This window comes from Polistes fuscatus, unplaced genomic scaffold, assembly GCF_010416935.1.
Source record: "Polistes fuscatus isolate 324 unplaced genomic scaffold, CU_Pfus_HIC Scaffold6, whole genome shotgun sequence".
In the NCBI taxonomy this organism is placed as follows: domain Eukaryota; kingdom Metazoa; phylum Arthropoda; class Insecta; order Hymenoptera; family Vespidae; genus Polistes; species Polistes fuscatus.
The window spans coordinates 7,602,752-7,737,377 of record NW_025113140.1 but is presented as its reverse complement, the minus strand read 5'-3'; the positions used below and the strand labels follow the sequence as shown (position 1 = coordinate 7,737,377).

The 134,626-nt window shown below is 31.2% G+C and overlaps 15 protein-coding genes across 25 annotated transcripts; 8 read left to right on the top strand and 7 right to left on the bottom strand.

Annotated features, from left to right (window-relative positions):
- Window positions 1-63,667: 63,667 nt before the first annotated feature.
- LOC122523408 (seipin) lies at window positions 63,668-66,235 on the bottom strand. The gene is made up of 5 exons (XM_043645127.1): window positions 65,980-66,235; window positions 65,724-65,869; window positions 65,448-65,650; window positions 65,081-65,366; window positions 63,668-64,987 (listed from the first exon to the last, which is right to left on the bottom strand). Exons 1-5 carry the CDS (start codon window positions 66,201-66,203, stop codon window positions 64,815-64,817), a joined length of 1,032 nt encoding a protein of 343 aa, XP_043501062.1. The 5' UTR covers window positions 66,204-66,235; the 3' UTR covers window positions 63,668-64,814.
- Window positions 66,236-66,481: 246 nt separating this feature from the next.
- Window positions 66,482-68,883, bottom strand: LOC122523407 (retinoblastoma-binding protein 5 homolog). Its single transcript, XM_043645126.1, has 6 exons — window positions 68,698-68,883; window positions 68,446-68,618; window positions 68,134-68,362; window positions 67,592-68,047; window positions 67,097-67,505; window positions 66,482-67,003 (listed from the first exon to the last, which is right to left on the bottom strand). Exons 1-6 carry the CDS (start codon window positions 68,740-68,742, stop codon window positions 66,918-66,920), a joined length of 1,398 nt encoding a protein of 465 aa, XP_043501061.1. The 5' UTR covers window positions 68,743-68,883; the 3' UTR covers window positions 66,482-66,917.
- Window positions 68,884-69,308: 425 nt separating this feature from the next.
- LOC122523405 (G-patch domain and KOW motifs-containing protein) lies at window positions 69,309-72,265 on the top strand. The gene is made up of 5 exons (XM_043645123.1): window positions 69,309-69,493; window positions 69,640-70,030; window positions 70,107-70,210; window positions 70,299-70,609; window positions 70,844-72,265. Exons 1-5 carry the CDS (start codon window positions 69,354-69,356, stop codon window positions 71,347-71,349), a joined length of 1,452 nt encoding a protein of 483 aa, XP_043501058.1. The 5' UTR covers window positions 69,309-69,353; the 3' UTR covers window positions 71,350-72,265.
- On the top strand, window positions 72,133-74,310 carry LOC122523406 (omega-amidase NIT2). Its single transcript, XM_043645125.1, has 6 exons — window positions 72,133-72,224; window positions 72,346-72,492; window positions 72,799-72,983; window positions 73,182-73,350; window positions 73,676-73,909; window positions 74,059-74,310. Exons 1-6 carry the CDS (start codon window positions 72,179-72,181, stop codon window positions 74,145-74,147), a joined length of 870 nt encoding a protein of 289 aa, XP_043501060.1. The 5' UTR covers window positions 72,133-72,178; the 3' UTR covers window positions 74,148-74,310.
- Window positions 74,311-80,753: 6,443 nt separating this feature from the next.
- On the bottom strand, window positions 80,754-94,806 carry LOC122523404. Its single transcript, XM_043645122.1, has 4 exons — window positions 94,387-94,806; window positions 88,943-89,193; window positions 87,778-87,926; window positions 80,754-81,268 (listed from the first exon to the last, which is right to left on the bottom strand). The coding sequence occupies exons 2-4, from the start codon at window positions 89,028-89,030 to the stop codon at window positions 81,089-81,091; spliced, it is 417 nt and encodes a 138-aa protein (XP_043501057.1). The 5' UTR covers window positions 89,031-89,193; window positions 94,387-94,806; the 3' UTR covers window positions 80,754-81,088.
- A 118-nt stretch (window positions 94,807-94,924) lies between these two features.
- LOC122523315 (katanin p60 ATPase-containing subunit A-like 2) lies at window positions 94,925-103,861 on the top strand. The gene is made up of 9 exons (XM_043644989.1): window positions 94,925-95,015; window positions 99,675-99,757; window positions 100,924-100,994; window positions 101,068-101,256; window positions 101,353-101,653; window positions 102,081-102,249; window positions 102,319-102,431; window positions 102,504-102,712; window positions 103,011-103,861. The coding sequence occupies exons 2-9, from the start codon at window positions 99,689-99,691 to the stop codon at window positions 103,402-103,404; spliced, it is 1,515 nt and encodes a 504-aa protein (XP_043500924.1). The 5' UTR covers window positions 94,925-95,015; window positions 99,675-99,688; the 3' UTR covers window positions 103,405-103,861.
- On the bottom strand, window positions 103,482-105,273 carry LOC122523402 (survival motor neuron protein). Its single transcript, XM_043645116.1, has 6 exons — window positions 104,930-105,273; window positions 104,589-104,765; window positions 104,403-104,517; window positions 103,993-104,293; window positions 103,762-103,832; window positions 103,482-103,666 (listed from the first exon to the last, which is right to left on the bottom strand). Exons 1-6 carry the CDS (start codon window positions 104,966-104,968, stop codon window positions 103,611-103,613), a joined length of 759 nt encoding a protein of 252 aa, XP_043501051.1. The 5' UTR covers window positions 104,969-105,273; the 3' UTR covers window positions 103,482-103,610.
- A 127-nt stretch (window positions 105,274-105,400) lies between these two features.
- LOC122523399 (WD repeat-containing protein 37) lies at window positions 105,401-108,904 on the top strand. Its single transcript, XM_043645110.1, has 6 exons — window positions 105,401-105,822; window positions 106,261-106,587; window positions 107,027-107,152; window positions 107,258-108,020; window positions 108,112-108,358; window positions 108,549-108,904. The coding sequence occupies exons 2-6, from the start codon at window positions 106,311-106,313 to the stop codon at window positions 108,672-108,674; spliced, it is 1,539 nt and encodes a 512-aa protein (XP_043501045.1). The 5' UTR covers window positions 105,401-105,822; window positions 106,261-106,310; the 3' UTR covers window positions 108,675-108,904.
- LOC122523403 (protein ARV1) lies at window positions 108,617-114,153 on the bottom strand. 5 transcript variants are annotated; one of them, XM_043645119.1, is made up of 5 exons: window positions 113,605-114,002; window positions 112,879-112,947; window positions 109,627-109,720; window positions 109,038-109,551; window positions 108,617-108,826 (listed from the first exon to the last, which is right to left on the bottom strand). In XM_043645119.1, the coding sequence occupies exons 3-5, from the start codon at window positions 109,708-109,710 to the stop codon at window positions 108,711-108,713; spliced, it is 714 nt and encodes a 237-aa protein (XP_043501054.1). In that variant the 5' UTR covers window positions 109,711-109,720; window positions 112,879-112,947; window positions 113,605-114,002; the 3' UTR covers window positions 108,617-108,710. The 5 variants fall into 5 exon arrangements, with proteins under 5 accessions (XP_043501054.1, XP_043501052.1, XP_043501056.1 ...); XM_043645117.1 differs by lacking the exons at window positions 112,879-112,947; window positions 113,605-114,002 and adding an exon at window positions 114,074-114,153; XM_043645121.1 differs by lacking the exon at window positions 112,879-112,947.
- On the top strand, window positions 111,280-113,394 carry LOC122523401 (dihydrodiol dehydrogenase 3). Of its 2 annotated transcripts, none has more exons than XM_043645113.1 (4): window positions 111,280-111,434; window positions 111,925-112,092; window positions 112,393-112,746; window positions 112,833-113,394. In XM_043645113.1, the coding sequence occupies exons 1-4, from the start codon at window positions 111,363-111,365 to the stop codon at window positions 113,205-113,207; spliced, it is 969 nt and encodes a 322-aa protein (XP_043501048.1). In that variant the 5' UTR covers window positions 111,280-111,362; the 3' UTR covers window positions 113,208-113,394. The 2 variants fall into 2 exon arrangements, with proteins under 2 accessions (XP_043501048.1, XP_043501049.1); XM_043645114.1 differs by lacking the exon at window positions 111,280-111,434 and adding an exon at window positions 111,656-111,710.
- Window positions 114,154-114,693: 540 nt separating the features above from the next.
- Window positions 114,694-119,024, bottom strand: LOC122523400 (adenylosuccinate synthetase). Of its 2 annotated transcripts, XM_043645111.1 has the most exons (6): window positions 118,588-119,024; window positions 116,960-117,062; window positions 116,075-116,438; window positions 115,602-115,994; window positions 115,256-115,512; window positions 114,694-115,179 (listed from the first exon to the last, which is right to left on the bottom strand). In XM_043645111.1, the coding sequence occupies exons 1-6, from the start codon at window positions 118,795-118,797 to the stop codon at window positions 115,130-115,132; spliced, it is 1,377 nt and encodes a 458-aa protein (XP_043501046.1). In that variant the 5' UTR covers window positions 118,798-119,024; the 3' UTR covers window positions 114,694-115,129. The 2 variants fall into 2 exon arrangements, with proteins under 2 accessions (XP_043501046.1, XP_043501047.1); XM_043645112.1 differs by lacking the exon at window positions 116,960-117,062 and having other exon boundaries at window positions 118,588-118,677.
- Window positions 119,025-120,601: 1,577 nt separating this feature from the next.
- On the top strand, window positions 120,602-122,498 carry LOC122523314 (homeobox protein engrailed-like SMOX-2). The gene is made up of 2 exons (XM_043644988.1): window positions 120,602-121,893; window positions 122,427-122,498. The coding sequence occupies exons 1-2, from the start codon at window positions 121,087-121,089 to the stop codon at window positions 122,496-122,498; spliced, it is 879 nt and encodes a 292-aa protein (XP_043500923.1). The 5' UTR covers window positions 120,602-121,086.
- Window positions 122,499-122,783: 285 nt separating this feature from the next.
- On the bottom strand, window positions 122,784-124,970 carry LOC122523397 (protein max-like). 5 transcript variants are annotated; one of them, XM_043645109.1, is made up of 5 exons: window positions 124,782-124,969; window positions 124,661-124,720; window positions 123,772-124,027; window positions 123,381-123,436; window positions 122,784-123,315 (listed from the first exon to the last, which is right to left on the bottom strand). In XM_043645109.1, the coding sequence occupies exons 1-5, from the start codon at window positions 124,818-124,820 to the stop codon at window positions 123,313-123,315; spliced, it is 414 nt and encodes a 137-aa protein (XP_043501044.1). In that variant the 5' UTR covers window positions 124,821-124,969; the 3' UTR covers window positions 122,784-123,312. The 5 variants fall into 5 exon arrangements, with proteins under 5 accessions (XP_043501044.1, XP_043501039.1, XP_043501040.1 ...); XM_043645104.1 differs by having other exon boundaries at window positions 122,784-123,436; window positions 124,782-124,964; XM_043645105.1 differs by having other exon boundaries at window positions 122,784-123,436; window positions 123,793-124,027; window positions 124,782-124,957.
- Window positions 124,971-125,526: 556 nt separating this feature from the next.
- On the top strand, window positions 125,527-129,777 carry LOC122523396 (protein sel-1 homolog 1). The gene is made up of 6 exons (XM_043645103.1): window positions 125,527-126,729; window positions 126,888-127,132; window positions 127,208-127,687; window positions 127,758-127,986; window positions 128,102-128,508; window positions 128,594-129,777. Exons 1-6 carry the CDS (start codon window positions 126,231-126,233, stop codon window positions 129,032-129,034), a joined length of 2,301 nt encoding a protein of 766 aa, XP_043501038.1. The 5' UTR covers window positions 125,527-126,230; the 3' UTR covers window positions 129,035-129,777.
- A 341-nt stretch (window positions 129,778-130,118) lies between these two features.
- On the top strand, window positions 130,119-133,098 carry LOC122523313 (cilia- and flagella-associated protein 157). The gene is made up of 7 exons (XM_043644987.1): window positions 130,119-130,183; window positions 130,257-130,367; window positions 130,455-130,726; window positions 130,950-131,103; window positions 131,178-131,727; window positions 131,786-131,914; window positions 132,070-133,098. The coding sequence occupies exons 1-7, from the start codon at window positions 130,119-130,121 to the stop codon at window positions 132,220-132,222; spliced, it is 1,434 nt and encodes a 477-aa protein (XP_043500922.1). The 3' UTR covers window positions 132,223-133,098.
- The last annotated feature ends 1,528 nt before the right edge of the window (window positions 133,099-134,626 follow it).

The window sequence follows — 134,626 nt, the reverse complement described above, 5'->3', positions numbered from 1 at the left end:
TCAATTATCCAGAAGTATTGGATAGTATAAGATCGGTGAATCTTAGTTGAATGGGACGATGATCGGTTTTATCGTACATCGAGTTATCTCCAATTTGCGAACAAAATGTTAGGATATAAAGAGAAGGAGAAATGGAAGAAGGGGAAAGATAAAAAGAGTAAAGAGCAAATTCAGGCAATCGAGAACTTGAAATCTTTTTGAAATTTAATGGCTATATCGCCTTTCGGATGAGAACTCGAATGAGAAATCTCAAGCTCTCGGAATATTCGGAATATTCGGAATATTTGGAATATTTGGAATTCATGGGACCGTTTGCTCGAATGTCTACCAAACGACGACGATCCACTGTGCGAAATTTAATGGAAGTATCGTAATGGCTAATCAAACTATTTTACCATGAACGAATTCGCTTAGAGCCAAGGAACCAACCGAACGAGTTCACTTTACGTCGTTACATTGCCACCTAGAATAAAGATCGAACTATTCTTCGAAGGGCTCATTATGCTAAACCAGACAGCCCTTAGGTTATTTATACCAACTGTATACCATTTCCTTTCTCACGATCATCTTCTTCTTCTTCTTTCAGGTTATTAGATAATTTATACCATTTTAATCCTCCGTTCATTGTTTTTATTTCAAATCTTATTTACTAAATTTATAATTATATTTTTATATAAAAAATAATGAAAGTAATAGAAGGGAAAATACATAGAAACGTTTAAAATTTAACGTAAATATTTTGTTTTTGTTTGTTCTCAAAGTAAACAATTAAAACCTAATAATTTGCAAATCAAATGTTTTTCTTTTTATTTATAAAATATTTATTTTATATCTAACGATCCTATAAATAATATTTCCGATCTAATATGCTCGTATATTTGTTTACTTTATTGTTACAAATAATTTTGATTATTATACATTCAACGATTTAAACTAACGATGATGATGTTTCTAATTGAACGTCGTTTACTTTTTTGAGAAATAACAAATGTTCTTTTAATATAGAGAAAAAAATGGTTGACTGTAAATCAATAAAAAAAAAGAAAAAGTGACAGTAATGAGGAGGGGAAAAATATGAGAAGGACTCGTGGAAATTACCAGGACTGGCCAGGACTAACGCCTTCGGCTTTACGTGATTCTTCCTTCGTGTGTTAAGGGTGATTTATTTCATCGGTGCAACTTCTAATACTGCTCATTAGAGCACGGTCCATGGAAAATGGCACGATTCAAGAGTATATCTAACAAACTTCTTCCCTTTCACCCTATTCTCCCGTATAATTATACGGTTTCGCGTTCTATTTGTTTGCTAATTTTAACCGACAAGAATATTTTGTTATTTTACTTATCATTAAAAAAAGTTAAAGAATAATAGAGAAGACATTAAAAAAAAAAACAAAAAAAAACAACAACAACAACGATATTTCGTTTGAATTCGAATTAAACTCCATTTCGAATCTTTCGTGAAATACGAAATTCGTTTGTAATTAATGATTAACCATATAAATAAATTTATTACCACAAGCAAAACTATAGAAAGGAGAGAAAAAAATAAAAAGAGATATAAATTTATACGAGAGAAACATCCGAGAGTAGATAATAAATAAATGCAATTAAATTAATATTAAATACACTCTCGAAATCGAGATATGAATGACGTTATATGACTACAAATAAAATGAAAATTTTCCCCGTTATACGATTAATAATAATAAAAAAAAATATAATAAAAATAATTGATAAAAGATATATATTAAATATCGGATATATTCGAATGCAATAAAATTTAACTCTTTGAGTGCTGCTATAAATGCATATATTTTCTTATTAATTTATGTCGACGTTCATTAAATTCCAGATTTTTGTTCATCTTTTTTTCTTTTAATTTATCAAAATAATTCACATTAGTAGAAACATTATTCCGTTCCCAGCGATTGCAAATGTTAAACTTGTCCCACTTTCAAACCGTTATAATAACGTTTCGAAGACCAATTGTTATGAATAATAAAATATAATAAAATATATGTACTGAATATATATATATATTATATATATATTTATTTATATATTTATTTTTTATTATAATTATATATTATGTTATATTTTTATATTATATTATATATTTATTATTATATTTTATATATATTATTTTGTATTATTATATTTTATATATTATTTTACATTATTATATTTATTTATATTATTTTATATTATTATTTTACATTATATTTTATATTATATTATATTATATTATATTATATTTTTATTATATTATATTATATTATTATATTATATTATATTATATATATTATATTATATTTTTATATTATTATTATATTATTATTATATTATTATTTTAAAATTATATTTTATATTATTATATATTATTATTATTATATATTTTATTATAATAATTATATATATTAAATATTATATATACTGTGTGTGTGTATATATACTATATATATATTTTCTTCATGTAACCAGATCACGACAAAGGCGTGCGCGTGTATACAACTCGCTTCCTTTCCACGGGACGAAGAAACGAAAGGGATTACCTTGGCAATAGGTAAGAGTAAGAAGAAGAAGAAGAAGAAGAAGAAGCAGGTCTACCGCCTCGAGGCAAGCAGGTGCAACGCACCGCATCCTAGCCATTTCTTCTTCTCTTGTACCTTTTCTTTCTCCTCTAGCAGCCTGCCTGGTCCATTCCAGTTCAGATCTTCGAGCAGCAAACCTTTGCTTTCACATGGACGATAATCCTCGGCCAACACGTTTACTTCTTAGTTAGCCTTCCGTGTAAACTCCGATCGCAACTTTCTTTCCACTCTTGGGCGACATTGTTTCTAACCGGTTCGCATAATTTAAAGTACTATATTTGCTCGTTACAACGAATTACTTTGCTGAGTTTTTCAACTCTTTTTTTTTGTTTTTTGTTTTCTCTTTTTCTTCTTCTTCTTCTTCTTCTTCTTTTTTTCTCTATGTTCTTTTTTCTTTTTCCTTGGCACGAAATTGTTTGACGTGTTAATTAAAACTTTCACCTTTTGTATATCGAGCATTCCACGTCTCAATCAAATCAAATTCTTTAAGAAATCTCGTTTTATTTTGTGAAAAAAACCTCAAATTTTTCAAATTCTGGTATTTTTGTTTGTTTTTGTTGACGTGGAATTTGTGCGTATTTTATTTTATTTTATATTTTTGTCTTTCTCGTTTTCAAGTCCCGTAACATTAACTAACGCAACGTTGATTGAAGAATTCGTATAATTATTATCCAATTAAATAACAATAAAATTGATACTTCATTGTTATTGTTGTTTTTGTTTCTCTTTTTCCTTTGAATCATTTTAAAATTCTTTTTTTTCCTTATAGTCAATAATTACGAACTATTCGTTAGAGTCAGCAAAAATTCGTAGAAGTTCGAAAAAAAAGAAGAACGAAGGGACACGCCTATCGAAAATGATCGAAATATTTCCAGAGGGTAAAATTGAAGCTGTATAAAAGAAAGAACAAAAAACAAAAATAGATAATGAGATAGGTAGGAGTTAAAGAGAAACGAAGATCTTCAGATTATCGTTTATTCCAGACTTGTTAACTTCGTCTATGTTTATCCTAAAAGATAATGAGCCCCCACAATTTATAGTGGTATCCTCGATAACATAGAAATAATATTTAATGTTTCGTGTGATAAGGATAATAATATTTAATATTTCGTATGATTCGAATGGTCTAGATAATATATAATAATAGACGTCGAATAGTCTCATTTCTGAATTGAATAGAAGAAAGATCATTCCTTGTACTATGCGATGTTTGAAGAAACTATAAGCTGTTTCTGAGGAAACGGTTATCCTTCGGATTTACGTTAGCTCGTAAAGATACTGGAATTTATTATTCCTAAAATCACAAGTTCGCGTATCTCGACGTAAAAAGGACAGACAGACAGACAGACAGACAGAAAGACAGACAGATAAAGCCATCGTATACATATACATAAATTCCGTTCCAACCTAATTTATTCTTTCGTGATTTTGTCAGATCCATTAATTTTCCTGTCCTTCCTCCTCTCTCCTCTCCCCCCCCTCCTCGTCGTCGTCTTCTTCCTTGTTCAAAAGCTTACTCTTCCAAGTTCGCTTTCTCGCGGCATACCAAATATCTCTGAATCCTTTTTACCCGAGAACCACCAGGAATTTTTAATAATATATTAATTCGCGATAGAACGAAATCTATGTAGAATAAAAAAAAGGAAAAAAAAAGAGAGGGAGAGAGAGAGAGAGGGAAGAAAGGTGGTGGTAGGTTTTTTTCAAGAGTAAGTCAAGTTTTTCCCCCCCCCGTTCGGGAAAAAAAATGATATACTGCCAACTGTTGGTTGGATAGGTTTTTAGAGACACGTGATTTAATTTACGATTAATCGTGAAAAGATAAGCGGTCATCGAGCACGAATGGATGGCAAACTTGTAAAATTCATCGCACGGGAGGATCGTTATTATCTCTAACGGAATATAAATACATATATACATATATATATATACATAGAAATGTGTGTAGATATTTTTTTCTCGAGTATACGTTTATATTGCTGGACGTCACGCGAACGATAACCACGTGTACGGCAAATATTAGACTAAATTGATAAATAACAGGGAAAAATAAAATGAAGAAAAGAAAAAAAAAAAGAAATAATATCAACGTTTTATCAATATCAATTGTTAAATACGAATATTTTCGACCAAAAAATAAAGATATCAAATAGAATATTGCGATAAAAATAAAAGGATTAACATTGAAAAATTTAGGGTTAGATAATTAGAACAGAATTAACGATATTTTATAATAAAATATTATAACGCAAGGTGTACGTATTCTAGGTAAAAGCTCGATCCGTTGCAATTATTGCAATAATCAAACGGCTTTATTTCTAGCCCCCCCCTCCCTCCCTCCCTCTCCTCGTTCTTCTACCCCGAAGAACGAGATAAGCGTATAACGACAGCACGATAAGCTCCTCGTAAAGCAGAAACTGAATACGTGATATTCAAATATGAACCATGCGTTGTTGCATCCATATAAAACCGATATTATAATATAAACTCGTATCTTTGTATATACGTTCAATTCCAACCTATTCTAAAACGATCTATTATTATTATTATTATTATTATTATTATTATTATTATTATTATTATTATATAATATATACCTTTTTATAGGTTTCGTAGCAAAATCTGAACGAGTTTAAGTCATTTAAAAAGTTAAGAAAAACAAATCAATTTCTTATAAAGTCATGAAAAAAGAAAATAGAAGAAAAAAAGGCGTAGGTAAGTACGTAAGACCTTAAAACGTAGAGTTAACTGAAAGAGAAAAGAGGACGTTTTTACCGAAGAAGAAGAAGAAGTTTCGAAGGAAGGAGTTCGTAGTAAAGTACCTAGAGAAACATCGTTGAATCTCCTTGGCAGGTTCTATCGATCTTACGACGTGAAACGTATCGCCACGTACTTTGCTCTCGATCTTGTCGACGTTCTGGTAATTTGCATGCCAACGTCTATCACAATTTTCACTGTCTGACTTTTGGAATACTATTTCTATGGTGTATATGGTAAAACGATTTAAACGAATTTTTAAAGACATTTCTATTATAAATATCATACTTTTCGTAATCGATAGATACGTCCAGGAGGAAAAACAATGTGTATTTTCGATAAAACCAAAAAAAAAATATATATATATATATATATATATATATATATATATATATATATATGTGTGTGTATATGTGTGCGTTTTATTGAATTATCATCGAAGAAATAAAAGATAAATATGCGCGTATAAAGCAAAAGGGCAAATATGTTTGCCAGAGTATTTTATTATTAATCCCAGCAGTCGTCTACATTCACGTGAACGTAGCAAAGTTTTCAAGGAAAACCAATGTATCGCTACAAATAAACAATGGAAATGGTTTATTACCTCGTGGTAAGTTCGTAATTATGGAACACGAAACATCGTTTTATGCTTCGCATATTCAAACGCATTTGGCGCACGGATATACAACAGTAATTCTACAAAGCAACGATCTAGTTATGCAAATGCCAAAATCGTTTGTGTAATCGTGTTCGTATTCGCTGGAAAGCCGTCCGATAATTATCGTTTCGTCTGTCTCTTTTACTTATCTAACTATTTAATATACAGATTAATATCGAAAACTTTCGATCAATTAAATATTTAATAATAATGTTACCCTTTTGCTACATTCACAAACGTTTACTTACGATTAAACGAAAATATCACCAATTATTTCCAATAATTTCAAATGCAAAATTCATTCCATTAGATGTCTTCATTCGTAGCTTCAAATTTCTCTCGACGATTTTCATTCATACAGTTTTGATTGATTTTCTTAATAATAATTGATCGAATAAAAATAAGAACTTAATATATATCTTTTATAAATATCGTATCGCGATCTCTTAAAATAATTTATTTTAAAAGCAATTAACATAAAAATTAATTATCAAATGGATAAGATACGAATAGATTTATATTTCATATTATTACATTTTAATTAATTCGCAATAATTTGAACTTTGACGATACCACATCGACCTTTCTATTTCTATTAACATTTAACAATTTTACAGAACGTACCGTATGAGACTTGATATATACTTGAGTGTACAGTAGGTTTGACCGAGCTCCAAAAGCTCACTTCGCAGTAACACCAAGCGAGAAAGAGAGAGCAAGAGAGAGAGAGAGAGAGAGAGGAATACATACTGTATGTAAATTGCAAATGGGAGAGAGTAAGCCTCAGCGGTATACGTACTAATATATAACATATACATAAGTACATAAATACAGGTTTATATCTTATACATAGTTACATATATAATTCTAAATATATAATATATATATATACATATACATATATATACATATATACATATGACATATATACACATGCAACTACATATATGCATATATTCAGTCGCTGACGAGCCTTCGCAACATCCTTCTCCAACGTCTAAACCCTTTGTCGTGTTTCACGGAGGACGCGGGACACGTGTAACTTCATTACACGGAACTAGGAAGGGTATTAGCGTGATCGTATTATCAATCACGCGCGTACCAAGCACTCTCTCTCTCTCTCTCTCTCTCTCTCTGTTAGTCTCTTATTCACTCACTCTCTATTCTCTCGTGCCTTCAGTTAGCGTTTCAGCGGTGCTTCGGGTCCGACTTGAGGTCGAGGGTGAGTATTAAAGAGGAGGGGAGGGGAGGGGGGTTGGGAGTTGGGGGTTGGGTTGGGTTTGCAAGGCTGCTACCAGCAACGTACTTTTCTTAACGAGCTCGTCGTGGTCGTTAATACACCAAGTGCCGAGATCGAGAGAAACGTGTGCCACACGACGCGAACTAATAAAACGTCTCTACACCATATCTACGGTTAATGGTTAACATGGAAAATCACGCGAGAGAAAAAAAACGAATCTTAATGTATGATACCTCCAATTATACGATATTTATTGGTCATCGTATAAAATAACGTTTTATCGATTTAATCTAATCGATTTTTCTTTCTATCAATAACCCTCAAAAATTGCTGCTACTCTTTTCTTTAACCACCTTTATAGGGGTTGAAAAAGTTTGCGGTTACGAGTTATCGATTTTATTTAAATTAGATACCATTCGAGAATTAGTCTTACTCTCTCTCTCTCTCTCTCTTTCTCTCTCTTGGAAAATAAAAGTTTCGTAATCATTTTTGGAACACTTATAAATTAAAAAAAAGGAACTTTAAGTGATATAATTTTCTTTCCCTCTCTGGTGGTCCCCCGTTTTTTTCTCTTCCCATTTTTTGTTATCACAGATAAAAGTTTCATCCTTCATGAGGAATTCAATCATCTCTTCGTCTCGAGTTAAATTATATTAGCTGAATACAGAGAGAGAGAAAGAAAGAAAGAAGAACGAGTGAGAGTGAGAAAAAGAGAAAGAGAGAGAGAGAGAGAGAAAGAGAAATAGGTATGACAAAGAGAAGAAAAGTCAGGTGAAAAGATAGAAGAGGTGGCGAAGCCGCTTACAATAACTAAGGCTCACTTTCGTAACGTCTCTTGAATTTTAAAGGTAATTTTTATGGGGTTACTAACGTTATATACCCTACGAAAGAAAAGTGGAATAGAAATCTTCCTCGGGGATAGGGTACCCGCGTGCTTTTATTCTCGTAAAAATGAAATTTTATATGTCTTCCAACAACGTCGCGAATTTTTTTGTCTCCCCTGACTTTTCCCCTCGACTGCCCCTCCCCACCCCAGCCCACCCTCCTCCACTAGTCTACCTCTTTGCACGGAATAACCCATCTTTTTATCCTCCATTCTTCTTTTTTTTTTTGTTAATTTTCTTTTCTTTTTTCGTTGCATTCACTTTTCCGAAGCGAAACTTTATTTCATCGTGTTCACCCCTTTTATCATCGTTCCCTCCCCCTCCACCTCATACCCTTTTTTCAATCCCACCATCAACGACGAAAGAATTTATTCGAGCGAATGAAAATATTGTTTCGAAACGTCGATTCGATAAATATTTATCCACATAGAATGGAATAAATAGGCGGTTGGGCGATATAAATATTGATCATTCGGCATAAATCATTTCTTTCGTATTCTATAAAATAATATCATTTCAGGTGGGTGAACTTTGTCGGGTAGACTCTACTTCTTTTTTCGTATTTTGTATTTTGTATATTAATTGTAATTTAAACTAAATCGTCGAATATATACATGTGTGTCTGTGTGTGTGTGTGTGTGTGTTTTGGGAAGAGTAAAAGATAATTGTTCAACACGTTCCGTGCATACGCCCCACGTTGAGCTTTCCGTTCAAACCATTATGGTATTCTCATTGTAAAATGAAGAGTAATGTTCACCCAGGTGTTTGTTAAAATAATTCTTGAAAGAGAGAGAGAGAGATAGAGAGAGAAATTGATTGCTTTGTTGTCTTATACATCTTAAACTGTACACCCATTTTCTCGATAATTATGATCTTTGTACTATTCTAATCATTGTAAAGCATACGTCACAAGGAAAGAAAAAATGCAATCGTAAAATGTGGCTCGTATACGTCAAAAGTGGTTTAAACGGCCTGAAAGTATTCTAAGATCGTGATCAATTATTCGTGTTAATTATAATAAACGAATTATTGATGAACGATTAATTATAATGTGATATAATTTAATAGAAAATAAATGATAGATCTAAAATACATAGCACACCAATAAATGAATTATTTCTTGAAGATATCATTATTAAAGTAGGTCAATAATATATCTGACATGATTATATGCGAGCACACGTATCCAAACGTTAATTTATTTATTAACCTAATTGTCGGGGAACATTTAATTTTGCAAATTGAATTGGGATTCACGAGGCCAAACGGCGGTTAACGAATTTATCACGAATCCTGACTGGGGTGATCGAAACACGTGTCCATGCTTGCGATAGAAGTAGAGAAAACAAGTGTACGAGTATCCAATATCCAATTGGAAATGTTTTTGCGAGAAAGAAGAAGGAGGATAACGTCGGATCTTCAAAACAAATAAAAAAAAAACAAACAAAAGGAAAATAATTATTTTGTACGAAAATTTGTCAAATCGTATAAAAATAAGAATTTTGATCGTACACTTATAAAAATTTCATTCTCAATTATCCGTATTGATAATTATCATTGAATTACGATTATTTATCAATTCTAAGAAATGGAATAAGATCCAACGAGTCCTAAGAAAAAAATGAAATCTTGTGAATATGCGAGCAAGTAAGGATCACCTTAATGAGCAATAAAATCAAAGATAATAAGATACGATGTCTTGTTTTCTTTTGATCGTCGGGCGTTCAGCAGACGGACACTGAGAGAAGGTGGTTTGCCTTAAACGGTAACTCGTCCTTCCTAGCGAGTGAGAGAAATGTTCGTGCGACGCATCGATGAAGAGGAAGTTCGATTCATCACTCAGCTTGCTTGGCCTGGGAACCGAGTCCGACCAATAAAAACGGATCTATCAAAAGTTTCGACGAGCATTCGTGGATAACTCGCGTGAGAAAAGGAAGAATGAGAAGAGGAAGGGAATTATAAAGGAGAATTTAAGTGGAAGAGTGAAAACTCTCGGTGTCTTTCTACCGAATACGAGTTTTCAGTATTGAAAGTGAGCTTTTTTAAGACGAGTCCTGTCGTTAAGAAAAAGAAAGAAAGAGAGAAAGAGAGTTAAATAGAAATAGATAGAAGAGGTGTCCTCATGTTTCACGAGACTTTTATTGGCCCAGTGTCTGTAAGCAACGTTGATGCTGAAATTTGCTCTTCTTTCAACTTTTTTCTCGTATTTCATTTCACCCGAAATTTACACAAATTTTATCTTTTCAAAAAGCGAGTATCAATCGAGCAATTCCACTTGTTTCGGTACCGTCAATTAGATTCAATGAGAATAAGATCTCGTTCATTTTCATGGGGAAAATGTTATAGAGAAATAGACGAATATTCTATAACCCTTTCGATGTTATTTCGTATAATAGTTCAACAAAGATAGTGAAACACGAGTCTTGGAAGTTAATTGAAATAATATTTCTGCACTTTCTAGAATGCGTAAAAGAAATTCCTTGAAATAACGTCGATAACCGAATAAAGAGAATGAGAAAGAGAAAAATAGAAAGAGAGAAAAAGAGAGAGAGAGAGAGAAAAGTTTCGATCGATCAGTTCAACGAATTAAAACACCGACCACCGAATACTCGATTTCAATGCACTTTAACGTCCCGATTGAACGTGCGAGTCTTCGTGAAAATTTCTTCAAAGAGAATACTCGAATAAGAAATTCTAAAGTGCAGGAAGAGAATTACTTCGAAATGTTACAGGACTCTTTCTTGAGAAGAAAATCCTCCTTGAACACTTGGAATTATCGATTCCGAACAAGAAACTTCAAGGAAATGCTAAAAGGAAGATTAATGATAGTTTATTATTACACTTCAACTAATGATCATTGATATTTATTAAGATTAATAATAGTTTATTATTACGTTTTAATTAGCAATCAATAAAATTCGAAGAGAAGACTCAACTAGAGTGTCTTTTTATTAAATCAATGATTTTGTTGAAAGTAAAACACAAACGAGTATCGATATTTTATTATCGCTTAACCATAATTAAATTATTTTCGTTCTATTGAAAATTAATTGACAAAAAAATCTCTATTTATTCGTTCTATCTTCCATTCATTCCCCATTCTCCGGAACGATTCCGAATTATCGGTTTTGAAATCATATTATCCGAGCAGTTAATAAACAAAGCAAGAACTTGGAACAATAAGAAAGAAATATATCATCGTTTGCTGACCTACGGGCACCTTTCAACGGAAAATGACTTTAAGCTTAACGATCAGCCGGTTTTACTTTTTCAAGAAGGGAGAACGAAAACGATGAGTAAAAATACTCGTTGTTCGTTCCCATAGCTTCGTCTCGACTCGGTTTTGTTAGATACATTACGCGAAACATTTCTCGTGTTTCGTTCTTTCATCTTTTCGAAAAATCCCAATGAGCACCATTAGCGTTGCTTAATTATCCGCTATCGGTCGTGATTTGCGAGACAACACGAGAACAGATATCCATTAGCTTGGTCTCAACTTTAGTATTTACTATCGAGACGTGAGATATAATGAAATAGAAAAAAACAAAAGGGACGAAGGGTGTTCTAGACTTTGTCTTCACTTTCGCAAAGATTAACAAAATTTCACTTGAAATTTTCATCTTCATCTAATTGTAACAAGAAAATTAGACAAAATTCTTTTTTTTATTTAATTATGATTTATGTATAAATAACGTTAGATCAAATTCTTAGACGAAGAATTCAAATTAACCCGGATAAAGAAGCTTTTCTTACCAGCAGCAGCAACAGCAGCAGCAACGGCATCGGCAGCAACGACCGCAACAGCAACAGCCGTTGTCGAGCCGTTTTGCAAATAACTTGTATATATCAAAGTAACGACGGTTAAGAAAACAAAAAATACACGCGGTGGTAACGTAAATTTATGCGACACCCGAAAGAGGACAAATTTGCGTATATAATTATATACGGCTCGGGTGGAGGGTTTGGTGGGGTGTGCGCGCGAATGGTGCCGAGGAGAAAACAGAACCGGGCATTGAAATTTATTATTCTCGACGGATGCGCGGGCTTTGTTAACGAGGGCTCCCTCTGAAAATTTCGCGAGGGTAAGAGGTAATTGGACGGACGTGAACGCGTCATTTCTTTACCACCCTTACAACCCTTGGACCAGCCTCCTTTAACCACCTACCCCTACCTTTTTCTTCTCACTACTTTCTTACACTTCTTAGCCCCTTCTCGTGAATCTTTCTTCTTCGTGAGAATTCAACAACCGAGAGAGATAGAAAATGACCCCTGACTTTTTTTCCTTCCCCCTTTTCTTCTTCTTCTTCTTCTTCTTCTTATTTTTGTACTTTTGACCTTTTTCAGAGAACGCAACGTTTGTGGTGGCGCAGCACGGCGACACAGCAACGATGTTGTCGCCAGTCCTTTTACATCTAATGAAATGCACCGACACGCTCGTACGTTCCTTCCTATTCTGAATTCAACTATTCTTCTTCAGTTTGTTTACATCGAGAAAAGATCTGTCCGAAGGGCCGTGATAGAATATCCGAGAAATCCTTCTCCCTTTTACGTCAGCGAACGAATTAATTCGTTCACCGAGATGACCTTCTCCTAGTGAAATTTCCTACGATGAGGATACGGAAATTCATGTTTGCTTGTTAAGTGGATTACGCTTTTACCAAGGGAAGAGTGGTCTCTCTGGTCTACGTGTTTCGCTTTACATATAGGACCCTATAAATATTAATTAAGATGACTGGTATTTCGTAGGTTATTTTCGCAGAGAACCAAAGGGAGGAGGGCATGTGGAGGGGAGAGAACGTCAACTTTATTTTATCGTTTTATTATTTATTCATTATTAACTTATCATTTGATTGATTTATTTAATTTTCGTTTTCTTTCGTTTAATATTCTTTTGTCTTTCTAAGCCACGACCGCAAAACGAATCGAAATATCTCGTAAGATATGAATATTGGAAATTGCGGTTAGTGTCGCTCGTATCTAAGCCATTACAATTCATTTGAGAGAAAAGAGGAAAAAAAGAGGAAGTAAAAGGAAAGAAGAAGAGTACTCTATTTCGAGAGGCAAGATCTAACCATGACCAGGCTCGAAATACAATGACATCTTCCTCCTGTTGACTCCGAAGACATTCTTTGTGAATTCGATATGCGAGTATCGTCGAAGTAGAAGTTACTTTTCCCACCAGTCTTACTACGAAAGAATAAACATTATTTCCTTTCTGACATCAATGACTCCCAATACAAGATTACAATATTAAAAGAAGGAGCTAAGCTTTTTGTTCTTTTATTTTTTATATGTTTTATTTATAACTCAATACGAAATTATGAGATCAATAATAATAAACAAAAATGAAACGATAATTAATTCCCAAATTGTGTTTGTATTTTTTACTTTTATTGTATGTTATATATTTTTCATATTATTTCTTTTGATTTGTTTAATTAAAGCATCGGAAATGAATAATTCATCGACAGATCTATCCAGTGAATTTTATTTAACCGTCCATTCTTCATTTACTTTGATATATTTTTCTGATTACCTAAGAAACGTTTCTTCTAACGCTTTTCTATCTTTCGCAGTTTCCGCCTAGTCGATATTAATTTCCCAGGGATCAAGCAACGGAGGCTAACTATGCCGTTCGCATAATTTGCACCTACTTCCGCCAAGCGGAATCCTTTTTGCCTGCGTAAACTGACTGTGTAATAACTCCGTGGGATGTATTTGCCAATGGATTTCTCTCTTCTATTATCTTTTTTTTCGACAATTTTCTTATATCTCTTTCTCTCTTATTCTAAGAAAGTGAGTTCACCACCACGAAGTATCCGTCAAATACAAAACTAGTTTATATTTTCTCCTCGAAACAAAGACAGAGATAAAGGGGAAAGAGAAAGAAAATATAGAAATGTAAAGGGAAGAAATGAACTAACTGTTTAGATTACTGAAAAAATGGGCCGTAGGACCGGGATTCGAACCCGGATTTCCGCTTTCCGGACGACTGTTCTTTAACCATTGAGCTATCCAGGGTCCACCGTCCAATCTTTTCACGAATGCCTATTTAAGTGTTTGACTTGAAAGTGCTCGCATTCTACATTACTAATCGAATACTTTTTAACTTGTTGCGTAAACCGAAGTAATAAGGAAAATAAAAAGAAAGAAAAGAAAAAGATTAAAATATGAAAATGATTTTACGGTAGTCGAGAGTACCAGACTGGACGATTAATCAATCTATTATAAATATGTACCTCCTCTGGCTCGTCGTTGGCCGATCGAACCAATTCATCAAAATTTTTTCTCACTCAAGTATACGTACGATCCATCCTTTAGCTTCTCATGTGGAAAATACTTATAATAAATGATCATAAGATCGAATGAAATTAATGATCGATATATATCAGATTTCTAATTCCTTTTTTTTCTTTTTCTTTTGTTTCGTTATATTCCAAATACTTAACACAAATTTTCAACGAAAGTGAATCTTATGTTAAATTAACATCCAAACTTTTTAGCAACAAATTTCCTAGAAAATACTGATTTAGTATGTTTGAATAAATAAGTTCTACTCTTCTGATCTAGAAACAAGATTTGGTTAATTAATAATTTGGTTATCCTAATAGAATTATCTATGTTTATAATTATCATTGTATAACGTTTCTTATTGTTCTTATTAATAAAAAAGAAAAAACAAAATGTTACATTAAACTTTTTTTTATAACCTGCTATTCTTCTTCTTCTACTTCTTTCGTCTTTTTCTTTATTCCTTTCATCTCATTCCTATTTTCAGGAACGGTTCACGGAAGTCATCGCGACGACGAGTCGCACTCTTGAAATGCTTTTAGGCCGATTAGTCCGAATGCATGTTGTTTCACGAGAAAACTGCCTTACGGCACGGAAGGTTGTACGAATAAACGCCGACGCGTCGAGATACGTTAGCGGCTTACAGAAATAATGGAATCGAGCTGTGATGGTAGTAGTAGTGGTAGTAGTAGTAGTAGTAGTTGTTGTTGTTAACTATGCCACGATGCGTGTTAACGATTCGATCGATGAAACGAACGAACGAACAAACGAACGAACTACCAACATATCCCACTTCTTCCTTAAATTATGGACAATATGGGATCTCGTACATTTTCTTAATGTTTAAGATTAAAGGGATGAATGATCGTATACTTGCACGTAAGTATTTGAAAAAGATACGAAGATGTAACGATCGTATTCTCTAATTTCTATTATGATTACTTTACATAATAATTCAAAGTTTAATTATAGATACTTCAATTTGTAAGAAAACAATCACAAATTGTTGTCAAAATTATTACTACCTAAATAAAAATTAATTTTTCACACTTTACCAGAATAGTTGGATTTATATTTTTCATTGCAACTTTTATCCAATATATTTGTTAAAAGTACAGATATATGTTTTATGCATAAACGATATCATAGAATGCTTATGCATCATGGATTAGGCTGATTTTGAGGAATGATAAGGTAAAGGATAAGCTAGGAATATAAAGATCGGTATTTTAATAACAAACGTTACACGCTTGGAATAATCGAGAATGAAAACAGAATGCAAAACGTAATAGCATAAAAGGTATGGTAGAGAACTAAAGGGAAGAATGATGGGTGGTTTGGGTAAGGATTTAGAGAAATCGGATTTAATTCGCAATATAAAAAGAATCATTCAGATAGTTTGCGTTATTTCGTTACTCGGAATAAGCTGATTAGTGTATGTAGTATAAGCAGAAAATTTATAGATTTAATGGATAACAGCAAGTGTCGAAGCAATTAAATACGTTTATATTAATGCAACGTTTGACAATAACCGATAGCGTGTATTTACTGGCTTGTAAAGACCATAATTAGGCGTATTCGTGAATCGTGCCAAGTATACCTCTCAACGTGCACCAATTCGAAATGATCAATGTTTAATTACCATTACAGCGAATACCGTATAATCCCCGTGTTATTATTATAATTAATATACATATTAAAGAAAGTCGAAAATTATTAAACGATTTTCTAACTAATCGGGAAAGAAATAAATATAAAAAGAGGGATAAGGAGCCCGCGCGAAGAGAGAAAATAAAGTAAGAAAAGAAAAGAAAAGAAAAGAAAGGGGTAAGAAAATGGAAGTAAAGCAGCGAGAAAATAAAAATACGTGGAAAAAAGAAAAGATTAACCACCTTCGGCTCGTATGTAACGAGGGTTTAGAACGATAAGACGCTCGCATAATAACTGGTGCGAGCTGCAAATTAGGTATTTTTCTACAGTGACCTGTAATTACTTCTCTGGTAACCTAATTAGCGTACTCGTTAGCGCAAAATTATTAAAATATCTCGTAAATCATTGAGAGGGAAGTGGTCTCTTTCTCTTTCTTCCCCCACCCCTTTCTCTTCCTTTCTCTCTCTCTCTCTCTCTCTCTCTCACACTCTTGGGAGAAATAATTATCAAGCCTCGTAGATACGAAAGAGAAATTCGATTTGAAACGATTCGCGGTCCCTTTAATAATAACAAATAATAATAATAGCAATAATAATAATAATAATTAGAGCGAATGGTTGATCTTAAAAAAAGGGCGGCCTTTCACTCCTTCGACCTTCGTGTCTCGCTGACAAAATTGGACACCTCTACCAAGAATGACCGAACAAGTCGGCGAATTGTAGTTTCTTCTCCGATAAAAAAAAAAGAAAAAAGAGAGCCTGATGAGGAGGGGTAAGAGAAGAGAAAGGCGCAAACGCGTCTCTAATTATTTGCGAATCGGCACCGTTTTTCGTCTCGATCGTTATTGATCTTTTATTTTATTATATCGCGGATGGAATTTCGAAGCCGCAACCGGGCTCGCGGTAGAAGAAGGAAGAGGCATAATGGCAGGCATAATATGGACGGCTAGCCAATTTGAACCTGTAAAACCGGCTGAGCTTCCCTCAGCAGGAGCTGAACGGCAGGTTGCGGTCGAGAGAACTCGTTCGTCCTTCGTTCCGAGACTTGCTTTCAACGAATCGAATATCATCGGAATAATATACTTCTCTCTCTTTCTCTTTATCTCTCTCTTTCTCTCTTTTCCTTTCTCCGTATTTCTTTCGTCATTTCTTTGACTTGTTCCGTTTCTCGAGTAAACACGTGTACTACCTGCAGCCGATCCACGGCGTCCTGGAGATTCCAAAGAAGTCGTAGGAAAAAAAATATAAGGGGAAAGAAAAAGGGAAATGGAAAGAAAGAAAGAAAGAGAAGAAGAAAAAAAAAGGTTGGGGAAAAGAAGTGAAAAGCTTTCACTTCGTAGCATGAGTTCTGCCGATAATTAAAATGAGTAGTAGCAGTGTGGGGATACCCCAGGTAAGAAATGAAAGTCAGTCAGTCGTATTTGTGCGTGCAACTTATAAGCTACGCTCCAATTTTTCTAATTCCTTACTTAACCGCAAAGTCTCCTCTGCTTATTTTTTTTTTCTTTTTTCTTTCTTTCTCTCTCTTTCCATCTTTATCTCTTTCTACTTTTTGCCACGTGCCGATCGAGACCAATAGCGTATACATTGAAACACCACGATCGGGGGGGGAGGAAAAACGAGAAAGTAGCGCACGAAGTTCGCGATGGAAAACTGTGAACGTAAATGTGGCTTTACGTGGAACGTTTTCAATAAAAAAAAAAAAAACTAACAAACATACAAACAAACAAACAAAGAAATAAAAAGTAAAACAAACGGAAAGAGAGAGAAAGAGGGATGGCAAAAAAAAAAAAAGCGAGAAGAGAGAAAAGAAGACAAACAAAGAGGGAGGCAAATAAAAGTAGGAGTGGACAGGAAAAACGTAAATTAAACAGAGAAAAAGAAAGTAATGGAAAAAAAAAAAAAGAAAAAAGAAGAAAAAAACAGAGAGAAAGAAAGAAAGAAAGAAAGAAAAAGGGGGGAAAGCAAAACACAGAGAGAGAGTGGAAAATGCAAACGAGAAAGCGAGAGGAACAACAACCGAGGCGCAGAAAGAAAACCTGAATCGTGCTTCTAAAACCGAGCTCAAAGTGCACCGAGTTATGATGGATAAAGGAGGCAGCCGAGATAAATATCTAAAACGTCATGCGTAAACTTTTAATGAATTAAAGAGACGATACCGCCGTGGCCACGCTTATTCAGTTCAGTGCTCACAGGCAGATACCCCACCTGAATGTTGACTCTCTCTCTTTCTCTCTCTCTCTCATTCTCTCTCACCCTCCTTTTTCCTCTAGTTCCTTTACTCTTACTCTTACTCTTTCTTTTTTTCCCTTTTCCATTTCCTTTTCCTCTATCCCCCAACTCTGCACCACCTTTTTCGACCATACTTCTCTTTCTTTCTCCCCCACCCTCTCTCTCTCTCTCTCTCTGTCTTACTCTCTCTGTTTTATATACATGCACACAAATCTATTCTCTTTCTCTCGCTTCTCATTTTCTTCTCTCCTACCTGCGTATTTGCTCTCTCGCCAAAAAAGCAATGGGGAAAAAGCAACAAGAGGTCAAAGAGTAGCAGAAGAAAAAGAAAAAGGGAGTGGGGTTCTTTTTTTTTTTTTGAATTGGGTATGCAGTCTGTATAAAACTTTATTCTTCAACTTTCGTTGAATTAACGTATAATACCGATTTCATGTTATGATTATGATTACTCTCCTTCGTTCGTTATTATATATTCGTTGTGTGTTACGATTTAAAGTATTTGTCGAATATTTTCTTTTTTACTTTTTTTTTTGTAAATTCGTCTCTTTCTTCGCCATATTTTCTTTTGTTTTTCTTTTTTATTCCTTTGCGGAGGATTAATAACAGTTCCGTGTCAAAGAAATTATTGTTCGATGATAAAAAGGAAAAAAGAGGGGGTAAAAGGGAAAGAGGAGACGAAGGAGGATGCGAGACACAAAGCGCGTTTAGGCGTAGCAAATAAGAGCGTCACCGTGTCCAATCACCGTGACACAACTACGAACTCGCGAAAAGGAGACTTTCAGAGCGAGTCAAATTTCTTTGCACGATGACGAATCATACTTCGAAACTTTATTTTCTTCCTCGTTTGTATTTCTCTCTCTCTCTCTCTCTTTAAAACACACACATATTTCTATGTTCTTTTCTCCCTATCGATCCGTATTTTTTATACGATACACAAACATATATATATACAATAAATCAATCTAACTATTTTTACGTGCCAATCGTAAGAAAAATCCAGCTATTCTCCTAAAGGATAAAAACATAAACGAGAATCCGATTTGGAGTACGCGATTCATGACGGAACGGTGATTTACCCTCGCCCCCACAAGCCCCCCACCCCCTACCGAGTAATCCCAACCTTCCATTCTGCGAGAATACCTTTCGACTTAAAGTCACGTACTCGAAATAACATTGTCCATTATGATTTATCATATTACCGTAATAAAAGATTTAATAACTTTACGGATTAATTCGTCCCTTTGCGCAAAGGAGAAAAAGAATAAGACAAAAAAATCAACAAATATTTCACGAGCTATCAAATGTATTATACCCTGGCAAAAGGGATAATTCAGTTTTTCTAGATAAAGAAAAGAAAGATAAAAAGGAAAAAGAGATAGAGAGAGAGAGAGAGAAGATGAAATATTGCGTGAGTTGTTGTGAAAGATACGAAGGAACGATTATAATAATATTTTCAAAAATTCCCAACGAGCACGACTGAGAAAATCGATGATCAGAAGTAGACCCCCATCCTTATCTCCTACGTAGATATACCGTAATTTTGAAAGTAAAACGACGATATAATGGAAGCCACCACGATTCTTGGGCTCCCAACACGAAGATAAATCTCGAGCTCGTTCGCGCGATCCTCGAAGAAAAGGCCACGGAGCTTCGATACGAGGGGGCGGGGTGGTAGGGGGAATGAGAAGGAGAAGGAGGAGGAGGAGGAGGAGGAGGAGGGAGGAGAATGAAAAAGGGGAAAGGCTTCCTCGGTGGTGGTTCTCTCTGGATATTTTGCTGTGCTGTGGCAGGTAGAAGCGAGAAGCGTAGTCGGTAAATTAGTCCCTGGGCAATGAAAAAGAACGAGAGAAAAAGACAAAAAAAATGGAAAGACGGAGAGAGAGAGAGAGAGAGAGAGTGAGTGAGATGAAAGAAGAAAGGAAGGGGGAAAGCAGATGTGAGATTCTTGGCGGGGTCAAGCCTCCCAGCATTTTCTCTGTCTCTTTCTATCTCTCTATCTCCATCCTTGTCTCTCCCTCTCACCCTCTCCCTCTCTCTCTCTCTCTCTTTACGTCCTCTACACAGTCTCCTTCCAAGGCCCGCAGTAGAAAAAGTAGCCGCGAGTCGGTCCAGCACGCACGAGAGACGCAACCCAACAGCAGCACCAGCAGCACCAGCATCATCATCAAGAGAAAAAGAATGAGAAAGAAAGAGAGAGAGAGAGAGAGAGAGAAGGCAACCGGTCGATCTTCCTTTACCACTCCTCAGCTTCCACGCTTCGTCGAGCCGGTCGGGTTCGCTCGACGATCGCGTGTTGTTCGCGTGGCCGGGATTAACCGAGGATCGGCGGAAACACCCGAGCAGAACCATTACACAAATTGCGCCATTACACGTAATGGCGCTTCAAAAATCTTCTCTGAAGATGAGAGAGAAAGAAAAAGAAAGAGAAGGAAAGGCGAACGATGCCAAGGGGCAGGAGGGAAACGAGGAAAAAGAGAAACGGAGCTAGTAGGGTGTTGTATATATTGCTTAGAAGTATGTGTGTGATGAGCGTATGTGTGTTTGTGTGCGTGTGTTCTACGTATATGAAAAAGATATGTAGAAGGAAAGGCAATGAGACGACGACGGTGTTGCTGCTGCTCGTCGCTCACAAAGGGCCGAGAGTCGCCTTGCGAAGGACGCGGAATGTCGTCGTTGCTTCCCTTTTTCTCCCCCTCCCGCCTCCTCCTCCTCCTCCACCTTTCATCCCCCTCGCCCTGCTATCTTTATCAACGTTTCTCTCTTTCTCTTTCTCTTTCTCTACCCTATTGCACGCAGGAATTGACTACGAGCTGGATGAGTTGAACACGATAGTTTCTCTTGGATACCTAAAGCTTACTTATTGCAACGTTTCCAGATTGCACAAGCTTTCGCTTGCACGACTGAAAACGGATGGACGGACAAATGTATGAATGCGAACACATTCCATTCTCTAACTACGACCTGGCCCAATTGTCTCATTGTCGACTCGGTTTAATGTAATAATACGTCAAAGAGAGAGGGTGGAAAAGAGGGAAACAGAGACGGGTCTAAAGATATCCTTTTAAGTGAGATAAAACCGCAATAGAATAAAATAAAATCATACAGGTAAAATAGATTAAGTGAGGAACGTTAAGGAGAGGGCTGCTTGGCGTTGAAATTAAAGAAACGGAATTAATTCAGGGAAAAGACTCGTTCGACTCGTTCTTTGGAACAAATTTATGATACATCGCTTTATGTTTATCGAACTATGCTTGTTTGTTTTTCCCCTTAAATGATATTTGTTTTGTCGGATTTTCTAATTGTTATAGGAGGAATCATTAAAATTTGAAAGGAACCATATTCGAAGTATATGCTAGCTTTTAGCTTATAGTTGTTGTCAAAGTTAGCTACTTTGTTCGATCCGATCGCATGTTCTAACTTCGTTCTATGTTTCATGCTGGTACCAAAATTGTATCGAAGATACACACCTTTAAAGCCATCCAGCTGGAGAAACGATAGCTCAACTTTTCGTATTAAGGATCGATCGGTGGAGGTCGTTTGACCCACTTGTTGTAATAGTTTCACCTTATACACGAGAAACGATTACGTTAATTGTCTTTCCAGCTTTGATGGTCGACTCATGTATATACATACAGTTATATATTAGAAAATGGGACCGAAGTAAATCAATTTATGCGAGCTCGATTAACGCGTCCCTGTACAAGCGAGAAATATGATCAATTATTAACAGTAAAATCTTGTAATACGAACAAAAATGAACAAAATATAATGAAACGAAGATGAGCAAATGCTATGAAAATCAATCGAAGCTACTCGGATACCTAGAATATTGTGCGTACTTACTTTTTCGAATCCAGCTCGAATAAAAGCTCACTTAACGCCAGAAAATCGTTAAAGAACTTGGACGATATTCTAAAGAAAAAGCTCGCGAGAGAAAGCACGGTCCACGAAATTGGATTTTCTAGGTAACATATTAAACCTTTATCTCGTAGTGTTCGCCATTCCTTTGCTGTTGCTACGCCATACACCTCGAGGCCTTTACATTTAACTTAACTTTATCCTCTAAACACGGGACATTATTTCGATCGTTTTCTCTCGGTCCAGATCCCGAAAGCTTTCTTCTTTATCTATGTGTTTTTTCTTCTTTTTCTTTTCTTAAACGCAAACTTTTAGTCGATTCAACAAGATATATATATATTTTCTTCTTGTCTTCTCGATCATGAACGCGAAAGTTTTTAATCCGCACGATTGTTGCCAATTCCTAATTCGTGAATCGTTACTCGGAAAATTCTAAACGAGTTTGGTAATGGTTTTTTTGTTGTTTCTCTTTTTTCTATTGGAAAAATCGTAGAAAAGTTTTCTCTTCCGAGAATTATTTATCTCAATAAACACCTTCTTCTTCTTCTTATTCTTTTCTATTATTTTTATTTTTATTTCCTTTTTATTTGTTTTTTCTTTTTTCTTTCTTTATTTCTTTATTTCTTTCTCTCTTTCTTTCTTTATTATTCTTTCCACAGAAACTTAACATTCAAAGCTGACTTTAATTACTCGGAAAATCGAAAGAAAACAATATTTTCCCGGAGTTCGTCTTTAACTTGTAAGCTTCCGATAATAATTCTTTTTCTTTTAACTTTTTTCTATCTTTCTCTTTTATTTAATTTCCTTTTTTTCGTATACATTTACCACAATTATACCTAGTAGTATCATAGTAGTTACTCATCACTTACATAATGCTTAACCTAACCGACACTTAAAAGCTCGAAACGAAGAATATTTTTGTCGAATCATCCGGTGCTTTAATGTCAAGCTTTAAATTACGTTCCATCATTTGTAAGAGATTAATTATCAACTTTTAATGAAATCAACCGTGAATTGGTTAGTTTAAAATGACTTATTAAGTTATAACTTTACATCTTTCCATGTTTCTTTTTACTTTCAGATTTTCAACGAATCGAATAAACGGGATTGCGACGGCTTTTCTAAGTTCGAAAAGATATTTTTCCAATATTTAGATATTTAGATCAATATTAGAAGTGGAATAAAAATAATACACTAACGAAAAATCAAAATCAACATTTTTTTTTCTTTTTTTATTTTTAATTCTTTTTTCTTTTTTATTCGAAAAAAAAAATGTAAGAGGCATGAAATAGTAGTAGTAGTAGAAGAAGTAGGTACATCACGTATTCCATGCAAATGTATTATTCGGATATCTGCTAATTCACGCTCGACTGTTGATGATCGATCTATCGATCGATGTAACACCGTTGCTACATCAAAGTCAGGCAAACGTTGCACCGTTAAAAGTGCATCTACCGAACCTTCCTCCATCCATTTTAAGAGCAATACATATTTCTCTGTGTGTATGCGCGCACGCGCGCGTGTGTGTGTGTGTGTGTGTCTGTGTATGTATGCTATCACGTGTTTCAAAGCCATCATCGTTTTATCGTTCGAATACGTTTAAGAAAGATATTATATAGATACCGGTAATAAAGTAAGACAAATTGATTTTAAATGATAAACCTTCTTTTTTCTTTTTCTCTTACAAAATTCTTTATCCCATAAGATATTTTCTTAAATTAGCTCGGAGATTTAATGCGTTAAAAAAAAAAAATTAAATATAAGATCGCGTTTGTTTTTCGAAAAATAGAATATTCTCTGCGTTTTAATTATAATATCGAATATTGTTAACGTTAAAAATAACGTTACGATTATTCGATCGGAAAGAGAAATAAAAAGAAACAGAGAACAGAGAGAGAGAGAGAGAAATTATCTATTTAATTATAATTTTATGATATAGTATTGAAAAGAAACGTGTCGTTGAAAAAAAAACTATTCGTGGTATTTAACGATGAGCATCAAATTTTCACCAGTTATTCGATAACACGTCCTATGATTAGTTTTAATTAAATTTAAATAGCGTATATATATATATATATATGTATTGTGCATTCGTATTTATATTTGTGTGTGTATATAGTATATCTGCATATACGTGGCTTTAAAAGGATTATTATTTGTATCGATTTTATGATTTTGACCCGAATTCGAACGAATCCGCAGTTTTTTCTTCTCTGTTTGCGAGACAGTCGACAGATTTTCATTATCAACGAGAGAGAATAACAAGAAAGAGAGAGAGAGATTGAAAGGGAGACATTTTTTTACCTTATTTTTTCTTTTTTTTTTTTTATGAGTGCTGACGTTATAAAACTTTTAAATATTCCGAGCGTGTACCACTGAAATATTCTTAGAGATAAAGATCGAAATACTATTAATCATTTTTAATATTACTATTTTATTCTCGATTAATTATATAATTTTTTTCGTATATAAATGATTTTAATTATTTAATATAATGATTTCCTAGATATTTATATTTGTTAAGTTATATTTATAATTTTATTCCATTAAAATTAATTGTCACTCGAGATATTGAAAAAGTATAAATAGCAATTACTGTAACGTAATTATATTAGTATAAATAATAGTTTAAAAAATTTTGGATTATAAAGGGTTAACGCGAGTTCACGTCGTTAATCTCAAAATGCAAATAGTTAAAATTGATCGTATTATGACAATGATCGCTTTATCTACCGGAAACCTATTGAAAGGCTTTCCAATTCCCCATCGATTATCGACCGGTAGCAATTTAATCGGCTTTTCGATTTTTAACGCATATCGGCTTTCTTTCTATTTTTATTTTTATATTTTTACCAATACAAATTTACTTTACAATATGCATATAAAATATATTATTTAACGATTATAAAATATAAATGGAAAAGCCGTTTTTATCGTTCGGATTATGAATTTTAACAAAACCATAGTCAAATTATCTTAAGATCGATAGATAAAGTGTTAAATGTCAAGCTAAAAACTTCCAACAGCCATTTGTAAGTAACGAAGAGAGCAACAAATTCTTGAGAAAAGGAATAAGAAAAGACAAAGCTCGAAAAATGATCATGGTAGGTATGCAAGGTAAATCATTATCAAGCAGTTCTGTCAGTCAGGTAAAACGTACTTCCAAGAAATTGTCGGTAAATTTCTTCTCTGCTTTTTGATTAGTCAATTAGCTATGGTAGATAGATATACAAAAAAAAAAAGAAACCACACCCTATAACACAACGTACGAGATATATATTCGTTATGGTGGAATATTGTATATTATATATATGACGTATATATATATATATATATGTGTACCAACGTGTATCGTCTTAACGAGATTACTAATCTTCTGCTTCATAAACGTAATCAAATTTAAAGCTAGCACGTAGATAGGTGGCAGTTACAATTAATTTTATGAGTCTTTTGAAATGTAGTCGTTCTAGTTGAAATGTAACGTAGTTATTTCTTCGTTTTGAAAAAAATGCTTAAAAGCAGAGACAGCGAGAGAGAAAGAGAGAGAGAGAGAAAGAAAGAGTGAGAGAGAGAAAACGAGTAAGAAATAAATCGATAAATAATAATTTACAAAAGATTTTCAAAGTACATCGAGGAGATGGATAAGAGAAAATATATGCAAGCAAGAATACAAAGAAAATTTACCAAGCAAGCAATTAGATTCTTTAGTAGAAGCGTGACGTAGACGATCGGTTCATTAACGGACAAGTTGGAGTTAATTACGCGAGAGAAAACGCGTTTGAATCGTTGTACCGAAGGATGATGGCTAGACCTGTTCTAAGAAAACCTTGGAGAGAATAAGACAACGAATAGAGAACGAAGGGGAAGAGGTAGGAAGGAACTTTGGAAATTCGCTGACGTTTAGTTTATCCCCTTCCTCCTCTTCCTCCTCCTCCTCATTCTCCTCTTTCTCCTTCTATCACCCAGTCGTTCCTCGGTATCTTCACAAACGCGTTGGCTGTCTCACCTTGTCTACTGATCTCCACGATTCTTGATTCTCTCTCTCTCTCTCTCTCTCTCTCTCTCTCGCTCTATTTCCCTTTACTCCCTCACTTGCAATCTAACGTCATCCTTGCCATCGCAACGTGTTTCCTTGGAAAATTTCCTACTATCAGACGGTTGAGAAGCGTTAATGCGCAAGAGCACGTGCAACAAGCCTCCCAGGCACCTCGTTACTCCAATCCTCCTTATTTACGTTCGAACATTCTCGATGAAATCTCGATGGGTCCAGATTAAAACGATTCCAACTACTACAAATGTCATATAAATATCATCAATAAGATAAATGACTGTTTTTATACCATGAAATATATTTGTACGAAATAATTGATTATTTTTATCGAAATATATCAAATAATTCTTCCTTTTTTATTTAACATCATCGTTAACATCGTGTATCATTCCTTCATTATCGAGATAGGATAAATAATTTTATTATTTAATACATTTATTATAAAATATATATATATATATATTTTTTTTTCTTTTTAACCATATGTTTGTTGCTTTGAGCCAATACTATTATAGAATCATTATACTTTTATCTACTTTCTGTGCGTTACTACTATTATAATGATAAGTTTAATAATAATTACATAATTTTCATTTCCGTTTTGTTTCACCTATATATTATATTAATGGTCTTTAGGGGAGCTTAGGTTCTAGGATCAATCAAATATTATTAAATAAATAAATAAATAAATATATATAACATGATTGATGATTTTTAGGAATAAAAGATAATTTATTGTGTGTGTGTGCAGAAAATGGAAAACTCACATCAGTTTCGAATTTACGAGTATTAACCTTAGACCATTTCCCACCTCCCTCTAACCTCGATATACCCACCTCCTCACTTCCCTTAATAATAAACTCTTAAGAAAAGTTGGAAAAGTCTGGGAGTATCCACAAAGTTCTTTGTTCGGGTTGTTGTAAAGCAAGGAAGAGATACGGATCTTTATGTATATAAATGTATCCCCATATATATATATATATGTATGTGTATATATGTCTAAGACGACAGGAGTATAACCGCGACTTGCAACGTCATTAAACTTCTAAGTTGACCCTATCTTTGCCGAGTTAAACTTTCATATTCACGAGCGAGACCGTTCTTCGAAATGGTACTACACGAGTAACAACGGGATAGGAAAGACGACAAGGGATACATTGCAATTTCTCTCTCTCTCTCTCTCTCTCTCTTTTTCTCTCTATCAAAATAACGAGCATTTCAACATAGTTCCAAAGGTGTGAGATAGAAAGAGAGAAAGATACACATGGTCTCCGTGGAAAACTTGCATTCCTATAGGAGAAGAGAGATGATTTACGTTGGTACCGCGAAGCTGTAAAGTTTTATCCTTGGCTAAATCCAACGAAATGTTTATTCTATGAAAGATAAAAAAAGAAATGCTGAAGAAGAAGAAGAAGAAGAAGAAGAAGAAGAAGTGAATAGAAGAAGCACTGGTAAAGAAGAAAAAAAAGTTAACCTTGTAAATTTGTGTTTTCTTTCAGTTTTCTTTTCTTTTCTTTTCTTTTCTTTTCTTTTCTTTTTATTTTTGCATCCCCTTAAAAGCAAATATTTATAGAGAATCTATTTATAAAGTGATGATAGAGGGAAAGTACATGGTAACACGTGCTTATGAGAAAGATGCTAGGTCGTTCTCCTAATCGAGCAGAACTCGATAGCAGGGGGTTGGATGTTAGGTGAGTAACGGGAAGGATAAAAATGGGGGTGGAGACAGAATCAACTAACGAAGTTATGGAACCTTTTCTTTGGGAAAACTTGTTGGAAAAATATCATCTAGCCGTATAACTTCTTACTAGGTTTCCGATTAAATAAGTTTCGATAACGTATTAAAACAAATTGTTTACTTTAGAAAATAATTGAACGATATTATCGATCTATTTTTTCTAATCAAATATATTTAAACGTGTTTTTTTCTAAGAATGTTGTATAAAGTGTATTCTTTGATATTTACTTTTTGTACTATTTCATACACGTGTAAAGAAAGATGAGTTCAAAGTTCATTTAGTTTGTATAGGTACGTGAAAAAACATGAATTAGTGTGTGTGTGTGTGTGTGTGTTTAAATAGTGTACGGTATTATGAACCTGTAGCAAAGCATTTCAGTCGTGTCATCGAGTCAGGAAGAACGTAATCTTAACAAAGACCGCTTTTTCCTTCAGTCAAGAAATCTTCCCGAAGAGAAGGATTATAATGGAGTTTTAAATCGATGAACATCTTCTATCCCAAAGAGAGTATTCTCGATCTATTCTTTACTTTCTACTATCATAGAGTGAACGACACAACGTTCACTTACTAAAAGGAAAGAGGATGAGAGAATAAAGACGCTCGGTACGTGTTTCTCCGTCAAGGATGAACGTACTTTTTAATAAATCTCGTCTTTTAGACGTCTACCTAAAGACTTCAAATTCGAGATTAAATCGGCAAACGATCGCACAAACCCAATTGAGTTCTCTTTATATAAAGGAAATACGCTTTCGAATCACAAACATCCAATCTCGTAAACTCGTTTTAGTTCAATCGTTAAACAAAGCTAAAATGTTTATACTAATAGCTAAATACTAATACTAAGAAAGAGGGAATTTGAGTTTAGAACAATTTTCATTGGTTAATCAAGACGAAACTTTGGATATTTTCTAGTACTTACTATTTCATTGAAACTTCGATTATCTATAATTACAATCATAAAATTCATTCTAACCAATCAGCAATATAATAGTAAAAAATATTTGTTAGTCTATTATAAAAATATTTTTCTATCTAAAATGTGTTACATTTGCAACATCGACAAATTTGATGATTTGATTTCTAATCGATTTAATGATAAAACAAAAAACAATTCTTCCTGTTATTCTCATATTGAATATATTTGTTATTTTATTTTATTTTAATGGCGAGAGCTTTTAGAGAAAGAGAGAGAGAGAGAGAGTAAGAATAGTTTTATCGATCGGCAAATAATCGACTTTAAGCGATTATTATTTGACGAGTAGGATAACAAGGTCAGACTCGTGCAAAGTTACGCCATAAGGTTTGGTAAACGAGTGGCGAACAGAGAAACCGAAGCGAACAGCTATTCTCATTAGCGAATTGAGGATCGAGTGGCGGTAAACGCGAACGCGAAAATGCCAGTGGTAATTGCGAACAGCAGTGGCAAATTGCAATTATAGATGGAAAATGAAGAATTGATCTGAATGGCTTACGTACGTAGGTAAACTCGTTCCTTCTAGTTCCTTTCACAGCTTTTCCTACCAATTCTCGTTTTCCTTTCGCACGAAAAACGCACGAGAGTCGTTCCATTTTATTTTCTCGATCACTCCACTTTCATAACTTTGATTTTAAGCGGTTTAAATAGACAAAAAAAACAGAAAAAGAAGAAAGAATATAAAAAGAACGCACTTTGAGAATAAACAAATTTACATTTGCAAAATTACTTTTTTGTGGCATTTTTTTAGTGATATAAAAAAAATATTTACTCGGTCAAGGACAAGGATCTTGAAAAGTAATAACATAATAGCCATTATATTGAGGAATGATGATAACAGCCAACATTCCTGTCTCTTGAAATATATCCTAGGATAAAGAAAGATCTAAAGAGAAAATGGATATAGAAAAGTCGTCGATCGACATTCCTTCGAATGGAACTTCTTGGAATCCATTGCAACGTTACAAGCTATGTTCTTATACTATCCGATACTTACTTACTTATTTCTTATTGCTGCTATCTCGATAAAGAGCAACTTGTGGAGTGAGACTCTCGAACCTCTTTACTTGCTAATGTTCCTGCTATTTCGTTAATATCATTTGGTATTAAACGTGCAAATGAAGTTCGCCGATTATTCATCTTGTTGACCAAGAGTATAAGAAATAGCAGGTTGGGTTGTAGAATAAAAGGGGAAAATAAATTCGTAAGGTTGACGGGTTTTAAGTCGTTAGGACTATGTAGAGGAGGGTGGGGCGGGAGGGGGGTAGAGGGGAATGACGTTGATCGCTAAATTAAACTCGTATCATCATATTTTCTTCGGAGCGTGAGTCCGTCCTCATTCATGACGATGCTAATAATGACAATGCCGAGAGACAGCTCTAACGAAGCAACCCGTCTGCCTTTTCAATTTTATACACAATGAATAATCGATACGGAGTAATGACCGACTTCATTCGTCTTGTATACTTGCTTTTTTCCTTCTACTTTTTCTTTTCTAATAGTTAACGTATCTACATACATAATAGATACATATATACGTACGTACACGTACGCATTCATATATACACATACGTTTATGTCACGACAATGAGAAATATTGATTTAATTTTTTTTCGATAACAATGGATTTTAATTAATCATGGATTAATTATTATTATCATTTGCAATTTATTGGTTTTGAGGATAAAATGACATTTAAAGGAATTAATTAAAATTATCCATATGTACGATAATAATACATTAATACATACGATTATTATCGATAAAATTATTTTATCTATATTATTACTGTTAAATATTTTAATACAGATATATCATATTTAATATTGTTCAGAGTATATTATTATTTCATTTTGTTAATATTTAACGATCGTGTAAACATTATAATATTATAAACAAATACATTGAGCTCAATTTATCATTCATATTTGAGAAAATAAACTCATAAGTAGGTAAATAGATAAGTGTACATCCGAACGAGCGTGTAATAATCATAATGATAATAATTCTTTGTCGAACAAACTATTACAAGATAAATGTTATCCTGTATAGCTCTGTCCATTGGTTGGATATGGGAACTGTAGATGCAGCTGTGGTAAAGGATGTAATAGATGCATTGGATACAACCAACAGACCTCGCGCATGTTCTTACACGAGTCCGAGAGTGCACTCGCTTGCAACGATCGCGTGCATCGACTCCATTAGACAATAATCATTGTCGCTCCTTCCAAGTTAACTCTTACGAAGGACGACCAGGAATATATTTCTCTCGCCTATCTTCTCATTTTACTTCTGACTCATTTTTGCACCTCAAAACGACTACTATCCGACTCGATTAGCTACTTTTCTCTCTCTCCCCCTCCCCCCACCCCCCTTCCTCCTCACCCCCACCACAACCCTACGATCAATCGCTTTTCGTATTCCTCTTCTTTTCGATCATTTCTTCGAAGTTTGCCCTTTATGGACTACCCTTCAAGGTCAACGCGTTTTTCATCTATTGCAATTTTTAACTCTTTTGACAAGACGTAGCATGACCGAGTATATAGTAATATAGGTTTCGTGAAAAAATTGGGCCATTGAACTGACTGCACCACCGGGATTCGAACCCGGATCTTCCGCTTTCCGGGCGACTGCTCTTTAACCATTGAGCTATCCAGGGCCCACCGTCTAATCTCTTTACGAATGCCTATTTGAGTGTTTGGCTTGGAAGCGCTCGCATCCCACAGTAAAAATTTACTTTCTCGATATGTTACATTTTATTCGAATAAATAAAATAAGTATTTTATATGACTTTGGTTTTTCTTTTTTTGTAATATTATTAAATGTATATTTTAATTTTTTGATTTGATAGAAAGTTGAAAAGCACAAAATTAAGATTAATAATCGCGTTTAATATATTTCCTTCGAATAGTTTTATAAATTTTTTTTTTATTATAAAAATAAAGGATAAATTATTAGTTAATATTAAATTATTTATTGTTATTTATTATAGATAATAAATAGAGATAAGTGTTGACCGAGAGTAACCTTTCGAATATAAACGAGTTAATATTTGAATAAACAGACTAACAAATAGTGATATCTACACAGAAGAGGATTTTAATCCAATGAATAATCGCGCACTAGCAGCACGTGAGACATTTGAGAATGCACGGGGAAAACGATATTCAAATATCGTATGTATGTACATCCCATATCCATTTCTATATCCATCATCCATGGATCGGCCGATAGGAATATCGTCGTATACGATATCCATAGAATTTTTACGCGTTCGCGATCCGTGTCAAGCTGGCAGCAGTACACGAATTTACAAACGTACTGTCATTGCATGCATACGTAAAATGTGACCACGTTATCATCGGTAGATTTTTTCTCGGAATTGAAAAAAACATCAAAGAAAAAAGAGGCAGGCTGTTTTTTTTTTTTTGTTTTTTTTTTTTTTTCTTTTTTATTCTGCTCGGTGTCACGCGATTAGAATAATAAGTACCGATAGTAAAAGATAGCGTTTTCTATTTGTCAATGGTTTTTTTCTTTTTTCTCTCTTTTCTTCTTTCTCACCATTGTGATATAGTTTTAATCAAAATAAATTGCTTCATTTATATTCGTCGAATATAAATATATTTTTCTCTTTTTTCCTGATTGCTTTTCCCCTTTCCTATTGCGTTTTTTCTTTTCTGATCTTTAATTTCCAACAAAAATTCTATACGATCATGATAATCAAATTTTAATACAATTTATGTTATTATTCGGTGTTACAAAATACGTATTGTTAAATACCTATACATTTTAATTTACGACAGAGGTGCCAACTTGCCATTTAATCAAACCTTCTTCTTCTCTCTCTCTTTCTTGATTTGAGAAATACTAACGGGTTTGTGTCTAGATTTGTAACGAAACTAAACAGATAGTAGCTTCGTTGGGAACAAGTCAAGTTAGACGGCGTGAAATTTATCTAACAATTTCCATCGTTGAAGGAGGATATAAGGAATCCTACAAGAAGAAGAAGAAGAAGAAGAAGAAGAAGAAGAAGAAGGTAGTAAACGAAGAAACGAGTTAGGAATTTAGTCCCTAGTAAAAGATAATACTCTAATTATCGTTAGAAACGTCATTACGTCATTAGGTAATTGCATTTAACGTGCGAGTTAGATAAAGAAAACGAATTTGCTAAGAAATTTTAAAGTCTTACGAACGTTACTCTTTTCTTTTCTTCTCTCTCTCTCTCTCTCTTTCTTTTTCTTTAACTCGTTCACCCCTTCTTCTTCTGTGGAAGAATCGCAGAACGACGTAATTTCTCGCCTCGGTTATCCGACGACGCATCAGAATTCGAATGTGAGTTTGAGAAAAGCAAGAAAAGAAACTCGACTCGCGAGAAATGAAGGAGAAAGAGAAGAGGATGAAGAAGAGGGGTAGAAGAAGGGGGAAAAGAAAAGGAAGTGGAAGTGGTGGAGGGTTTCTTCGATATCCCACATTCGTGAGAAAAACGTAACGTATGACCTCCTCGCGATAAGTTATCTCACCCCTGTCGATATCAGATGTCGAGGATCTCGACTATTTGCTGAATGTTACCGCAGTAACGTGGCTCGATCTCTCAACTTTCTTTTCTATCTTTCTCTCTCTCTCTCTCTCGTTTTCCTTCGAATTTCCACCGTCGACAAATTCGCGGAAAAGTCGCGATTTGACGAAAGTTTCCGGCTTCCGAATCCATCTTGCATACTTCCAGTTGGAAAAGTGGAAATTTCTTAAAAAGAAATTGCTCCGCGAAAAAGAAAAAGAAAAAGAAAAAGAAAAAGAAAAAGAAAGAGAAAGAAAATATTTCTTTTATCTTATTACGAACACTATCGAACGATGTAAGCATGAGATATTAGATCTACCATCGGCACTTGTCTTACCTAAGACAAATTTCATGCATTTGTTTTAGGAGAATGATCGATTCCCTTTCTCGTTCTCTCTCTCTCTTTCTCTCTTTCTTTCTTTCTCTTTTGAAGTATGAGCCAAACGTTTAAGGAATCTAAGAAGACACTTAGGAAAAATAACTCGCGAAGGAATAGAATATTTTCCACGCTCAGATCTCAGCTTTTGAAGAAAAGACGATTATCGAAAAAGCCTTTCGATATACTCGATAAGGCTCCCGGAATTTTCTCGATTCGATGTAAAACGGAAAAATCATTTCTCTATCGTTGTTCAGAAAATTTCAAATAAAGAGAGAGAGAGAGAGAGAGAGAGAGAGTTTCGTAACGAGACGCATTTCCGAGTATTCACTGCGAAGTCGTCAAGCAAATCTCCGGAGGAAACGTTTCAACGACATATATGATTTCTTTTTTTTTTTTTCTATCGTTATTTCTATCGATAAAATATTCAAATACATACGCGTATGATGGTATTATTCGATCGAGGAAAAAGTTTCTTCGTATTTTTTTTTCCCCCCGATAAATTTCTTTCAAAATCGTATAACTCTCTGGTTTCATCGATGGGATCCGTCAATACTTTAATAAATTTATTCGAAATACGACACGTCGTAGAATCAAAAATTAATATTCTGATATTTATATTTGAAACTCGATATATTTGACAAATTTTTATTTACAAGAAAGGTAATAATAAATAAAAATATTATGAAAATAACAAATTAAATATAATCAGTGGGTGTGGTATAAATCTGATTCGAGTAATTTCAATTTAGAAATTGAAATGTGAAATACGTATCTCGCATTATCGTCGACCAGATCACTGGAAAATGATGAGGTCGTGCACCACGAAACAATTTGAAACCATTTGGAGAAGAATACTTCATTGAAAATACGAAAAAAAGTAAAACTTGTTTGACATTAGCATTAAAATACGAAAAGTAAGAACTATTTTCCCCCAGACCCACGTACTTAGATCTTTTCTGGAAGATCAAAAGATTGGATAAAACAACTTTTCCGTTCTCTCTTTTTTATCACAAAAGTCAACGACAGCTGTTGGTGTGAGACTTGTGTTTGTTTTTCTTGATACCATGCAACTTTCAACAAGAACGAAAACAAGAAAAGAAGAAGAAGAAGAAAATAAGGAAGAAAAAAAGAATGAAACAAAGTCAACATCTGGCATTTTATAGTTAGCTCCTCTAAACAACAACAACAACAACCTTTCAACCGGGAAGAACATTTATCAATTTTCGACGAAGATTTATTAAACCGACGGGGAATGCCGGCGCCAGAACGAACTTACCTAATATCTTGATCGATTATTAATATCCCCGAGACGGTACGGCCTTGGGTTTCATTTCACGATCATCCTTCCCGATAAAGTTATATATATATGTATGTGCGATAAAGCTACGTAAGAAAAATCATCGATGTTTTGATATCGATCTGACGTTGGCGTTAATATCGATCATTAAACACCTGAAATTCCAGGATCGACGGATATTGATAGACTCGTTGAAAAATGTATGAAGAATTATTGTATTATCGGAAGATGATTGCATTTAAGAATTTAACGCAAATAATTGAATTCAAACAAATCTATAATAAATATCCGATGAATGAATGAATAAATAAAAAACAGAATATAAAGAAACAACGCGATAAAAAACATGATGAAAGATATCATTTTTTTTTTTTAAATAAATATCTATCAAATATATGGATAATTAAATAATAATAGAAAATAAAGAAATTACGATCGGTAGGATACAAAATAAATACATATACATATATAAAAGTTAAAAAAAGGTTTTTTTCGAAGAAACATAATATTCTTGTAAATAAAAAATAACTAATACGTATTACGAAAATAATCGAATATAAGAACGAATTTAAAAGATAGAATATATCGCATTAAGAGTTTAGAAATGTAACTAGTTGAGGGACACTGGATTCAAGCGGGCCGGTTAACTTGAAATACCGGTCCCATCCTAGCAACTCTAGCATGAGGTTGACTATCCAAGGTAGGATAGGTTGTTTCAGCTTCCGTGAGGCTCCAGGCACGAGAACTTGTACAGGTACACACGCGTGTGAGAGGGAGAGGAGAGAACAAGAAAAAGATCAAGAGAAAGAAAAAGGAAGAATCGAGGCGGCAGGTCAGACGAGCAACTAAAGGAACGATTGGTGATGGCGAGACGAAGGGGGGAAAAAGGGACAAGAAGATCCGATGGGATGGGAACGGAAAGTGGAGAGCCCGTCTTACTCTCCTGGACCACTCACTCTTTTCTCTCCCTCTACTTCTGCTCGGAAATGTTCGTATATCTTCGTAAGGGTTCGGGCACGCGAGAACCACGCGCATCAAGGTCGCCGGCCGTCTACCTTTCCCCGATGGCAAGTGCATGTGCATTGTACTGCAACTGCAACGCGTCGTCGCGGTTTCTCTCTCTTTCTCTCTCTCTTTCTCTCTTTCTTGTAGACGATATCAGGGACGCAACTACGTTCCTGATTGAAAAACATTCCAACGCGTTATAATTTCCTTCTTTCTTTTCGTTTTTTTTTTTTCTTTTTTTCTTCTTCTTCTTATTTAATATCTGTACCATAAATGTCTCCGCAAAATTTCCATACAAAAAATTAATATTTCATAAAATCATTTCACGCACGTAAAAGACATTTACATAATTCTTGTATACCACGTATATAACGTGTATCTCAAATTCTCACGAAGGGACAAACTTTCTTCCGTTGTTTCTTTATATATACGATTTTCGTGATTATAGGTGGTCATCGTTGAAACTATAGATACGTTTGGAAGATAAACGGTGTCCTTCGTACGTCACTCAAAATTATATACGTACGTACTCTCTCTCTCATTCTATCTTTCGGAAACAGAGTTTGAACTCGATTGTCGGGCAAGCAGAAGCATAATGCCGAAGTCTCGAGTAATTTTCTCTCCTAACTCGTTTCTTTCGTTTCTCCTCGATCGTAAAGTTCCTCCTCGAATTTAAAAAGTTAATAAGAAGTAGCATGAAAGTTAAACGTTTCCTTACCAAACCCCTTACCAAACTTCAACCCTCCTTCAACCCCAACCCCTGCGCTCACCCGTGCCCACCAAAGGCGACGAACATTAATGCTGGAATTAGTATCGCTGCTAACGGAGTTCTTCGTTCTTCTGGAAAGAGTTTGGCGATGAAAGAACGAGGAAGACTAAGAAAAGATAGGAGGAAAGAGTAACGTCGAGAGGATATGCTCGACCGACGAGACGAGTTTCCTATAAAATCCTTTACGATCTTGCTTCATAAAATATTACTTGCAAAGACGTTTATGCAAGACTCACCTGACATTTTGCTTGTACATCTTTTATGATACGTTACCGAACTTCAAACTCTACCAAATAGTATTTCAACTATTTTTCTATTCCCGCTGATTTATTTTTAGCTGTAATAAAATTTGTCATCTAACGTATTTCACTTGTTTACTTTATTTTTAATGATTAATATCATTCAACGAAAAACAATTCTTTCATTTTATTATTTATGCGAACGCCTCCAAGACAAACACTTAAATAGGCATTCGTGAAGAGATTGGACGGTGGGCTCTGGATAGCTCAATGGTTAAAGAGCAGTCGTCCGAAAAGCGGAAGATCCGGGTTCGAGTCCCGGTCCAGTCTAATTTTTTCACGAATCCTACATTTATATGCGTATACGTATTCATGAGAAGGATCGTTAATATAAATGAAATTTGATTTTCGTATATGCACAAAATATATCTATGGGAAAAAATTGAACGGACAAGTATCAGATCCGTCCCTGAGAAGAAGAGAAAGGTTGGAAGAGAATAGTAGGCAGCCTCCGCACTTCGAAGAAGCTCGGACCAGAACTAATGGTCAAAATATATAGTAAGAGGTAGGATGAGGGGAGAGAAAGGCCGCCCGGGTGAAACACCTGCTCGATTTGACAAGATACCCACCGTAGCCTCCTCCTGCACAACAATAATAACACAAGAGAAGAAGAAGAATAAGAGGAAGAAGAAAAAGGAAGAAGAAGAAGAAGAAGAAGATGAAGAAGAACGGATGCTGGGATATACTAGGTAACGCAGAAAAATTATTGTAAGACGTAGAACGCTGCGAGCGATGCTGCCGCCATCAGAGCAAGCTGCAACTTTAGACTATGTCTGTGTGTGCTATATTTCAATGTATCTGTATGTATGTGTACGTGTGTGTATTTCAGAGAGAGAAAAAGAAAGAAAGAGAGAGAGAGAGCTCGTATTATACTTAACTCGCCAGTATACTTAAATTTTCTTTGCACGCACGTATACCGGTCGGTGGCGTACAAGTGAGCTTCTATCATCATCATCATCATATATGAACTTTTTGATTTAAACTCAAATCGCGAATCAACTTTTTTTCTAAATTGCCTCCATTGAAAAAGAAAATCGGATTTTATTCGAATCACACTTTAAATTAATTGCTTTTTATTTAATCCTTGATTGAATTTATTTGGAAAATCGTATTTATTTGTATTCATCGATTGAAAGATATTATTTAATTGAATAAATTTTCTCGAAAATAATTGACATTTCATATTTTCCAGATACTTTTTATTTAAGAATTTTTGTCTGATAAAAAAAAAAAAACACGAATGCGACGTGTGTGACAGGTTTGACGAGATTCCAATAAGTTTTGGAGAGAACATGAACGGTATTTAGGAGAATTGAAGGATGAAGTGGGGGTAGTGGCAAAGCAAATAGCCCTTGGCGATTTTCATAGTCGCGTAGTTCGAACACGGTACGTGTGCCACGCGGATACGTTTATTTATTACATCTGTTATCGCACTGCTAGCGGTAAAGTCGTTCCCTTATTGTGCTCTCATAGTGTCTATGTGGCAAAGATTAACCCATAATTGGTTCATATATCCTGTAGGATACACTGACTTATGACCTGCATTACTGCACCGTAATCTGTATGCACTCGAAGCAGGAAACACATCCTGAGAGATACGTTATGTCATTAACGTTCTGATAAAGATATCCTGATTAAAAGGAATATTTATCATTTAAAATACTTTGAATAACGTTGCCAATTAATCTTATCGTAGGAAAAAAAATAATTACAATATTATAATATTTATTTTCAAAATCTATTTTATCAACTAATCGAAACGTATTTATATTTAATATCGATAAAAATTAAAAACGAATCGAAATTAAATTACGAGAGATAAATATTATTATTTAGTCAAACCTGTTTCCTTCTTTTTCCCCGTCGTCATAATGACAGATAGATTTGAGAGTGAAAGAAAGAAAGAGAGGAATGGGGGTCGGTTGGAATGGTCATCGTCGTGGTATTAAGAAATATTACGAAAACTGTTGAAATTGCCGGCGGCTTTCTTAAGAACTCTTTTTTACTAACATCACGTTCTTTTTCTTTTTTTTTTTTTCTTGTTGTTTTTATACCGTAGCACCTCCTTAAGTTTCTTTATGATGTTTCACGAAAAAAAAAGGAAAAAAACGTTTCGTGAAGGTAAAGGAGAATTGCCGCGTCGTTGGTAAAGCTACGAGAGGAATGAGCGAGTGAAAGGGTGAGGGCGTGGATAATAGATCGGTGAGAGGAGGCATCGAAGAATATTACGCGAGATATAATAGTATACTCGTATATACTCTTCTTCTGTTGCGTTCGCTCTTCTTCCAACCATCCAGGTGGTCGCAGCTTTCCATCATCTTAAGCGTTCAACGTTTGCTCGGCTAGACCCCGTACACCATTTGATCTCGATTTCGTGCGTGAAGAAACTAGATACTAGAGAGAGCTACGTATAACAGAGAAAATACAAATAAATTCATCGTACAACAATTCTGATCTTACAGAAATACAAATTTTACATCTAGAAAAAATTATCATTTCAAAAATATACAAAAATTATATCTTAAAATTGAGACTCTTTAATTTCTACTTTGTATAAAAAATGTACATATGAAATACCACGTGAAATATCCAATCTAAAAGAATTTCAATGAAAATTTAATTAGAATATATAAGGTGAAAAGATTGAACGTAAATGAATTTACAACATAATCTGTTTATCCCTCGAGCAAACAAATCAAAATAATCATACAATAAGAAAAAAACACGCACCAACAACGACAAGAGAAAGCTTTTGAAAAGTATATCACAATGTAACATAAGCAACGTCTTTCTTCTATCATAGTTGTTTAAAGCATCACGAAGGATTTCTCTTCAATTCGATATATCCACAACCTTACGCTTGTAGTCGTCGTATATCCGGTACATTCCACGGGCGACTTCCGTCATTGTTCTTCCGTTCCGTAGAAACATAAGTTCCGTAGTACACGTACATACATACACGTATGAACATATATCACAACACAATTCTCTCTCTCTCTCTTTCTCTCATTTTATCTCTAACTCTCTGTCCAACTCTCTTTCTCTTAGAGTTTCTACCTCCTGGGGATTTTAAATGGATTTCGAAGGAAGGGGCTGCGGCAAGAATTAAATGCCAACTAGACGGAGACAGTGTATGCGCGTGAGCGCGCGAGCGCGTACCACGGAATATCAGGGGTTGCACGGAACTCAAAGAGAGAGAAAGAGAGAGAGAGAGGGAGAGGGAGAAACGGTAACGCTAGAGGTTGAGTAAGAGAGAGAGACAGAGACAGAGAGAAAACAGTAGGTTGCAACAGCTTGCCCATAGTTCAACGCCGGTGGAGTTCCGTGCTTGCCGTGAATTTCAATGCGGTTTACACGCCGGGGCCATATTCTTCGAGCTGTAAATTGCTCGTCCAAGCGAATCACATTCGTTTCCTGTCCCTCCATGTATCTCTTCCACTTTGTTTCTCTCTCTCTCTCTTTAGTTCTATCTCTATCCTTATCTACATTTGTCCATCTTTTCTCCCACTCCTTCTACTTCTCTCTCTCTCTCTCTCCTTGTTCGTTTCATTCTCTCCTCCTTGGAAGATCGAGCCCTTTAATCATTCCGTAAATCCGAGTTCTGAGCTTGGACAAACGTCGTGTTTGTGCAACGTTAGTGGTACGATAAACCGATCCAGAAACATATCGATTCTTCTTCTTATTCTTATTCTTCTTCTATTTCTTTTTGCTTCGTTTACTTTGAACGTATATATAATACAAAAGAATAGAAAAAAAAAAAATGGAAAAAGTTCGGAAGAAAATGATCTCGAAATATCTCTCGGAGATACGACATAAGTGGCGTCCTAAGTTATGGTTGACCGAGCCAAAGCTAATATAAATGGATTTACGACATTTATCTTCGCGCTTGAGCTGAATTTTACGTTTTCCTTCCGGCTCTTCGTTGTACCTTGTCGGATGTCTATCAGAGCACGTTTACGCGTCATCTATCATTTTACAATTCCCCTGTCTGAAGTCATACACACGTATATATATATATACACGCACACATATAAAAATGTTTTAGATGTCCTTCGTGTGTCCCACGAGATGATCCAGTTTACAAAAGTATAAGGAAGAAAAATTGTTGACCCACGACTTTACCGCAAAGTGGTCGAATTTCATTCGTGGATTTTATCTTAATTGAACGATCAGAATTCTTTTGATTCTTTTTATCGAACTGACTGAAACGTCGATATATAATAAAATGAAAAAAGTATAATAATAAAAAAAGGGTAGGGAAAAAATAGTAGCTGGTAATTTGATGGAAAGAAAAATTTAATTAACTCAAAACGATGGAGAAGGACGATATCGTTAATGGAAAACGATAGTGGGCTGAAAGTTAATTGTAAAGCACGTATCTCGTTTCGTATCGTTTGTTCTAGTTCATAGTTTGCCTCATTTCTTCTTCTATCTTTTTCTTCTCTTCCTTAGAAATTACATTGGATATCGTAGATCACTGAACAAATAGATCCCACCTCTTCCTCGCTAACAAGTATACACGCGTAAACAATTTCGTGGATATTCAATGACTTATCGAGAAGTGTATTATCTATCTATCGATACGAACGATGATCAAACATTAACTAAAAAATCGATAGATCGATTTTTCGTTCGTTTAGCAAACAATTCCTCTCATCAAATGTGTAATCAACATTCTAATTTTGTCCGGAACGTAATTATAGAATAAAATAGAAGAAGAAGAAGAAGAAGAAGCAAATTCTTTTGATTCTCCCATACTTTGGTAAAAGTACTGTTACATAAAAAGAAAGGTAGGACAACCTGTTTCGTGCAAACAAATCACTCTTTCGGCTAAACGAACGAACGAACGAACGAACCGGTTTTCACACTCTCGGATTCTCATCGTCGATCCCACGCGATTAATTCTCACCTTTTCGTTTTTTTCTCCAAATTCTTTAAGTAATGATCGAAAAGGTTCCTTACAACCATTTACAATATAGTCCAATATTAGTTTCATCGTTTTGTGAAAATTCAAACCGAAAATGTATGATTATCAATCGATGTAAAAATAAATCATTCAGCTAGAAAATTCTCTCATAAACACCTTAACAGGAAATCAAAATGAACGAGCAGATATTCAACGCGTTTGATACGTTCTAGTTGTCGATATCCTGTGACTAACATCCTGAGTTTCTCACTGTCATTTAAATATTTTTATCTAACAAGAAAAGAAAGTAAAGAAGAAGGAAGAAGAAGAAGAAGAAGATGAAAATTGAAATAGAAATAAGTATACAGGAAGATAAAGGAAGGAAGATATAAGTATTACGTGATTGGTCCGATGATTAGAATCGAGCCACGCCTAGTTCGAGGTTCTCTTTCCTTTAACAAGAATATTAACCCTTTGCACTCGAGCGGCGCCGATGCAGCGCCCGGCCGATATTTCAAGTATCAACTCAACCAAAACTAATTACAGAGTGTAGTATTTATCAAAGTTTGTTTAATGAATAAACTGATGATATTTTATTATTTCTATACGCTTGTTTGTTTATAAATGTTTTTAAAGTACCTGTAAAATACAGGTTTTCGTGGCTCAAGTGGTAAAGCGTTCTTTCGGTATGCGAAAGATCCTGGGTTCGAATCCCGGGCCTCTCGATTTTGTTAAACAACTGAAGCTCAAATTTATTGGGAGAGTTCTTCGAACGAATAAATGCTTTAGGGGTTGCGTCACTAAATAATATATATAATTAATAATTTTATATATATATATTAATTAATAATTAATTATATAATTATATAAAAATTAAAAGCTATCAAAAAAAAAGAAAAAAGATCTCAATAACAAAAATGTAAAATGTCTACTTAATTTGGCCGAAATCGTCTCGGAGTTGCTGGTTCGCGCAAGCGAAAAAGGTCTCAAAAAGGTGCAAAGGGTTAATGTGTCGATCGGTGTGAGAGGAGCTTTAGATGCACGAGTCGATCAGAAGGATACGCGTGGTGGTGTACCTTGGAGAGGGGAGAAAGGAGCGTGGCGGCTTAGTTGGAGGAGGCTTCCTCGCTACCGCAAGAGGAGAGAAACGTAGCCATGGGCTGAACAGGTTGTCCTCGTCTTCTACCACCTCAACCTCCTCAACCTTCCTCTTCTCTTCCTCCTTGCTATCCTGCGGCTAAAGCCCTCTCTTCTTCTTCTCTCTCTCTCTCTCTTCTTCTGTTAGTAGCAGGTCGAGATGGTAAAAGGTACGGTAGGAAAGAAGCGCAAGAGTGAGATGGAAGTTAAAGTAGAGAAGAAAAATAATAAAGGGAAAAACAAAAGGCGAAAGAATATCCAGGTAGACCCTTTGTTCCTTGTGTTTCGAAATTAATGGTTGGTGCCTCCGCTGGGACCCTTGAGAAGAAGACGATCATTTAATTGAGTCGAAGCCGTGCAGGCTCGCTGTTTCCTCGCCCATTTTACGTCCGAGACATTATACTTCTCTTTTGCTTCTCTTTCTTTCTTCCTTCCTTTCTTTCTCGGCTGCTAGCCAGCTTTTTCTTTTTATTTCTCTCTCTCTCTCTTATTCGTATATCTTTTACACCTTTTCTCTCGACTTCTCTTACATCGACACTACCCACCTTCGCTTCTTCTTATTCTTCTTCTTCTTTTCCTTCATTTTTCTCATTTTGTCGTGAGAGACAATGTCTCTTGATACCTCTTATATAAAGGAAGACAAGGAAAAGAAGATAGAGAGAGAAAGAAAAAGAAAAAGACATACGGCAAAGACGAATCCGCATCGGTCTACGTTGCAGCTGCCGTTAAACAAATTTTCCGGTCCATTCCCACGGTAGTTGAGCATACAGATTTGTTTTGATAAAGGTTTCACGCTCGCGAGAGCATGCTCGAGTGGCCTCTTTTTCCTTCTTTTTCTCTCTCTCTCTCTCTCTCTTTCTAACTGGGTTCTTCTTTCTCTTTCTAGGCACACGCCGCGTCGCTGTGATTTATGGTACTGTTGATGGATCCGCCAGCGGACAAACGACTCGATCTTCGGTGGAAAACGGAATCTCGGGAGCGACCACTTGATCTATAGTTTCGTGCCAGAGTATACTTTTTGGTAAGAACAAATCTATTTGGTCTTTCTTGCGTGTGACCGACGAAATTTGTAATCCTTATACATGAAATATTACTCGTATTATCTAACAATGTCTCTCTCTCTCTCTCTCTCTCTATCTATCTCTCTATCTATCTCTTGCTAGTTACATTTTAGAACACAAACTTTTTTAATAATTATACGATCAACGATTGCTTCTTTTTATTACTATTATTATTAGAATAATTAGGAAACAAGATTATATTTAAAAATTTGAATAAAATAATCATATCAATAATACGATCAACGATTGCTTCTTTTTATTATTATTCTTATTGTTATTATTATTATTATTATTATTATTATTATTATTATTAGAATAATTACGAAAGAAGATTATATTTAAAAATTTGAATAAAATTATCATATCAATAATACGATCAACTATTGCTTCTTTTTATTATTATTATTATTGTTATTATTATTATTAGAATAATTACGAAATAAGATTATATTTAAAAATTAGAATAAAATAATCATAAAATTTTGTACACGTTCATAATGTTGTATTCTATATGTTGTTATATAATGATATAAACAGGATCTTAACGGATAATATTTATGACCTTGATCGTCAATGTTGGAAGGTATAAACGATGCACGCGTGTACGCTTATTTAGCTTCCTGCATGCGTACAGGTGTTTCATTATTCAACAAATAGCGATATATACTGAATTATTTAAATCAGTGTACGCTAGAGAACCATGATTATGTCAACATAGATTTACTTCTCGTCTCTCTACTCTACTATACATAGTCTCAAATGGAACATGAACATAAACTCGCACCTCGTAATCATTATTTTTCTTTCATAATAATTAAATTTTTTTGTTTTTAATGCGGATTGCAAATTTTCACCCTTTTTCAACCGATCGTATACAATTTATCTTCTCTCTTTAACTTTCTTTCTTTCTTTCAGGTTTTTGCTTCATAAAAATAGAATCTTCCGTTCGAAGCTTTTGATCGTAGAAATTGTATTTTTATTTATCATGAACTATCGGTAAGGATAGGTAACTTCGAAGGTTCGCATTGTCGAGCAAATGAAATGTAAACGAAATCGTTGATCGATCGCCATAGAAACACGCTGTGGATCCGCTGAGAATTGAAGCCCGGAAGGAAGGGTAAATCGATTTAGGTACGAGTTACTCTTGTTACCTGTGATTTGGCTGCTCGAAAAAGAATAAAATTTTAGAAGAGAGAGAGAAAAGAGTGGGAGTGAGAGAAAAAAAAAAGAAAAAAACAGATTGAAATAGAGAGAAAGAGAGAGAGAGAGAGATAGACAGATTGAAATAGAGAGACAGAGAGAGAAAGAGATACAATGATACAATGGAATAGTACAAGTATAAGTATAAGGGAAAAAGAATAGGAAGTAAAAAATTTCACTTAATTTTTTGTTACACTCAATCGCATGAGAACGTTTCGTATTAAACGAAATTCTCTCTCTCTCTCTCTCTTTTTCCTTTCTTCTGCTTCTCTAATTTTAAACTATTCCTTTGCCATATGGTGTAAAATCGATCGTTCTAACGCATTCGCGAGAATTTCTAGGTATAAACGTAGATACGCACGTTACTCGATGAATCGAGATAATTGAAACGCCGAACCACAACGAACTAGTCAGTCAACGTATTCCACTAGAGTTATCAACGATCAATTGTAGAAATTTTTCGTCAATTTTAACAATCGCTTTACGAACAAAATCTAATTAATTATACTTGGGATAAAAAATGAAAAAAGAAAAAAAAGGAAATCGAAACAAAAGAGGGAAAACGATATTTTTTTTCCAATCGCGCGTGTGTATGTGTGGAACACAATTTGTAAGCATATTTTTTAAGAATAACCCTCGCACAAATAATTGTATTTTTTTTAATTAAAAATTATATACATATTCTTGTTTCGTTTTTCTTTTTAATCGTAAGACGTTTCAAGAAAATGTTTTCCCTACAACTTTATCTTGAGATTAACAGTTAACAAGTTTCAAAGTAGATGGTGCAACACACACACACAGATAGAGATTTCTAACGGTAATAGTAAGATCATTACAAGGATGAGTACTCAAAAAGAATAATATACCGAGTTGTAAAATCACTAAATTACGCGAAGTAAACAAATCGAGTTCCCCGATCGGATTCCATGAAAAAAAAGAAAGAAAAAAGTCCGGCATTAAAGAAAAGTTCGTTAAATCGTGAAATGGAAAAGTATCGTTGAGAAACATTGGATTGTAATAAAAAGAAAGTACAAAAATTAGTATCTAAAAATAAGATATATATACGTACACTATTTCAACAAAGATCTCTCTCATTATGGTATAAATCGATAAACTTTGAGAGGCGTACGCGCGTTCCGTGCGATTCAATTACTGTCGGTTTGCCATTTGCTAAATAATACATTCCAATTTTCCAAGGATATTAACCCCCTTGAACGGCGAGGCCGGCACGGGCACATAACTGGAGTTGGCCCAGTGAATAAATGATTTTGTTGAAATATGCGCGTGCGCAAGTTCTCTCTCTCTCTCTCTCTCTGTGTGTCTCGTCCTTCTCCCTCATATATTCGCTCATTCTCTTTCTCTTTCTCTCTCGACTCTCTCGGATTTGCGTTCGTATGCAAAATTGCGACGAGAAGGGTCCAGCCAACGTCAAGTGAATTAGTTTCTAGCGTTTCCTAATTTAACGCCGAGCATAAGAGTACCGTGTACTCGAGTACCTAACCGCAAAGAGAACCAATATGTTCCACGTCCTTTATTTTGCGTTCCAGTTTATATGCGAGACTTTTCGGATGGCTGCTGCAACGAGAGAGTGAGAGTGAGAATAAGAGAAAAGAGGATTTTAGTTTGTCTCTCTCGTAAAGACCCGATAATAAATCTTCGCTTAATTCGCAACGTGTCCCGTAGTCGTGTCGTTCAAATGGAAATTACGGGAACGAAATCGATAATCGATCTTCGAATCGATGATAAACAAGAAACGTTACAATGTAACAAGTGGGACAGATAATTGATGCGCGATCAGTCACGAATCGTAAACGCGTTTGGGTGATTAATGCGCGAACAGTTAGAAATTACGGGATTTTCCTGAAGATATCTATGTATATATATATATATATATGAATCTATCAATCTATCCACGTATGAAACTTTTCTACTCTTGCGCACACTTGTTACCAAATTTTTCTGACCTGATTTTATACCTACGCTAACAGACGAATACCAGATCAACTTTCAATATAAAACTTTGTCGACATTTTCGATTAGATCGTTTGACTAATCAATGGGATTACTACTCTCCTCCATTTTTTTTGACACATTTTTACAATACATTTTTAAGTTAGTAGTTAAAACTTTGCATTCAACTTTCAATCGGTTCACGTGTAATTATGGTATTGACAATTTACAATTTTATATTTGAATCGCTCGGAAAACACTAGACACGTTATTCGACACGTTATTGTTCCGTTCTATTTAACATTTCTATTTGTTCGAAAATATTAATGAATATCGGGAGAAATACTTGAATACGTTGCTTTACATTTAGATGATCTACAAATTTTGATAATTATTGTTTTTTCCGAAATAAACGAGAAAATAAAGAAACAATAAAAAACAGAAAATACATCATTTTATTTTAAATGTATTTCACGGTTCATTTCATTCGTGATATTAACCGTACTAATTGGCAATTAGGAAATGACTCTTTTCCTTTGAGTTTATATAAACTACGCGTGATTGGTAAAAACGAAAGATTGAAAACAGATAAAATTGTATGAACGTGTGTGTGTCTCTCTCTCTCTCATTTTCTTACTCTTTATCTATTTCTTTATTTTTTTCTTTTTTCTCCAAATTTTCTCCGACAGATGGAAAGAAAAAAGGGATAAAAAAAAGTAAGAAAGGTAAGAGAGAAATATAAGAAAATGATTGATCACGTTAGATTTTCTGCCAAAAAACGTCACGTACAACTAAACAGAGTGAACGAGTAAAGACGTTAGAGGTATAGGAGGGTGAGTATCGAGTTACATTGGGGGTTGCGAGGAGGTTAAACAAAAAGACCTCTTAACCGTCAACTTCATGGCTTCGTCATTCAAAGAATACACGCCGAAAGGTAAACGTTTATTTAGAAGATATCATCTTCACCTTTCGAGAGTAGCCTGCAGAATTTTCCTTCTCTCTCTCTCTCTTTCTCTCTTTTTTTCTCACCTAGTTTTTCTTTTTTCATTAGATGAGCCGATCTCTGCCGGCGTGTCATAATTGATCCAAAGGAGAGAATGTTTACCGGAGAAAGGGAGCGATCGCAGATCGCATCTAATCCGTCTACGCATCGTGGTTTTTTTTTTCTTCCTATCCTTTCTAAGAAAAAGAGAGAGAGAGAGAGAAGAGAGAGAAAGAAGGAAAATATCTTTTTTAGTCGTTCAGCAGATATGAAATGTTGATCATGAAAAAGTGTTTCTGTTTATACAATTTTTATATATATGTAGGATTCGTGAAAAAATTGAGCCGTTGAACTGACTGGACCGGGACTCGAACCCGGATTTTCTACTTTTCGGGCGACTGCTCTTTAACCAATTGAGCTATCCAATGCCTACCGTCCAATCTCCTCACGAATGCCTATTTAAGTGTTTGGCTTGGAGGCACTCACATCCCACATATATATATATTTATATTTTTGTTTTCTTTTTATTTAGACTACTTTCTCTCTTTTCGAATACAAATTAATGAATTTATCCGATATAGACAAGAAGAACTATCCTGAGCAAATAAAATATAAAATAGAATATAATTCGTTCATAAGTAATTCTTTTTTTTTCGGGATTACTCATGTATTCGTCAATAATTTATTTAAATAATTACAAGCAGTAGTAGTTCGTGCTGATTAGGACCTTTCATCCTCGGCATGATTGAGCACCGGATGAACTTTAAATTTTTCACTCACTCGTTACCAACTGTTATATAACATATATGTGACATTTTTAAATTAAAATGACGCATATATGAAACATGAAGAGATAGCATTAAAAGTTTTGCGATGGCTCTAAAACACTCCTGATTCGTAGCAAATAGTTTAGACGCATCAATCCTCAAGACCCATCTGAGAATTCCTTGATGCAATTTCTTAATGATGCATTCGCGTGAAACTAATAACGCGGTATAAAATAAAATAAGAAATTATAGGTGAGTTTCTAATCGCGAAATCGACATTTTTGTACACGTTGAACAACACTGATCTTATTTCGCGTTTGATTTTAACTTATTACTCGCATGATCACTGACTCTACGATTAATTAAAAAATGTTTAAAAAATGTGTGTGGATAGTTGTGTGCATGAGTGCACGAGAAAGTGTGTGTATGCGTGTGTGTGCGTGCGTGCGTGCGTGTTTATGGCGTATTTGATTGAAAAGAGAGCGATTATAGAATCAATTATTATCCGCAATGGCGTAAAGTGGAGATTCCAAAGAAAAGTAAAATAAAGGAGAGAAAGATGTCGAAAAGAAATAACGATAGACGTTAGAGAGGAATAACGTATACATATAACGAAAACACGAGAAGATGATTATTGTTTATCCACTTAAAGGAAAGAGTGAGATAGCTATATTGGTTCATTGGCAAAGCATCTAATGTAAGTTAAGTGGAAAGCAAACTTGCTATCTACAAAGTTATCATAAAACCTATATGGACTTGTGGAACTGAACTATGAGGAATCGTTGGTAACTCAATATCAAAAGTTTACAGAGAATCCAATCAGAAACACTGTGGAACATTTGCAATGCCCCCTTGATACGTTACTAATGAAAGAATTCATAAAGAGTTAGGAATTTTTACAATGGTTTGGCAAACCATTCGAACCCCCTAACAAATAATTTGCTTGAGAAGTCTAATTTTTAAAACAATCTTTATGCGAATTATTGTTATCTTATATTGTTATAATAATTATTGTAAGATTTTATAATAACTTTTATCTAATATTATATATATCGTAACTGATATAAAATAACTTAATATATGTTTTATAAAGATTAAAAAAAACAATACAAAATATATAATTAATATATATAATAATGAAAAATATGAATTAATCAAGCTTATCAATATCATAGAAGAAAGCTAAGATGGTTCGTTCGTTCAAAAATGAATGTTACTTTAATTTGTACTTTAATGACGAAAACAAGCACTATCAAATAAATGAAAATATATACCTTGGTATATTTCTTAAATATTTCGATATAATATTAAAGATAAAAATAGAAAGATAAGGAATGAGACCATATACATATGTATAGAACAAAAAAATTCCAAAAGCAGATATCGTTAAAATTACGTCGCTAAAGTTTAGATTATCGCGTGGTCGCCGAACATCAGGCGAATTTAACTATAAGAGAGAATTTAACGTAAAAAGAGCTTACTAGCTACGCATAGAAACGAACGAACGAACGAACGCATGCTTGAAACCGCTTTAAAACAATCGAAACTGGACAAACTGCTGTTATCGTGGAGTACAGCCAATGCAGAGAAAATTACACTTACATACACGCACTCGTCCTCACACTCATACACACACACGAATAAAAATAATCCAGAGAGGAAGGAGGAGGGATTGCAAAAAAAAAAGAAAAAAACACTCGAGTATATAAGAAACCTTGTATAAATACGAGAACGCGAAATACCGTTATACGTGCCTGTACCAACATGCTCGTTAGATACATGCCCTTGATTTTACTATGTTTTTATGAAAACTTTTCTTATCATTCTGTAGATAAAAAAAGAAAATCAACGCGTGTGACTCTTTTTTAAGATTCTTCAAAAATGATACGCATATTTTTATATATAATATTATACATAGATGTTTTCTTAATTATATATATATACACTATTTCCAAAAATATATAATAATATTCAAAATTTATTCAAATTTTAATTGAATCATTTCAATAAAAATTCTATAATTGTCATTACACAATACTTACGCGTATAATTAGAAGATTTATTATTCTTAAAAGAAATAAATCCACACCGGTTATATAATGATCTTTAATAAGTCTTGTTTAATACCTAATATATTTTCTAATTGAGCATCTTAAGAGTAGTCACGTAATACGATTCATCTTTCTTCATAGTCTTCGTTATCTCTTTCTCCTTCTCTCCCATTCCAGTCGAATATTAACTTAATTAGAGGTTACCCCGACAAATTATAAGAACGGAGTCGACGAGCCGTTCTCGAGGTTTAGTTTAAGAGTCACCAAGGTGTGACTCGTAACATCTCGTTTTAAATTGTTTCATGAGAGGAAGATCAGGAACAATATTCGTTGGTCCCCTTTTTCTCAAAAGGGGGGGAAGAGATCATTTTACCTAACCTAACAAAAGAACTGCTCATCCTTTCTATTCCATCCCATGCCTAGAGGGATACACCCTCGAATCCTTTAAGAGGTTCCTTCGAAGCATCTATAAATATAAGACGGTCATTATTTCGGTTGCGTACGCCGCTGGCACCTGTCGTGTGGCTTCGCTCTTGGAAGGTAGCAGGCTTGGTGAGCGGCGCTTAACTCGAAAGGACGAAGGGAAGTTTAAATGGGTAGGGTGGGGTGAGGTGGGGTGGAGTGGGGGGAGGGAAGGGGAGGAAGCACGGCGACTCCTTCTCCGGAGAAGCTCGAGAGACCGGTCCTGGAATCCGGGGCCACGCTTACTCGCCAGTGTCTATCAACCTTAGAGAAAAGATTTTTCTTAGTTGAAAAGAAATACTTTAAGAAAAAGTATAAGACAGCCAGAGACGAAAAGAGAGAAAGTGAGAGAGAGAAAAAGAGAGAGAGAACGATAGAAACTCGATTTAAAAGTGTGCTTGTTTGTGTAACTATTTATGTGTACGTACGTGTCTGTGTCTGTGTGTGTGTGTGGCTGAAGGATGACTAGCACTTTTCATCTACTTACTTTTTCCTTAGTTCTACGTCCCCCCAGCGCCATATTGTATAAAAAGAAACGTGAATTTGAGAAGAAATAATACTTCGGCCAAGAAAACATACTTATGGTTTATTTGAAATGATCAAGGAAAAGAGAGATAGAGATATATATGTTTATTTACTTTGATATGATTTTATTGGACGTAGATCATTGAGAACCGAAGCCTTTTAATGAGAACGTCCGTTCCAGGTGTCCGATGGAATGCACTTTCGACGTATAACTCCGCTTGTCTTAACAAGAAGGCGAACTACTCGACGAAACTTTTCAGCGAAGCCCACCAGAGAATTCTTCGATTTCTTCTTTTCCCTTGCTGTTACGTCTTCGACTTCTCTGTCTTTCTCTTACTCTCTCTCTCTCTCTATCTCTCTGTCTCTCTTTTTGCAGTTTTTTTCCCGGAGCACGCTATTTTCTCAGAGTTCTCGTACATTGTTGCCCTTACCTAATAAACGTTACGATCTTCTTTTCAATCTATCTCGGTGATTTTTATTTTTCTTTAAAAGAATAGTCAAAAGTTAAACAATAAGTACATTTGTTTGGCATGTCACAATTGAAATGTTCAAAGTTTTCATTTTTGTTTCATTCGAATTTTTAATGGAAATTATTTAACGAGATAAATAAATTGATCTAAAATGAAGATATAACGTTCGTTGTTAATTATAGATCGTGTATTTTTTCGGATTTATTAATCTAACTAAAAATATTACAACGTTACGATTAATATATATTTCATACGATGCTCGACATAATAATTAATTATAGCTTATCATGTTAGCTACGAAGAAACGTGTTCTTTATCGATAGAATTTTAGTAGAACGGAAAAAGGTAAGTTATTTTACGTAAACTCTGTAGCTTGGTAAACGAAGAGAACACTGTCTACTGCAAAACCAGTTATAATATATCGCACGGAAGTCGCCTTTTTGCATCTTATTCTCCTGCTGTCGGCCATTCTGAGAGGATGCGGAAAACTCGACATACATACAATCGCAAACAGTGAATCGTTTCTCCATACTGAAAGTTTTTTTTCTTAACTGTATACTGATCCTTAGAAATTTGTTTCACGTATAATTATTTATAATTTATTTTAACAAATATTTTCATTTCAAATGTTTTCACTAAATACGTGTGTAAAAATTAAATCAATAAATTTTTTTATTATTATATTAAACTTTTTTTTTCCGTTTAAGGTATATTTTTGTTTCGTATAATAAAAAAAAAATATTCTAAGGGTAATATTATTGATCACGACAAATCACGATGATCGAAAAGAAAATCTTATCATGGTAACGCAATGGATTGTATTATGGTGCCGCTGAACATATTTTTTGTTTGAAATAGCAAAGAAATGATGTCGCAAATACGAGCAATTCGAATTGGATCGTTGATCATAGCACGAATTCCTCATGACCAAGAAGGACGATCGAGAAAAGTCAATTTCTTTGCAGTAGGTGTACTCGTCGGTACGTTTATGGTTGGTTAGTACTCGTACATTCCCCCCTTGGTGTTCTGCAGAGACGTAATAGTCCGTAAGACGAGATCGAGAAGGATTGGCTGATTATGGTCGACGAACTACCATAATGGGCATGAATGTTTCGATATATCTGAACCTTTTATCTTACCGCGGAAAAAAGACAATAAAATTTCATTATAATATCGTTCACTAAGGATTCAAGATTTATATTATTTATCATAAGTTTTCTCAACATCAATCGTGCAAATGAGAAAAAAAAACAAAACAATGTTCGATGGCAAACATATTTGGCACACATCAAATTATGAAAATTTAAATAGAATTTTATCGTAATCTACTCGTTAGAGATACATCAATTATAACTTGAGATATTATTTAATTGTATTACGTCATCATAGTAGAAAAAAAAAAGAAAAAAGAAAATTAGTTCAATAATCAAAAAATCTCGAGTCATCGTACAAATAGGAATAATTCTAAATCTCAGAACGATCTATCAAGCTGTCTATTTTTGTTTTCCTTTCCCTTCCAGAAGCAACACGAGTTAATCGTAAAGGTAGACCCACCTTTTGATGAACACCATAGACCCGTTTTCACGGATCGTCCCTCTCGAATCGTTGCGTCACGCTAAATTGTAATCGCAGGTCACAGATGAGTCTAGAAAAAATAACAAAATCATCCTCTGTACATGTGGGTTTCTGCGTGACGATAACAATTAACGTGTAAAAAGTGGATTTATCTTGAACACGAAAACAAAGTTCACGTTGTTGATCGTATTAATAAAGTTTCCCGATATCATTGCTGGTAATGTTTGAAGAGTCCACAACGTTCGTGCATTCGTATTAGTATAACTTGGAATTTTATACGATGGTAACAGTTTACGGCGATGTTAATTCTCGGTCGAGCATACTTCCCAGTTTGCCTTGTAAACATCAAGAAGAAAGATCGATAAAGAATGCCTGGTAATTTCAGAATTATCGTAAAACGGATCGTGTTATTTCATTTTAACATCTTCCTACGAAAATTAAGATACACAAAATCGATTTATATATTATTATAGTTAAGATTGAGTACTAAATTAAACCCTAAAAACCTACGATTAATTCGAGATTACTGTAAAACATTTGTAGTTAATTACGATCTTACATTTTGATTAATCTATTTCATTAATTACTTTTATAGATAACTATCATTCGAGATAATTCTTCGAATTTATACAATTATTTACTTTTCTATGGCAATTATAATAAAATTACAAGCATCTCGTATTGATTATGTTGGGATCATTAAGAACATCGCGAGAATCGAAGAAACATCGAGCAAAGAAAATACTGCAATTCACACGCTATCTTCTCATTATCGCATTTTATTTCTCTGTTTTCTATTACGAAAGAATAGAAAAAAGAAAGATGATCTTTTTACTAGTTAAGAAGAAAGGACACATTGTAATAACCGATAAAGGCAAATCTAGTCCTCTCGTTTCCAAGAAGACTTCATTATTAGCTGACGATTTTAACGAGCTCTTTAAACGGCCAGCATCACTGGACCAGTCGTCTTAAAATCAATTTAGTCTCTCTCTCTCTCTCTCTCTCTCTCTCTCTCTCTCTATCTCTCTCTTATCCCCTTATTTCGTATCTTTCAAGATTACCAATCTCCATAAACGAGAAATTTCTCAAGAACGTTTAATTTATAGGATTATTCAAGACTTCTAAAATAGATTCTTCTTGTGAAACTTGCTAATTAACGTTAAATATAGTTTAATATTAAGTACCCCTTATATATATATCTTCCTAAATGTGTATATATTAAAATATTTTTTAATCTATCAACGAAAAAACTTTCGAACAAAAATTCAGGATAAATAATTTTGTTTTCAATTAAATAATAAAGAAACAAGGAATATAGATATATCTATAACTGCAACAAGCTAAGGGACTATTCTCGGTGAAACGTACAATTTAATTGCATTTGAGTCGTAGCAGTAACAAGATGAGGAGGAAGAGGAAAGGGGGGAGGAGGTGGTGGGTGGGGGAGGGGAGGGAAGGAGAGGGGTTAGCTGCCCCCTTAAAGGTTAATTCGTAGCTAAGACATTTTAATGAATGCGAGTGCTTTGGGCAACAGCAGCACCGTCATGGTTCTCCACTCTACTGTAGAATGTAAACTTTCCTTTGACGTTCACTGTGTAAATTAGGAAACAAGTAATCTTACCTAGTATCTTCATGATTTACACAGGAATGGTCAAAGGAAACTTACAGCGACTTCAACGATCTTCTCTCCCTCTCCTTCTCTCTCTCTCTCTCTCTTTCTTTGTATATATATATATATACATATACAGATATATCACTATCCTCATAGTTTCATCGAAAAGGCACCGCAGTTTCGAAAAGTGATAATTGGATACGGTTATGCAAAAGCATATCCAATCTTCAATGATCTGGAATTAAGTAAATTTCATTCGAATATTATAATTGAAAAATATAAAATAACTTAATTACTCTACTAAGTACATTTTATTTCTTCTAATTAATAACGCTTAATCATATTTGTAATGATTTATTTAATAACAAACATTATAATTAATATTTCTAGTAATATTTGATTTTATTTCATATATAATGACCTGTTATTTCCAATAATCGTATAATGTAAGAGTTCTTCTATCGATTGGTAATTATTTGCACAATAAATATCACAAAATAATGAGATCTGTATTGCGTTCAATTGATATAATTTATCATTTTGAGGATTGATAGGTATTTGCATAATTTGAACAAATCGTCGAATTCTCCTCGATTGATTATAAAATAAACATCTCTATATCGAAAACAAAAGAAATCGATCTTTTACTTATTTTTCTAAAATTACTTATCAAAACGAATCGAATATTTAACTCGAAGTTAAATAGAAAAAAAGAATAAAAAAAAAAAAAATAAAAGAGGAAAAACGATATGACGAGGATCTACCTAAAGTGAATTTTCTCAAACGGACATTCTAGATCCTTCCAACAAAGAACGGTAAACTCGCTAGGAAAAGTGGCACTTTTCGCAAGGCATTATTGCATTTCGCGGTGTTTTCCAACAGAAAAGTTATCCACTCTCTCTCCTCGCTAAACCAAATAGGACTTTATTCGATTCTCCTCTCGTTAGATCTTTTACTTTTACCACGATTAAAAAAAGAATGAAATTTGTCGAAACGAGGGTGCAAATAGATGGACCGCTGTGGCAAAACAAAGATTTTTTCTCTCCTTCTTCTTCACTTCTTTCATTTCTTTTTCCCGTTAATTCTTTTCTTCTTCCTTCTCTCCATCTTTTTTTCTCGTTCATTTTTTGAACTCGTAATCATAAAGAAACACAAATGTAAGGAGGAATCCCGTTGGATACGACTCGCTGCGTCTAATAATAATTCGACGTCTTTTTCCAGAGCAACAGGTCTCCTTATTCGTGAGCATTTTCCAACAAACGCTCGTTTTCCCTTTTTTTCTCTCTCTCTCTCTCTCTTTCTACTTTTCCGTATACATATGTATGTACTTACATGCATACATGCATACATACATTTATACATACATGCATATTATATACGTACACATATACATACAATATTCGAAGTCGAATTGAATCGGATATGCTCGCGACACTGCTCTCTTTTACGTTGGATCATGCGAGCGTGCTCGACGCATCCGTTAACAGTAATAACTCGAAAATTCTTCGAGGGTGCAACAAGTAGAACGATCTTTTCATCGATCCAACTTTTTTCATAACTTTTATTATATAAATCAACATATAGAATTGAAATATATTCAACTGTGTTGGACTATTCGAGAAATAAGATGTCATTTTGTTTCTCTCTCTCTCTCTCTCTCTTTCTTTTTGTTAAATTTTAAATCTTCTTCTTCTTCTTCATTCTTTAGTTTAGGCAAGTTGCCTGTTTCGTAACGACGTTTTTCTGCCTATTGCACTGTTAAATTGTCGCGCCATCTTTTTTGTGGCCGCCCCGTACTTCTGCGGCCAATCGGTGACATATCCCGTGCAATTCTGACGATTCTTCTGTTGTCCATTCTGCTAATATGTTCGTTCCATTCTTTTTTTTTACTTATTCCGTGGCAGAGTGTCGTTTCTATGAGCCGCAATTTTTTTTTTTTACGTTGGATAGGGGGCTAACCTGATCCAACAACCTTCCTCCTTTTCCCGGGCTTAGGACCGGCAACATGATCGCTGATCTCGATCCGCTCAGCGATCATGCAGGCGGAGTTAAATTTTAAATCATCCTAGTCAAATATAAAGTAAGAACAAACATTTTTATTTAATATAAATTATTCTCATCCTTATGTGGAAAGAAGAAATGAATAAAAAAAAAAAAAACTTGAATTTGTTTTTAAAGTGGATCGTTAATCAAGTTTCATTCGTGGCTATGAAATTGAATATAATTTGAAATAAATAAATAAATTGTTTCCATCTTGAGTAGCAGTGATTATCAGTCATTGATGTAATGTCAGTTTAATTTAATATTAAAACGTAACATAATTGTCATTTTTTCGACTTATTTTGATCATTTTTAACCCTTAGGAAGGTGTATAACTAGCCACAACGTACTGCGTGCTTCAATTAAGTGCAAGAAAGTAGGAGTGAATGGCAAAGATTAATAGCCGTTCGTTTCTTTAAGCAGACGTTTCTCGAGTATTTAAATATTCGATTTAATAACCTTGTTAAACGTTAATTCTGCTATCTCGAGAAAAGAGATGGTAGAATGGGATGAAAAGAAGTAGACAGAGAAAGAACAAAAAGCTTCATTTTAACGAATCAATAATAAAGGATGAATCGTGAAAACTATTGAGAAAACTTTTTCAAAGTGTTTTTTCATATTATACGAAAGTGAATAAAAAAAAAATATCTCAGCTTTGTAATTCTAGCAACGTATCTTGGCGAGTATAATATAAAGGACGAGATTTTTCTTTTAATCCCCTTTTCTTAAGAAATTTAACTTCGTCCCATCGTCATTATGCATCGTGGAAAAAAGTAATCTAAATTTATAGCCCGTCGTTATTCGACTACCGACCTTTCAGCTCTAAGAAAATCTTGTCTTCCTTTCTCTTTTACACGTTATATACCATATTATGATCTCGTGACCAGAAAATTTCAAAGGTAGAAGGAGGGAAATTGTTGTAATAATTTTTCGTCTAGTAATCATTCCGAAAACAACAAAATAATAATAATAAATTATATAAAAAAGGAATGCGCGTGCAAAATTATTTAATTCGTTCAACAATAATAATTGTTAATATTTTTAATAAAAATTGCATTAATCGAAAACTTAATATTTCATATTTAGTTATATCAAAGGTTTCGTCAGGGGTTTCATTAAAAATTATGTTACGTTGAAAAGAAGGTGGTAGAAGTAAATCGTGCTTTGTCTACCGTAACCGACAGAAGGGCCAAAGACGAGAAAGTGGATATTACCGTAACATTTTTATACGAAAAACTAGATTTCATATTAGAGACTTGAAAAATATTACAAACAAAAAACTATAAATAATCGAAATAATATTATAAAGTTCAACTGCAATACATAAATTTGTATAAAACAATCAAATAGATTTCTTAAAGTAAATAAAGTTGAACTTCTTTTTAGAAAATAGATGATTGAACGTTATCTTGCACTGTACCAACTGGCTACTATAATGAAAAAAATAAAACACGAATGATCATATAACGAAAAATTAGATAATGTCAAACAAATTAGTCAGGTAAGGAGGAATTTTCATGATATTTTTTATATTCGGTAATCGGTAAATGGCAGGAGCTTGTTTTGTCCATAATTTTGGAAACATATTTCATACTTCCATTAAATCGAAATGTTGTCACTATAATAAAATGGCTCACCGTCTCCTATAATCTCCAGTTCGGATATACACCAGTATCCTCGCGAAAAGTCAACAGACGCCTCGCTCTGGGATTATTTTATTACGGCTGAATCGGCTCGTGTCCGTGATAGGTATTATGCGTATAGGGATTGCAGAGAAACAGTACCTACATATATAGATATACATGCACAAGAGAGAGAGAGGGAAAGAGAGAGAGAGAGAGAGGAGACGTGCAATAATTTACGATTAACGTGAAAACCAGTAATTGAGCGTTCGCACAGGACACTAGCCGCAAAATTTTGCGAGACGTACGAGCACGATGAAATATACGAGAGAGAACATATCTATATGTATACTACTAGTTAGTCGCATGCGAAAAGTCGACTTAGATAATCCTCTGACGTGTTAGTTTTCGATACATTCGAGATAAAATGTGAGAACTATGTATTATATTGATATAATATACAATATGTATAGTATAACGTGTATATATATATGCGTGTATCTAATTACATTATGTTTTTCGGTATATAACTAGATATAATTCACAAATGTATTGGTACGTATCTAATTTATATCATATTCAATCGATAATGCTCGAGTTCACTCCCAAGAATTTTCATCGCAATTTTCTCTATTAACTGTTAATTGATCTAATTTAATTAAACTACGCGCATATAATTACTGTGATACAAACTTTTAATTATATAAATATACGTACATATACAATTATAATATATATATATAGAGATTTTTTCTTATTTCGAAATATTATCGATATATAAAAATTATTATAAAAAAAAAATAATATACGAAAGAAAAAGAAATGAAATCAACTAATTTTTTTCCAGATATCCGTTATCCTTCGTTATTATCGCAATACTTATTACCGAGCAATTAACTTCATATTCCGATCGATTTTCGTAATGGAAAGTAATAAAGAACGTTGCCGTGGTTGGATTAACCCCGAGCTAATAGATAGGGGATAGACAGGATTTTTCGCGGTCTGCCGTCAGCCGACGATTACGCGGCTTACGCTGTGTAAACGCCACGGCCGTCGTTTTGACGTCGTTAAAAGGTAAAACGGGATATGCATCGCGACCTCGACCGCATCCACAATGCGCATTTCGAACGTCAAGTGGATTTGTCCGGTCCTAGTCGAATTGGTTCTAGTTAACAATGCCCATTCTTTCGATCAATTTGTCTCCTTCATTTTATTTTTATTATTATTATTTTTTTTTTTTTTTACTCGTCAATTTCTTTTCTTTATCTTTCTCAATATAATTTCACGAATTAATGTGTAATAAATATAATTTCTTTATATTTTGTATAAAATATTTTAAAATGCTTCATGTGTGTGTGTGTGAATTTGATATCATATTTACATATATATCAGTAAAATGTATTTATAAGTCATCGATAAAAGGTATAGGTATTTCGTGTGAATGCTGCTTTAAGGTAAATCAAGAACCCGAAGAAGTAACGTAGAAGCGGAACAGAGGAGGGAAAGGAGGGTTTCTCGCACACCTGTCTGAATCTCGAGTAACGAGCCAAGAGAAACACAAGGCGACCCTACGAATTCGTGTTGCTGCTCCTTTGAGTTACTTCTTATTTCTTTCTCTCTCTCTACCTCCCTCCTTCCTTCCTTTTCTCATCCCCAAGCTACCAACACGCCATCCTACTCTCTGTCCTTTCTCTCACTTTTTATTTTGTTGTGGAGCACCGAGCCAGGACGTATAACCCAGAAAACCGGTTCCTAGTAGTATTTATGCACTGGATCCAGCCGTAAACGTAGAGAAACGCATAAGGTACTTCCAAACGAACTACCCTGCCTTCACTCCCTCTTCCCTTCATACTCATCTCGGTAAGAGTACTTTGCTTAAGAGAAATGTCTTTTCCACGTACGATTTGTTTTCTCTCTTTCTTTTACTATCTTTTCTTTCATTCTTTATTTTCTCTTTGTTTTTACCTTTCTCTTCCCTTATTTCTTTTTCGATGTCTTTTCATTCCTTTCCTTCTTTCAAACAAACAATCTCACGCCTGCTCACCCTACAAAAAAAAATACTTTCTTTGCGAACCCACGTACAATTTTATTAAGACTTTTTTTTAGACTCAATTAAAAACGATCAAATTATTTATTTCTTCTCTCTCTCTCTTTCTTTCCTTCATTTCGTTTTAATTTTTTCCTCTTTCTATTAATAATATATCTAAATAATATACCAGATAGATCAAATTCCTAATGGTAATATCCGATAATTGAATTTTGAGGATATATACATTAATAATACTGTCTGTAGAGCATGAATTATTTATTCATTTATACAATATAAATGTTCTCTCAAATCACGTTGAATAACAGCGAATAACAAGAGCTACTCAATCTCGTTCAATCATTAATCATATCCTGTATGAATTAGCCGTCAATTTCTACCGATAAAATTTCAAAAATTGAAAGGATAAGGAAATGATCTAAAAAGAAATGAGAAAAGATTTAATTTTTCGATGAAATTTCCTGGGGAATATCTATTTACTTTTTCTCTGTTTCTCTTGCTTTCGATGCAACTGCTGTTGGTGGGTAATGGTGGTGGTGGTAATGATGGTGGTGGTGGTGGTGATGATGGAAAGAAAAGAAAGAGAAAACAAAAAGCCACGGTGAGGTCTTCTTTTCGCCGACCTCGTTAAACATGCAAACGAACGAACGAGAAAGTTTTTCGAGCTTGTGTTCTCTCCCTTTTTCTCTCATTCTTTATCTTTCGCCCTTTGCTACGCGGGCAAAGGGAAACGGCTCGTAATGGGTAATTATTCCGATGCATCTCGAATAAAATTTCATTGAGGGGGAATAATCCGATTCACGAGAAATCTTTTATTTCTATACCTATCGAGAACACTAAGAAAAAATCGTCGACTTTGTTATCGCGACTCGGTGCTCCCATCTTTAAACGTTTCCATCCTGACCACACCGAAAGAAAATCATCTGATCTTTTCTAGACGTCCTATTTCGTAAAAGTCAACTTTAAAAGTCCCTTTATTCTACCTCTTTCCATTAATCTTTTTCTATCTCTCTCATTCTTTTTATAACATGCCCGATCATTAACGATACATTTCTTTGGAAAACTAGCAAAACGAGGAAAGCTACGTAATTATTTTCCATACTGTTCAAATGAGAAAGAAAAAGAAAGAGAGAAAGAAAGAAAGAAATAATGAAAGTCGATTGCAGAGATCATTTCAGTCAAAGACTAGGTCGTCCTATATTCAATTATTCCGATCTTAGTTTTCGTAGGAAGAAAAAATCTTTCTACTCCTTTTTTTCTTTTTTTTTTTTAAATACACTGCCAATTTCATAGAGGAAATCTCGTTGAAATAATCTAATGTTTTTTCTATTATTTTTAATAGCGAATTAAAAAACAGATATTCTGATTTTACGCGGATAGAAAAATTTTATTGAAGTATTTAATCGATATGGCTGTTATAGTTCTTTTTCAAATTCTTATTAAAATAAATTTAAATGTTTCAATATCTTTCTTTTTCTTATTCGAATAATCGTATTATGAAATCATTATTCGAGTATCTATTCGAACGGAATATTTCGATTTATCTTAGATCTTTGATAGAAGATAATTAGCCGGGGAAAACGTTTATTACGATTTACATGGAGTTTTATTTCCTTATTACTTTAATCTTTCTCGCACGTACACATGCGAGTTATTAGATCGGGAACGAATTAACTTTGTATTCTGGTGGTATCGTAAAAATATGTAATGTAAGACGTTGAGAGTGCAAGGGATGATGCACGGCTTCGTGGCCTTGAGGCCACCTGGCACGATCATCGAATTGAGATCGTAAGTTTTCTCGATCCTTTAATTATCTACAGTAAAAATAAACTTAATCAGTTATTTTTCCTTTTCCTTTTTTTATCCGTCTTCTCTTCTTATTTTTTTCTATAGACAAAAATAATATTATTCAATTAAAAATCATCTAAACTCTAATCTCTCTCTCTCTCAAAATAATAAGATAAAACTTGGCAAGAAAATATACATTTATATTTCAGCCATACGCTTCTCTTATCTTTTTTTTTTTTTTATAATTGTCGAGCAACATACAACATACCTTTACATATATACTTATATACATTCATACAAAAGTAAAAAAGCAATTAGCGACAGATGCAAGTTATGAAGTTAAGCAACCGGTGACTTTTACCTACATGAGAGTTAATTAAGACAGGAACAAATTAAATACAGCTACTTACTCCCTGAGAAAGAAGGCAAAAATATTCTTTTACTTGGAAATTAACTGTAAATATATGCAAAGAAATCTTATGAATGAACAAAAATATTGACGAATGAAAATATGTATTTCTACTTTTACATTGGATAGATCAGTTTAAGATCTTTTTAATAATTATTTGTTTGTTCATTTACATTATCAATCAGTCGTATATTTTTTTATTACGTTCACATATTTACTGATATCATATGTGTATATATACGTGTAATGACATGAAATGAAATATCACTTGGTATATCTATTTTAACACTAAATGTATCGATAACTCGTCTTCACAAAATTATATATTTTATAAATGGTATATTTAGCAAAAAATATACCACTTATGCAATAAAAATTCTTGATTCACTGAATAGCACTATAACTTGTAAGAAATTGTGCCAAAATTGTACATATTTGATCGATCATGGTACGTTTAGCGTTAATTACTATACCCGTAGGAAATAATTTAACAATCAATTAATATAACCATTTTACATTGTTCTAGAAAAAGATATAAACGAAATGTGTATATAAATGCAGATACATTTAATATAAAACGCATTCTAGTGTATATTCTATCTTATACAATCTCTCTTCTTTTCGTAACATTACATTTACGCGTATATTAATTTCTATTAAAATGCCTTAAAGCGTTAAGAATAAATATTTAAGTAGTTACTAACATACAAAAATACATCGATTTTCACAGCACAATATCATTTGCTTTTTAAATTAATTTACAGACAGTCATATGTATTTGTTACATAAGTTTATTATTGCGACAGTATATACTGACGGCAATACCATTGGTATAAATATAAATTATTGACTAAATACTACTACGGATTTCTTAGATAATATCAAAGTATGATTATATTCATTTTGTTGTCTTATTTTTTGTACATATTTCAAGTATATTTCGTTGTTTTCAACGAGTAATATATTCGTACAAAGAAATCAAACTATTTCGTAAATTCGACAGCAGATGATTCTGCTATGAGAGTAGAAATTTCTTGAATATAACTAGGCTCACCTAATATCGGGTCAGATGAATGACTGGAATGACTTTCCTCATGAGGTTGTGGAATATCTTCTAACACCGGAACATCTTCCAGAGATAAAGTATCTATTGATGCTGTGAAAGTAAATGAATAGAAATAAGAAGAAGAGCTTAATATTTAAAAGAAAAAATCAAATAATAAAAATATAAAAAAATACATAAACTTACAATCACCAAGTGTCTTAATATCTTTCTCTTCTTCTGATTCACCTATCTCATAAATAAAATTCTCCTCTTCGTCTTCTTCTTCCATAGCAAAATGTAAATATGATAGAATAGATATAAGTGCTAAGAAAAACAAGTTAGTTCCAATACCAATGATGGCTGATAAAATAGGCCAATGATACATCAAATAGCGTAGACCTGACAAATGCGCATTGATAACTAATGACGCAGAATAAAATTCAATGAATTTTGATTCAATTTCAACATGAATTAATGTAACCGGACGACTCTGAAATTAAAATAAAGATTAGTTAATATTTTATTATAATAATTTTTATAAATACTTATCGTAAATACATGCAATACGTACTTGATCTTCTTCAAAATTTCCAAATAATTCAAGGACAAGAGTTTGTTTCTCTTCTGCAGTTCCAAAGATCATCATAGGTGAAAATGTAAGAGTACTAAGTGTGTGTAATAATGTACTGCGATAGTGCAACATTGCTGACCTGCAGACACGTTCCACAACAAAAGCATTTCTACTATGTAATCGCGCACATACCATAAACATTCCTATACATAAATAAATATGTAGAAGGATAGATTGAAAATAATTTATTTAATTGGTATTGATTAATAACTATACCAAGTTCTTTATTCACAGGAGACTCAGGCATTTCTAGATGTAAGTTAATTTTATAAGGCTGACCAACCATCAATAAGCTTTGCTTTTTTGTCAATTCTACCATGGCCGATGGATAATTGCACATACCTCTTTTGTTATTGCATGATCTATTATTTTTAAAATAATATTTTAAAATTTACATACATATATATTAATTATCTTTCAATGAATTTATATATACTGATTTAATGTATAAGTCTCTTGTATTGAAACTCACTTGAATTCCAGGTGTATCGGCCGTATATATGACATACTAGGCATGTAAGCATAATAAAACGCTGTATAGAGAAATACAGATAACCAAACAATGAGAGTAGCACTGATAAGAATAATGCCTCCGTGAAAAATTGCATCCTTCACTGATCGTATTTTCCGTGTTGTTTTCTTTTGCATATTGAACCATTTCTGTGTTATGTGTTGCAACGGTCTTGAAATTAACATTCTGAGCAAGTATATTTTTTTGTTAAAATTTAAAATAAAAATAAGTAAATATTAAATATAAAATTAACTTCGTCGTTATACAAGTTGTTAAAAAAGATAAGATAAAATCTGTCGTCAATTCGTATTTGGTTTATCACATCATATAAAAATATAGGTTATGTACACCTATGATTGAACTTTTTACACAATTTAGATTATTAAAAAAAATCGGACAGATGGCTCGACTGTAGACCAATAATAAGATATAACATATATGTAATATAAATCAGCGCAACATATAAATGGAGAGACATATCCTATACAATTTTATTATATTATTGACAATACAATCGCAAATTTAAATGTAAACTAATTTGTTTTTGTTAATAAATATTTATCATTTCCGTTAAAAACTTCGTTACTAAATAGTATTATTCCATAATTGAAAATATAATAAATAAAATATTTAAATTTTCCATACATTTAAATAAAACTTCAAAATCTTAAAATATTGCTTTTATACAATACATTAAGAACATTAACAATCTTTTGTTTTTCTTTGTAACAAATATTTATGTAAAATCAAACATTGCAAAAACTCATTGTCTTTTAGCAAGATAAATTAGTACTCGTTGGTACAAATGACTTACAATTAGATGATTTTGTTTAGATCTATTTACATATGATAAGACACGTTTTATTGATTTCTGTGAATATGATGGATTATTAAAAAATTTATTTTCCTTTTCTATGCTCTAATCTAGGTCTGCCTTTCTTTGTTGTAGGTTTATCTTTTCCTTTATTCAGTAAGGGATGTGTCTCTGTAAGCAGACCCATTTTATCAATGATATTTTAAATTAAAAAGGTTTAAATTAAGATCTATTATATTATATATTATCTAGTATAAGTTTTACCTCCAATAGGTGCACCTTGTAAATCGATATTATGTGAACGATGTTTTTTTATTGGCGGTTCATGAGGGGAAGCTTGGGTATCCTCTGAATCTTCAACATCTGGAGATATGGGTAAAAATTGAAGAGAGCCTATATCTTCCGTCTCTTCGTCTGAACTGCAAAAGGCAGCAACTCTAACGATAGATGCTACGTCTACTTCAATTTCTTCATCTTGAGCTTCTTCTCCTTGTACTACAGACTTATCCTCGTCGCTTAAATCAAATTCACTTTCTCTCTCTTCGTATTCTACATTTTCATCTAATTCTTTAAAATCTGGCGCAAAAGCAGACCAATTTTCAACTTGATTTTGTGCCCAAATAGAAACTACACCAGATGAAATGGAAGCTATGATAGGTCTTACCGGATGCCACTGTATAATAGATAAATTTAGATTTAATTATTATATTTGTATTAAATTTTGTATGCATGTATACGTATTAAATTTTTAATACATACCACAACATCTAATAACAATTCTCCTTTAGTTCCATGTAAGATTTTTACTAAATTTCCAATACTTTTTTCCCAAACATACAACGCATGTTGTCTAGCAGATCCAGCGCACACATATTCTCCATCTCCGGAAAAACAGCATTTTTTCCACATAGTCTTGTTCACAAGATCTTGTAGTTTTTGAATTGGCTCTGGTTCGCCATCTTTTCCACATGCCAATATCTCTATACTATCATACACGCGAATAACTCTATCAGAAGTATTAACAAGAAAACACGAACCACGCCTTGCAAATTCAATACTCTTTACTGCCGTATTACTGGCAGTACCTTGTGAAATTTTGTAAGATGCTTTAACGGTTAAAGATTCCGCATCTAAGACCAAAATTCTGCCACGAGCATTTCCGGTATATACATAATCACCTCTTCTATCAAATGACGCTACTATATTTAAATCGCTCTGAAAATAAAATGCAATAGATTAAGTAATTTATGTTTAACATTTATATATAGATATAGATATAATGAAATATAAATATTAAATACATCTTCGTCAAGAGGTATGACTCTATGGGTGCCTTCGATGTCAACCATGACAGCAGCATGTCTCATCGGACATACTAAAAATTTATTTAAGTTTCTCGGATGAAATTGAACTTTCAAGATCGGAGAAGGAAACCTATATTTTTGATCGCACTCTCCAGACAAAACATCCCATATACAAACATTATTATCTGTAGATGCGCTCAACAATTTGCGCCCATTTCTGGACCAACTAAATAAATGGAAACATTCATAAAAATATTATATATTTTTGATTATAGAAAATTTATCTGTTTAAAATCAAATGAAGTGTACCTCAATGAACAAACAGGATGTACATGTGCACTAATTATCTTTGCAATCCCACGCGTTAAAAAATCCCATATAACTATTCTACCGTCATTACAACCAACAGCAAGTAGAGTACCTCGTTTATTGAATGTACATGTTACAGCAAGCGATATACAATCCAATGTACCGTCAAATTCCTAAGAAAAGAATTATTTACAAATTTTATTTTTTATTTATAAAATTAATATGATGATATAATTAGAATTAAATACTCACTTCTGGATAATTTTGTCCAAATGATTCCAATAGTTCTAAATTCATTCTTATATATATTTATATTATTGTCCTTTCCTAAATTATAATTATTGTTTATAAAGTTGATCTAACATTAAATCTCTTTAGTGGAGAGAATAATATAAAACCGGGGTACCAACATTTCATTAAGATTTAACTGTTGGTAACAATGGTGATGTTCTTATCGACGTTAGTACCTAGGATAACCGAATTTTAAGTTACGATTATTAATAAGCATTAATATACATTTTATATTACAGATTATTATTAATTTATTATTAGTGATATATTTTAAAATTTCATGAGTTTTAATTCTCACTGTTTAAAAATTATTAGATTGATTAGTAAGTATAGGTATTTTTAAAAAACGAGTATTTGAAAAGCGCGCTTTTTTCAAACTAGTTCAGTATTGAACTACAGATGGCATGAAAATTTAATTCTGATTTACATTGCGCTTATGGTATGCGTTATCATTCAGTCTAATGCTCCGTGATACAAACATAGTGACAGAAATAATTTTTAATAATTTTCGAAATCACATAAATTAAAAATTGAATGTAAATATATCGATGGATTAAATAAAATTATATATAATTGTTTAAAATTAATATTTGCACGCATTATAATAAAATTGAAAGATGACAGAAGAAGGAAAAAAAATTTCTTTTGGTTTTGCCAAAACCTTAAAGAAGCCTGTATTAAAAAATAAACTTCCTCAGGAACAAAAGAAAGTTGATTATATCGAATGTCTAGATGATAAAGATATTAAAATTATTGGGTAAGTGATAATAATATATTTCTTTTTAATACAATTTAAACAAAAGTTATTTCTAACCTCATTATTAGAAAAATAATGAGAAGTAATTTTAGAAGTTATTGCATGTATGAGAAGTAATTGTTTAAAATGTGTTTTTTATTTTATAGAGAAGAAGAAAAAAAAGATGAACCTCTGGTCATTCCATTGTTGGGTTCAAAAATGTGGCACGACAGAATTGTCAATAAAATAGATGCAGACATTTTTGAACCCAAACTAGTGCCAAACGAAGAAGTAAAAGTACAAATTGATGTTAAAAAAGAAACGAGTAGTGAAATAGCTAATGGAAATACTACACCAATTCATACCGACATTCCTCATACGGTTATTAAAACTGAGCCAGTGGATACGACGTCTATAGAAACTACTGGAAGTAGTTTGGAAGAACAAGCAGCGAAAGAAATTATAGAAGATTTAAAATCTACAGGAACTAAAGAAGCATCTAAAATTTTAACTTTACCTATAATGGAGGAAGAAAAAGCTTTGCGGGGACAAGAAGAAGTAAGTTAAATCATATCGATTAAAATTTTATTATTTATAAAATTCTCTCTCTAAATTGCATTCATGTTATTAACAGTCTACCTTAGAAGATTATGAACGAATTCCAATAGAGGCGTTTGGCTTAGCAGTATTACGTGGAATGGGATGGAAACCGGGACAAGGAATTGGTAAAAATGAAAAGTAAGAATTTGTTCTAATTTACAAATACTATAAGTAAAAATAAATTTTATATATTCGTTTAATTCTTCTTTTATTTGATATTTTACAGATTAGTAACGACTGTTATACCTGAATTACGTCCAAAAGGAATGGGTCTTGGAGCGGACAAAATAACAATACAAAAACAAGTAACTAAATCTAAGGACAAACAAGAAAAAGAATTGCAAATTGAGAGAGGTACTTATGTGAAGATCACAAGTGGTAAATATGTTAATGCATATGGTCAAATAGAAGGTTTAGACGATGATGCTGGAAGAATAATTGTCAAAATGGCTTTGGGAGGAGACACAATTTCTTTAAATGAATTTATAGTTCAACCGGTGACGAAAGATGAATATACTGAGAAAGCTAAAGTTTTAAGTTAGTATACAAATTATATTCTTTATCAAGGGATCTTTAAAAGGTCGATGTAATACTCTACAAAATATAATCTACATCTAACGTAGATATATATATATCTATGTTAAAAATAATTGACAATGTTTTTTATACAAAGTTAATATTAAAATGCTTTTTAAGGATCTCTATTGCTATTGCATTATCTTAATAGGTGTTGAAAGTTTAGTTTTTAGTATTTTATGACACTGATTTCAGATGTAGCGAAGTATAAGGAATATAAAAGCAAAGAAAGTTCTAAATTAGAAAAACTTCCGTCTTTGGAACCTAATAAAGGTAATCAAGATAACGAAAAGGAACAATCCAAAAAGGATGAAAGAGGTAATACTGAAAGACATAGTGGTAAAAAAAAAAAGAAAAATGATGATCATAAAACAAAATCAAAGAAACACAAAAGACACTCGTCGGTCAGCGATAGTAGTGTCGAAAGAAAAAGCAGAAAGAGAAGGAGTTCTAGCAGTAGCAGTGGTGATAGCAGTAGGCATAGAACGAAAAAATATAAGAAAACTAAAAAAGCTAAAAAGCATGATAAGTCGCCGGAACAATCGAGTAAAAAGCGAAAAAAGAAGGATAAGGAGCGTGAAACAACTGAAGACAAACATAGTTATCATAGCGAAACTTTAGATAAAAAGAAACATAAACAAAAGAGATCACGATCTAGATCACCTAAAAGAAAATCCAGATCAAGATCAACTAGAAGATGATGATATACATTTGTTAAATTCACTTTCCTTTAACTGCCAAATTCTGTAATATTTCATTTATGTACAGTGGAATTTGGGATTGCAAGTAACTTGGCTTACAAGTAAAACAAAAGCTGATAAAAAATTGTTGATTTGATTAACGAACGATGTCTCACGATACAAGCAATACGAATGTGTTTGGCAAACTACAAGCACATTCATAGTAAATAAAGTGCGAATTAACTCGTTTAATTTTTATTTAGTATTTTGTATTTTATATCGTTTTTATATGAATAAATAATTGTGGAACTAATTATTTAATTTTTCATTATATATTTATTATGATGATATTTGCTTTGATATACGAATGCTTTTGATTACAAGCACATTTCTATAATGAATTATGCTCGCAAACCGAGGTTCCACAGTATCATTTTATCTCTTAATAAAATTTATTTTTGCATACATTTTTAATTCATAATATCTAAAATGCATATGAAAATCATCTTTTCAATGGCCTTACTTAGTTGAAAAAACTAAATAATAACAAAAGTTAAACTATGAGCACAGTTAAGGCAGTTACCTATTCGAGTACTAACTGTACAATGCACTGTTTTTAAAAGAACTTCTCACTTGTAAAATGAAGAGTAATAATGAAAGAATCTATATAAAAAAAATATTAATTATCTTGTTCAATATATATAAAACTCGTATGATGATATCTTGGCCATATACGTGGTTTACATTTTTGATTAGATTAATCTTACGTAATCCTGTACATATTTTCTTTCAAAGTATGTATCTGCACTTGAATATGTAGATACTGCATTCATGCCATAACCTAAGTATCATGCTACATACAAAGATACTCAAGCAGAGTATCAGGACCATGTCAAGTACGTAAAACAACCAAATATAATCATATTGATCAATACTATAAGAGATAATACTTTATTGCCCTTAATATATTTGACTAATTAATAAATGAAAACTTAATATTTGATTTTATAATCACAGCACTCCGTTTAGCGTTAGTGCAACTTGCTGTGGGTGATGATAAAACGAAAAATTTGACACGAGCTGTTGATTATATCGAAAAAGCTAAACAAAATCGTGCGGACATCGTCGTATTACCAGAGTGTTTTAATTCTCCTTATGGAACATGTGTGTAAATATTATTAATTTTTTTTTTTTATATTCTACTTACAATATATAGTAAACAATGTATAAATGAATGCAGCAGGAATCTTCATTTTAAACATTAACTGTACAGTAAATATTAATTTGAAGACAAAAGACTACAACTGCAGTTCATATAAGCGACAATATTCGTGTCGTATGCGTGTATATTTTATGTATTTGAAAAGATCTTTTTTATTTGGCATACTTCTAACGTAAATGTCATATATTTACAATATAAATATGCAAATTTATATTTCTCAATATAAATTTTTTTACATGCAAATTTAGCTCATTTCCCAAAATATGCAGAAGAAATTCCAAAAGGTCAGACGAGCATTGCGTTGTCTGATGCGGCGAAAAAAAATAATATTTGCGTAATTGGGGGTACAATTCCAGAAAGAGATGGCGATAAATTGTATAATACTTGTACGATTTGGGGACCAGATGGAAAAATGATAACCAAATACAGAAAGGTGATAATCATTTATTATTTCTGTACTTTAAAACCTTATAAGAGATATTTTTTATTTTCTAATATTCATAAAAATACATCCAAAAATATTCATGACAGAGATAAAAGTTTCCCATTTCAAAAAATACGAGTCGTTGAAGTTTTACTTTGAAACATATTTTCCTCTCTCAACTGCTAACATAAATTTCTTTATCGACAGATGCATCTCTTCGATATCGATATCAAAGAAAAAATTACGTTTCGCGAAAGCGACTCATTAACTCCTGGAAATTCTCTGACCACTTTCGAAATAATGGGATGTAAAATTGGGATCGGCATTTGCTACGATATTCGTTTCGAAGAATTGGCTAGACTTTATAGAAATCAAGGTATATTTAAATCAAATCTAAATTCTTTCAATTCATAAATTTGCCGATAGTAAATCCATTTTGTTAGGCAATCAAATCTTCTTATTAAAGGATCATCATTATTAATCATTTTTCTTTATTATTTTAAATTAAAAAAAAAAAAGTTTCTTTTTAATTGTTATAGTATTGTTTTCTCGTCAATAGCTTGTAAAATGTTAATATATCAAGCAAGATTCAATACCATGAGTATAAGTCGAGAAAATATCTTTTTTATAGGATCAACATTTTTGCAATCTTTTTCTTTTTTAATTTTATTTTTAATTTTTCGTTTGTCCCTCGTCAATAGGTTGCCAAATGTTAATATATCCAGGTGCATTTAATTTAACCACCGGTCCACTGCATTGGTCGCTTCTGCAGCGTTCTAGAGCAAATGACAATCAATTATACGTTGCCTGCGTATCACCAGCTCGTGGTTCTCCTCCCGGTTATATTGCATGGGGACACACACAGCTAACTAATCCTTGGGGTGAAATACTTCATGAATTAGATTCCACGGAAGACATGATCGTCTCCGATATTGGTAATAGAGAAGCTACTTATCATTAGAGAAACTTCCACTTGAATGCCATTACGAATTCCTTACCTCTCATTTACATACGTAGTTAAGTAGAATCTTAATTATTCCCAATTGTATTAAATTGCAACAATAAGAAATGTATTATTTCACAGATCTCAAAGTGATTGACGAGGTAAGAGCTCAAATTCCAATTTTCGCACAGCGACGTACGGATTTGTATAACACAATTTGGAAACAGTAACTATACTTTTCCAATAAATAAAACCATCTCTTTTTTAATATTCAAATTACCAATAAACTGTTATAAATTAATAATGGTTGATATACATAAATAATATATATTTTGTATGGAGGTTTTGGGCAAATATAAACATCAATTTCTTCGTGAAATTGAAATACTCGTATTAATTTTAATTTCTTATATTATAACAAACTAGAAAATAAAATTGGGATTACGTTTGATCTTTCGTATACACATTGTTTCAATATTATTTCAGTAATTTATTGAAATTTTTAATGTTGATTTAGAATGATTATTCATACATAAAAGGCCCCTTGATGATTAAACGACATAATTACAATGAAAAGTAATTACGTATTGTTATATAGCAAGATTATTATTATTATTATTATTATTATTATTATTAATATTAATTATTTGTTTAAAGATATTTCCTAGATATGTATTTACATTGAAATAATTAATAATAATACTTCTTCTGTTCTTGTTTTTCCATATCCGTAAACGTTAGGCTTTAAAATGTTAAGCTTAGAGAAATTGGTCGATTAATATTGAATACAATGGCTTCTCGTTATTTTTTTTTTTTTTCTTTTTTTTTCTTTTCAAAGAGAGCAAAATACAAGAACTTTTCTTTTTCTTCGCAAAAAGCACGCCTCCTCATCATCAAATACAAATACGTTCAGCATTCATTAAATTGAATTCTTCTCCGCTAATAAATTCATACATTCATTCTTTTATATCTCTTAAGAATATTCTACAAAATAATATAGCAATAATCGCGTAATGAATCTTTCTCAATAACTGACCTACCATTATTTCATTCAATTTTATTTTATAAAACGTAGAATAATATCCGAAGTAACGTATAATATGTGTGTATGTGTATGTGTGTGTATGTGTACACATATATATATATTTATTTATCGCGCGATCATGTTCATTAATAATAAATTAATTTAAATAATGAATATTACAAATATTTAAACAGTTCATTTATGAGAGATTTCGTTACCCTCAACATAACCCGTCGATGCACGGGTATATTTATTTACAATTAAAATTAATTTTTAATTGATAGTGCTTTACTGTAACAGCAATACTGTAACAAATATAAATACGTATTCGATAAATATGTGTTCGTCGATTCGGTATCCAAAAATTGAATGTATTGATTTTTGTTAGTTTAGTCGCACTAAAATTATCCTTGAAAAAAGAATTTTCTTCTGTTATTTATAATAATATTTCGTATAATGATAATTATAATTTTTATTCTTAATTGCGCTTAGAATAATTTGTTAATGGAGTCATATTAACAATAAAATATTCCATGCGTAGAAAACGTTTCGGCCAAGAGTATTCAACACTCGAAGGATTAAAGCAGAAATATGAAAGAAGAGTTTGGAAGAGGGTAATAACGAATAATTTTTTTTTCTTTTACAAATCGGACGAATTTTTTTCGCTATTGTCGCAATACAGTATGTAAATACATAAATACATATGATTATGTACGTATAATTCGAAGATAACGTGGTCGCATCGTATCGAATAAATATTTTCGTTGATAACACCAAATATCGTGTGCTTTCTCTTCATATTTTTTTTTTTTTTTTTTTTTCATATTTTATAACTTATTTTAATTTTTTTTTTGTTTAAAAAATATTGGTCACGTGAGACGACGTATTTGATATTAATGTCCGAATTACGCGGAAAAAAGCGTCGTAACGGTTTTACAATTGATTGCGTTAGAAGAATTAAAGTAGATAAGTTAAAAAAGTTGAAGAAGGAGAAGAAGAAGAAGAAGAAGAAGAAGAAGAAGTAGTTTAAGAAGAAGAAAAATTAGAACGAGGAGAGAAAAAAATCAATATTATTATTTCATATATATATATGTATGTGTATATATAAAGATAATTTTTAATTGATATTGTCCATACACGCGCACGTGATTTTTGAAAAATTTTAAGCTCGGAGAGAATAATTTCGATTATGTCGATATAACGAATGATATTATATAAATACCCTGTAGCGATAAACGGAGCACCACAATGAGAAAAAAGCAATTCCATCGATACACCGCAATTTATATATTCGCCAGTCCATTTTATGTCATTTCAAAGACCACAAGGAAGTGTTGCTGCCAACACTTCGGAAAGATAATTAGGCCATTAAATGTAGTCGTTAAAATAATAATCATACGTATTATACATCTTGCGTGTGTGTGTAACATTTCTCGTTTTTGATTATTCTCTATTTTAATATTTTGCAGTTATTTATTCAATTTTTTTATTTATTTTTTATTTTTATTCAATTAGATTTCATTGAATTAATTATTTATAGAGATAATTTTTGTAATTACTTTTTTTCGTAATAATAGTATTGAATATAATAATAATTAAATCTAAAAATAATTTTTTTTTGTTACGATTCAATTAATTACATTTTCAATTATATTCTTTTTTTACTAAGATTTAAATTAATAGAAATTATTGCTGCAAAGTTATATAAGATAAAAAATCGTGATTTCTCTTGATAGATTGATTATTTGAAAAAATAACGAATCTTTGAAATCTCTGAAATCTTTCAAATCAAATTCAATCAAATAGAATCGTGTGTCGATGTTCAAATCTCAAATATGATTTTTCGAACAGCTTTAAATTTCCCGTTTCATTTCATACGCAGCTTTTGCTTTGATTTTCTCAGCAACTTACACACAACACAGTTTATATGTTTTTTTATTTTACAGAAATCTGAATGAATACTCGAAGAAATTTTGATCGCACGAAAATCGATTAAAATGAAATACAACATTGAGACGACCATTCGCGTACGAGTAAAACTCGTCGAATTTTCTTAAAAGCGTAAGTCCAATCGTTAAAGTATTTTTTGATCGTGTTCAACAGCGTGTGATGGAACGTATGTACAAGGTATACAAAAATGGCATAACATCATTATTTTACTTGTAAAAATTCGTCGGCAAGAATATTACGAAAGGATTCACAATTACTAAGAAAATGATGAAATATTTCATTTTCTTTATTGTCTCTTTAACGATGAGTTTAATTTTAATTAGAGACCACCACCACCATAACCATCACCAATATCGATTATTATATATTCGATTAGAGAATATTACTTACTTTTATATAGCCTGCACATAAATTACATCACACGTTCGCTCTCGATGATTCTCAAATCTGCAAAAGTACAAGCATGCAATATTCAAGAGATTAGATTTTTAAGTTGGACATATAAAAAGAATTTTGTTGTTAAAAAACTTTCACACACACATACACTTGTATTAATTCTAACAAGAAGATAAGTCGAGAGTCAAGATTTTTAAATATACATTTATGTATGTATATATGTATATATGTGTGTGTGTCTTATTTCGGTATATACATTAATTAATTAAATGAATCAATCGATGTTCACAAATAGTTCGGAAAAAAAGGAAATAACTATCATTAATATCAAGTAATAGAAATAAATAGTAGATAGGATAAATTAACTTTCGAAATATCTTACAAATTTACTTGGTCCTGACCGGTTTTCAACTTATACGGGGTATTATGTTTGAACACGACCTCATTGTTAACTCACGTTACGAGCTTAAGTGGATTTGCTCGGGTTAAAACATTTTCATTCTTAAAATCCTATCCCTTTTCTTTTCATCGAGAAACAACTATCGTAAATTCGTGAAAAAATTAACGTCCTTCGTATATTTCACACAACACGCGCAAAAACACACTCACACGCGTAAATATTCTTTTTAAACATGATTTAACTTCAAACTGACAAGTTAAATCGTAGAATGTAATATTACGCACAGTTTCACATATCCCATGTTCCAAATATATTTCATTATTTTTATTATAGAAAGAATAAAAAGGAAAATGTGTGCGTTGGGCCATGTTGGATAAAATAAAATAAAATAAAATAAAATATAAAATAAAATATAAAATAAAGAATATTAAGTTACGAAATTCTTTCTTACACCATAACCCGTAGATGAGTATTAAAATATAATGTATATTCCTTATGTAATTCCTTTTTCATTTAATTAAATTTCTAGTTCGCATATAAATCCTTATCGATATCTCGTTAAATCCTTTCAACGTTAAATTATATTCGAATTTGCTCCGATCTACTCTGCTTTCCTTTGATCTGCTCAGATCTGTTCTGCGCAATAACGAGTCTTCTCAATTTATTATTTTCTAAAGTCTCTGGACAATTGTACAGGATGAATTTAATTGCATGTCAAAGGATCTTCTTCTATCGAGAAGATTTCTCTATTGCGCATATGATCGAAATGATGAGAAAAATCCTTTTAAGAGTTCGGAATCGAATGCAATTAAACGGGAGAAGAGATTTTTCTCGACACTTCGAACGCGATTCATCATGTACACTTGTGTTAACTTTTTTATCAATTTATCTTCTTCTTCTTTTTACTCTAATCTTACATCCGTTTTACTTTTCTTCTCTTTTTTATTTTTATTTAATTCCCAAGGTCAACGTTAATATGTATAATCTGTATAAATAAATGTTTCTTCACCCCGAAAAGAAGATTTCAAAAAAGCACGATTAACCGAAAGCTAAATATTATTACCTTTTTTTACAATTGCGTTCGAAATTTTATACTTTTCCGTTTATATTTTACAAGTAGAAATAAGAAAAACAAATGTATAAATGTATATTCAACAAGCGTCATAAAAAGAATTACATAGGAAAATAATACGAATAGTTGATGGACATTTGAAATATTTCGTATGAAGATATGTCAACAATTTTAGGAAATGTCTCGTTGTTATCCTTATGTGTCTGATATTACTTTTTTAATTTATAAAACCTTTGCTTATATGTACGTTTATACAACATTGCGTTATTCACACTCATAAAACATATCAGTTAAATCAATGAATTGTTTATCAATTTATATGTTTAATATTATATTTAATACACAGTTATTCGTTAATGTTCAGAGTCTCTTATAGTTGCTGAAAAAGTTTTCGATGGAGGGACGAAACGTTCAATAAGATCGAAATATAATATTCTAAATTCTTACCTTGTCCAACTTCCCTGCGACACATTTATTAATAAATATCAGTTAAAAGTTAGATTGTTTAAAATATCTAAGAAACCGTGTATACGACGTTAACTTGTCGTTTCTACGTATATCAAACTTTTGATATGAACTGATATAAATACGTATCTTCTTTGAAACTTCTCTTTTTTACTTTTGGATAAGAAAATACTATTTCTTTTTCTCTATCTGTATTCAGGTCGCTATGAAAGTTTTTTTTAACTTTCTATGAGAACCCTATTCGTGACTTCATACTTTTTCATGACTTTGCTCAAAATATATCTGTATCTACAGTTACTACTAACTATATTTCTTTCTATCTACACTAAACTTCAAGTTTCGAAGTCAATATGGTCATTAAGATGGCTGCAGAAGTATCATAAGAAACTAAATACGTCTCTCTCACGTTCACATCTTTCTTTTCTTTTCTTTTCTTTTCTTTTCTTTTTTTTTGTTTTCTTTTTGTTTTTTTTCTGTAAATTATTTTTAACATTTTTACTTACTTGAATTCTTTTTTCTTTTCTTTCCGAAGATGATGATATGTTTTTTTTTGTGTGTGAAGTATGCAAGTGTGCGAGTGTTCATCGTGTTGTGTATTTGAAAGGACATACAACAATATTTTAGGATTCGTCTGAACGAAAGCTCGTAGCAATATTTTGTTAGAAATATTTTAATATACTTATCTCTTTCTCTCTCTCAAAGATCGAGGTTTTTATTCGTTATCTTTCGTAATTTATTTCGTATTCTCTTAACAAAAATAACTACAAGCTTTCTAAGCAACCAAATGGAGACAAACGCTCTATAAAATGCAAGAAAAAACAATTAGATCCTTCTGGACAGATTTATAGCCGGCGTTTCGCGAACTACGCTCTTTTTTCTTCCCCAAAATTTTTTTCCTCTTTTTAAATCCCCGTTTTGATCTTCGACGATACGTAACGATTGAATTTAATCTATTCTAATTTGATCTATTTATAATTATTAATATAATTATTATTATTATTATTATTATTATTATTATATAATATATCGAAAAAAGAGGTGGAAAGGTATGAAGAGGTATTTAAGTATAAGAAAATTTTAAGTTAATACATGTATGTATTTATGTATATTAATATTATATGTGTTTATGTGTATTTAAATGTATGCATGTATATCCGGGGGCATCACTTTGCATCTAATCACAGATCGATTCTAATTAACTCATCGTATACAAACGATCAGACGGTTTTAGATATAATTTTTGTTCTTTTCTTGCATTTCCTTTTTTTCTTTCATTCATCTGTCCATATCTTTTTTTATTAATTACCTACAATGTCATTGATTAACAACACACACATAACCTCCCCTAAATACCCGGCTAATTAAAGTCATTAATGAATTTATCACATGATCGTTCGTTTATTTCGTATCCCATATAATCTTTCTTCTTGTCAAACGTAAAACAAATATATAGAAAAGAAATTTCTCGTTGAAATCCTTAAATCGTCATATTTTTCTACGATCGAACTTCCTTATTCTTTAATAGTTTATTTTTTGTTAATAATTCGTTCTTTTTAATTCATTGATCGAAAAATCGTCGTACGGATGGTCGATAACTTGTTTCTTTTTTTTTTTTCTTTCGTTGAAGAAGAAGAAGAAGAAGAAGAAGAAGAAGAAAATTAGATTAGATTGGATTCGTGAAAAATGGCGGCGGCGGCGGCGACGATTCCTCGTAACTTGGACGATTTTATCTTATTGGCCAAACGTCTCATTTAATGACTATTCTTTTCGATGGAAATAATAGAAATAGATGAGAAATTTCATCGCATTTGGTACACAGCAACAAGAGCAACAGCAACAGAGCAGCAGGTAATTGGTCTCGGAACTAGGACAGGGAGAGAAGAGTGACGAGAGATGTCGTCAACCAGAAGACTCCTTGATCCTGTATTCTCGATGATCCGTCGACAATTATTAAATCCGGTCCAGTCCAATCCAATGCGTCATCTATTCCATCCAAACACTCGAACTCGCAACAACGCTCACCAACACGGAATTTCTTGCATCTCTGAGAAATGAAAAACAATTTTGAACCATAGTTAATATTTTCTAGAAATAATTATTATTATTTTTAATTATAAGATATTATGAATATTATATTTTTTATAATATTGTGTTAATATTTTCTCATTATTTTCTATCGTAAACAATTTGAAAGATATTGAAATGGATCGATTTAAATGGGACACTGTGTATAATACATACATAACGAACATCTACAGAATACTTGGCCGAGAGCCTATACTTCACTTTTAGTACCATAAATGTACTGACGTTTCAACGTCAAATTGTTAGACTCTTATTTTAACATTAACTTTTTCCAAGCACGCTATTGATGTATTTGCTTATTCATAAAGGATAAATCAAATTACTAGACTACTCATACTTATGTTCAAATTGTTAAGTAATCGAACAAATCTTGTACGATTGTCTTCGTGAAAATATACAAAAGTATCTGACAATGAGATAAGAAAAATCACTTGGTTTATCATATAATTTTTAAATAATTTAATCTAATACACAATTTTCAACTGATGAGTGTCATCCTGTTAAATTACTGTTACATGAACTGCATAGTTTTTTTTATTTTTTACATCAAAAAAATAGTGTATAATAAACCATACAGATTTTAGATAGGAATTTCATATTTGTTAAATAAATAACATCTCTAATTTCCCGTCAACAAATTTCTAAATGATTCCATTTTCTATACAGTTCTACTTGTAAGTAGAAACCAGTGAAATTGATATCCTGGAAATAGTAATTGCTGCCAACAATCTCGTCTTTTCTAAAGCTGCGGTCCTGCGATTCATCCGCAGTGACCTAGGTTTTAGTTTCACTTGGCTTCCAAAGACTTATTTCGCAAAGACGAAACCATAATACGATTTTCGTTAACTCATCTTTGTCCTTCTTTATCGACAGAATGAACTCGTAGTTTCCTGTAGTTTTCATGACAATAGTAAATAATTGACCTCGTCGTATTGTTCGGACTAGCGAAATTTCATCCTCGTTCGTTCCATTCTTCTTACTCAAAAAAATTTTTCTTTATATTTATCTTTTTCCTTTTTCTTTTTAACGATACATTAAAAAATTACACGAGCTTGTTGGAAAAGATATAAAAGTGTATAATACTTTCGTTAGATTTTTATTTCAACAACGCGAGTCCTCCCCATTGTGTCGAATAATTTCTTTCATCTGTTGAGTGTTTCGGTGCCATTCAGATACGAGAAACAAAACCGGCCGAAATGTACTCTCGTAATTTAGCGAAATAAAATAATTAGTGAATTTTCATTATTTCGCGAAGAAAAATTCTATTCTGCGCGCTGAATTTGTTCATTATTATTTATTATTATAACATTAACAAATTCTATGGAGAGTAACTTTAATTCTCGATTAAATCGATCACACTTTTTTCTTAATATTTTATTTAACAATGAAATTACTTAAATGCGTGTAACATAATTTTATGATAAAACAAATACTCTTATGAAAACTTCATCAAAATTCTTAAAAAATGATACGAAAAAAAGGGAAAAGTGATAAACAAGATTAAGATGTCTTTGAAATCGTGGAAAAGAAATATTCTTGATTTTTCTTCTTCTTCTTCTTCTTCTTCTTCTTCTTAATTCCTATCGACGAGTAAACGGATTTACATATTTACATTGTATGAAAACATCTTATTAGAGACGACTGAAAGATGGCACATTAAGAGAAAATTCAATAAAGCGATTGCCAATCTGTTTAACCTTATCCTTGACAACGACATTAGCGCTAATCGTGAATAATCTTGTTTTCTATTTAAGCAAACGGAAGAAATGCTATTACAACAATTATTACATCAAACGAAATAACTGAAACGATTATAAAAATGATAACACTATTGCAATTTAAACGAAGGGGTAAATATTAAAATTGATACAAAATTACAAACGAATAATATTTTCGTTGCGTTACATTACAGTTACATTTGAATTACATAGACGAAAAAAAAAAAGAAAAAAAAGTAGAGAATAGTCGTTCTTGGTAAAATTTAAACACAAGCTTCACTAATCTGATTAGATTGGTCATATTATACTTCTGTCCGTGTCGAATAATCCTATCGTATAAGAATATTATTCTTCGGATTATGTAGCCATATCGTAACATGGCTTTATTTCGTATAAACAAGATAAATATACACTACGCGATCCATTTTTAAAAGAAACATATTTTTGTTCCTATAATATTTAGGAAACGTTTATAAAAATCGAACTTTAACCTTCAAATCCTTGTTTTTATTTTACAAATTGATACGCGCGTGGGTTAAATCATTTTCAACGCATCACCGAAACTTTTATTCTTATAAATAAATTAAAAAAAAACACTTTTTAAAAACCTTTTAACCCACCCACGTGTAATAACTACAAAATATTTCAACGTGAAATATCAATTAATTTAAGTTTATATAAACAACAAAATGTATGCACGATTATTTTATCGCGAATACTTTTATTTGAATAAAATGAAAGATAACTCGTGTAATGTAAACAATAAATTAAATATCAAACAACGACATCATACAATTATTAAAATCATTGTCTCATCGTGTATCTAAACCTGAGTTTCTAAGTGAAAAAGAAAATGAGCAGCTCGTTCTGGGAAATTCATTGTCGTACTGAATTTATCTACCCTGTAGGTAGGCAAGATAATGAAAAGCTTTCGTGTGAGGATGCAACTTGAATTAAATTTTATTCGTTAACGAAGTAACAAGCAATTTGTGTATGAGCACTGACATCACACCAAACAAGATACACGTGTAACGTAAATACAAAAATTCTTTTATTTTTATTCTTTTTCTTTGAAATCATTGGATACATTTATTTCTATATGTTATGTTTGCAAAATGTATATTACTATGCATAAAACATTTGTTTGCATATCTATCATATATATTGAAATGTAAAATTTGTCATAAATTTGATTAATCATATTAAAAAGTTTTCTATATTGCATATCGTTTTTGATGTATATAAATTTTTATTCATTTGATCAATATTTTCTAAAATAAATGTTCGATATATTGAAAAAATAATATTATTTTTTTTGATCAGTCAAGTAATATTATTTTGGCATCACATTAAAAATGGAAAATTAATCAATTTTATTACCGTAGGAATAATAATGTGGTGCAAGGGAGAAAAAACTGATGTTTACGAAGATGATATGTTAAATGAATACCAATGTTAAAATTATTATAATTTTCGAAATTTCGCTCTGTTTATTCATGCATTAAGTTTAGATCGTTCGATTAAAGGAGATGAAAGCAAACTATTATAAAAGCCAAGAAGATATAAGCACTAGTTGATGCTAATTTTCGCATAGCAACGCAAGAAATAGCTGAAAATTTATCAAATTTGACTATTCACGATCATTTAAAAAACCATGGATTCTAATTTCAAAAATATCATCTTTTATTTATCATTGAAAAGGCAGAATTACTTTCCGAATGATCTTATAAATAATAATTTGGTCAATACACATGAAACATAATTATAAAATTATAATAATTTATTCAAATTTATAGGACCAAACATGGAAAAACACTATAAGAGTTTAATAATTAATATAAATGTTAACTTTATTTTTTTTATTTAATAAAACCAAATCTATTTACCAAATTTATTTATCAACTAATATTTTATAATAAATTTCAATCATCAATGAGAAAAATATATTGACACTTTTAATATTAATTCTTACAATATCGATCACTCAAATTTCATTGAAACATTTTCTTATATATATATATATATATATATATATATATATATATATATACTGAATGCAATACATAGAAGCATAAATATATGTAAACATTGAAAAGAACGTTTGTAATAGAATTTTATAATCGTAGTTTTAGATTTTCTCGACTGAAAGTGCGACATTTTAGATATACGTGCTTGCGAGCGATTAAAAAAGCGAGAAAAGGAGTTAACGAGTACGACTAAAGCAGAGAAAGAGAGAGAGAGAGAGAGAAAAGAGAGCAAAAAAGAAAAAAAAATATACAACGCGAGAATATCCGTCCCTGAATTTAATTTGCAACAAACGATGTAGCATTTCGCGGTGTGTAGAAATTTTCCGCTCGAAGGTGACGCGTTAATAAGTTTTACACTTTTGACTTATAAACTTACACCTTTAAGCTGTTTCAACACGAGTATATATTCAGATCATCATACGCATATAATAGTTGTACTGGATATAATTATCTAGATGTTGCAATAAAAGCATTCGCACGACAATTCTCTCGTGAGATTGTTATCTCATACTTCGAAGTTCGTAATATATTCAAAGTATAAGTTGTAATTACTTTGGTATAATTACATTGATTTCAATGCTTACAATATAAAATATAAGTGTTACACGATTTGTGTGCAAAATTTTCTAAAAAAAAAAACAAATAATTATTTTCTCGATGATCGTTAAAACTAATAGTACTCGATAAATATTACCCCTTCGATTATTTTTATTTGAATTCTATTATTTATTTTGTACGTTTATTTAATTTTATGTAAAAGCTCGTAGATATTTCGAACTTCATTAAAATATATGAAATCAATATTAAATAAAGTTAAGAAAAAAACGTACAAATTTATTGTTTACATATAAAATGTGTGTAATTTTGTATTCCAATAAATAATTATTAATTTAATTATTTATTATAAATGTAATAATATAATGTGTATTTAATTATAATGTGTAATTATTTATTTTTATTTTATTGTAAGGGGGTACGAGACTTGAACAACCTTACTATATAATATTAAGTATGTGCTTACTAAGTGTAGCACGTTTAACGATTTTATATAGCACCAACTCGATACTGATCTCGGTCAAAGTATATTTTTTATCGTAGGAAAAAAATGCCAGTTGGCTAGCGATCGAAGAAGAAAAAAAGTGAGCAAAGGTTGTACGCGCGTTTATGATAAAAATGAAACTTCGTGTTATTACTCGACCATATTATTGTTCTAAATTAAATCTATCGAGCGTGGTCGAATAGATGTCACGTCGAGTTTGCCAGACGGGTTTTTAATCTACCATTTTATTATCAATATTCATAAGCTTGTACGTACAAGCATACATGCACGCTCATGTGTCCATAGATGCATGAATATATACACCATATTGTTCCAATTCAATGCTATTTCATATTATTTTCTTCTCGGAAGATCTACGAGAAATGATAAAACGTTTAAAATTTCTGTTTAAAATTATGAAAAGTTTCAAGAGAGATTTATTCGTTGGGAGATGTAAATTGAAAATTTAATTTCATTTAATATTCGCATATTTATTATATTAGAAATGATGTTCATTCAATTTTGCACTAGAAACATTTAATACGTGCAATTGATTTTTTTCTTAATTACTAAATAATTTTACAAGGATAATTATATCTTAAATTTATTGTAATCAACCAAAAAAATTGATTGTATTAAAAATTGGATATTATAACAATTATATTTTAAATAAGACACTTTGAAATACTATTTGAAATGACTTTTCGAACAAATCAAATATTTTATTTACCGTTTATAATTTCAAATAGTTTTACCCAGCCCTACCAGGTATATATATAAATTGACTATATGTATGTATGAATGCTATGTGTGTGTGTATATGTGTAAATACGTAATTGAATGAATACGATAATTGATCTATTATGCGAAAAAGTAACCTTTTACTACATGAGTCTCGTATGGACATAAAACAATTTATTTAAAAGCTCTACGTTAGTACCATATGGTTCACCGAAATCATTTTCTCGTTCATGCATTGTACCCATTTTCGAAAATCATTTAGATTTTATCTCCATCATTCCACCGCGTTTTTTCTTCTTCATTTTTTATTCCCCTTTCTCTTTTATTTTCACGAAAAAATCTCAAAGTTTATTAAGCTTTACTACCATCGCCACTCATCGATCGTCTCTTTTGAGATTTTATGAAAAGTAAAAAAAGGCCAACCGTTCAACTAGTTCAATATATTTGCGTGTTTTAAAGAAGTCAATATTTTTCTATCATTTTTGTATCTAAACTTTTAAAAATATTTAGAGAACCGTGCACTTAGACAAACAAAATCCTACGAGAAGATACTAATAAATATTTCATAATAAATTATTCGAATTTATGCATAAAGTAACACCTGCGATGACAACAAAATTCAACGAATAGTTAACTATAATATTATAAGGATAAAAATAAAGTGTAATAATTATTTGACACCAAGTGAAAAGAGTAAACTTCATTATAAGGATAAAATATATATATTAAAATAAAAATTTTATTATATAATAATAATATTAATAATATATATATATATTAATAATAATAATAATATATATATATATAATAATATTTATTATATAAAAATTAAAATATATATATATTATATAAAATATTTATATTATAAGGATAAAAATAAAGTGTAATAATTAATTGTCAGCAAGGGGAAAGAGAAAACTTCATGATAACTTCAATTACTCACATATGGGGGTGTACAGTATATAGCTTGGCACCACATCGGCTCCGAGTGATAACAAACGCACAAGCTACAAACCGCAGGTCCTGGCACATAGAGAAGTCCATGCCTGACTGTTCCACCTTGAAAATCCGTACAATTCTCCTCAAGAGCACCTAGAATTCAATATTGCTCATCGTACCTCGATAATAATGAACGATCAACTTCGCTCTAATTTAACTTCCCGTTAAATTAATATTTATTGTGTGATAATTAATATTATTAATTTAACTTGTGGTATATAATTAATTATTAGCTTGTTGCAAAAATAATTGCCCTTTTTTGTATTATTGTAAATTTATTGCGACTGTGTGTTGGCGATTGCGGTGAAATTGCAATTATTGATTTTGATTCTTTTTTTTTTCTACTTTTTTCATTGTTTTCCCAAAAGAAAAAGGCAGAAAAGAAAATTCGTATGTTTTTATTGTTTTATTTATTCAAATTGATACCTTAAAAACAGTAGAATCATAGAATTTACAATTCGATATTGATTTTTTAATGAAAAAAGATGCAATGGAAACGAAAATCTTGTTATAAAAATGAGGTAAATACGCGAACGTTCTTTAAACGATTCAGAATAATTTTTTAATGTCCATTACATCGAAACGAATCAAATTAAACAAGTAAAGAAAATACAAAATTACTCGATGTTGATCGTTCGACAGTTATTCGATATTTCAATCATATGAATCTTTTTAATTCGATACTTCAAAGCTGCAATTATTTTTGCAGCAATGAAATACGATACACGGCTGGTATTTATTTAGTCAATATTTGAAAACATTTCCGCTTCGTATTTTTAAGATATGATTAATGTGTATTACAGTTGCAATGAAACTGTAATTTCTATTATAAATACTAACAAATAATTATTTTTACCGAACAATCTATTTTCCATTATTTATTTGAAAAAACATCTAATCAAAAAATATCTAATCAAAAAATACTTCAAAAATATCAACAAATATAAATCCTAATGATCATACGTAGGATAAATTGAATAATTTCTAACAATTTTTATTGAAAAAGTAATAATAATTTTTTGTTTGATTTAGACTGTAAATTTTGCAATCAACCCTCGTATTAAAGCATATATCTTATAATATTTCTTAATATCGTCAAAAATACTCACTTATTCGTGCTGGAAGTAGAAGAAACGTAAAGAGATAAAAGATCCAGCCAAGAAGGATGTTGATTCGTAATTTCGCAGCTATCCTCATCTTCACGGTTAAATTCTTTTCTTCTTCTTTTTCTTCTTGCGATATCGTAAAGATATCCAAATTTTAGATAACCAAAGTATATCGTAATTTAATAATCAGTAAAAGCACGGATCTTCTATTTCAGCAAGCTCTGTGAGTACTACTGGAGGAAGGAACATATTGCCTAGACAAAGAATTAGGATACATTCGTCATCGTTAGTACTCGATAGATTTTAGCGTGGGTTTATAATAATATAGACATGAATACACGGATATCCAGAGATTCATTTCTTGCAATCGAGTTACTTTGAGTATTCGACGTCATTCGAGCTTTAACGCTTGCTGATTGCTCGGAATTCCTTCATGAAGCAACACGTAACAAACGAGTAGAAATTCGCGAGATAAGATAATGACCATAGACCTTTATTCGTTCGAAACGAATAAAGGTCACGGAATAATTCAACGTTCATTCTTCGAAAAATACTCTTTCCTTTTCATTTAGGTGTTTCAATTAAACGAATAAACCTGAGTCTTTTAATAGACTCATTCTTTTCTTTTTTTTCTACATAAAAATGATCGAACACTAAAACACAATCTCTAACGAGTTAATTCTCCTGTAATACTAAAATACATTTATTTTATTCCGAATAATAATGATAAGAAAACATTGTGTTTCTTAATTGATTTAATAAAATCAATAATATTTGGAATACAGTTTGAACGTTTGAGTTAATCGAATTTGACTGTATATATTCCGAAGCAATGAATTCAAATGAACATTTATACAAAGGATAGATAAATTTAATCGTGTGTTAAGTGTTCGTATGCTCTTTTCTTCATTAGTTCACTTTACAGTTCGCTGACTGTTCAACGGAGCCAATCTTTACTTACAATTAGTAGATGTTATTAAAAAACAGTAACTAAGTGTAAAAAGCACTCTTTTTTACTCTTATTACTTCCGAGTTAGTTCGCTAATTATAAATGGAATTTGAATTTTATCAGAAAAGTACATTCCAAAGGCAATGAAAGGAAATAAATTATTCTCCTTTCTTAAATGGCCGACTCCTTTTAGCTTGCACCATCTCACGAATGAAATAACAAGCTTTCAAGCGTAAAAATAATATTACGAAGAATTCTTTCTTTTCTCATTTTCTTTTCGTCATTTCCTTTTGTTTATTTTCTATCTTTTTATTTGTATTTCTTTTTTCAGTCGTTGCAGTTCTGGTCACGTATCAAACTCGTACTAGAAAAATTGTATTTCGTGAAACAAAGAAACGTTAATCTTATTTATTTATTTACTTATTTGTTTTTGTATTTATTTTTTGTTTTACCTATAATCGAAAAAACTTTTAAATCATTCCACCAAATTAAAAAGATCGAACTTTCGATAGAAGTTTGGAAAAGGTTAACGCGATACATAAAACATGACAGTAATGACGTTTCCGTAGCGTGAAATATAAAACGGATATACGTAAACGGTTGTATTATATAAATGCGATACGAATCTTGATAATAATTCAGATTTTCAATATAGAAAAAAATGACACGTTAAAAGGGATCTTATTTTTTAACGAGATACAAATATATACGTATTTCAAAAGAGAACACATATTTTGTTTCAAACTGATTATACAAATAAAACAATACGAAATATATATTATATAAAAGTTCTACGTAATAATAAATATCTGATTTAGGTTTTTCAATGTTGTTGATAATATCAAAATTCTTGGCTTAATTTTTTACAGTAAACTCACATGGACTAAACATATCAGAAAACTAAGAGACTCTGTAACATCCTAAGGGCCCTAGCTAACGGGCCCAAAAAACTTCATATTTCTGCGAACACCTTTTATGAGGATAATAAACCATCGAACCTTGATAGAAAAGAACATACTAAACTACACCCACAGCTACTTATTTAATGGAAATCCAAAAGAAAATTGTGAAATATGCGATGAAGAAATTAACCTCAAGCACATAATAATAGATTGGCCCAAATACATCAATGAAAGAATTAGATACAGAATTTCAGAAGATCCGAAGATTGCTCTTTCACTCAAAAAACATCACACATTGACATTATTCATTTTTTAAAGACAATCAATATTTTTAAATATATATATAACACCTATAAAATACAGCTATGTATTGTGTTACATGTCTCTGATGACCTTGTTGTTGATGCGACTATAAACTGGTAATTAAAAAAATTACAAAAAATATCTGATTTCAAAGAAACGTCTCTCGTGACTTACTTCTGTTTCCCTACTGCGGCAATACTTTATTTCTCAAAACTAAACTAAACGAGAAACGGTATATTACGGGAAAGATCATAGTAAAAAAAAAATGGTATGTACGTCAAAATAACGAACACAAAGGTCACGAAGTCTCTAGCTTTTCTTCGATCGATCGTCAACGCAACACTCAATTTTTATAAAGTTAGTGAGTATGAAGTACGTAATACGTACTTCCATACACATATATATAAGGAATGTACAGTGAATGCCGTTCTAAACGATCAATTTTCTAAAGGAATCTCGATATGCCTACTCCAAAGATGCGATCCATCGTTTATAGATAACACATTGTAGACAAGAATCTATACACATGTGTGTGTGTATGTGTTACATACCCTTTACACGAAGAATTCCAAGTGTTTCAAAGACTCTAGAAAGACGCGTGTTAAATTCGAGCAATCATTTTTATGTATCCATATATTTAAACGCGAAAATATTCCATTTTACTTTTCTCATCGAGAAAATTAAACAAACTTTTTCATTTTTTATCAAATAAGTTTAAAAACACGTATACATTCAATTTATTCCACCGATTGTACGATATTTTGTTATACCGCACATTTATTACCATTTACTTAATTATTTATTTATCTTTTTTAATGCATTTTCGTTCACAGTAATTAGAATTCATATTCGAATAAGTGTTTTTAATATTCGTTATATAAAATTGAATTAATAGAGAAAAAAGATATATTTTCAGGAAACTTTGTATTCGAAAGAAAAGAAAAAAACTTATAATTACCGTTAAATTCATTGATTTCTTACTAAGAAAGATTACAAATTTCTAACGAAAGTAAATTTGAATATCGATCCCATTTTATAACACCGAAGAAATAAGAAAACGATGAAGAAGGACGAAGTTAACGGGAACGATTAAACTCGATTTCTCGTGAAATTCAAACTACGAAATACGCAACGTGTACTTACGTTTATATTCGTGTACATTGAATGGGGATGCATGATCGCGTTTATGCACGTCACGATTATTTGAACGCGGTAAAACGGTATAAATATGTGTTTGCTCTTCAACCAGCGTGTGTATTGTTTTTCTCCCCTGATTTTCTGAGCTGTTGTTTCGAAGTCCTTCATAAGATCAACCAAACCATACGTGGGTGTATGTATGCGTTCATAAGTATATGTAATTTTCCATCTGCCTGTTTGTCTGTCAGTATGCGTAGATGAACGAGTGTTGTTAAGCGTGCACGTGTGTACGTGAAACCGTGTTATGACCACTTTTCTTTTCTTTACCTCTTTTTTTCACTCCACCACCTTTTAAGCAATTAGAGAACCCTTCATCTCCTTGCTTCGTGATTTCCATTTATTTATACCGCTTTTTTTAATTTATTTATTTATTTTTTTTTTTATTTTCTTCCACTCTCTCTCTCTATCTAGCTCTTTGTTTCATACACTTTTTCAATTTACCCGTATACTATGGGAAAGAGAATACCCATCAACGAGATCGTATCGTGACAACAACAAATGACGAAGCTCGAAATCAAGTTCAATACGTTGAGCTAACGAAATTCTCGTTTTCTACTAACTTCAATGCGACAAAGTTATTCAAATGCGTCTTCTCGTTATATGTCGTATAGGAGTAATCAATCGATTTGAATACTCCGATGCAATTATTTTTGATGATTTTTAAAAAACACGCATGGACCGATTTGTCTATTAATATTCATACACTTTTTTCTAGTTGGATAATATTTTTTCTATATACTTTTGATACAAACACATCGTTATGTGACTTGTTTTTTAAATATTTAATAATATAAAGTTAGTTTCTTTTTTATAATTAAATAAATGTTCTCGTGTTTATACAATTTCAGAATAATTTCCTGACTCGAGACAACAAAATATATATTAATATTATTGTAAAATTTATAAAAGATCGTTATATGTTTTTCTTAATACTAATATTATTATAATTATAATAGATTTTACAATTTTAAGACATCTGATTAAATGTAAAAACTATTTCGTATAGATCCTATAATATTTTTCGTTTGTAAACAAAATATTATAACAATACTATTCATGATTTTGATGATATCAAACAAAAATCGTAGATTTTAAAACGATTGATACAAATATTTATTGAAAATCGTACGATAATCATTCAATTTCAATTTAACGAACGAATCAAAACAATTAGAAACGTAGAACGACTTAAATTCGTAAGAAAGATTTCTTTCAAAGTGGTCAACGTACAAAGAAAGACGATTATTTACTGTGTTAGAAAGAAAAAAAATGAGAATGAAAGTATAGCGTGTACCGATAAGAAAAATAAGGGTGATAGGCGAGAAACACGAGCTACTACACGCAAACTTTAATAACACAATGTAGAATGTAGATTATTTTGATAGATAACGAGTTTAAAAAACCTTATAAAAATGCATCATTTACGAGTAAATCAGGATTGAAACGATCTGAGGATTCGCGATACTAACAAATTAATCTTAACAATTCATTCATTAACAGTTAATGAAAATAAATTTGTAAAAATACAACGAATAAATTTTACTGGAATATTTTATACAATATTTTTAAATTCATGTTACGTGAAATCAAATTTTACACGCTTAACGTGTTTACACACATATAATGTATAATTATTATATTAAATAAACTTAAAGAAGCTACTTATATTTTTGAGTTTTAAATAATAATACAAACTTGTTATAAATAAAAGTAAATAATGAAATAAGATTTTATATATAAGTGCTTAGATACTTTTAACCTTTTTCATTATACTTTAGATCAAAACACATTAAGAAGGATTCGGAAATTCTAGACGGATGATACAATCCTATAAGTGGATTTAATACATGTGTAGTTATATACTAAAAGGAGATTACGAGAGATTACTTGATAGTGTTTGAAGGCGGTGGATTAAATTTTCAGCGTGTCAAATTCTATAGGAAGGGGGTTGCATAGCTTGATAAATATTAATATTACATAAAATGAGATAAAAGGAAAGAAAATCAAAAAGTAGAACAAGAAGAAGAATAAGAATAAGAATAAGAGTTCCAATTAGCTTATATTTTATAATTTAAAGAATGTCAACAAAGACTTACCCAGTTTGAAACGTCACCCATGCCTTCCGCATCCCTCGTGCGTCAGTCAGTGCCCATGTGCCCGATTCTCCCGATTCTCAATAATCCCTTTTTTTTATTTTATATAAAAACAGTTAACACGAAGAATATATGATATAACAAAAAGTCACAAACTTCTTATATTTTTTTGTCTTCCGTTTCAATAAAAATTAGTAAATTTAAACTCTTTTTTATCGACAAAAATGTAACAAAGAATAGAAAATAATTTTCCCGTTAGTTAGAGAGTAATAGTTCCTATTGGACTGTTATATATATATAGATATATATATATATATGTGTGTGTATATATACGTATGTTTTTTTGCCAAGGGTTGATAAATTGTGCATAGATGCGCGCGCGTATCCACGGTGGAAGAGTCCGACCGACTGACTGAACTCTGTCGCAGTGAGAGCGCGGGGACCACCGCGGGTACGTGGGTCGATCGAACACCTTCTGCACCCCTCCTCGGAGCCAACGTCAAAGCCACCCCTTGGCTGAAGCGCAACGCACCCACCACTGCCACCACCGGTATTACTACCATCGGCAAGGACGGACTGACGGATAAAACTAAAACGAGAGAGAGGGAGAGAGAGAGAGATAGAGGAAAAAGGTCCACCTATCCTGCAAACTAAAAAACTATTTACTCCTATCATCATAGTTCAATTTTTTTTTTGTTTTCTTTTTTGCTATTTTATATTTTTCTCTCTCTTTGTTTTTTCTTATTTATTGTTATTATTTTTTTCCAAGGTCGCCAACATTTTTATCGATCTTTTTGATTCTTTTTCTTTGACTTTTTCTTTCTTATTTTCGTCAAACTTTTACGAGAGAAGAGAATACTTTCTTTCTTTCTTTCTTATTTTCTCTCTTTTTTCTTTTTTTTTCTTTTTTTCTTTTTATTTTACTAAACTAGGCAGATAGGGGTGTGTGTTACTCTCTGCGAAGATCAAAAAGTAGATAACAAGTGAAAGGAAAGAGAGAGATTTTTAGACAAGGTTACAAGAGGTCGTGAGAATTTGCTATTTTTCTTTGATTTTTTTTCTATTCAAGCATTTTAAGGATTGCAGTGAATAGTAATCAAATTCGAAATTATTGAATCGTAAGAAAGAATCGAAAAAGATCGTATTTTGAATTTTTATATTTTTCATATATAATATATAGAAAATAATTTCGTTTATATTTATTATTTATCTTTTAAATTTGTATTTTTCTCTTCAATATTAATTGCTCGAGCGTTTTTTCGTAATCCGTTTACATTAAACTCTAAGCATAGAAATTGTTTTCCTATTTTAAGTGAAATTTAAATTCTCTAAACTGTTTGACGGTTTTCAAAGCTCCAAACGTCCAATCTATCTTTCGACAATTTTTAATGTCTCTACTGAAATGTTTAGTGAAGTTTTGAGGATTTCATTGGAAACTATATGGAACCTTGCCAATTTGTACTAGAGGAATATTCTCACGTATTCAAGATTCCTGTGGTTGGCTTCTGGTTAGAAAAAATATCTTTTCGAGAATTTCAAGCGTCTTCGTGAGAAAAATGAAAACTTATACGTAACCGGTCATTCGAATCGTATTGATTTGCCATCAAATTATTTTTATCATTTCAATTTATTATAACAAATATCGTACTGACTTACAAACTCTTCATTAACCCTTTGAGTGCTGAATACTCATAAGTGAAGTATTTAATAAGGAACGGAATATTTTATTACTAGAGTGTTTGTTTCGTTGATTGATTTTAACTACATCTAATAATAAATTAATTAATTTTCATGTGATAAGATTGAAAACAATAATCAATACGTAAAACAACATTACATTATTTGCATTTATATTGACAAACACGTATATGCGTGAATAGTCAACGCTGGGAATTTGTATCAAACGAATATATGTTTTCGTAGCACTCAAAGGCTTAAAAATTGTTTAATAAATCTTCACAATTCATAATAATAATAATAATAATCTCAAATAATTCCACACTATGAGATAATAATTTCAGAATAAAAATATATGTATTCCAATAAAAAAAAAACCAATCCATTATCTCTTTAAAACCTTCCACATAATCTTAACGATTAAAATAACAAAACGAATATGAAGCGAAACGAATTGATAGAATAAAAAATAAAACGAAAAATTAAACGTTAATAAAAAATATCATTTTCTTTCGTATTGTCTAAACATCGTCTGTTCTTACGTACGACAAAATTGTCTTAAGAAAAACAAAAAAAAAGAAAAAAACTGGACACTTCAAGTTTAGCTTAAAGTCTGATGACATTGTCAAGGAAAAGAAAGAAAGGAAAATAAAAAGAAAAACAAAAAAGAAAAAAAACTAGAAAGAAAAATGTCTCGAGGCTCTAGTTACATTACTACAACGTACGAAGAAAAAGTAACAATACCGAAAAATTGTTGTTGCGTTTTGGAAGCAGAAGTAGAAGAAAAAGAAGAAGAAGAAAAAAAAAAATGAAATGATGTTAGTAGAAAAAAAAATAATAAAAGAATCGAAAAATTTGCTACGTACAATGAAGGAAAGAAAAGTGTGTCCTGGCATAAAGGACTTGAAAACAGGCGAGTTGCTGAGAGGGTACTTTATGAAAAATAAAAAGACGGAGAATTAAAACAACTGTTAAATGAATAACGTGATAAGTATTTGCTTGCTTTACAAGCTTACCCTCTTCTATTTTTTTTTTCCTTTTTTTTTATTAAACTTCTAAAGGATCTTTTTAACTTCGCAAAAAAAGTTCTTGGGGAATGAATTAAAAAAATAAAAAAATTAAAAAAAGAAAAGAAAAAAGGAAAAGAAAAGAAGTGAAAATATTTCGCAAAAAAAGATAGTCGAGACAACACGAATGGAATCTTTATCCTGAGTGAGAGACGTATCGAAAGAAGATAAACATTCATGCATCTTTTATGGCATCGATATAGAATGACACTTTACAGGATCAGTGTACAGTATCTCTCTATGAACACTCATACGAAATCTTTCTTAGCTTATGAAATTCAACCGACTAACGTAAAATCCTTTTTCTCTTTCTTTATTTATTTTTATCCGCATGTATAAATATCTGCATTCGAAATTAGATTATCACTTCTATAAAATATAACGTTCAATAGATCAGTTTTTCGATAATTCAAATACTTGAAATAAATGTGATCAAAATATTCGTATAAAGATCACAGATCGTATCCGTGTAATGACAACGAATCAATTATTATTACTATTATTACAGAAGAAAAGAAGGGACAAATATCATTTCGAAAATAATCATTATTATACGTTCGCATTTGATTTGAAGTGTTATCGAGCAATGTTGGATCTCGAATGTTCAGCAATTTCCAATATACATATTGTACTTTAGACGTTGAAGTTAAATCAGCCACATATGGCGTCCATAAATCATGTATAACAAGTTCAATGAATACATCCTATATTACCAAGTATAAACATATCACATTTACACCGAAATTGCAACTATATAGTATAGAGAAATTCCGCAAGTAACGAAAGTCAAGTATTTGGGATTACATCTAGATTTTAAACTAACATGGAAAAAGCATATAAATGTCAAAATTGAACAAATTCGTCTAAAAAGGAGACAAATGGCTTGATTAACTGGTAAAAAAATTTAAACTTAGCATAGAGAACAAACTAATAATCTACAAAATGTATACGTGTAAAATATACGTGTACCTATCGATAGAACGTTACTTATCGTGTTCCATTATGCAACGGTGATCTTACATGATTATATTACGTATCGATGGAAAGTACTTCTCAAATAATTGACGTAAGGAAACCAAATTAAAGTCCACCGAAGTGATGCAACACAATTTATTCAAATATTCAATATTTCTTCGAACTAATTTTTTAATGGATTAAAGAACTATAATTGATTATCCTTATTACGTATACTATACCTGTTTTCGTTAAAATGAAAGCGGAAAAAAAGAAGAAGAAGAAGAAGAAGAAAAAGAAAAGAAAAGAAAAAATGAAATTATGATTAAAAAAATATTATAGAGCAAAGACAGGGTGTGTCATCTAACTTATGTATCGATTAAAATGAAAATTAATATTAATACATATTTCTAGTGATAATATCATACAGTACATGTAATATATCAAGAAATTTTATAGAGAAAATATTTATTCTTTCTTTTTTTTCGATCCATAATTCTATTAAAATTCAACAGCTTATTACCTTTCAAAATAACTAATTCAAATAAATTTAAAATATTTGTGGAAAAATATTAAAATTTAACTACAAGCTACCTTTCGGAAAATGCTTTTCCTCTGTTCTTTCTACATAAATGTATTATAATCATAATATATACATCTTTATCTTTCCTACATTATCCTCTTCAGTTTACTTTACAAGAAAAATTCATTTTTCAATATTCTTCAGCGCAACCTCAGTCGCAAAATGATCGATGTCAAACAAACCCTCTATTTATCTCTCATTGTCAATATTCTTACATATAATACATACAATGAGTCGCTTAAATATTCGAATATCATGGCTGTTTAAATATCATTGTCCTGTACATTTACTTAGAGTTGAGTCAAAGACTTTTTTTTACCTTACCTTTTTTTATTTAATTAACATAATTATCCGTATAGCAATATTCGAACACACTTTATCTTTTGTAGCTTTTTCGTTTTATTATAAAACAGTATGATCCATCTCGTTAAAAGTGATTAAAATTAAATTCATCATTCTCTATAAATTTAAAATGATTTCAGCAATTTCCTGTTTCCTATGAGATTTAAGTAAAATTCTTTTTCCAAATTGTATGAATAAATTTAATTCTCAGAAATAGCATTCCCTTTTTTTTTATTCTATTTTTTGTCTGCTTTGTTTAATAAACAATGCGAAAAATGCAGGACATGCATACATGCATACAAAAATATGTATATTTATCTGTAACTAATCCAGTTCCATATCATAATAAATATGATATGCACTGTCTATCTCTCCTTCGATCCTTTTCCACCTCCATTTTCCACCTCCCTTTCTATCTACTTACGTGTATGTATGCATATATGCATATCTCACACTTTTACCTCATTCTACAACCTCTTATTGTTAGTAGCAAAGCACCGCATCGAAATTGTCATAGCAACGAATCGAACCTGTCCTTTTCCAAACAATCAACTAAGCACGAAACTTCAACGAATTCTTTCTCTCTTTGTCTTTCTTATTTACTTTACCTCTTTCTTTATTTCGTGCTTTAATTAATATATTTTACTCGGTACTTTTCTATTTGATAGACAAAGTGTGTCCAATGATGAGCAGTGACTTGTTGTCATTGAACGCAACTGCTAATCGCATAACACAACTGACAAGGGAGAAGGTAACATTTCTGATCTTAGGCTACGTTTGACAATTATTATTTTCTTTTGTTTTTGATCAGCATTTATATGCATGCATACTTGTTGGAATTAATGATGAATTAATTTATTTATGTAGTATTTAGTTATTTATTTAATATTCTATAAAATGTATATACCAATACTTCTCAAAGTGTGGTTCGTGACCCCATATGAGGGACTGCGTGGGGGTCACTTAACTAAATTTGAGGATTACAGAAATTTAAACAAAACTACAAAATTCCTAGATGCGCAAAGACAGAAAATTAATTCAAAACCAACTTAGCGATATTACATGTACACAGTATTTTTAGTGTTTATGCCCAGGGTCACGAAAATATTTGCTGAAGTAAATGAGGTCGTTAAGGGGAACAGTTAGACAAACCCAGCTTTATACTATACTATACTTACAGCATAGTATGCAGTATACTATAAAACATTAGATTATTCTTATGTATAATAATATAATAAATTAGATTATTGTTATATATTACATATGAATATATTACAATATTCTAATAGGTTGACAAATAAGTAATATTAATTTAAATATAACAAAATACATTTGTTACATAATATTAACTGTTATTATTAATTCTAATAGAATAGATTTCCTGAATTACGATGTGTATTTGTCGCACAATCGTTTTTAAATCGGTTAACAACTGCACAATGAACCTCGACCAATGAATGAACATGCCGTGTGTTTCCATTTAACTCGATTCGAATTAGATCGATGACCTGACGTTTACTCATTCAAGATTCTATTTATATTTCTAAAATAGAAAATATATATCTCACTCGATAATTTGGGGGTAAAAAAAATGTTTGGAAATATTCAACTGAATTTATTTTCAACGGATCCCACATTTATTTTTTTCAATTTTACTATTTTACTTTTCTATTTTCTTATTTCAAAATCTTAACAAAAGTGTCTCTTTTATTTTGTAATTTAATACAATTACAAATAAAAATTAAGTATATTTATATAAAAAAAAAAAAACGTAATTAGATTTGATTTATAGTCAAATTATTATATATTATATAAAACTGTAACGTTTACCATATCATTATTAGAATGTGTAAACGAGAAAAAAATGGAGAGATGCTTAAGATTTTTAATTTAATGAATTTATTAATTTATAATCAGGAGGAAAAACGTACCCAAGAGCGACGTAGAAATCTTCTATACCTCGTAGCCGCATTTTTAGGAGAGCAAGGGTGAACGTCTTTATTTAAATTTTATGTACTGCATAAACATATTATAAATAAAACAACAATTGTTATCTTTCAGATACACTAATTCCGTTGATGTTCTTTCGAAAGAAGCCCAATTGTCCCGTGATATTCAAATTTGCGACAATGTCGATCTGGAAATCATTTTAATGGAATACTCGGATTACCATTATGTGAGATTCAATAAGTATCCTAAATTATGTAAAAAAATCGAGTCAATTGGCAACACCAATTATCTTCACAACACGTAAAGCAACATTTATGATTCGTACATAGTAAAAATATTTTAAGAAACGTTAACAAATTAATCTAACTCTTTTTGTTTTGTTTTTTTTTCTTTCAGGGTTAGTAAAAGAGACAGAGGAGGTTGTGGTGGTGGTGGAAAGGTTTATTCGAGATCCGAAGATGAAAGTGGAGCATGGAAGAATAAAGTTCCATTGTCGAAGTCAACAATGACAAATGGATTAACCATCGAGGAATCAAATTTCGGCATTACTGTAACGCCTATTTTTCCATCGGAAAACGTTCATTCAAAATCGATTGTCCCTGACTTTATTTCCGATAATGAAAGAACATTAAAGCCTATCGGAGATCTATATCCATCTGGTTCGGAATGGAGAGAAATCGCTGAAGTTATTTCTAAAGTAAGTAAACATGAACATTCTTCCAATTATATACTTCATTTTATTTTATTGTGCATATTTGTATTTATAAAATATTTATAAATGATAATATTCAAAATGTTAATCAAATATTATTATTTGAATAGATGATTGAATCGATGATTGAAAGAGGAGCGTATATATTACATTTAATAATAATTGAATTATATTTTATTTTTGTTTAGAATGAAATTAAATTACTAAAAAAAAAATTACTTCTTTCATTACTGTAGCGTTCAATGAATTGTTTTTATATTTACCTGAAAATTGTATTAAATTTAAAATATATCTTTTTTCTAGATACCCATTCATTCATTGACAATCTTAATTTTATCCATTATTTATAAATCCTTAGTATTTTTAATTGTATCCTAATTAAAACAATCAATAATCGATTTGAAATAAATAGGAAATAGTATTGAGAGATTTGAACGTTCATTGGAAGGATATCAAAGGTTTAAATAAATGCAAAATGTTATTAAAAGAAGCAACTGTCTATCCAATCAAATATCCTGCTTTATTTAATGAAAAACTTGGTCCCTGGAAGGGGGTGTTATTGTACGGTCCGCCGGGAACAGGTATATGATAACGATAATAAAAAAAGAAATATAAATAAATAATAAAAATAATCGATCGCGTATTAACAGGTAAAACTATGCTCGCTAAAGCAGTGGCAACTGAATGTCGTGCTACCTTCTTTAATATTACGTCGAGCTCTTTAATTAGTAAATGGAGAGGTGATTCAGAAAAGTACGTTAGAGTAAGTATACGTTAAAAAATATTAGAAACGTATTATATGTTTTATATGCATAAGGGATGAATGAATTTATAGGTCCTTACCGATCTCGCAAGATTTTATGCTCCAACAATAATATTTATCGATGAAATCGATTGGACGACCACGAACAATGCCGGTGATTATTCTTCGATGAACTCTGAACCTGCTAGACGATTTAGGGCAGAACTTCTTGCAAGATTAGATGGATTATTATCTACGGAGAATGTGAATGTTACACTTTTAGCTGCTACGAATGTACCCTGGTAATGTATTCTTCTTCTAACTTTTTATCATTTCAAGGGTGGTTGCGTCAGAATTTGTATTATATACAAATGAATTTTCCATAATAAATAAGTAGAAAAAAAAATTAAAAAAATAATTATCTTTGTCCTTGTAGAAATTAATTTTTTTTGTATATAATACAAAATTTGAAGAATAGCGTGGAAGACAAACTGTGTCTTTTAATATCTCAAATGGCTTATTGTCAGACCATTTACCTAATCACTAGCTTATATATAACTATACTATATCATTCTCATATTTAAAATAATGTAAATGTAGGAATTTAGATGCTGCTTTGTTAAGACGATTGGAGAAACGTATTTTTGTCGATCTGCCAGACTACGGGAGTCGCTTAGAAATTTTACGATCGTACGTAGACAGCAATCTACATGTAACGGAAGAGTTCAAATCGCTTTTAAGATATACAGAGGGTTATTCATGCGCTGACCTAAAATTACTTTGCAAAGAAGCATGGATGAATCAATTGCGACCCATTCTTCAATCTCTTGAAGAGAAGAAAATTGCACCGGACGATATACAAAGCAACGGTCTAATAATCAACGTAACGCATCTCGTAGATGCAATGGTATTCGTAAAACCTATTGTAAAAAACATGAAACCGCGATATGTACAATGGAATACAAATTTCGGCTCTTCTACTTGCGAAATTTGACATTTACAATTTAGGTGAATCAATATATACATATATACATATTTACAACGACTATCATCGAATATTAAATAAATATGTTTCAGTTATGAGAAACTAAATTTTTTTCTGTTATCATTGATAATAATACAATGCACATTGAATATGAAAAGTGATAAAATTATTATATTTCATAAGTGATAATATTACTTGTCTTTTCTCTTATAAAGTCAATTCTTTCTTTTCAAATTATTATCCTTAGCGTGTTTCAAACCATGGTAGTATCCTGTAGAAGAAATTTTGTATACTTAATTATATAAGATTTTTTAAATTTACACATAAATCACATATAAATGTATATTTAAATGTAATATTTAATACCTGTATGAAATCCACTAATATACCACGACATCAACATACTGGAAAGAGCATCTGCATCATTTTCTGGGAGTCTAGAAATGATAATAAATCATTAAATACATACATATCAATTTTTAATCTGATGTATATGCAGGATGTCTGAGATTTTCCCAGCTAAATGATGAGCATATTCCATGCGCAAAAATAAGAAAAAAAATGTTTTATAAGCATAGGTCATTAAAAACTATTTACTTAGCCATTAATTGAGGTGGTAAAGGAGGTGCAGGAGGCATCATATTAAAGAAAGGATTAACCGATGGACCTGAATCGATAAAAATTTCAGGCCCTTTCTGTTCAGAATCAAATTCCATCTTTTCTTCAGCATTACTATTAACGCTCTTAGCATTGCAATCAGAACAACCTGACTCACTCTGATTCATACTTTCTTCATTACACTTTTCTGCTAATGCATTCTTCTGCTGAGCAATTTGACTTTGTAATCCTTCCGATTCTAACAAACTGCTCAATTCTACCTTTTCGCTATTACCATAACCTGAAATCAAATGGATGCTAATAATAACATAAAGTAGAATCTATTATCTATCATAGAACATATATCAATAAGAATAAAATTCTAATATTATAAACCTCATACTAATTACCTACAAATTTGACAATACATGTTCCATATTTGTCATAAATTTTAGTTATAATAGCTTCGTAAATTTCACCATCTTCTGAATATACAGCACGACAAGGAGACCCAACACACCATTTCTATTGAAAAAATTATCATTTAGTGTTTTATACTAAGTCATGATATAATAATTATCATTTTAATCTACAACCTTTTTCTGTTTATGTGTAGTATGAGATGGTTTCTGTTGTTGACCTTGTGATTTGGAAGTTGTACATGGATAATCGATTCCAATTCGCATAGCAACTTCTTCCTTAGCTAGATTTATAGCTCTGTCGTATGCTTTTATCAATGCTGCATCATCCCAAATAAATTCATTGTCATTTTCCTAGAAAATTTCAAAATTTCAATATTAATGATACCATTGTGTTGAAGTTATAACAAAGAATTAATTTTATTAAATATGAATAAAACAAAATTATAATTATATATACTAAAATGTTCTAATTATGACTAAGTTTAATAAAATGATTAAAAAATATATATATTTACATTTCCTCTAATAAACAATACATTATTGTCGTCAACCATTTTAACAAATAGATTCGTTCAAAAATAAATTCTTCTTGAAGACACTTAAAAGACCTTTCTTCTTTGTTTTTTTTTTATACATTTACAGAACAAATGTCACATAAACAATGTAAGATTATTTACTTCACGTGCTATATATAAGAATTATAACACACTATGAGAGAGATAGAAATAGGTGAAAGAAACAAAATTGTAACCAATACGCACAACTTCTACGCAGTCACAGATTCGCGCGAATATTTAATTTTTATACGCGCAACATCAAACGCATGCTTTACATAAACAATTTACTTTAATGAAATAATTCATTATTATTTTGAATATCTAAACGTTATATTTTTTTAAATAAAACAACAATTTTAAGTCATCAAATAAAAAAAACGTTTCTAACCAAATTTGTTAACTTGCGCATGCGTAATGATATTAAAGCTCGTATCAGTCAATTCATTCCCAATTCGTGCCCATCTGTATAGAGTTTAGAATTACTGATACATGCATTGGTAAAAGCAATGCTGCCATTTCTAATTTCTAGTCATTAAAAATGGAATTCCCTTTCGCAAAAGTATTGCTTTCTTATAACTCGATCATATTGTATATAAATTTATATGAATATACGTGTTTCCAAATTAGTAATATATCTAAAGAAAAAAAAATATGGCAACCGGTTAAATCGTGTTTTTAAAATGCTGAATTTATTGCAATTCCTCTTGTGCATTCTATCTACTTCTAGGTTGAATCAATGATTTTTTCAAGGATATACTTGTAAAAGATTGTTTCATTCGAAGAGAAGCTCACTCAATGATTTCGAGCTTTGATTAAATACATACATATATTTGATTGTATTAAACCGTGGCGTAAGTGACAATCAAAATTAAAATGCCGCTGTCAAAACATACACAAACACATAAACACACGTACACGTAACACACCTCATTCTCATAGCATGAATTCAATTACATGTATTGTGTGTAGCTGTATGATGATATCTTAAATTTGAGATATATTGTGTTAATGTGTATGAAAATTGAACTCATTTCAAATTGAAATTTTTATTCGAGGTTGCTATCAATGTCAAAAGATTTTCTTTAATTTATTAAACGTTGTACATATCCAATCTTCTTTTTCTTCCAAGTCATTTTATTTTATATCTTTTTTCTGTCATTTATTATATGCACATTTAATAACAACTGACTAAATAACTAGTTTGATTTATTTTACGGACTATACATGTACAGAATTTATAAAAAAGCTTCCTAGAAAAAGAGAAAGAAAAGGATAACTTATCTTTTTAGAATAAAACTATTTGCACAATCTATTTTGCATTAACATTAATCTGTGAACCATGCCCGGAGAACCATCTGTAACGAGCGCTAACAAAGCAAGCGGGAAAACCAAAAGAATCTCGATACCTCGTGTACAAAGCAGCACAGATACAGAATTGCAGTCACAACAAAGTCAAAGTGGCTCTACACCATTACAGCCTCTAGCACTGCACTATGTAAGCTTTCGATCAGATATCGAGGAAAGTCCTATACCACCCGCACTGCGTTGTCGATTATTTGATCTATTTCAACAAATTGAGAAAGAATTTGAGATGCTCTGCACAGAAAATCTTGGATGTAAGGTTCTATGGCATCTTAGATTTAATCTTATCTGTTGGGTTGCGCTGGAATTATTAAATTATCATTAATATTTCACAGAAATATCAGGAGTATATCAATATTGTAATGTGTATCGCACTGCACACTTTTGGTGTTCGCATTATGGGGAATCTTACTATTGAAGGCATGGATGTAAAACAGTATTTATATATATATATATACATATCAATTTGTATTAGAGAAATATTGGAAAAAAAAGTTATTATAAATCAGTTAGAGAGTAGGTCGTAGTTATCTGTGCACAATTTGCATCGTAATTAGTATTGTTCAGTAGAAGTAAACATGTAATTGTTAAGTTTTAATGAACTAAGTATATATATATACTCAGTGCAATCCAATAGAGAAAGTATTGTATAATTTATACAAAATATTTATATATTAAACATTTTTAAAACAGTACAGGAAAAAATAGATATATTGAATGATCGATTGGAAAGAGAATGCTATGGCTCTGGAGAACGCAGCCTACTTCCAGGAGATATTCCAGACTACCCAGATACAAAAACGCTTTCCAAACAAAAATGTAATCAATTCATTTATCGTATTTATCCACATCAAACTATAACAGTATATAATTGCTATTTAATAGTATAATATTCTTAATTAATATTAAATTAAATCGTTACAGCTATGGTTAGCTCGTCTGCCCAGAAAATAAAGACTTCACACAAACTTAAAGCTCAAACCAGTAAAATTGTATCAAGTTTTAAGAATCCAACAATGTCCTGTACTATGCAAAAAGAATATGTTGGTCATAGAGATGGCGTATGGGAAGTTTCAGTAGGTAGATTGGGTCAACCGATTATAGCAACCGCATCTGCAGATCATACGGCACGAGTTTGGGCATCAGATTCTGGACGATGTTTGCTACAATATATAGGTCATAATGGTTCTGTAAATTCTGTGAGATTTCATCCAACTAGGGATCTTGCTTTAACGGCAAGTGGAGATGGCACTGCTCATGTATGGCAAGCAGCGGTTGATTGGGATTTGCCTAAAAGAGTACCATCCATGGAAGAACTTTCAACGATGGGTGCAGAAAGAACAGCTGCGAGCAGCATTATTAGCAACAATGAGGAACTAGAGGAACCCCCTACTTTACGAACTCCAATAAGAGAACTTTTAGGTCATATGGGTGTTGTCATGGCAGCCGATTGGCTACCTGGTGCTGAACAAATAGTTACAGCATCCTGGGATAGAACTGCTAATTTATATGATACAGAAACTGGAGAAATAATTCATACTCTTTGTGGACATGATCAAGAACTATCACACGTGTCTACTCATTATATGCAAAGATTATGTGTCACGTCAAGTCGGGATAGTACATTTCGTCTGTGGGATTTTAGAGAACCTATACATTCTGTATCTGTTTTTCAAGGTCACACAGAGTAAGTATAATAATACTTCATAATGTTAATTATTTATGTTTATATATATATATATATATATAGTATCTACCAGTGTATATTTTTGATATAGAACAGTAACTTCGGCAGTTTTTACACGAGAGGATAAAATTGTATCAGGATCTGACGATAGAAGTGTTAAAGTTTGGGAATTGCGTAATATAAGAAGTCCCTTAGCGACAATTCGTGGTGATAGTGCTGCTAATAGATTGGCTGTTTCAAGTACAGGAGTTGTAGCTATACCGCATGACAATAGACAAATACGTCTATTTGATTTAACTGGACAACGTTTGGCAAGATTACCAAGGACTAGTAGACAGGTAAATATTAAAATTATTTTGAACAAATGTGATCTAACTATAATAATACTATTCAATATAGTTACACATATCATTTATATTTATTTATACTGGAAACTTATACAAAATTAGAAAATTTCTATAAAACGTAACTCTCGTAAAATATAGTAATAATAATAATAATAATATATTATTAAAATTATTATTCTAGGGTCATCGCAGAATGGTCTGTTCAGTAGCATGGGCAGAAGATAGCAATAGTATTTGTAACTTTTTTTCTTGCGGATTTGATAGATTAGTGGTAGGATGGAGTATTCTTTCTGTCAAGGATGCCTGAGCATCAAAATCCGTTAGTATTAGATCGATCCTTACATTAGAATAACATTGGACAGAGAGGCAATGTAGAAACAAAATTAGAAATGTAATCGCAAACCAAAAATCCAGCAATCAATCCGATTAAAGATCCACTCTTTCCAGTCTTACAGACAACTGTAACGAATAATTCAATTAGGCTGAAGAATACTGGTACATAATGTATAATATTAAATATAATTTAAAATTAATCAATAAATCATGAACTTATTGATAAATTTATATATATAAATATATATATATATAAATTAAATATGAGAACTTTCTGGTCATTACAGTGCAATTTAATACATTATTTATCATTTTTGATAAACATATACACATTTACCTGAATACGCTGTCATGAGGCATAAAACTGTATAGCCCTGAACAAATATGTAATGTAGATCTAATTCTATGGGTTTCCATATAATAGCTAATAATCCTAACAATTTAGAACATCCTCCCACAATAAGTGCTCTAGTTAAATCTTTGGCATTATACTTGTGTGGCCTTTTCCCGTTAATTAGCCAACGTATTTCAGTAACTATAATTACAGTGGCAATAAATGCTGTTAATGTAACGGCAGTTCGCAATAACAGAATATAAAAATTACAGTCTCCTTGAAATACATCTCTGTTTTCTAGATCTTGATTGCTTTTCTGACTATTAATAGATTCACAATAAGACCACACTCTGAAGGCTTCAGCCAACCATAACATTACCATCAGCTTCCAATACGATTTAAAATTGCTATTATATAAAAGGTGCTGATAGGCTTGTTTCTCCAATAAAATAAGGTCAACGAATACAATGACAGGATCATATTCGATATATTTGTCAGCTAATAATCCACATTTTACCTGCAATAAAACATAGAATTAAAAAACAAAAAAAATATATTGTGTAAACATTTAAATAAGAATATACAAACTGACGCATTTTAAAACTTTAAGAACGCTTGGACAGTATCGTCTATAAAGTTCTTTTGTCTCAGTTCCACAATTTATACAGATATACATGAGATTAAACCTGAAAATAGATTTATTTCAATAAGCACATAAACAAATGTTTACAATTGCATTCATTTGATTTTATGTAAATCAAAAATAAAATAATTGGCTCGTCAACTTTACATGATATATATATATATATATATATTGTGTTCTACTTTTTTTTATATTTAATATTCTATATTTCTCATGCTATTCTATTTAAAAAATAATAATAGTAAATGTGTGTGTGCGTATGTAAAAAATGTTTACATTAATATATACACAACGAAGATTGAATATAAGATAATTCATATTTCAGAATAAAACGCGTAAGTTCCGGGTGCACGACCTGATTGAATTCAATGCCCTGGCAAGATAATGAAAGATTATATATATATATATACAGGTTTAGTCATTTACATAAATCTAATTAAAATATACATATTTTCATCATCGGATAATAATGTCTTTAGTATGCATAATTATATGAATAAGTAAATTTCTTGTAAAACCAATAATTCAGAAAATACCGTTTTCTGACACTCATACTTCCATCAGGGTCAGAGAAAGTTCCTCCATGTTTGTATATATAAAATGTTTGCATAGAATGCATATTTTGTTTCTTTTTTGGTCGTAAATGTACCAATGAAATAATTTACAATGACGCAGCTATTCTAGATACTCTGATTCATATTTCCATTATCTTAGAATTTTTTAAAAGATAATAGCGTTAACATATCATTCAATAAGTTTTTCTACTATAAGAATGCGATAAATTATTATGAAAGAAAAAACGTTTGACGCAATAAATTAAAATAATAAATAATTGAAATATGGAGCTGTATAAAGTTGTTTTGTTAATGTAATAATAAACGTAAATAAAAATAAAAATTTCAAATAATATATAAATTAGATTATTTAAACCAGAAAATATTCTAGTACAATACTGGAGTAAATCACACAAGATGTGAACAAATTATTTTTTGCTTATAAATTAATTTTTTCAGATAAACATCATTTTACAATTAAAAATCTCGATAAAATAATTTTTCTTATAACTCGAATATTGTAACGCGAATTATGAAAAATAAAACGACGATTAAATCATTAATAAACACTACTTGAAAAATCTAAATTTAATATATGTATTCATTTCGCATAGTATTAGGATATTGTTTGTATATTTCTTTTATATCTCTTGCATATTTGTCGCATATTTAGATATTTTTTAACAAAATAAAAGTCCGCAGTTTAAAATAAAAAAATAATATAATATATACACACATATATATATATTAGTGAAATAAAACGTTATATTAGATGTATTTACTTGGAAACTATTTTTCTTCTTTTTCTTGCCAATTTATTTTATTTCTCTGCTAATAAAACACTTACAACACTTATAAAAATGCAATGTAATAATTTTTGCTAAACATCCAAGGACAGATATTATCTGGTACAAATAAGTAATAGATACAATCTGGTACAATAAGTAAAAGGGAACAGAAAAACAACTTATTTTCGCATGGTGGGGAGAATATATGAAGATAATCTAGGGTAAGGAATACTTTTACCGTACCAGTATAAATCCTACCTTCTTTGAGAACAACCATAAGATACTATTTACTTCTTTTATTTAATAAAGATTTTGTGTTAACTTACAACTAAAGAATCTAAACATGAAAACAGAAAAATTCATATCTTTCCCAAATGGACAACAGATGCCAATATTGGGATTTGGTACTTGGCAGGTCATATTCTAATATAAGGATAAGTGATTATGAAGTGGTCGTTAGAGAAAAGTTATTTTTAAATAATTCATACCTAAATGTTAAAAAAACTATTTTGAAACCGACAAAACTAAGAGAAATCTAAGACCAGTTTCATAATTAGAAACTTAGATATACAGAAACAATATTTTAATAATTGTATTTTAATTAATATATAAAATAAAAGGCAAGTGAAGAAGATTCATATCTTTACCAAATGGACAACAGATGCCAATATTGGGATTTGGTACTTGGCAGGTAATATTATAATATAAGGATAAGTGATTATGAAAGTGGTCGTTAGAGAAAAGTTATTTTTAAATAATTCATACCTAAATGTTAAAAAAAATATTTTGAAACCGAACAAAACTAAGAGAAATCTAAGACCAGTTTCATAATTAGAAACTTAGATATACAGAAACAATTATTTTAATAATTGTATTTTATTAATTAATATAATATAAAATAAAAGGCAAGTGAAGAAGAAATAGAAACAGCATTAGATTTAGCTTTGGAAGCGGGATACAGACACATTGATACTGCTACAGTATACGAGAATGAAAAAGCCATTGGTAAAGTTTTAAAAAAATATTTGGACTCTGGCAAAATTAAACGGTCTGAACTGTTTATTGTAACGAAGGTTAGTTTATCTGTTGAATTAGAAAATAAGTCAAATAATTTTTTTAATATTTGGAGAATTAAGAAAAAATATATAAATATATTTGATCATTTGTAATATTCGATAATAAAATGCTTAAATTGTTTTTAATTATTTAGTATATAATATTTAAAATTTAATATTTTAATTTTAATATTTATATAATATTTACACATATAATATTTTTATTTGAATATTTAATAATTATTTAATATTTTATGAATAATTTAAGACGCGAATAAAAATATTATATAAGGAACAAAATATTATGATAAATTTTAGTTGCCACCGGTCGGTGTTCGTCCAGAAAGTGTTGAAAAATGGATTAAAAAATCTATGGCAAATTTACAATTAGATTATTTAGATCTTTACTTGGTACACGTGCCATTTACGTTGCAAGAAGTTGGAGAGACTTTAACTCCTAAGAACGAAAAAGGAGAAGTTCTGAGTGATACTTCTACAGATCATGTAAAAATTTGGAAGGAGATGGAAAAGCAAGTTGAATTAGGACGAACTAAAAGTATAGGACTTTCGAATTTTAACGAAACTCAAATAAATAAAATCTTATCAATTGCATCTATACCAATTTCTAATTTACAAATAGAATTACATGTATACTTCCAGCAAGTTGAACTGGTAAGTATCCTAATATAAAAATGATATTTTTGTTATTATAGAATGAAAATAAAAATATAATGATAATAATAAACCATGCATTACAGGTTAAATTTTGTAAAAATAATAATATTAGTGTAACTGCATATTCACCTTTGGGTACCCGTGCACTGGTAAAATTACTAGGAAAAACTGATGTTCTCCCAGATTTACTAACCAATGCTAATGTTTTGAAGATCGCCAAAAAATACAATAAAACTGCAGCTCAAATTTTGCTAAAACATATTCTTTCTAAAGGTATATCAGCCATTCCAAAAAGTACTAACCCACAACGAATTAAAGAAAATATACAATTATTCGATTGGGAATTAGAAGACAAAGATATATTAGAATTGAATGCTCTAAATAAAGGAAAATCTGCACGCATATGTAATTTCACTTTCCTGAAAGGTATTGAGAATCATCCTGAATTTCCATTTTAAAATTTTTAAAAAGTCGTAACTGAATTATTATTTGGATATAATTACATTGAAACATGTATATAATGTTTGATATATTTAATATTAATTATATATCAATATTTTATATATTTTTGGGTAAATTAAATTTGACATTTGAATGGATTAACTTAAATAGAGGTTAAAAATGAATTCTGAAAAAAAATAAAAATAAAAAATATAAATTATTAAAATATCTATTATATTTTTTGTTTTTTATATTATCTCCCTACATTATCATATTTTCCATTTGTCTAATTTCATAATTTAAAGGAAAGTAGATTTAAATTAGCGAAATGGCAGACAAATCTAAATAATCAACTATTAAATAAATAATTTGTAGATATTATTCTTAATTATATATCATTAAAAATATACGTACCATCGTTAACATATCATTATGAAATTTAAAAAATCGTCACTAATTTCATTAATGTGTGTGGACATTCAAAACAATACTAAATGAAAACGTTTATTTATGGTTATGTTCTATAAGCAGCATTTAAAAAGTTTCTACAATTTTCGAATGAGTTCGGCTTTTTAATGATTAAACACTTTATCACAAAATATACAATAATTTAATGGCTTAGCCCAGATGTGTGTCAAACTCATTTACACAAATTCATTTAATGTAATTAGTAAATAACATCACACTTATACATTTTCTTAAAATTGTATTTTGAAGTGAGAATGCAGAAATAAATAGTACAATTAAAACACATTATATAATTCAATTATTTAAAAAATTTAATTCAACGCAATATATATATTTATTATAGAAACAGAAAATAATAATAATAATAATAATAATAATTCTGGAATTTTAATGAAATTGACTCGAAGTTACTCACCAGGTGTGTAACCACGGCCTTGCTCCTAATTGACCAATGCATTATAGCATATGTCAGATGATGTCATAGCAACACGCGATGGTTACTTGCTATTTTTTTTATAATAAATTGTTCTGTTTTTCATTTTACTGCATGGCATCGTGATCATGGACTACCAATTTGACACATCCTGCTTAAACCCATTTTCGAAAATGATTATTTTTCCCTATTCTTTCCTAATCTAATTTCTTAATAAATGTGTAAATTGCTCTCGCAATCTCATGAGACTTTCATGACCAGATATCGTATAAAAATAGTAATTTACATAAAAATTATTTTTTGATCTGAAATTAATTTATCACAGCACATTGTTAAGGGTATATAATAAAATACATACAATGACATATTTAAGCTTGGATTACAAATAAATTTCCCATTTCATTTACCAGTTCCATTTTATGACTTAAATATTAAGAGATACAATGAAAAAATAAATATTTAACAATACCACATGTGTTTTATTTTATTGGATAATATAAAACATATGGCACCGATTAATTTGAATTTATCCAACTGTAATTTTCATTTATTGCGAGCAAGTATTTAATGATAGTAATTTATATTAATTAAGTGCATTATTATACATTGAATTATCTAATTCGAATTGTTTTACTATTATTTGTTTAAAAAATAGGTTCAATGACACAGAGGCTTTTTTTAGATTGTATAGACAGTAAATATTATTAAATATTTTGTACAATAAGTTATTTTCTTTGAATTGTATATGAAAACAACAAAAAGTTTACTGACAATGATCATCGAGGTCTCAGATAATAGACACTGACTATACAAATGACTAAATGTTATCATTACATTATAATCACAATATAAGTATCTAATTACTTAGATTCAAGGACAAAACTACTTTGTCGAAACTATTCTTTTCTTTTTTTTGGTGTTTCAACTTATTTTAGTGTGCGTGCATCAGCTCTGAACCAGAAATATTACACATAGAGTTAAAATTAATAATACACTAGATATGGTGCGTTTAAGTAACACAATACGAATCCTACATTGTCAAAGAGCAATTACGCTTTCTCGACCAGCACCAACGCCAATCCATTTAACTGAAAAAATAATTTTTTTGTGATAAGATTTACATTAATGTGCTATCCTAATACAAATTGCAAATTTTATATTTACCGGGTATATCCAAATATTGTTCTATGAACTGAATATAATTTCGTGCATTGTGTGGTAGCTTATCTATGGAACGCACACCTTCAGTTACCGATAACCATCCCTCTAATCGCTCGTATATGGCTTCAACTTTTCCTAATTCTGTCGTTGTACTTGGGAAATAATCTATTTCTTTTCCATTTATACGATACCCAATGCATACTTTCAATTCTGGTAATGTATCAAGGATATCCAGTTTTGTTAAGCAAATAGAAGTATATCTGTGGTAAAAATTAATGAATTAATTACTAGAGTCAAGATTACAAAATATTACTATTATACTTAGATTAAAAATATAATAACAGCTTACCCATTAACCATCGATGTATATTTAAGCAATGTTAAATCGAGCCAACCACATCTTCTCTTCCTTTTAGTAGTTACCCCATACTCGTGACCTCTAGTTTGAAGTAATTCTCCTGTCGCATCAAGAAGTTCTGTCGGGAAGGGACCATCTCCAACTCTTGTAGTGTATGCTTTTACTACACCAATAATTTCTCCAATCGTATTAGGTGGTAAACCAAGACCTGTACAAACTCCACCTATGCTACAATTTGAACTTGTCACGTATGGATATGTTCCAAAATCAATATCCAACATAGCAGCATTGGCACCTTCAACCAGCACCTTCTTATTTTCTTTTAAAGCATGATGCAAATATTGAACGGTTTCTTTTACAAGCGGCCTTACACGTTCTGCGTATCTATAGAAAAAATTTTTCCAAATAATATTATAGAGCATTCATTTTTATTTTTACGACAATATTTATAACATTATATTTACTCTTTATAACGTTCTAACTCTGCGTTAATATCCACTTGTAATGCGGGAAACATTTTTTGATATGATAATACCAATGCATTGAATTTCTTTGTAAATACTTCAAAATCTCCCAAAAGATCTCCGATTCTAAGTCCATTTCTTGTAGCTTTGCTGGAATAGGTTGGGCCAATACCCTTTTTTGTAGTTCCCAAAGACTGATTTCCCTTTTCTAATTCTTGTAATCCATCCACCTGTTGATGCAAATCAAATACCAGATGTGCTCGATCTGATATGATGAGTCGATCTTTCCAATCTTTAAGTCCTTTGGCTTCATTTTTTGCTAATTCTTCAAAGAGACCTGGGAGATGAATAACTACCCCATTTCCTGTAAACAAAATATCAATGTTTTTTAATGAAATATAATTTCCTATTTAAAAAATAAATATATATACGTAATATGCACATAAATGGCTATATATAGAACATAAATAATAAATTATATTAATTTTATCAATCAGTGAGATTTATAATAAGACAAAGGAAAAAAAGAAAAGAAAAAAAAAATGAATTTTTACAGATGTATATATACAATAGAAAAATAGAACAGTGCTCTAGTTTCCTGCTTTCACAAAAAGATATTTTTTTTTTTATCGAGTTACCATTAATTATTACTTAGAATAGTTTAATTTTTGTTAATTGTATATGAATATACCTATAACATTATATATTAAGCATTTCTGCGTCTTGTAGGTTTTTCATTTATAGCGGATTTAGCATTGAATATGTCAGTGTATTAGATGATTGGTTTTATTTTGTATTTTTTTAATCTATTTTTTTGTTTGTTTGTTTCGGAACACGAAGAAGAACCAGATTATTAAACTTTACTTGTTGATTTGAAAATATTACCTATAACGGATTTGCATCTGGGATTGATTATTCCACTAGGCAGAAGGTGAAAGTCGAATTCGGCACCTTCTACAACTACAGTATGCCCTGCATTATTTCCTCCCTGTGAAATCACAGTAATATTTGAAGAGCCAGGGCTTTCACCAGCCATAAAAGAATCAATATAATTTGTTTATTTCATATATAATGATATACAGAAACTTTTTTTGGTTTCCAAATATGACCATTTTTAATATATGATATAGAAAAAATATCATATGAACAAGAGCTAAACGAGAGAAGACCTAAATTTCATTGTTTCAATTTTCTTACTTTATATTGATTAAATTTTACCCATGAAAAAATTCTTTGAATGAAATTTTCTATTTTTTTTTTTCAGTGATAAGCATTACCTCTCATATTAAACTAATTTACTGTATCTTTGACAACGAAATGTTTGATTCTTTTATCTTTAAAAAAAGAAATTATATATAATATATATATTGGATCCTTTTCTATACTAATAATAGATTACAAAATCTAGTTTTTTCTTGCAATAGTATAAAAAAGCTAATATTATACAATCTCAGGTATTTTTGTTTTTATACTGTGGTTCATGAACAAACAATTTATGTGTTAAATAGCAGAGATATTTAAATTCATTATCTTAAGATAAACATTAGAAAGTTTCTCATAGTATTGTATGTTTCACCTTCAATATATTATATTGAATAAAGACATAAGAAAATAATAATAATAATATAGAAATAAAAAAATGCTTACTCCTTTTTTGTTGCTAATTATAGAATATTATTTATATAATCTGTATTAACAATAATAATAGTAATAATAATAATGATAATAATAATAATAATATATAGTATACCTAAAAAGTAACACTTAAAGAGAAAAATCACATAAGATTAATAAAAAAAAAGATAAACAGGAAACACAAATTAAAAGGACAACACATGAATATCGTCAAAGATCTTCCAAAGTTCAATTTATCTAATAATCAAGAATTATGTAATGCCAGGTGTGGAATATAAAAGAAGTTATACATATATTCGTGGCTGAAACTTCTAATGTAAGATCCATCGAACAAATGACGTTTTTGTCTAAAAATATAACATTGAAAGATTAAAGTAAATATGTGTACGTATCTCATACGTAATAAATTAAACACCGCATAACCAATACAAAAGAAAAAGAATTACAAAATAAATAAAAAAATATCTGTATTGAACGATTTCAACGTATATACGAGATATGTTTCCAACAATAAAAAGAAACAAACCGAAAAATAAATATAATTGGCAAGGATAATAATAGTTAAAATAAAATCTTTCTTTTTTTTTTGAGAACTTTCAAGAAAATAAATCTTTTATAAATGTTTTCGTTTGAAACTTGAAACATGCTTAATGTATTTATTTAGTTTGAATTAGGAAAAAAAGGGGCGGCAAATTCGTTTACGATGTTTATATCGATTAATCGAAAAGGAAATAGCAAAAAGAAGAGAAATCGAAATGGAGAGAAATAAAGGAAGAAAAATATAGAAAAAGAGAGAGAAGAAGGAAGAGAGAGGTAAGCGAGCAAATAATAAGAATGAATAACAAAAGAAAAGAAGTTAAATATAATAAAATACTTACTTGACATCTACAAACGATATCAGCATCAGTTGCCAGCATATCCACAACCTTTCCCTTGCCTTCATCACCCCATTGCGCGCCAAGGACTACCGTGACCTTGGAAACAAGCCCACTCGTGGATGTTCTCTGTTTCTTTCTCGGTGAGCCCGGATTACCATCACCGTTAGTCTGTTGGACGGAATGTTGTTGCATCCTCGTACAAGAAGACATATTCGTTCTGTTTAAAAATTCTTCCAAGATTCGTCGAAGAACTCAAACGAAATGATTTTGTAGGATCGAAGCAGACACACAACGCTAACTTCCCCCTCTCTCTTTCTCTCCCTTCTTCTTTCTCTCACTCGTTTGATCGTTCGTTTTCTCGCCCGGAAGTCCGATCCGTTACGAACTAAACCAGCTGACGACGCACGGTATGGATGAAATAATAATTTCCCTGTCCCGCCACCACGGGCGCGTGCGCATGCGCAAATCGACGATGACGAACAATAATGTAACAATGAGATAAGTCACCCCGTGATTATAAATTACATTTTCATCATTTTTATTTTTCTTCTTTCATACCTTATCTATGGATGGATAAATGCATGATATGTACATATTTATACAAATGATTAATGAATCCTTTTAATTGCCGAATATATTAATTTTATGTGTGATATCATTTTATATAAGTATGTATGTCAGATATAGATATGTATATTATATATCTTTCTTTTTTTGTAAGGGAAATCCCAGGTTTCCGTATTTACAGATTAGAAGTTTTGTTTGTATGGTACTATCTTTTAAAAATAATCATGTATATTAGTAAATAATAATATGTTTACATATTTTTATTACTCTGTTGTAAAACCTAATTTTTTTTACTAATGCACAATATAGTATAAAATTATATTTTAAAACTTAATTAATTTTATAGCTTTTATAGAGAAAGGTGATAAAACAGAATAGATCGTATATAACACAGTAAAATAATATAAAATACAAAATAAATTGTGTGTGTTAGACTCAAAAATTTTCAACCCACTCACGTATATTGGATAATATTTTTCTTTCATATATATTATATTTTTCTCTTTTCTTTTCTTTTATTTTTTTTTTTTTATTTAAGATTACTTATCATTGACCTCATTTATCAATTAGATTTACAAACAGATATCAGTTTCAATAGTATACCCTTTCGGCCTCTCTTATCACATCTTCAAATTTCAAATGAACGCGCGTATTCTTAAACCGCTATCTTTGCATGTGTCGCATAAAATGATGACTCAAGAATTTCTCATATATCTCTATTTTTCTTTTTAATTTCGAGACATCTTAATGATCCGACGTAATTCTATGCAATGTATACGTATGTGTGTATATTAAAAATGTAAATGTATTCATGCATGCGTTCTCATATTGCGTAAGCTAAAGATGATTAGCTTACTATGATAAAAACGAAAAGGGTTCATAATAATGAACGATATTATTCTTTGGCTTCATTTTTTTTACAATATTGCAATAGTGTAATAAAAAAAGTTAATTTAAATGTATTTCAAAGTTCAACTATTTAAAATATAATCTATCGATTTGATCGATTATTTGACACACATAATCAAAATCGATTAACTCGTCTAATTCAAAGTTAATTCGATTGTGCGGGTAAATATAAATGAAACATCTTCTTAACTGTAGCATGTATAAGAAATCAATGCTTCTATTATTTCTTTTTTCATTTTAAATGAAACGTTTATTTAAAAGAGAGAGAGACGCTTAAACTTATTAAATATTATATTTACAATGCGTAAGTTTCTTATCTTTACACTTGTTATAATCTTATCGGGGAAAATTTAAATACATGAAATCGGGATTTTTCTTTTTTTTTCTTTTTTTTCTATTTCATATATCATCGACACAACGTATGTAAAGAAGAAGGAACAAAAGCGTGTTAAAAAGAAAATAAAAAATAGAAACAAAATGAAATAAACAAATCGATTTAATTTAATTTAATGAATGATATTTACGTATATATATATATATATATATATAGTTTAGTTGACGAAGGTTGAGAAGTAGAAAAGTTCGAAGAAAAAAGATTCAATATTTACATCAACGAGATGGATCTATTACCGGATTAGTCGACCCCCGTGGCTTTTTAATTATGTAAGCTCGAATAGATCGAAACATCTGCTACCCCATAGAAAAGCAAGCATTACACGCTTGCCAAAAGATCTCTTTTACCCCCCTTCTATCCCATCCACAACTTTTTTTGTTGTTGAGTGATGTATACTGGGAGTATCAATTACATTGTTATTACCGTTGGCTGTTCGAAAGATGTGGTCGCAAGATAATGCACTGTTATAAGAGCATGCATACAAAAGAAGGGCAGGTACTGCGTTAAACCACCACCATGCAACTACAACCACCACTACCACTACTACTACTACTACTATCATCATCATCATCATCATCGACAGAACCCATGCACAAGAGTTTCCTATACGAGGAAAGCGATAGCCATCGATGGTTGCTGTGCAACTATGCTTGTCTAATTTGGATTTACTACAAAATAGATATACCTTAGCGAAAATAAAAGGTGGGGTATCTAGATACTACTCAGATGTAGTATATATAAGGAACGAAGGGCCAAGCCCTACGATTTATTTCCTTTGCACCATCCAATACTTTATTTCTCTCTCATCATTCGCGATGAACTCATCGTTGCCAAAATCACGTTCCGAAAGGAGTGACTTTAGTATAGCACGAATTTTGGCTAACGATCATGGCGTATCTAAGGATATAGTAACATCTAAAGATTTAAATAATTGTGTCGATATCGTTGTTAATCAATTACATGATCAGAGCATAAAATTTCGTCGAGAGAATGACGATGATATTAAAAAAGTATCCAATCTTGTTAGTAATCGTGATTTTGATTTAAGACCGATCGATCAACTCGCAAGGAAGATTAACGAAGAAGAGGATGATGATGAAGATGGATCTAATGTAATACAGAAATCTATTGCGCAGTCGCGTTCGATCAACGCAAAATATGAAGATGACGTTAGAAGAGACGAAGTCGCAGCATCTTATGAGAAAAATCAAAGAAACGAATTAACTTGGCTACAATACACGAGATATAAACCACCTAAATTACCCAGAAGAAGCTTCATTGGTAAAAATACTAAAAGACGACCTGGAATTCATCCACGCATACCGTTCTCTTCGTTTCAGCTTCGAGTTCTTGAAGAAAAGTATAAAGAAAATGCTTATCTGTCAAGGGGAGACGCGTATGATATATCAACTGAATTGAGACTTCCTGAAAGTAGAGTAAGTTATTCAAATATGCTTATTTTTTTTATTTATTTATTAGTTTCATATTTAATTCGTTTATGTCTTTCACGCAACACAATATTTAGTGATATTAAAAAAAACGAATCGTTATTTGTGATTACGAATTAAAAAAAAAAGAACAGAAAATTATCGAATTTTTGTTTCTCTTATATTTTCTTTAATTTAATACTATTTATCTTATATTTTTGTAACGTGCAACAGAATCTCGAGATATAAAAGAAATGAGTCATTACAATTGGATTATTGCGAGTTAAAAATATGTACTTACACACGTTCTCGTGCGTTACCAAATGTTTTGGTATTACGCCAAAAATCTTTTCTCGTTTGTAGGTGTACGTATATTTCTTTAGAACAAACAATAAATTTCCATATTAGTTTACTATTTTCGTTTGCTTTGTAAATATAGATTTATACGCTTTACAAATTTTTTTTTGGTTTCAGTTAATCTACGTATAAATTAAAAAATTAATTGTTTTTTCAAATGATTTTATTTTATCATAAATTTACAGGTAAAAATCTGGTTTCAAAATCGACGTGCACGGGATAGGCGAGAATCTAATAATGTTATGGCAATTACGTAATAAAAGATCTTTTGGAATGATGATATGCAATAACAACGATGCGATGAAGAATAATGGGAGAAAATAAGTAAACTAATAATATAATTGTTTACATAAATATCATAAATTTGTCCGTTGTACATAAAATTCATGACGTCTTAGAAAGTAGAAATATTATTTAAAATGGATGTTGATTAATTTTATTAAATTAACTTGTAAACTTATATTTTTGTATACTTTAATAACAGAGGAAATAATTTCAAAAATTATTTATTATAACATCACGTTAAGATAAAACAAGAAATATAATGGTACATATATTTTTAATCTTATTCTTTATTATAATTCTACCTAATTTGTGTATTATACCTATAGGTCCATATACACATATATATTATTTTTTAATATATTGGTCCGTGCAACGTAACACGCTATCCTTATGTAACATCCTTTTTTCTTACAATGTCATATTTTATTACATTTTATTACTATGTATTAAGGATAAATATTTATCGACTATATTACATAGAAATAAAATACTATTGTATAAATTAAATCTATTCACTTATTTTAACACTTTACCGACCACTAGCTGTTCAACAACATACGCACGTCAAACAAAAAGCTGATTAATAGGCTATCAGTCGGTAAAGTGTTAATAGGTATTTAGAGTTTATAATTTTACATAAAATATCTTTTCTTGCAGTAAGATGATTGCATTATATCAAAAAAGAAGTTCTAAAATAATCAATTCTTATGCACTTTCTTCAGCTTTTGTCAATGATGAAGACCAGAGACTTTTAACTTCTTCGGTTGACGGATCGCTCGTCCTGTTTCACTATCCGAAGATTCAGATTCAGAATCATTGTAACTATTCATTCCTATCGAATCAGATTTAGATACCTCACATGTTTCTGCAGCAAAGTTTCCAGTTATTTTGGCTTTCTCTAGCGTTCGTACTGATTATACATAAAAAAGAAAATAAACATAATTAAATTGTAGATAATTTGGTTCAGAGCGACTCCTAATTATTAGATTAACTTATATATTCTTTTCTTTTTTTTTTTTTTGTAAATCAAATGTTAATACAGGTAACCCTCCTATAACATGGTAGATAGATTTCTAGAAAATGCCATGTTGTGTGAAACTGTATTATATGAGACCCAAAGTTCATTATTTCTTCACATCATTATTTTAAGGTAATTTGATTTTTAAATATGTTAAACAAAATCATATTATTAGCGAACCATGTTGTAGGAGGGTTACCTGTATTATATACTCGAACATTTATTACCTGACTTGACACAAATCTTACTTTGAGTTTCCAATAGACTGTTTTGCCTTTTCAAATCATCGATGTCCTGTTGATGCGCAGAATTTTTACGTCGCATGAATTGTATGTAATCGGCTGCTTTTTTAAGTATTTGAGCTCTGCTGGCAACTTTTTCACCTTGCAAAGCAGGAACAGAATCCCTAAGGCTTGAAAAACTATCCTTGATATGATCTCTTCTCTTACGCTCTAATGCATTATGGTGTGCACGTTTTTCAGCCTATGCATGAAAGTATAATACACAATCTTATACATATAATTAATAAAAGTATAATAACAAATTATAATATTTTAATATTCACTAACAATAATAATAATAATAATAATAATATACATTAATACACAGGGACAATTTATTCTCAAGATATTTACATTTAAAAATAAGTAAAAAATATTAGGTCACACATTCAAATGTAAACACTACTATCTTTAGAAAATTTTTACTAATTACGTAGACTACAAGCGCTTAAGATTATCGGAATAAATCGAGAATACAAAATCAGAGTGATATGGTCATTAAGGTTATTAAATTCGTTTTCTTATGCTCTACCAAAATATCCCAAACAAAATATAGTTTCATTTAAAAAAAAAACATCTATAATCTAGAAATTGCATAAAAAAAATGATCTTGAGAAAAAATCTTTCAATCACTATATTTCCTCTGTGCAATAATGCAACTTTTTATTTAAAGTTTTTTTCATAGAATTATAAACAAAGAAGATATTAATGTTCTGCTTCTCGTGATTCTGTCTGTACATATATTTATTATACACACAACATACGCGAGGCATATCTTATACCGTTAAAAATAAATTGTAAAAACGTTATTAGAAATCCATATAAATTAACTTACTTGAGAATAATATTGTGTGTTATTGGAATGTCTCTGCCTAGAGTCAGAGTCATCTCCTTCCTGTTTATAAAATGAATATATATTTTATATCAACTAACTAATACACGCATTTAATACTTACATCACTTTCTATATCAATATCTCGATCATCGTCACTCATGTTTATTCCTTAATTTCCAGTTGTTATTCAATAACGTAAACAGAACTTATCTATAAGTCAATCCTGACGCCAACTTGTTCACCTAAACCATAGAAATTATACAAAGAGCACGAACTCAAACGTATTGCCAAAATCTGTCCACGTAAATCGTATATTTAAGTTTTCTTTTTTCACCACTAGTATCGCTAATATTCCTTTTGTACTGCTCTGAATATACTAACGTATCGATTATTACTATTACTATTTACTATTAATATTACTATTTACTCATTTTTTTACGATTATTAAATAATTATTTATTTAATTTTAATTATTTCTACTTAAACAACCTAAATGATTACCGTTATAGTTTTGTATTATTATTTCTATTTCAAATTGCCGCCTTATTCCCCTTCCATTTTGGTACAAATAGAACACGGTTACCCTCTTCTTTATATATTATGTTCATATATATATATATACTACTTATGACCAACTTATGAAAATTTCATAATGAAACAGCATGGATACAGTCAATTGGTTATATTAGACATATCTATTTAATTTTGATTAATAGGATTTGATAAAAGATTTTCATTTAATGTACGTTTATCAATTATGTTATCGATTACTAGATAGACTCTGATTGGTTTTCATGTAAATTTGAAAATGAATGAAAGTCGCTTAATATAGGGAATAATTGTACAATGAAAATGATCCTTTGTGTCATTCTGATTACGAAAGTACGTTTCGGTGGGAACATATTCTTTCTAATAACTATAAATTAGAAGCGTCAAAGTTTTCTACTTTATTATTTATATACATACATATATGTATATATATGTATATACACATGATGTTTAAATTAAAGGTTTTTAAATTTAAATAACTAGAGAGAGAGAGAGAGAGAAAGAGAGAAAGAAAAAGAGGGAGGGAGAGACACGTCGCTAAGCGTAAGACGCATATATGATATATATTTTTAAAAAGTTACCATTCGAACAGCTGATTCGACAAATGTACTTTTGACGCGTGGTTGCTGTTAAATGTAATAGGAATGTAAGTGACGTGTTGAATCTATCGGTGGAACTCTGTGATCAACATAGTTCTATTAAATTCGTTAAATCTAAATTTGTTGAGTGTAATGAAAATCAGTGGGTTGATCGATCTTCAATGTCATATATTATTTAATATGAAATATGTACGTTGACGTGTCCTAATGACGTAATTTTTATCTTAAAAAGAAAATATATACGTACGCGTATACATATATTCATCCTCTTTTAAAAGATAATGTGTTGTGTTTTACACGTACATACGCATTGAGAGGAAATAAAATAGATTATTTGTGAAGATTCTATTTGCAATGAGGATATTAAAATTACCTGATCATCTCTCATGAGACTATAATTATATTAATAGTGGGAAAAAAATATGAAGCCTAATCAAAGTGTATTACTTTTTTTGCTCGCGTTGGTTATGTTTTCCATAGCGGATAACGAAAATGATGGGAAAAAATCTACTGATATTACGGACAAATCTAATTCTAAAGATGATAATAAAGATAATAAACCTGTTGAGGATCCCAAAGAGGCATTCGAACAGCTACAGGAATTTTATGCTTTACATGATACTATGTTAAAAATTGTGCCAGATATTCTTAACGAAAATCTTCCTAAACCATTAAAAGAGGAATCTGAAAGTGAATCTGATACGACTAATAATAAAGAATCCGTAGAAACTATTGCGTTAAGAAATCAAGTGTTGTGGATGAAAAACATATTGGATCAAAATAAAGATACAGATACTGACACCGTGGATAATAAATTACAATCATCGGAAGAAGAAATTTTAGTTTCTTGGGCAGATGAAGAACCGTTCGAAAATACTGAAGAAGAAGTTAAGGAATCTTTGACACCGGAACAACAGAAAGGTAAATTAAAAAAATTTATATCTAATGTATATTCTATTGCTTTCTATTTCAATAAAATCAATTAGAATATTTGTATATAACTATTTTAGTATAAATACTATTATACTTATTATATAAATTATTATATAAATATCTTATTATGATTATACCCATTTTAGCCGAACTGTTGTTCAAAAATGCTCAAAATTTATTAAATGCGACACGAGCAAACAAAGTGGAAGCGTTCAAGTTTATCAATGCAGCAGCAATGCTGGGACATAAGGAAGCTAGGTCTATGTTGGCATGGGCACAATTACTTGGAGATCCCATGAGCGTCGCTCCTCAAACTCGTGTTCAATACATTTCCGCTGCATACCAAATATTTAATGAATTGTCTAAAACAGGCTTACCATCTGCTCATATGGTTTGCATATGATTTAATAAAAATATTAAATTGTTACTATAATGTTGAAAGATGTAATAAATATTATTTTTACAGGGTATGGGATTTTTATATGCAACTGGATTAAGTGGAGTCAATGCTTCTCAAGCGAAAGCTTTGTTACATTATACAATGGCAGCTTTGGGAGGTGATCCTCGTGCACAAATGGTTTTAGGATATAGAAATTGGGCAGGAGTAACAACTCCTGTCTCATGCGAACGAGCATTAGATTATTATAGAAAAGTAGCTAATAAAGTTGCAGAGGAAGTATCTCTTAGCGGCGGACCAGTTGTGCAACGTGTCAGACTTTTAGATGAATATGAAAATCCTGGATACAGTTCTGGAATTTTTGATAGAGACTTAATAGAATATTATCAATTATTAGCCGAACAAGGAGACGTACAAGCCCAAGTAGGTCTTGGTCAACTTCATTATCAAGGAGGTAGAGGAGTACCTTTGGATCATCAAAGAGCATTACAATATTTTCTACATGCTGCTGATGCAGGCAACCCTATTGCTATGGCATTTTTAGGAAAGGTACAAGGAATACAAATAACTATTTTTATCTATGCAATTAATTTTTCTTATCGCATATCTTTGTATGCAGATTTACCTTGAGGGAAGCGATATAGTAAAACAAGATAATGAAACGGCATACATGTATTTCAAAAAAGCTGCTGATCTGGGAAATCCTGTTGGTCAAAGTGGTTTAGGAATGATGTATTTGTATGGAAAAGGTGTTGAAAGAGATACAGCCAAAGCATTACAATACTTCAGTCAAGCTGCAGAACAAGGATGGGTAGATGGTCAACTTCAACTGGGCAATATGTATTTTAGTATGTATATATAATGATTATTACACTAGATTCAATTTTAAATAACTAGTATAATACTTATAAAATATTTTCTTTTAATATATGTATATATTTTTATATAAATATTTTTCTAAAGGTGGAATCGGAGTAAGAAAAGATTATAAATTGGCAAACAAATATTTTAATTTGGCCAGTCAATCAGGCCACGTTTTAGCATTTTATAATCTTGCTCAAATGCACGCGACCGGAACTGGCATGATGCGAAGCTGTCCAACAGCTGTAGAATTATTAAAAACTGTTGCTGAGAGAGGAAAATGGAGCGAGCAATTAATAATAGCACATAACAACTACAGAGAAGGGAAAATATATGAAGCATTTATCAACTATTATCTTCTTGCTGAAATGGGTTATGAAGTGGCTCAAAGTAATGCAGCATTTATTTTGGACAAAGGTGAAAGTACCATTTTCACGGAAGAGCAAGGATTAGTTCGAGCTTTACAACTTTGGGCAAGAGCAGCTGCTCAAGGATATTCTGCGGCGCAGGTATACATTTTTTCTATGGTTCAAATATAAATAATATATACATTCTAAATATCTGTATATTAAAAAGAATATATTTTGTTAATAGGTCAAACTCGGCGATGCTCATTATTATGGAAGAGGAACGAAAGTAGATTATGAGGCAGCCGCAAGTCATTATCGTTCAGCTTCTGAACAACAGCACAATGCTCAAGCCATGTTTAATTTGGGTTATATGCACGAACGTGGCCTAGGATTAGCTAAAGATCGTCATTTAGCTAAACGATGTTACGATTTAGCAGCGGAAGCAAGTCCTGATGCGCGAGTACCTGTTGCTTTAGCCTTGATTAAACTTTCTTTCTTATTTGGACTGGACTATTTACAAGAATTTAGTCTGATCGATCAATTAGATAAATGGGACCAATTGCTTGGTCAGAACTGGGATCTGTATTTAATCGGATTTCTTACAGGAATGCTCAGTCTTATCATATACTTCCGCAGGCCGCAGCCACCTCCTCCTCCACCAAGACCTGTACCTCCTGTTAACTAAATTTTTATATTATCTCTTGCATTTTGTGTACATGTGCTATTTTAAGCTAAGCTCGGAATCTACTTTATATGAAAAGAAAAAGAAAGGAAAAAGAAAAACTTCGTTAAATTGACTGCGACACTGTTGATAATAAAATTAAAAATTGATTCTTTTTTTCCCCTTTTTTTTTTCTCTCTTCCTAGAATAGTAAGCGATATAAGTCATATACATATAGTAATTTTTTAAATAATTTTCTTTCTTGTACAGTTTAACCACTTGTGAAGCGGATATAAAAATTTTTACAAAATATTTTATGTGCAAATAAAACAAAAACAAATATATATATAAGTATATAAAAAAAACCTTATATCATTTAATGAATTGCTGATAGCATATTTGTCAACGCATACATATTTTTTTTAAGTGAAATAGTAATAAATAAACATTTGATTATATCTTTACAGATGTAATGAAACTTATTGATATTATTTGCAGTTTCTGAGCTTAGCTTTTAGAACGTTAAGTTTCATTGCAAAAAGAAAAATCACCCGAACGTTAATATATACCAATATTTGTTTTCCTTTTCTTTGCTAATCAAGTAAAATACCTGACATATTATTAACCATTTCCAAAATTAAATTTGACAATGCACACATATATTATTTCAATGGATATATCTTAAAGAATCGGGCTGCCTTTCCAAGTGGATAATTATACAGTGATTTTGTACAAATAAATAAATTAAAGAGTAATATTTCAAATGATATCACGTTTATTATTATTTAAAATTTAAAATCGCATATATATAGTATTTCAAGAAAAGCCATTGTGTGTCTGTAATATAATGAAATATAAGAATATTGTTAGTTATTTGTACAATAAAAAATGTTTCACCTTTATTATTTATCATCAAATATTTATTCTCGTATTAGTATCTGTTATAATCAATAATACTTCAAAATCTTCTTCACTATGGCAACGATTAATCAATGTATTATAATTCAGCTTATTATTGTGTGGTGGAATTACCTATTTCATTTTATATATAAAAACATTTAAAATTTGATTGAAAGTATGACATTTTGTAAAAATTTGTCAAGTTATGATGATTATTTTTAGTTTACATTTATCCAGATATCATAATAAAAATGTTGAAAATGTGCAAGACTTGTTAATTTTAATTGGTATTTATTAATGATTGATAAAAATTGACCTTATAAATAAAACAAATCACAATGCCAAAAAAGAAACGTGGTGTTAGAGAAAAAAAGGGTAAAAAAAATCCTTGGTTAAACGAAAGAGAAACATTATCTTACGAACAACAAATTTTGGACAATAATAGACAATTAGCACGGTAAGATAGAATATTCATTTAATACTTTACTAAAACGTATATATATAATTATTTACTTTAATCTATATGTGAATATTATATATACAGACTGCGTAGTACTAATGAAGAACTTGAACATGAAGTTAAAACTATAAAACAACAGTTCGCAAAGCTTGAAGAAGATCGTTCAGATATCGTAGCATATTTGAAACGCAATTTAGAAGAGAACATCGAAGAAGCACGTGAATTAAATGAACGAATATCTGCTCTGGAAGAATTGAGAAAAAATGAGTTAGCTTCATTTAAAAAAAAGGAAACAGCGATGGAACTTGAATATCGCACTATGGAAAGTAACTTGAGTGCAGAGGTCAAACTAACAGGTACATACATTAATAAATAAAAAAATAAAATCTTGATTACTTTATTATTTGATTTATTATGTTTTATTTTATTTTATTTTAAAATATTTTGCGCAATATATTTATATGCATAGAATTATTTTATTTTTGGTCAAAATTATATTCTGGATTAATGTACATAGATATACCAATAATTGGAGGAAACTATAGACTATGTTTTGATACTTCAACTGTCTGTTATTAGCTGGAAAATTAAATGCATTAGAGGATTGGAGAATAGCACGACTTGATTTAATGCATAAATTTGAAGTGCAGGAACAACAATTAAAAGAACAAGAAGAAAGACATAAAAACGCGCTCCATGCTGCTGAAAAAGCATTAATCGTTGGAAAAGCTAAGTATGTAATTTCAATATATACATATCTATAAATCAAATAAAATCTAAATAACTTATTTTTTTCCATTTTAAAAGAATGCAAAGAGAAATGGAAGAACGACTAAATGAATTAGCTGAAAAATTTAGAGAAGCGACTAACATTCGTATAGCAGATACTACTCATAGAGCAGTAAGAGAAAACATCGCATTAAATCAAGAATTAGATATGATGTTGGAAGTTAGTCATGAATTATATTCCAATACTATGGATTATAAAGAAGCAATTAAAATGTTAAAATTACAAGCCGATTTGTTTGAAGAAGAAAAAAATATCACTTTAAATAAAACAATTAAACAAAAGAATTTGATTACTAATCTTGCGCAAGATTGTAATGACATGAATAATAAATATTTGAAATTAAAACAGTTTAATGATCATCTTATTAGTCATGTAGCAGTATTAGAAGAATATAAAGAGAGATCTATTATAGCTGAGAATAAAGTTCACATTCTTGAACAACATTTACAACAAACTATAGAAAATAAAACTCAAATATTAGCAGAAGTTTGTTCGAAACAACTAGAATTTGACAACCTAAATCAAATATTACAAGAGGCTAAAGAATGTATAATGAAAGCATTACAGGTAAATAAATAAATGAAAAATAATGAAGGTTTAATAAATTTTAAATATTCTATTACAGTTGCAAGGAAAATTGTCTAAAGAGGATGTATGCAATTCTTGTCATATTGATCTTAAAGAAAAAGTACTTTCCTCTCTTCTTAATATATTACAAAAGGAATCTATTCCTATACACCATATAAGTCATCAGGTATAGAACTATAATTTTTCTTAATAATTATATAAAGCCGAATGGAAACTTCAGACACCCAGTATAAAAGAAGTCATAATATAATTCATGTATTTTAATTATCTTATTTTATATGGTATTAACTACAATTACTAATTGCATAAAAATATATTTAGGAAGAAGACATAGCATGTTACTACAAGAAAGGTAGTTTGGGTTTATTGCAAAACACTATAGATAAAGTTAAAGTAGAAAAGGATAAACCCGGAGAGGACAAATCTTTAGAAACCAAAAAAGAAGAAGAAAAGAAATCTTTATCTACAGAGTAATACAAAGTGATACAAATTTTGACATGATCATTATCGTGTATATGAGATACAGTAGTTATAAAAAGTATTAGGTATATATATATAGTATATAAGGTATACCTCGTTTTCCTCAAATAATTTTGCTCAGAGAAGGAGAAAATTAACAAAAGATATATTTTTTAGTTGCCTGTTATAAACTATAACAATGTATGTTAATAAAAATCTTATAACATTAGAAAAAAGAAAGTAAAATAACAAAAAGTAGAAATTTCGTAATCAAATAAGTATTGGCATATCAATGTTTCCGTGAATAGTGTATAGAAATTAACGTTAGAATGTAAAAAACATGAACATAAATAAAGCATGTTCAGGAGAGTTCTACTATACATTTTTGGGTCAGTATAAGATTACAATTCACAAAGTAATCATGACTTCGGAGAAATCAGAATTATTTATATCCATGCAAGAACAAATTGTTTTATTTTGTAGTGAAAGTCAAATATATCTTCAAATTAGTCAAAAATTAAATCTAAGATTTCCAATTGTGCAGTAGGTTATTAAAAAATATGAAGAAATTGGTAGAGAACAAACGAAGATCAGGTCGTTCGAAAATACTGTCTCATAGAGATAGACAACAAATGATAAAAGAAGTGTATGAAAAAAATATTAAAAAATGCTTAGACTGTAGCCATTTATATTATTACAATTTCAGGTAAAATTATTAAGTATATATTAATAAATAAGTATGTACATTATAGAACTCGTGTTTTTGTGCCTTGAGGAGGATCAGACTTGTATACGGCCTAGACCTTGCAAGAAGGTGAAAGTCGCGAGGTCGAGATTAGTCTCTCATCTTCGTACTTTCTCAAAAATATATACATTTTTATGATCACCCTATGATCTTTCGTTTCGTTTCTTTTTTTTTTTCTTTTATTTATCTGTGATATTTTTACTACTAATTGAAAAATTTATATCCTTTCATCAAATATTAGCAACTGAAATCGATAAAGTGTCTCATGTATATCGTATAAAAATAAATTTTTTTGCGAATAGAATGAAGAAATAATATCGACGATATTATCTACTTGTAAATATATATCACGCGAGTACGTATTTAAAATTTTAAAAGATTATAACAGAAATTTTCGCATATATTCCAGTGTGGAAAGTTTCAATTGGGTTGGTATGGCAGTTCGAGCTGGCAAGTCCAGTTTTCTTGTCTCTATTTGATACATCCGGATCGAGTTGATATTAAAGTAGTGAACTACTAGACTCTGGTCGTTTCTGTGAACTACGTTAGCCTCAAAAGTAGAATAAGTATAGAAACTTCTATAGAATGAGCCTCCTTTCTTTAAAAGAACGAGCTAGTAAGATCGATCGCATTCTTTTGCCATCTCGTACACGCCTTGATGAAAGTTTATATTATATATATAACCGTTAAAGCCTGAAATCCGTTAATTCATGGTATAACTAGCTAAACAATGAACTATACTGATTAGTTAAAGTATAAAATGAGCCAGAATTACAAAGTGTAACAAGATATGTATGAATTCACTAGAGGCGAGTAGTTAAAGTATAAAATTGAAATTTGATACGTAGATTAGAATTCGATAGCATGACTAACAGTACCTTGGTTTTTAAAGTACAGGAAGAGATAAGATCGGATAACTACGAGCATTGTTATAGAAAGAAAAACAAGATCGATAGAAAAAATTAAAAATGCATGTGCAGCGATCCCACGAGATATTTTGACCAAAGTTGCCCAAGTAGTAGTTCGTCATACACATAAATGTCTGGAAGTTAATGACTACCATCTTTAGTATCTCTTGTAATTGAAGAGGTTTATTAATCCGATATAATATTTGAATTATAATTTAATATTAAAACATTTATACTAATTGTTCTTTTTCTGATGTGTGTATACATTTCTTATATATATTTTAATATCCGATTATCTATACTTAAACATCGTCAGTCAATTCATCATTGCTGTCATCGTTTTGTATCACATATTTTAAGAATTCCAGGAAGTTTATTGATAAATCTCTATAGAGAGGCACCACTTTCTCCAAATGATCTCGTGTGCTTCTAACCGGTTTGACCATAACGTTTTTAATCTACTTTGCTCGATTAGGACAAAAAAGAGAAAAACTATTTACGTGGTACGATTCACGTAATTTTCGATCAGTCTATTCTATTTGTAATCGAATAGAAAATGATTATTTCTTTACTTAGGATATTTTTGAGAGTATATTCCTTAAATTTATTTATTTATTTTTTTAAAAAAAAAATGGACATTAACCCATTATGACAAAGAACAAATAAAACAAACGAAAGCTGCCAGTAAAATATCTCAACAAGAAATAAAAGATTACCGTCTAATAGCTGTTTATACTATATACTTGACATATACTACTATATACTT

Excerpts from the sequence above, each read along its gene's own strand:
- LOC122523405 (XM_043645123.1), top strand. The coding sequence starts at position 69,354 with ATGACAGAAGAAGGAAAAAAAATTTCTTTTGGTTTTGCCAAAACCTTA. Across the intron at positions 69,494-69,639 it reads AAAGATATTAAAATTATTGG|AGAAGAAGAAAAAAAAGATG; the intron begins GTAAGTGATAAT and ends TTTATTTTATAG. Across the intron at positions 70,031-70,106 it reads CTTTGCGGGGACAAGAAGAA|TCTACCTTAGAAGATTATGA; the intron begins GTAAGTTAAATC and ends TGTTATTAACAG.
- LOC122523313 (XM_043644987.1), top strand. The coding sequence starts at position 130,119 with ATGATTATTTTTAGTTTACATTTATCCAGATATCATAATAAAAATGTT. Across the intron at positions 130,184-130,256 it reads GTTGAAAATGTGCAAGACTT|AAAGAAACGTGGTGTTAGAG; the intron begins GTTAATTTTAAT and ends CACAATGCCAAA. Across the intron at positions 131,915-132,069 it reads TACACCATATAAGTCATCAG|GAAGAAGACATAGCATGTTA; the intron begins GTATAGAACTAT and ends AAATATATTTAG.
- LOC122523397 (XM_043645104.1), bottom strand. The coding sequence starts at position 124,820 with ATGAGTGACGATGATCGAGATATTGATATAGAAAGTGAT. Across the intron at positions 124,721-124,781 it reads ATATTGATATAGAAAGTGAT|GAAGGAGATGACTCTGACTC; the intron begins GTAAGTATTAAA and ends TTTTATAAACAG. Across the intron at positions 124,028-124,660 it reads ACACACAATATTATTCTCAA|GCTGAAAAACGTGCACACCA; the intron begins GTAAGTTAATTT and ends TTTCATGCATAG.
- LOC122523400 (XM_043645111.1), bottom strand. The coding sequence starts at position 118,797 with ATGTCTTCTTGTACGAGGATGCAACAACATTCCGTCCAACAGACTAAC. Across the intron at positions 115,995-116,074 it reads GAGTTAGAACGTTATAAAGA|ATACGCAGAACGTGTAAGGC; the intron begins GTAAATATAATG and ends TTTTTTCTATAG. Across the intron at positions 115,180-115,255 it reads ACAATATTTGGATATACCCG|TTAAATGGATTGGCGTTGGT; the intron begins GTAAATATAAAA and ends TTATTTTTTCAG.
- LOC122523408 (XM_043645127.1), bottom strand. The coding sequence starts at position 66,203 with ATGTTAATTTCAAGACCGTTGCAACACATAACACAGAAATGGTTCAAT. Across the intron at positions 65,870-65,979 it reads CCGATACACCTGGAATTCAA|ATCATGCAATAACAAAAGAG; the intron begins GTGAGTTTCAAT and ends TAAAAATAATAG. Across the intron at positions 64,988-65,080 it reads TATTAAGACACTTGGTGATT|CATCAATAGATACTTTATCT; the intron begins GTAAGTTTATGT and ends TTACTTTCACAG.
- LOC122523404 (XM_043645122.1), bottom strand. The coding sequence starts at position 89,030 with ATGAGGATAGCTGCGAAATTACGAATCAACATCCTTCTTGGCTGGATC. Across the intron at positions 87,927-88,942 it reads TCTACTTCCAGCACGAATAA|GTGCTCTTGAGGAGAATTGT; the intron begins GTGAGTATTTTT and ends ATTGAATTCTAG. Across the intron at positions 81,269-87,777 it reads TATACTGTACACCCCCATAT|AGATGCAAGAAATTCCGTGT; the intron begins GTGAGTAATTGA and ends TTCATTTCTCAG.
- LOC122523399 (XM_043645110.1), top strand. The coding sequence starts at position 106,311 with ATGCCCGGAGAACCATCTGTAACGAGCGCTAACAAAGCAAGCGGGAAA. Across the intron at positions 106,588-107,026 it reads CTGCACAGAAAATCTTGGAT|TACAGGAAAAAATAGATATA; the intron begins GTAAGGTTCTAT and ends TTTTTAAAACAG. Across the intron at positions 107,153-107,257 it reads AACGCTTTCCAAACAAAAAT|CTATGGTTAGCTCGTCTGCC; the intron begins GTAATCAATTCA and ends AAATCGTTACAG.
- LOC122523396 (XM_043645103.1), top strand. The coding sequence starts at position 126,231 with ATGAAGCCTAATCAAAGTGTATTACTTTTTTTGCTCGCGTTGGTTATG. Across the intron at positions 127,688-127,757 it reads CTATGGCATTTTTAGGAAAG|ATTTACCTTGAGGGAAGCGA; the intron begins GTACAAGGAATA and ends CTTTGTATGCAG. Across the intron at positions 128,509-128,593 it reads AAGGATATTCTGCGGCGCAG|GTCAAACTCGGCGATGCTCA; the intron begins GTATACATTTTT and ends TTTTGTTAATAG.
- LOC122523402 (XM_043645116.1), bottom strand. The coding sequence starts at position 104,968 with ATGGTTGACGACAATAATGTATTGTTTATTAGAGGAAAT. Across the intron at positions 104,766-104,929 it reads TATTGTTTATTAGAGGAAAT|GAAAATGACAATGAATTTAT; the intron begins GTAAATATATAT and ends GAAATTTTCTAG. Across the intron at positions 103,667-103,761 it reads TATTAGTGGATTTCATACAG|GATACTACCATGGTTTGAAA; the intron begins GTATTAAATATT and ends TTTCTTCTACAG.
- LOC122523406 (XM_043645125.1), top strand. The coding sequence starts at position 72,179 with ATGCTACATACAAAGATACTCAAGCAGAGTATCAGGACCATGTCAA. Across the intron at positions 72,225-72,345 it reads GAGTATCAGGACCATGTCAA|CACTCCGTTTAGCGTTAGTG; the intron begins GTACGTAAAACA and ends TTATAATCACAG. Across the intron at positions 73,910-74,058 it reads CATGATCGTCTCCGATATTG|ATCTCAAAGTGATTGACGAG; the intron begins GTAATAGAGAAG and ends ATTATTTCACAG.
- LOC122523407 (XM_043645126.1), bottom strand. The coding sequence starts at position 68,742 with ATGAATTTAGAACTATTGGAATCATTTGGACAAAATTATCCAGAA. Across the intron at positions 68,048-68,133 it reads TCATACCTCTTGACGAAGAT|AGCGATTTAAATATAGTAGC; the intron begins GTATTTAATATT and ends TTTTATTTTCAG. Across the intron at positions 67,004-67,096 it reads ACAAGGTGCACCTATTGGAG|AGACACATCCCTTACTGAAT; the intron begins GTAAAACTTATA and ends GTCTGCTTACAG.
- LOC122523315 (XM_043644989.1), top strand. The coding sequence starts at position 99,689 with ATGATGAGCAGTGACTTGTTGTCATTGAACGCAACTGCTAATCGCATA. Across the intron at positions 101,257-101,352 it reads ACCAATTATCTTCACAACAC|GGTTAGTAAAAGAGACAGAG; the intron begins GTAAAGCAACAT and ends TTTTTCTTTCAG. Across the intron at positions 102,432-102,503 it reads ATTCAGAAAAGTACGTTAGA|GTCCTTACCGATCTCGCAAG; the intron begins GTAAGTATACGT and ends ATGAATTTATAG.
- LOC122523401 (XM_043645113.1), top strand. The coding sequence starts at position 111,363 with ATGAAAACAGAAAAATTCATATCTTTCCCAAATGGACAACAGATGCCA. Across the intron at positions 111,435-111,924 it reads TGGGATTTGGTACTTGGCAG|GCAAGTGAAGAAGAAATAGA; the intron begins GTCATATTCTAA and ends ATAAAATAAAAG. Across the intron at positions 112,747-112,832 it reads ACTTCCAGCAAGTTGAACTG|GTTAAATTTTGTAAAAATAA; the intron begins GTAAGTATCCTA and ends CATGCATTACAG.
- LOC122523403 (XM_043645117.1), bottom strand. The coding sequence starts at position 109,710 with ATGTATATCTGTATAAATTGTGGAACTGAGACAAAAGAACTTTATAGA. Across the intron at positions 109,552-109,626 it reads TTCTTAAAGTTTTAAAATGC|GTAAAATGTGGATTATTAGC; the intron begins GTCAGTTTGTAT and ends GTTTTATTGCAG. Across the intron at positions 108,827-109,037 it reads CCTCATGACAGCGTATTCAG|TTGTCTGTAAGACTGGAAAG; the intron begins GTAAATGTGTAT and ends TATTCGTTACAG.
- LOC122523314 (XM_043644988.1), top strand. The coding sequence starts at position 121,087 with ATGGTTGCTGTGCAACTATGCTTGTCTAATTTGGATTTACTACAAAAT. Across the intron at positions 121,894-122,426 it reads TGAGACTTCCTGAAAGTAGA|GTAAAAATCTGGTTTCAAAA; the intron begins GTAAGTTATTCA and ends ATAAATTTACAG.